This window comes from Phocoena sinus, chromosome 10 (assembly GCF_008692025.1).
Source record: "Phocoena sinus isolate mPhoSin1 chromosome 10, mPhoSin1.pri, whole genome shotgun sequence".
NCBI lineage: Eukaryota > Metazoa > Chordata > Mammalia > Artiodactyla > Phocoenidae > Phocoena > Phocoena sinus.
In genome coordinates, this window is record NC_045772.1 from 48403359 (window position 1) to 48531012 (window position 127654).

A 127654-nucleotide genomic window follows, 5' to 3' on the forward strand; every position below is an offset into this window, starting at 1 on the left:
CTTTTCCATATTGCCTTGTAGACTCATGGGAGCAAATCCATGTCCCAGTTATCTCAGTTCAAGAAATAGAAGCAAGGGCTTCCCTGGTGGCGCAGTGGTTGAGAATCTGCCTGCCAATGCAGGGGATATGGGTTCAAGCCCTGGTCTAGGATCCCACATGCCGCGGAGCAACTAGGCCCGTGAGCCACAGCTACTGAGCCTGCGCGTCTGGAGCCTGTGCTCCGCAATAAGAGAGGCTGCGATAGTGAGAGGCCAGCGCACCGCGATGAAGAGTGGCCCCCGCTTGCCGCAACTAGAGAAACCCTCGCACAGAAACGAAGACCCAACACAGCCAAAAAAAAAAAAAAAAAAAAAAAAAATCTGTATGGTAACAAATTACCACAAATCAGCAGCCTAAAACAACACACACTAAAAAAAAAATAATAGAAGCAAAAAGCTGATTATGTGTCCTATGTCTTCCCATTCTATGCCTTCAACTTCTGCCAGTTCCTTTGGTAATCTCTCTTTGGTCCAGTTTATCAACTTAAACATGAAGATACGTCTGTTCACTTACCTTAAATCTTTGACATGCTTTGTGTGGATCTTTGCTCTGAGGCTTCCTCACTCATTCTTCCCTGTCCTTCTACCCTCAATGAACCCCACCTGTTCTTCTTTTTTTTAAATACAGCAGGTTCTTATTAGTTATCCATTTTATACATATTAGTGTATATATGTCAATCCCAATCGCCCATTTCATCCCACCACTACCACCCCCGCCCCCCGTGGTGTCCACACATTTGTCTTCTACATCCGTGTCTCTATTTCTGCTGTGCAAACCAGTTCATCTGTACCATTTTTCTAGATTCCACATATATGCGTTAATATACAATATTTGTTTTTCTCTTTCTGACTTACTTCACTAGGTATGACAGTCTCTAGGTCCATCCACGTCACTACAAATGACCCAATTTCATTACTTTTTATGGCTGAGTAATATTCCATTGTATATATGTACCACATCTTCTTTATCCATTCATCTGTTGATGGACACTTAGGTTGCTTCCATGACCTGGCTCTTGTAAGTAGTGCTGCAGTGAACATTGGGGTACATGTGTCTTTCTGAATATGGTTTCCTCTGGGTATATGCCCAGTAGTGGGATTGCTGGATCATATGGTAATTCTATTTTTAGTTTTCTAAGGAACCTCCATACTGTTCTCCATAGTGGCTGTATCAATTTACATTCCCACCAACAGTGCAAGAGGGTTCCCTTTCTTCCACACCCTCTCCAGCATTTGTTGTTTGTAGGTTTTCTGATGATGCCCATTCTAACTGGTGTGAGGTGATACCTCACTGTAGTTTTGATTTGCATTTCTCTAATGATTAGTGATGCTGAGCAGCTTTTCATGTACTTCTTGGCCACCACCTGCTCTTCTTATTTAGGGCAGGACCTGTTCCATATAGAAGAGGTCTTACTTATCTTTGTACAAGGCAAGCATAAGCCTCATACAAGATGGAAGCTGCATGTATCTCTAATCAAAGAGAAAGAGATGGAGGGAAAGGGAAGCAAGGGAGCTGACTGGAAGTCTGCAAGCACCATAACAGCATATTTGGATGTTTATGGAAAGTTCGTGGAGCTCCTTAACTCTACCACATGTATATGAAGGTTCCAGCCGAGTTTACACGAACTTGATGAACTTCATTTCTCCGTGAACTCATATCGGCAAGAAAAATGTCCTTCAAAATCAAACCCTTCTTGGCTGAACTTTCCATTAATTCTTCCGGTTCCAAGCTCCTGTGCGCAAATGAGCTGCAAAGGTGAGTCAAGGTCACTCTTTAGCAAACATTTACCAGTGGGGACCCTGGACTCTCAGGCAGATGATGTGACTTTCCTCAAACAGTAACAATACTTTACCTAATCATGGCTTGACTTGCTTTTTTTTAACCTGGCAGCCAAAACACAAATTTGCTGTTGATAATAATGGAAAAATCTTATTCAGTAGGATTCTTTTGGGGGAGAACACTGCACTTATTTTGAAGGAATATCTTGATAAGACCTTTTGGGAGTACAAAAGACTAGTAACCCAAGTGTCCATCAGTAGATGAATGGATCAATAAAATGTGATATGTACATATGATGGAGTATTATTCAGCCTTAAAAAGGAAGGAAATTCTGACAGGTGCTACAACATGGATGAAACTTGGGGACACCGCTAAGTTAACTAAGCCACACACAAAAAAACAAATACTGTGCAATTCCACTTGTATACGGTATCTAGAGTAATCAAATTCAGAGACAGAAAGTACAATAGAATGGGGGTTGTCATGGGCTGGGGGAGGAGGAAATGAGCTGTTTAATGGGTACAGACTTTCGCCTTTGCAAGATGAAAAAGTCCTGGAGCTTGGTTAAACGACAGTGTGAATATACACACAACTGAAGTGTAGGCTTAAAAATGGTTATGATGGTAAATTTTATGTTATGTGTATTTTACCACAACTAAAAAATTGTTTTAAAAACTATTTAAAAAGTGAAATATGATATTTAAAGTAACCTAATATTTTAAAAGTTTGCTGATTTAAGCATACTTATGATGGCTTTCCAGCTTATACAGTTGTTTTTAAAATAAAAAATACATAATACAATTTTTAAATTTAAAATTTAAGTTTTTGAAAAGAATGTGTTTGCATTCTTTTTCTCATGACCCCTTCTATCCTTCTGACACTTTTGGGTCAGAACTTTTTCCTCCTGACCATTGCTCTGAGCATTCGATTTGGGAAGGACTGTTATCAACCCAGTACGTTAAAATTAACAAACTTTCCTAATTGTTACCGAAGATGGCAGTTCCCAACACTCAGTTGCAGAGTCCCTCAAATGGCCTTTCATCTGCCTGACTGAGTATAGTAAAAAGTCAAGATAAATAGGCCCAAAAGAATGTTCTACTTACTATTTTTTTCTATCTACTTTCTCACAGGGAACTTGGGCCCAAGAGGTTCTGCATAGGTTTACAGTGGGAATCTGTACTTTTTAAATGGTCTCCAAATATTTATGATGATCAGCCAGGCCTGGTAACCACTAGATGGTAGGGAAAGCATTAAAATATTTGCCTGGGCTAGTAAATATTGGTGACTAATATTCTCAAGGATTTTGAAGCTCTTACAAAAGAGTTCCAAGTTTAAATGAGAAGACCCTTGTCAGGAGAAACCCTTATACTATAAGATTTGTTTTAAATTTTTATTTTTTCTTACTTAAAGATCACAACTACAAAAACAACTTGATTTCCTCCCTCAGATATTATAGGCAATCAGCATGCTTAATTGAAACTGTGTTCTTCTTCTTACCTATTGTGCAATTAGGGAAAGGTAGGTTCAGAATGGCAAGTTCACTTGAACAAATCATGCTTAGAGGGTCTAAAATAAAAACTTATGCAGGGCCAGCTTTCTGGGCTCAAGACCTGTGTAGCCACATAGGGCCTCATGCTTAGAAAGGCCTCATGCTGGGTTTAATGCTCTTCTCTTGCCATCTTGAAACGCTTAATATTTTTTTTGCAAGGGGCCCTGCATTTTTATTTTGCACTGGGTCCCACAGATTATCTAACTGGTCCAGGACCTAGGTCACTGATTCCAAAGTGTGATGCTCAGCTGGGGGAAGGGTCATATGAGTATAGAAGAAGAATTGTCCCTTTTATTCAAGATTCAATGTAGCCATTTTATACAAAATTTTCATACTAGTTTTGCCATGTAACATTTCAATACTAATGCTAGAATCCACAATTTAAAGAGAGGCCAGAGCACATAATAGTTACATCGAGATTCCAACAGAAATCCTCACAAAGATGGATATAATTTTCTCATAAATAGTTATAAGTTTCAAACTGATGAACGTAAGTCACTCCATTTATCTTGCTGTTTCCTTGTCAATGAAATCCATCCGGTGTATACATCTTATTGAGAAAAATCTGTGAAGCTAATGCAGAAAGAAGTATCTAAGAATGCCAAAAATAAATGTTTCCATCCTGAGCCAGGAATGAATCACTTGTGCATTCATATGTTAGAGAAAATGTGACTTCTTTTTTCTAGTGTTACAAGGCCAACACCTATCAGAAACACCAATTCTTACATTTACTGACTCGGACTAGGTCTCCAAAGCCATAAAAGGGCCATTCATGTAAATGAACAAAGAACGTATGTATGTGTATCTGAGACCTGTTGCCAGAATCCATTCCAAATCAGCAGAGTAACATTTATGGTTACATTTCCATGTTTTAGTGAATTTTATAAATCCTGAGGCTAACTGACTTTTGCTTATAGAGATATTTGCTTATAGAGTTATTAACTGATGCTGGGAGAGAAGACCAGGGATATTGCAGAATGAAATGTTTGTGCATTACAATACATTAAACCTGATCATCCTTCCTCACCAGAAATCACCATAGAGCCAGCTTTCCCAGAAGGCACTGAGATCCAAAGTTTGTGTTTCACTTCTTTGTTATCCATCAACTTAACACAATGCTCACACATGGAAAGTACTGAGTGAAACTTCTTTTCAACTTCTTTCCAATTTTGGCCTCTAGGGGATCAACTTCCTCCCGCCTGCTAATTTTTCACCCATATCTGTCCTGATTGGGTAGTGTCCCCAGGTAGCCAGCACATCACATTCTGTCTTTCATGCTTCCTGTATAATTTACTTGTCTTTTGTTCCATTCCCTCTGAATCCCAAAATGACCATAATCTGATTACTAACTCAGGCTCATGTTTCAATGAATTCGTGTTTTAACAAGGTAGCATGAAACTTCTCCTTTAGGTAGTATTTTTTTTTAATTAATTAATTAATTTTATTTTTTGGCTGTGTTGTGTCTTAGTTGCTGCGTGTGGGCTTTCTCTAGTTGCGGTGAGCTGGGGCTACTCTTTGTTGCAGTGTGCAGGCTTCTCATTGCGGTGGCTTCTCTTGTTGCAGAGCACGGGCTCTAGGTGTGTGGGCTTCAGTAGTTGTGGTTCGCGGGCTCCAAAGCGCAGGCTCAGTAGTTGTGGCACACGGGCTTAGTTGCTCCGCGGTATGTGGGATCTTGAGGGACCAGGGCTCAAACCCATGTCCCCTGCACTGGCAGGTGGATTCTTAACCACTGTACCACCAGGGAAGCCCTAGGTAGTATTTTTTATAATAACAATGATACTTTAAGACAGTGGCTCATGGAATGATTCTAAAGGTTGAAATTTCTGGCTCGGCAATTGGGATTTTGAAATCACCTCTGAGTCAATTTATTAGGTGGCAGTCTTTGAACAAGACTGGCTCTTTCTTAAAGATATTTATTCATTTCTTTATTTGATCATCAAACATGCATTGAGGACTTACATAGACTGTGCCAGGACATACATCATGGAACAAGGTGACCAGGTCCCTACTCTCATTGAGCTTACATTCTAGGCATGTGGGGAGGGAACCTATGGACAAATAATAACACATTTGGTAATAATAAGTGCTATGATGAAAATAAAACCCGGTGATGTGAAAAGAAGAGACTACTAAAGCATGAGATAAGGGCTATAGCTGAGTGGTCAAAGAAGGACTCTCTGGGGAGATGACATTAATGTTGAGACCCTAATGATAAGAAGGGACCACACATGGGATAGTCTAGAAAAAGAACATATCTGGCACATGGGTAGAGCTAGTGCAAAAGCCCTAAGATGAGAGGCAGCTCTGTGTGTTCAAGATTGTTGTGGCTAGAATGTAGGATGATGAAGGGAAGTGTGGGTCAGGGGGAGGGCTTTGCAGGGGCCAGTTCATGTGGGGTCTTAGAGGCCAGGAAGAGGCTTTGGGTTTGATTCTGAGTGTGATTAGAAGCCACTGGAGCATTTTAAGCAGGGGGATGATATGTTCTGCTTATGTTTTAAAACAACCCCTCTGGCATTTGCATTGTGACTAGACTATAGGTGTCAGAGAGGAAGCAGGGAGGGCAATTAGGACAGAGCTGATGGTGGCTTGGGGAGGATGGCACCAGCAGAGATGTCAGCAGCAGAGTCAGTATATATCTTGGAGACAGAGTCAAGAGAACTTAATGATGTATTGCACACCATTAAATAACTGAATGTATAGTGGTGTCATTTTCTGAGCCGGAAAACCTGGGTGGAGGGGAGAGTTTGGTGGAACAGGTTCGGAGAGGGAAATCAAGAGTTATGTTTTTAGAAAATGTTGAGTTTGCGATGTCTATTAAACATCTAAGTAGAATTGTCAGGTGAGCATTTGGATGTATGTCTGGAGCACAGAGGAGAGGTCAGGGATAAAATTTTAAATTTGAGAGTCATTGGCATATAAATGGAACGTAAAGCCACGGGGTAGGATGAGATCATCCAAGGAGGGAGGGTAAATGAAGAAGATGAAGAGTCAAGAATGCCACCGCCTAAAAAAATACAACGAACTAGTGAATATAACAAAAAAGAAGCAGATTCACAAATCTAGAGAGCTAGTGGTTACCCGTGGAGTGAGGGAAGAGGGGAGGGGAAAGATAGGTATAGGAGAGTAAGAAGTACAAACTATTAGGTATAAAATAAGCTACAAATATATATTGTACAACACAGGGAATATAGCCAATATTTTATAACTGTAAATGGAGTACAACCTTTAAAAATTGTGAACCGTTATATTGTACACCTTTAACATATAACATTGTACAGCAACTATACTTCAATTAAACACACACACACATAGAGAATGCCACCACTTAGAGGATAAGCAGAGAAGTTAGCAAAGGAGCCACTGGGAAGGATAAAAATCTGGACTATGTATGTCTCAGAAGCCAAGAGAGGGTGTGTTTCATGGAGAGGGAGTGTGAAATGTGCTGGATGCTGATAAGAGGCTGAATAAGAGGCAGACAGATGTGTGGTCATTGGAGGTCTTTGGCAACCTTGACAAGGCAGTTTCAGAGCGATGGGAGCAGAGTGAGGGAAACCGAAGAAGTATATGTTATATTCTTCCAGGTTGGGCAATACCACCAAAGCTGTGCTGGTCTAGGATCACATGATGTTTTCTCAAAGGTTTTTTTAATTTTTCTGAACTGTGTGGCACACAGAAAACACAGCCAAAAAAAAAAAAAAATGCTGTGACGTTTTCATTGCCACCTACATAGCCCATAAATCTTGAAATCCGTGAAGGAACTCCTAAGCATCCAGCATTAATAATTTTATGCAGTAGCTCTCCAAGACATCATGAAGGAACAACTAATAAAAGCAATTGTAAAAAGTCTAACAAAAATAAAAAACTTGACTGGGAATCACTCATGCCTGACGAATTTCTATGTTATAATGCTAACAATGAAGCTACCATAAACCTACAGTATCGACTTCCGTGGTTAAGGCATTCGTATTATAGCAATTCCCACAACTAGCAAAACATTGTGACAGACTTTTATTACACTTGTCACAAAGTGTCAAGTGTCATATCATACTCCATTTAATTTGGCAAATATTTTTATTGAGCAGCTAGTAAAGGGAAGGGACTGTATTGCTGGTGAAGGAGACACAAAGATGAATCACAAGTGGTCCCTGCCTTCAAAATCTAACAAGAACTCTCCCTACCACCTGGCCGCCAGCACCACAGGGGCGGGTACTAAGTCTCTCTGGATTACCACCGTAACCCAACACAGATGCAGAAGGCACTTGTCCTCCTCTGTTTGGGCTGCTATAACAAAATGCCATGGACTAGGTGGCTTGTAAACAACAGAAATTTATTTCTCCCAGTTCTGGAGACTGAGAAGTTGAGGATTACGGCTCTGGCAGATTTGGTGTTTGGCAAAGGCTTCCTGGTAAATACACAGCCATCTTCTTGCTATGTCCTCACGGGGCTGGGGAGCTCTGTGGGGTCTCTTTCAGAAGAGCACTAATCCCATTCATGAGGGCTCCACACTCATGACATAAGTATCTCCCAAGGACTCCACCTCTTAATACCATCACCTTGGACGTTAGGTTTTCAACATATGAATTTTGGAGGGACACAAACATTCAGACCAGATGCCCTCTCCTCTGGGAATCCTTCCAGGACATACCCCACCCCAGCTCACCGCCAGGACTAAGCAGGTCCTCCCATCCTCCTCTTTCCTCCCCTAATAGCAATATGTATCCCACTGCACTTAATAATTCTTGCAACTTGTCTGCATCCCCCGCTGAACCCCAAGAAAGATCAGAAAAGGGACTAGCTTGCCTGTTCTCCATTGTACTCCCCAGACCTGGCAGCCTCCTCCCCTCGACCACACATACACACACACACACACACACACACACAAATTGTTGAACATTGTTGGCGGCCAGACGCTGTTAAGTGATTTTCATTCATTATCTCATGGCAATATTAGAAGGAAAGGATTAGTGTTCCCACTTAACAGATGGGGAAAGTAATTAAGATCTCTCTCTTAATCAGAGAGGTTAAGTTGCCCAAGGTCACACAGTTGGAAGTGGTGCCATCATACTGTCAGACTTTAGTCTGTATTGTGAACGCCCTGTGTCAGTCGGAGTTCAATCAGAGAAGTAGCACCACTAAGAATGATACAGAGTGAGGGATTTGTTTTAAGGATTGGTCTTGAATGGGCAATTGTTGGAGCTTGTTAAATGGTCCACCTAAGGCTACTGCTTCTGCATCTGGTGCTAGGGCCTGCAGTTTGCAGGGCAAGTAGTCAGGAGGGAAAGATGGACATGAAGTGGGAGAGAGCAAGGACAAACAGGAGCCTGCAGGGACCAGCTAGAATCCTCCAGGACAGACTGGAACCCACACTGGTACGTCCCCTGCCTCAAGCCTCCAACTTCCATGTGAGAAAGACTTCCATGAACAGTAAGCACCTTTGTCAAGGGTAAGCACACACCTGGCCCAGGGATCATGGAAGCTGAAGGAGGAGATCTGGGAGGGTCTGGAAGAGCTGTGAGCCCAGCTGCTCTACATCCACCAGGTGAAGCAACAGAGAAGCCTGAGCTGCAACAGCTCTGAGGCTCTGCCCTGATCTTCTGAGCATAAAAAGAATAGATGCGTCACTCCCACCTTCCAAACCTTGGCAAAACATCTCTTGTGACCATAGCAACCCAGAATTATGCAGGGAAAGGGATTCTGGGAAACACAGTTCCAGCTTAGTTTACTTGCCACGGTGTAAATCTACTTCACTCCCTCTCTTAGTTGCTTTTCTGTTACAAGTTAAAAAAGATTTCCATTTTCCTGAAATCCAATATTTATAACATTAATATACTATACAATATTATGCAGTATATTAATGACCTCAATAATTATTTTCATGCCAATTGTTTCCCATAATTCTGAAGTGGGCTTGCCTACATCAGCTATCTAATCTCATGTCTAGTTTTTCTGGGACCCCCTCCCCCCAAACTGTACTTGGAGTGGCTGTCCTGGCTGAATGGCTCTCCCAAAGTAGTTCTATATGTTCTCCAGAATGGAATGTGTTCATGCTTGATTTAATCAAAGAGGAACCTCTCCTCACAGCATTGCAATCAGGAATTTGGAATTGTGAAAATCTAGAGCGTTGTAACAGGCGCTTGTCTTTCTGTGCACTAGTTATTCACTTTCTTCTAGTGTATGTGGCTCAGTTTCCCTCTGAGGAGCCAGACTTTCTTCTACTCTCTTAGTCCCACTGGTTTAGGAGCAGCTGTCTCCACCTTCACTTCAGAAGTGAACAGATGAACAAGGCCACTCATCACCCCTCTTCCATCTTCCTCAGAGAATGATCATTTAAGATCATAAAACAGGTAGTTTCACACTTCCACTGAAAACTCCAGAAAATAAATTGTTAGCAGTATTTTTCTGATACCCATATCCCAGCTATTATAGGTAGATAGTGAAACCTGGGCTATTTGGGAGAACAGATCAAGGGGACAATTATAAAACTTCAGTTTCAATAGTTCTGCTGATTCTGGAAAGGTGAAACTGAAATGACTCCTCCATAGTCTGAAGATAATTCCCAATAGGAGTTAAATAAAGGCCTAACCCAGCAAAAGCACAGAACCCTTAAATGTTTGGGTCCTATTTGTTTGTTAGTTAGATTCTATTTGGGGCCTTGAGAATTTGCTTTCAGATGCTGTGATGTTGTGACTTATAATAAGAAATATGTATTTTGTCTTCATTCTGACACAGAGCTCCTAAAACGCCTAGAATGTCATAAGTGATGAGAGCTTAAAGGTGTCTCTTGCTATATAAAAATGAGACGACTTTTGCACATAAGGATAGGGACTGGTTGCCAGGAGAACCAACTGTGATTAGAGAGTTGGAACTTTCAGTCCTACCCCCTGGGTCAGGGAGGGAGAGAGAATCAGTTGCCAATGGCCAATGATTTAATCAATCGTGCTTTTGTAATGAAGCATCCATAAAGCCCCAAAGGAGGGGGCTCAAAGAGCTTCTGGGTTGGTGGAGATTTAGTGCTCACCTGGAGAGCATGGAAGCTCAGAGTCCTTCCCACATACCCTGCTCTATACATCTCTTCCATCTGGCTGTTCCTGAGCTATATCCTTTTATAGGAAACTGGTGCTCTAGTAAGTAAAATGTTTTTCTGAGTCTTGTGAGCCATTCCAGCAAATTAATTGACCCCAAGGGGATGGGGGTTGTGGAAACCTCCAACCTATAGCCGGTTGATCAGAAGCTCAGGTGATAACCTGGATTTGTGATTCTCAGCTAAAGGTGGGTGGGTGGATGGGAGGACGAGGGACCAGTCTTGTAGGACTGAACGCTTAACCTGTGGAATCTGATACTATCTCTGTGTAGATAGTGTTGACTTAAAACAATAAAGCAGCCAGTCGTTTTACCATCAGAATGAGTTTATTCAAGAAACAGCAAAGAATTGCAATTCAGGACACGCAATTTACGGAGAACCACGGGCAAGTCCAGAGAACAAAGGAGAGGACCGTTCTTTTATAAAGTAGAAGAGGAAGTTTGGAAGAGCTGTTATAAACAAAGAGTCCATTGGTGGAAACAGGAGTTTGAAGTGTAGTGGCTTTTTATTGGCTGAGTTGTGACAGTCTCATTGGCAGGGCAGTGGCCGGGCAAGGAGAAAGCCTTCTTTCCTCCTGCTGGGTGGTAAAGTAGTAGCTTTCTTCCTGTTGGAGATGCAGGATATGTCTCTTGCTGTTAGTAATGCAATTGAATTTGAGAGATAGGGCCTGAGAGCCCCTTCTTCTGGCCTTCCCATTCCATTTTAAATGTTTTCTGTTTATTAGTTTTCAGTAGTGTCAGAATTGAGTTGAATTGTAAGGCACCCAGTTTGTGTCCAGAGAACTCTTGTTGGTTGGGGGGGTGGATCCCCATGTCCCCACATTGAAATTAGGTGTTCAGATGCTTTTAGATGAGAAACAGCTATTAGAATTGTTTGGAAGGTCAGGATGTTGGAAATGGATAGAAAATATGACAGTATAAATGTATACAAAATGGAATGACTCATCTCAATATTGTTTCTAATGGGTGTGAACAAATGTAATAAAAAATACATGAGTATATAAAATAAAACACACTATTATCTCTGTCTGGACCCTCCCTTTCTCCATCCTTTAGGTTTCAGCTTAAAGAGACACACCTTGAAGAAGCCTTCTCTGACCTCCACTCATGTCCACCCCAACCTGATTAGTTCCTTCTGTTAGTCTGTCTCATAACACCCTGTAATTTCCTTATTTGTGATACACATCAAAATGGTCACTGTTTCTTGACCTCTGTGACTTCCCCAATAGAATATGAACTCTATTAGCATGAAGGCTATGTTTCTCCTTTCCACCATGGTATTCACAGTGCTTAGTATATTATTAGATGGTCAATAAATAATTATTGACAGGCTGAATCAATCAAGCAATCGTGAGGAGATGAGAATTTGTTTTGGGTGTTGTCTAAGTATATTTATAATTTGATTTTGTGGAGATCATTGTTGAATGGACATGATTTGGGCTATTTTCAAAAGGATCACTGAAAAGTAAATAATTAGATGAACTTACAAGTATCAACTATATGCAAATAGTCTGTCATTCTGGTACATACACATCTTCTTCTTTCTTTCTCCCTGCCCCCCACCCCTTTTCTTTTCATGGCAGGTATGGGATATTAACAAAGTTGGAGAACGTTTCTCAAATACACAGGTTTTTTTTTTTTAATGAGCCAAAAGATATTAATTTCTCAACATTTAAAAGAAAGCTAGAGAAGAAAATGGAATTCAGTGATTATACTGTTTCCTAAACAGACATGAGTACATTTATCATCTGCTCTTATGGCAGATGGTTTGATAGCTACATAATCCAGTGACCCAATTAAATGCTGCTAAATGTTACCATCTTGGCTTTGGAAATTTGCCTTATTTGGCCCAGGGAGCTTTTTCTCAAATCTATCATATAAAATATAGCAGAAAAAGTGAGAATTATTTTTGCACTCAAAGCTTATAAGAGAAAAAGTCACTTCTAACAATTGTTCCCTAACAGTAGATTATCATGATTGATTAAGATCTATTCCACTATTGGGAATATGTTGGAAGAAGCTGGGATATAGAAATAAAAGAGAGGAACAGAAGCAATCTACTATATCTTTTGTCCCTTTCTGTCTTGCTCATTTTCCCTAGGTGATAATAATAATGATAACAACAATAGCTCCAGTCTGGGGCTTATGAAGAATTTACAATATGCCAGTTGCTGTTTGTTATAAGCTCTTTGCATATAATAACTCATTTAATATGTGCCACCCTATAAGATCCCTACAAACCTGTAAGATTGATACCATGATTAACCCTTTTTACAGGTAAGGCCATGAAAACACAGAGAGGTTAAGTAACATGCTCAAGGCCAAACAGTAAGTGGCAGAGCCTGGGTTTAAACTTGGGTGATCCGGCTCCACAGACTTAGTTTTGAGCAATTTACTATATTGCTTAATATGTAAAAATATTATTTAGGCTCTCTTCTTCCTAGAGTAACACTTATAAATCAGCAAGCATACACTAAGCACTGACCTAGATGCTGTGGAGCACAACTCACTCTAGTTGGGGTACCTTCCTGACCTAAATTAAATACATACCACACTTGTTTAGATTTTTCCCGACAGTGGTTCTCAACCGGTGTGTCAGGACACCCTGGAGTGTCAGATCTAAGCTTTGATCTGATTAAACTTTCATTCTGCTCCACTGTCAGTAGATAGATAAAATGTTGAGCCAAGAAGGTCATGCTTTGCAATGTAGAATGTGGTCCAAACCCCTGAAGATAATACATAAGAGGCAGAAAGTAATGTCAAGCCAGCTCCCAAGAAAGATCACAGGTTTCTTCGAACAAATGAGCTTCTTTAGCGGAGAATTTTGATTCCAGAATGTAAGCTACGTAAGGGCAGGGATTTGGCCTGTCTTGTTCACAGTTGTACTCCCTAGGAGATAGCACAGTGCCTGGAACAGGTAAGCAATAAATAATTGATAAAGAATGAATGAATGAAAGAGAGGGAGGAAGGAAGATAGGAAGGAGGGAGGGAGGGAGGGAAGGAGGGAAGGAAGGGTGGGCAGAGCAACAAATACGGTTACTCCCACAGTGATGCATGCAGCACTGAAGAGGGACCATGGGGAGAGTGATAATGGTGGATGCTTTTGTAGTCACTGCTATCTATTGTTATACCCTTCCAGGACCTACGTTGTGCTTTTTGATGACTTAGCATTTTTCAGCTCTTTCTTTCCGTATGCTATCAAAAATTCTAGAATTCAGAAATTTATCATGAACACAGATGTGTACACAAATCCTTTATAAATCTCCCAAAGGAATGCTAACATTTTTCCAGCTGCACAGCCAAGATGAAAGAACTATTCTGCTTGGATTTCAATAGAAGCTTGCATAACAAATAAAAAACACAATCATCATCCCTAGAGAAATGCTTATTAAAGAGATGCACAGTTCTAAAAAATAAGGGAGCACAAACAAAAAGAAAAAAAGATACAGCACAGACTACAGAGTTCTTGTTTCAAACAGAGTGCTTGAGTTGAACTGTGTTCTTTAAATTTCTGGGTCCCACTGTTTAGATATCACTCTGTGGTCGTCTAGAAGAAGGACAGAATCTTGGACCTTACTGGAAACCATCTCGCTTTTCACTGACAGCTTTCATACCCCTGACTAAAAATAGTAATCTTTCCATCCTTCAACACTGTAAAGTCACTTTCTTCTCTTATTTTTATCAAGAACTAACAGATTCCATTTTGGTAGAGGTAGAGATCTGGTTTGGGGGAGCTAGTTTGCGGGAAGTAGGGGTAGGGCTGAGCGGGGAGAGTCAGGCTTACAGTAAATACCCCTCTCAGCTATGTGGGAAGCAGCAGGCAGTGGAGCCATTGAGTGGCATTAGTATGAGGCATCATATTCTACAGGTGAAATTTCAAGAAAACTTGTCTTTTTTAAAGGCGACGTTTTCAAGAGCACTTTTACGTTTACACCAAAATTGAGAAGGAGGTGGAGAGACTTCCCGTATACTCTCTGCCCCTATATGTGCATAGCCTCCCCATTATCAACATCATTCACCAGAATGGTAAATTTTCCACCAAGGATGAGCCTACATTGACACATCATAAACACCCAATCATCCATAGTTTACCTAAGGGCTCACCGTTGGTGTTGTAAATCCTATGGGTTTTAACAAATGTGTAATGACATTTATCCATCATTATAATATACAGAGTATTTTCACTGCCCTAAAATTCTATGTGCTCTGCCTAGTCATCTCCCACCCCTTCAACCCTACCCTGGCAACCAGCGATCTTTTTATTGTCTCCATAGTTTTGACTTTTCTAGAAGGTCCTACACAGTAAGTCCCCTACATAAGAACCTTCAAGTTGCAAACCTTCAAAGATGCAAACGTGCGTTCGCGTGTCCAATCACGTTAAGTTAGTTCACGTGTCTGGAGTACATTGTCACATGCATGCATCCTCTACAACTGGTTGTGCTTTTGTGTACTTCATGGTACTGTATAGAGTACAGTAGGACAGTATCTTTATTTCAAGCCCAGCATGTCCGGAAACAAGAGTAAAAGCAGCGGTGATGCAGCTGGCACTGCTAAGAAGCGCCAAGTGATAACGATGGAAATAAAAGTGAAAATAATTGAGAGAGTGGAGTGAGGTGAAAAGATGGGAGAGCTGTTGTACTTTTCAAGGTAGTGTACTGTAAGATTAAAAGTGTTTTCTGGGCTTCCCTGGTGGCACAGTGGTTGAGAGTCCGCCTGTCAATGCAGGGGACACGGGTTCGTGCCCTGGTCCGGGAGGATCCTACATGCCGTGGAGCAGCTGGGCCCATGAGTCATGGCCGTTGAGCCTGCGCGTCCGGAGCCTGTGCTCCGCAACGGGAGAGGCCACAGCAGTGAGAGGCCCGCGTGCCAGAAAAAAAAAAAAAAAAAAGTGTTTTCTTTATTTTTTTGTGTTTTTTATGTATTATTTGTGTGAAAAGTATTATAAACCTATTATAGTACAGTACTATATAGCCAGTTGTGTTAGTTGGGTACCTATGCTAACTTTGTTGGACTTACAAACAAATTGGACTTACGAACGTACTCTCGAAAGGGAACTCGTTCATATATAGGGGACTTACTGTAGTTGGAATCATATACTATGTAGCCTTTTCAGATTGGCTTTTTTCTCTTAGTGATATGCATTTAAAGTTTATCCATGTCTTTTTATGGCTAGATAGCTCATTCCTTTTTTTTAACTTTTATTGGAGTATACTTGCTTTACAATGTTGTGTTAGTTTCTACTGTACAGCAAAGTGAATCAGCCATATATATACATATATATATATATATCTCCCCTCTTTTTTGGATTTCCTTCGCACTTAGGTCACCACAGAGCATTGAGTGGAGCTCCCTATGCTATATAGTAGGTTCTCATTAGTTATCTATTTTATACATAGTATCAATAGTGTATATATATCAATCCCAATCTCCCAATTCATCCCACCACCTCCTTCCCCCTTGGTATCCATACGTTTGTTCTCTACGTCTGTGTAGCTCATTTCTTTTCTGCACTGAATAACATTCCACCGTCTGAATGCACGACAGTCTATCCATTCACTTACTGAAGGACATCTTGGTTGCTTCCAAGTTTTGACAGTTATAAATAAAGCTGCTATAAACATCTTTGTGCAGTTTTATGGTGTAGCCATAAGTTTTCAACTCATTTGGGTAAATGTCAAGGAACGAGATTGCTGAATTATATGGTAAGGATATGTTTTGTTTTGTAAGAAAACACCAAACTGTCTTCTAAATTGGCTATTTTGCACTCTCACCAGCAATGTATGAGAATTCCACATCCTCATCAGCATTTGGTGTTATCAGTGATCCCAATTTTGGCCACTCCGATAGGTGTGTAATTAAATCTCATTGTTGTCTTAATTTACATTTCCGTGATGACTTATGATGTGGAGCATCTTTTAATATGCTTATATGCCGTCTATATCTCTTCTTTTGTGAAGAGTCTGTTAAGATCTTTGGCCCATTTTTTTTTTGCGGGGGTCGCGGGGGGTTGGTACGCGGGCCTCTCACTGTTGTGGCCTCTCCCGTTGCGGAGCACAGGCTCCGGACGCGCAGGCTCAGCGGCCATGGCTCATGGGCCCAGCCGCTCCACAGCACTTGGGATCTTCCCCGACCGGGGCACGAACCCGTGTTCCCTGCATCGGCAGGCGTACTCTCAACCACTGCGCCACCAGGGAAGCCCCTTTGGCCCATTTTTAAATCAGGTTGTTTGTTTTCTTACTGTTGAGTTTTAAGAGTTCTTCGTATATTTTGTATAACAATCCTTTATCAGATGTGTCTTTTGCAAATAATTTTTCCCAGTCTGTGGCTTGTCTTCTAATTCTCTTGATATTGTCATTCTGCAGAAGTTTTTAATTTTAATGAAGTTCAGCTTATCAATTATTCTTTTCATGATTCATGTTCATTTGTGTCAGGGAGGAAGAAATTTTCCTCTACCCTTCTAGATTGTTCTGGCTGGTCTAAGAATTAAATTGACATGAGACAGATTAACAGGAGAAAATCAAACCAAAGTTTAATAATGTGTATACAAGGGAGAGACCAGGAAAACTGAGCAACTTGCCAAAATGGCTGAAGCCTCACCTTAAATACCATCCTCAGATAAGACAAAAGAGGAACATTTTGGTACATGGTTTTGAATTATGGTTTTCTCAGGGTATATGCCCAGTAGTGGGATTGCTGGGTCGTATGGTAGTTCTATTTGTAGTTTTTTAAGGAACCTCCATACTGTTCTCCATAGTGGCTGTATCAATTTACATTCCCACCAACAATGCAAGAGTGTTCCCTTTTCTCCACACCCTCTCCAGCATTTATTGTTTCTAGATTTTTTGATGATGGCCATTCTGACTGGTGTGAGATGATATCTCATTGTAGTTTTGATTTGCACTTCTCTAATGATTAATGACGGGAATAAAGACACAGACCTACTAGAGAATGGACTTGAGGATATGGGGAGGGGGAAGGGTAAGCTGTGACAAAGTGAGAGAGTGGCATGGACATATATACACTACCAAATGTAAAATAGATGGCTAGTGGGAAGCAGCCGCATAGCACAGGGAGATCAGCTAGGTGGTTTGTGACCACCTGGAGGGTTGGGATAGAGAGGGTGGGAGGGAGGGAGACGCAAGAGGGAAGAGATATGGGAACATATGTATATGTATAACTGATTCACTTTGTTATAAAGCAGAAACTAACACACCATTGTAAAGCAATTACACGCCAATAAAGATGTTAAAAAAAAAAAAAAAGACCAAAGAGGATGTTGATGGTGCAGAGTCAGTTACGGGAGGTTACTGACATTGATCTATTTGTTTACTCTTTCACCAGTACCTCACTGTCTTGATTATTGTAGCTTTATAGTAAGTCACTAAGTTGGATCATGTCAGTCCAAATTTGTTCTTCTCCTTTAATTAATTGTGTTGGCTATTCTGGGTCTTTTGCCTCTTCAAATAAACTGAGGACTCAGTGTGTTGATACTGACAAAATAACTTGCTGGGACTTTAACTGGTATAGCATTGAATCTACAGATCAAGTTGGGAAGAACTGACATCTTGACAATATTGAATCTTCCTATACATGAACACAGAATCTCTCTCCATTTATTTAGTTCTTTGATTTTGTTCATCAGAGTTTTATAGTTTTCGTCATATAGATCTTGTACATATTTTTAGATTTATACCTAAGTATTTCTTTTTGGGGGCTGCTAACATAAATAGCATTACATTTAAAATTTTAAATTCCACTTGTTGTTACTATATAGGAAAACATTTGATTTTATATACTGACCTTGAATCCTGCAACCTTGTAACCATCACTTATTTGTTCCAGGAGGTGTCTTTGTTTGTCTGTTTGTTTTGTGAATTCTTTCAGATTTTCTACATATATGATCATGTCATCTGTGAACAAAGACAGTTTTGTGTCTTCCTTCCCAATTGTGTACACTTTTTTTTACCGTTTTTCACCTGATTTCATTAGCAAGGACAGCCAGTATGATGTTGAAAAGGAGTGGTGAGAGGGGACATCCTTGCTTTGTTCCTGATCTTAGTGGAAAAGCTTCAGGTCTCTCATCATTAAGCATGAGGTTAGCTGTAGGTTTCTTTTTGGGGTTTTTTTTTTGCTTTGTGCAAATGAATTTTATTTTATTTTTTATTGGAGTATAATTGCTTTGCAGTGTTGTGTTAGTCTCTGCTGTACAATGAAGAGAATCAGCTTTGTAGTCTTTATCAATTTGAGAAAGTTCTCCTCTACTCCTAGTTTACTGAGAGTTTTTATCAAGAATGAGTGTTGGATTCTGTCAAATGCTGTTTTCTGCATCTATTGATATGATCACGTGGTATTTCTTTTTTTAGTCTGTTGAAATGATAGGTTACATTATTTGATTTTCAAATGTTTAACCAGCCTTATATACCTGGCATAAATCTAATTGGGTCATGATGTATAATTCTTTTTATACTTTTTTGGATTCAATCTGCTAATATTTGGTTGATGATTTTTGCATCTATGTTCGTGAGAGATACTGATCTGTAGTTTTCTTTTCTTGTAATATATTTTTCTGATTTTAGTATAAGAATAATGCTGGCATCACAGATGAGTTAGGAAGTATTCCCTCCGCTTTTATACTCTAAAAGAGACTGTAGAGAATTAGTTAAATTCCTTCCTTAAATGTTTGGTAGAATTCACCGGTGACCCATCTGGGCCTGGCATTTTCTGTTTTTAGAAGGTTATTAGTTATTGATCAATTTCTTTAATAGATATAGGTCAAATTTTGTCTTTAAGAAAAGAAATTTAAATGTTAACTTGTAGAAAATTGGTAAGATGCTAATATTTTTGTCTAATAGAGATACAAATAACTTTTGTCCTTTACAGATGAAAATGCTTTCTGCTCTGTAGAGAAGATAACACAAAAAGTTATAGTTTACTGCTCTGTAGGACATTAATCAGATTTATATCTAATTTACCAATAATTTAGAATGATTTCAGTATTCTTTCGTTCTTACACTGATATATATAAAACATTATTTCCCATATCTTTCTTGGAACCAGATTTGTTTCTTGCTGCTTCCTTAATAATGAGTTAAAATAAAAACTTGACTTACGTTTACTTTATATTTGTATGAGAACTTTTTCAAACATTTTGAAATTATACTTTTGAAATTTTATAGGAATACAGCTTGGCCAAATGCCTTAAATTGCATGTCTAAGAATTGATCCTAAGGAAATAAGTATGTGCTCAAAAATTTAGCTCTAAGACTATTTACTGTGTATAACAGTGAAATACCGGAAACAAATGTACAACATTAGGGGACTAATTAATACCTAAATTTGTTTTAAGATGGTTGTTTCTGGGTAAATGGAATTTGTAGATTTTAAAAAATTCTTTTACCTTGTTCATATTTTCTTGTGACACTTTTAGAAGAAGGAAAAAGCAAGCTGGTAGGTCACAAAGTCTAGTTTCATTGGTCTTGCCATTTTTGCTGACATCTATTGAGGTATTTAGCCTCTGACCTTAGTCTCCCCCTCTGCTCCAATTCCTACCACTATCTCAGGGAACTTCAGAGTTCTGTCCTTTGACAGAATCATCTACCCACACTAGTTTCAAATTCCTTAATATCCCATTTCCAATGACCTTCTTCACTTCTGTAATTCACTCCACAGAAATTGTAGATCCCGTCTTCATTTAGAACTGTTTACCTCTGACACTTCTGTGCTTTTCACTCTGTTTTGATTTTAGATGAAAATGCCTTCATTGTTCTTCCGACTAAAAGTAACACATGTTTAACTGCAAATTTTTTTCAGAAAATACAGAAAGATTTAAAAAAGAAAAATCAAAACCTGGCAACTTAGAGCTGACCACTCAGCATTCTGTAACCATTAAAACTTTTCGCTAGGAATAGTTTTTTGTTTGTTTGCTTTTCAAAATGGGAATTTACTATTCATTTTACTTTTACAATCTGCTTTTTGCCACTCAATGACTTATTTTTTCAAGCCAATAAATACACACCTATATCATCATTAATGTGGCTGAAAATATTTTATTGTATGGCTATAATATTCTTTATCTGACCCAAGGTGTCTCAACCTCAGCACCAAAATTTGGGGCTGGATAATTCTTTGTTGTGGGAGGCTGTGTTGTCATTGGAGGATGTTTAGCAGCATCACTGCCCTCTACCCACTAGATGCCAGTAGCACTGTCCTCCCTGCCCCCCACCCCTACACACCAGTCATGACAATCAAAAATATTTCCACCTATTCCCAAATGTCTTCTTTGGGTAATGTTAACGTCCAGTTGAGAACCACTGATATAATCAACCTGCTATTGTTTGTTTATCTACTTTGTCACAATTAAAAACAGTGGTGCTTATAAAGATCCTAACATATAAACTCAGCACTTCTGCAAATTACTTCTGTAGTTTAAGTTTTTATCAAGAAAGAGCGTATTTAAAACTTTGATGTCTATTCCCCAGATTTCCTCCAAAAGGTGTATCAATTTATAATACCATTAAAATAGCAGAAATGTCATTTCCCCAGATCTTGTCCATTTCTAGGTATTATCAATCTTTTTAATCTTTCTTGGTGGTAAGCAAAACAAAATATTACTTTCCCCTTTTAATGTGTAATTCTTTGATGGCTAACCAGGTCAGTAACTTTTACTATGTTTATTGACCACTTGTATTACTGCTTTTATGAACCACCTATTAATGGCCTTGCCCATTCTTGATTTTGTAAGAGCTATTAATTCTTCCAGTTTGCAATTTTTTGGGTAACCTTTATGCTGAGTTTTCCTTATAGAAGGTATACATTGTTATGATGTTAAGTTATCTGCCTTTTTATTATGTTTTTACCTTTAGTGGTGTCGTGCTTAGAAAGATCACCTCTGAAGTCTTAAACTTTAGTGTTTTAGTCTATTAGGCAGTTTTATTCCTCCATGTCTTTCACACTCTAACACTAAACTTCTTTGACCTCTAGACCACTGCAAATAAAATTTGAACGTACATAGGACTGGAAATCTTATTAAAATGCATGTTCTGATTCAGTAGGTTTGGTGTGAGACAAGTGACTCTGCATTTCCAGCAAGCTCCCAGGTGATGTCAATGCTAGTCCTGGACCACACTTTGAGTGGCTAGGTTCTGGACCTTCAGCCCTCAAACCCCAGGAGATTGGCTCTCTCCTGAATTTGCTTCCATTCCTTACCTAGTGTGAACCCCAAGGGCAATAATTTCAACTATACCTCACCCCTTTGTTTATCTGGAATAAGAACCCTGGCGACCTCCATCCCAGTATTGACCAAGCCACCATCTTCTCCGGGCTCCAGCCACAGCATCACTAAAGGAAATCTCAAAACTGCCACTTGCTTATGTAACAAATGTTTGATTTCTAAAGTCAGATCAGAAATCCTTCACTTTGTTCCTTGACAGTTCCCTTTCCCATTCCTTAGAGTAACTTTGCCTAATCTCCTTGACCCTATTCCACCTCCTTTCAGGCCTCCAGTCAATGAATGACAATGAAAGAACTTCTTCAAACCATCTGGTAAAAATCACAGTTAGCATAGCAACTGCTGCATACTTTTTCTTTTAATCCGCTCAAAAACCCAACACCATCGTATTAAGATTTTCCAACTCTTAGAAAATTCTGCTTAGATTTATGAATTAAACTGGTTATTTACTTAATAGATACCTCCCAGAGTTCTCACAATATGCCTGCCAACCTTATTTAGGTAAGCACAATTATCATTTCCATCTTACCGACTAGGAAACTAAGGCACAGAGAGTTGACACAACCGTTGAGTGTCAGAGAAAGGACAGGGACCCATATCATGTGATGATATACTCATAGCTCAAACTTCTTTACTCTGCTACCCGGGAATCACAGGGGGCCTCAGGTTCCAAACCGCTCGATTCTACAGTAGTATCTGTATCACAAACAAAGAAGAGGCAGGATGAAAAGTAACCTTTAAAAATTGTATAAAAAATAAAACAATAACTTATATAACAACAAAAAAAGAGACAAGCATTCACTAGCGGTTCTCAGCTCTTGAGGGCACGTTCCATTCACATTCCTGGGCCTCAGAAGTTTTGTTCAACCTATCTGGGGTGGGGCCCTGGCACTATTGTTTTTAATCTGTTAAAGGGGCATGTTATCCCAAATCAGTGCTTTTCAAACGTTTTACATTCAGTGGACCCGTGGCACAAGCCCCCCGTTACTCTGATAGGTAATGTGTGACAGGTGTGCGCAGTCTTGGCCCGTCCCACACACCCTCTGGGTAACGTCAAAGTCCTTGCTATCTCTAGTGCAAACACAGATCACCCCATCCTTCCAGAAAGAAGCATTTTAGGTAGAGATAACTGAAGCTGGCCTAGGCAGTGTTAGTGGAGGCAGCGTTGACTTTACAGTGATGCCTCTGATGCCTTCTTCCGTGTGGTTTCCAGATTGCCAGTTTTCAATGTAACGCTGATTTAGTCAAATCTCATACACTATAAATATTTGTCGGAAAATTTCCTGGACTCCACACGACGGCATTTAAAACTTCTACACGCACGTTCTGAAATGCCACGCGACTGCAGAGCAGGGTTGGGCCGCCTGGCGCAGCTGGGAGCGCGGCCCTGGCGACTCGGGTCGGCGCCGAAGAGCAAAGGAGCCCGCTCGGGGCTGCGGGCGCCCGAGACTCGCGGCGCCTCGTGGGGCTCCAGGTGAGCCCAGTACGCGCCGGCCCGCACCGCCCAACTCGAAAAGCCGTCCAAGCCTTTAGCGTCTCCAAGCTCGCTGCAGCTGGAGACACCTCGTGCCCCTTTGGTGGAGCGCCCCGGACCCCTTCAGCGGACGGAGCCGTGGCCGGGGTGAGCGCACTGCCAACCTGGGGCGCCGGCAAAAACGGGCCGCGCGAGGTAACTCGGTTTCGGGAAGCTCGCCGCCGCGCCTAGGTACCTAGAAGGAGGCCGAGGAGGCCGAGGAGCCCGGACCGCCCGGCTCGGCCCCGCCCCGGAGTGCTCCTCGCGGCGCCTGAGTGGGCCGGAGAGACGTCAGTCAGGCGTCGTGGGTGGGACCCTGGCCGGGCTATTAATACTGGGTCCCGTCTGGTGGCAGCCGCCGGGCGGCGGTGCGCGCCTGGGCTTGGGGTGAGGAGCGGGACGCGGGGGGTCGGGCGCAGCTGCTGCAGCTGTCGGGCGGCGGAGAGCGGCCGAGACGTGGGGAGGAGGAGAGGGTGGGAGGCGGGATGGAGGGCACCAGGGGCTGCCCGTGTTCCGGGTGCGCTAACTCCCGAAGCTGTTGCTTCCAACTTTTACGTCCTTCGGAAGCTGGGAGTGTTAGTGCCGGGAGATCTGAGACTAGACAGCGGAGCCGAGGCGAGTAACGTGCACACTCCCCACTACCCCCTTCCTCACCTGCTCAGCTTTATTATTGTTTTTATTCATCTCTAGAACATGGACTGCGCCCGCCTCTGGCTAGGGCTGTTGCTGCCTGTGATAGCTGCGCTGGACTTCAGCTACCACCACCAGCCAGAGATGGAAGAGTTCCTGAAGAGTATTTCCCAAAACTACAGTTCTATCACTCACTTACACAGTATCGGGGAATCTGTGGAAGGTAGGGTCCGTTTCGTGTGCTTTCCCAAACCCCTAGTCCTCAGTTTCATTCATTAAATATGCCTTAGCCTCCTGTCCCCTCCCTCTCCATGAAGCGACTCAGAGGGTCTCGAGCGGTTCCATCCCTGCCTTGCGTGTTGGTTGTTTCTGCTTTTGTGTGTTGTGTTGCTTTTTGTCAGGGGAGTAGTAAGACCTGAATTTTACTAAACGTCTCCGCTGTCGTTCGGTGTCGAGTGCTTTGCGTTAATGGCGTTCTGTTTTGGGATCTTGCAGACAGTGATTTCCTGGGATGAGTACTTTAGGTTTTAGTTTTCTACATGAACTTCTGCCAAGGAAGTCTGTTTACCCATCTCAGGTTTGTTTCCCTTTTTGATGGCTTCTTTAAATATGACTCGGACTGTTAGGATCGTGTCTTCAAGTCTCTTTTAAACTAAAACAGGGCAGTTCTGTTGGTGAGATTTCTGTGTCACGTATAATTAGCCCTATGGCTTAAAGTTATGCAAAAAAGTGGCTTTGGTACTGATTAAAAGGCTATTTTAAAAGTTATCCATTTGAACGAGACAATTGCTGGATAATAAGTGTACCATAGCAGTGATTGGTATTGCTCTTAGTATTTTCACGTTCATTATTAATTACTTTGTTTTAATTTAGAAACCATATATTAAGTATAAATATACAACTATATATTAAGTAATTCTAATTTTAGTAGATAGGAAAATTGAATCATAGTGAAATTAAGTATTTTGCCCTAGAACACTCAGATCTTGAGTGAGTTTTATAACCAGGATTGGCACTCAGATGATTCTACTTTAAGGCTTAGCCATTTTGGGACAAGGCAAATAATTTTACCAGATATTATTATTTCTCAATCTTTTATTATATTGGTACCTCCCCAAAGAGATTAGCAAATAACTTAATGCTTAAATTACAGGTTTTGTCAAGTGTATGTAATTTGGATGTCAGCTCTTTATAAGGTGTATTTCAACCCCGTGTGAATTTTAGCTCTGAGTTTTTCAACCAATTTGTGAGTCTCTTAATTACCATATTCTTAAGTAATCGTTTTCCAAACAATTAAGGTCATGGTTTTTATATTTTAAAAGTATTACATAAATTTGTTTATGTGCAACGCAACAAAAATTCTTGGCTTATGTGTGTAATGGCATTTTTGTTTTTAAACAACGTTGCTAAGGAGTTGGAGCCAGAATTACTCTATATTTTGCTGTATCATCCAAACTTATAGAGGTTGGATGTATGAGAAAGCATATCTTGAATCAGCACGTGTATTCAGCCTTTTGAAATCATTTTCCCCTAGGGCTAGAGAAGAGCAATTTTAAAAGATCTAAGAATACTAATTATATTAATAAAGGAAATATAGAACACAACTAACTTGAGTTATTGTTCAGTCATTTAACCCACAAGGTGATGCCAGTGTTGTTAATTTTAAGTACTAAATGATTTGGTTTTTATTTTTTTCAAGCACAAAGTGCTTGTGACGGGACTCTCAATGTCAACCAGCTATTTTGATCTACCCTGCGTGCTATCAGACCACGGTAATAATGAGAGGCAGCAGGCTTAATTGTTTTTACCTTGTGTGCACTATTGTGGTTAAAGGACTGAGGAATTACCATGTAAAAAATAAAATCTGACACTAGTTTAGGTCAAATATTTGTTTTGAGTATGTTCTGAATAATTACTCCGGTTTAAGAAAAATCCCAAATCTGCTGTTAGGTTCTGAGTAGTAGGTTAAACTGCTCGCTAGTAACTGGGAGTCGGTTGCCAAGCGTATTTGTTGGTACTCTTTTCACTAGATGCACAGTTTCCCCTGGCCATCCTGCCCTCTGATGTAAGATAAGCTTGCTTAGCAAACAAGATTTACCACATGTGTTATTTATTTTTCTTTGTTATTGTGAATGTGGGCAACATACCTAGAAGGGAAAGTAATCTTCCTACCTCGCCAAATACATTTTTAGTTTTTGTAGATGCATATCACGTGTATTTTCATTACCGTAATCATGGATTCTCTTCTGCTTTTTTTCCCCCAGTTCACATTATTTCATTACGTATTTCCATGAATTGAAAGGTCTGCAGGTGTGAGTTTATTGCTATATAGTCTTTTATCCTCGATTATGTGAATTTCTTAATCATTCACCTCTTTGCGGCATCTATATAGCTTCTGGTGGCCTCTGTTATAAACAGTGATGCTAAAAAAACCATTGATACATGTCATGATTAATGGCCTTCTATTATAATTGGTTTTTTTCCAGTTTTTAATTTTGAAATGTTTGAAACCTACCCAGAAGCTGAGTACATATATACACTTCACCTAGATTCAGCCAAAGGAGACAGACCATATTTCAGTTGAGCCTTCTAGAGGAAATCCCACTACCTAATATCAGAGTAAAGAAAATCTTAGGTAAAACAACAGAGGCAACTATAAAACAAAAAGAACAGACAGCTGAGTTGAGAAAAATCAGAACATGTACAGTGTTCATTGATTCATTCCTTCATTCAGTTAAGGGAACACCTCTCCTATCCTTTTTTTTTTTTTAATTACTCCTAAGCCCCTTTGTCTAGCATGTTCCTGGCACGTATTCAGTGATTTTTATCTGTTTGTTTAGTGGCTTGACTATTTGCTGAGGGATAGCTATGTGAAGCAAGCAAAAAGTTGTGCCATTTGTGCCCTGCTATCAGGTAGCCCCCTTTAAAATACAAATGTATTTATTATAGATTCCCCAGCTATTCTCTCCACATCCCCCCAAATTAGTTCTAGGACCACTTTAAATGAGATTTCCTACCTCTCTTTTCTAAGAATCTTGTCTTTCCTCCTGCTGAGTCTAACCTTGATCTGAATAAGGAGGGTTGCAAAGAGCAAGGGTTAGATAATAAAATTTGTTCTAAAGTGCTTTCCATGTATTTGGTGTTGTAATACATTATTTCAATCTCAACAACTCAAATAGGCCTTATACTCATTTACAGAAAGGATCCAATGAGGCACAGAGAAGTTAATTAACTTGCTGAAGATCACACAGCTGATAAGTGTTAGAGGGAGGCTTCAAACTCAGATCCACCTTCTCTGAAGCACATCCCTTTCTCATTAAGGAAGTGGTTTGACACAGATGTGGCTGGTCACATGAAGACTGAGGTAGTTACTGGAGGGTTTCAGAGTCATGTTTTGGGCACACTAGATCTGAAAGTAAAGCTTCTACCAAGGATCCAACACAGTAGCCAGTAGCCACTTGTTTACTGAGCAGCTGAAGTGTGACTAGACCAAATTAAGGTGTGCTAAAAGTGACTTTGAAGATTTCATACAAAAAAGTAAAATAGTCCATTAATATTTTTATATTGATACCATGTTGAAGTGGTAATATTTTAGATATAAAGGCTAAATAAGAAACATTTTCTAAAAAACTTCACCTGTTTCTTTTTACTTTTGTTAATATGGTTGTGGTTTCTAAAACATTTTAAATTACATATACGACTTGCACTGTATTTTGATTGGGCTGTGCTGATCTAGACAGAAATTTGTTATTAGCAATTTTCTTTTTCTGAGTACAAAAGGAACTCAAGCTCATTTAGAAAATTAGGAAGATACAACAAAGCACCAAGGAGAAAAATAAAATCTCACCGTCCAAAGGAAACACTTAGTAGACCTGAAAGACTACATGCCCTGTTTTGTGCCTTTCTCCCCTCCCACTGAGCCAAATATCTTGCTTGCCCCTGCAAACATGTTGTTTCTAAGACCTGAGTTTTAATGCCTGCTTTTTGTCCTATCAATGGATATACTATTGTTTATTTAACTTACACCCCACTGACATTTAGTTTGTTTCTAAATTTTCCTGTTATTAAAAAAAAAAAATGCCATAGTGGACACCTTTGTAGCTAAGACAGCAAAAGTTGTCAGAGCACACACAGGCTTTGGAACTACAAGGCCCAAGTTCAAATTCTAGATCCTCTACTTTGTAGCAGTGTGACACTGGGTGGTTAGAATAATTTCTGGCACATAATAAGTACTACATAAGAGTTGCTGTTAAGGATACATTACCTGCTATTGGGGATATATTTCCAAAAAGGAAATTACCAGGTCTTAAAGCAGTTCTATATATTTGATACATGTAACCAAATTGATTTCCAAAAGGAGTATTGATTGATGATCTCAAGAAATGTATGCTTACCTCTTATCTTTTTTTTTTTTTTTCTTGCGGTACGCGGGCCTCTCACTGCTGTGGCCTCTCCCGTTGCGGAGCACAGGCCCCGGACGCGCAGGCTCAGCGGCCATGGCTCACGGGCCCAGCCGCTCCGCGGCATGTGGGATCTTCCCGGGGATCTTCCCGGACCGGGGCATGAACCCGTGTCCCCTGCATCGGCAGGCGGACTCTCAACCGCTGCGCCACCAGGGAAGCCCTTACCTCTTCTTTTATACCAGTCATAAATCAGGCATTCCTGGTTTGAAAGATTACTGTAGTATTTGTCAGAGGGTGCAAAGTTTTGGTCATACAGGATGAATATGTCCTAGAGATCTACTGCACAGCAGAGTGCTTATAGTTAACAATACCGTTTACTTTAAAATTTGCTATGAGGGTAGATGTTATGCTAAGTGTTATAGTGATGATGATGATGAAAGATCACTGTAGCATAAAGTTTTCGTTGTTGTGTTTAAAGTATAAAGGAGAATTTATTTCTCCTGCATTTTTCCCCAAGGATTCTCACCTTCACATATGCATTCAACAGATATTTATTGAATTCCTCCGCCAGGAGTTGTCATAACGTTGCAGATACTCAAAAATCTCGCTAGAACTGGCTTAAGACTCGTGCCCCAAAGAGGCATGTACTGTGCTCATGTACACAGACCTCTCATTGCCTACTCCCCTGGCCTGGGTAGATTCTGGCTGGCGATTTACCCTCTGAAAAGGACACTTGATACGAGATTTTGCCACAGCATTCGATTTTCTGTCACCCTATTCATTTCTCAAGTGTGATCGGCAAGCCAGTTTGCTTGAGATCCTGTATAAAATGCTTTCTGTGATGTAAATATTGACGTATTGAGACAGCCACTAAAATCTGGGAATTTCAGCTGTAATATACATACTTGTGATTTAAAGTTACATTGGGGTAGCAAGCCTTTCCCCTTCTTTAACTTGAAATGTAAAGTCCTTTTGTGAAACACCTTAGGAACATCAGCCTTGTTTTATAACCATTAAGTTTCTTAAAGACACTGCCTTTTTTTCTTACAAGGAAATGATTTAGATTTCCACTATATTTGTGGTATGAGATTTTAAGAGGAAGAGACAGAATATCCAAAAAGTAACACGGATGTTACTCTGCTTCAACCACCAATACTTTAGTGACATTTGAAACTTAAAAAAATAATAATTGCAGCCAACATTAAGTGAATTTTACTCTTTGCCTGGCACTTTACATATACCCCTCAATCACTCTAACAACGGCACGAAATACCATTATTATCCCCCAATTTACATGTGAAGAATTGAGATTGAATGAATCATCCACAGTTAGTAAATGACAGAGGGGTGATTGGAACCAAAGTCTGTCTTGTGCCAAATAGTGGACCATTAAAGCTCTTTGCCGTAGAGAAAAGTTTCTCCAGTTACCTTTTTCTCTGTTCTTGTCCCTTTTCCCCTCCCCCATACATCCTGCTCCTCCCCTTGCCCCGACTGCTGTGATTCTGCAAAAGTTGAGGAGCATCCTCCATCATCCAAGAAAAGGCCTGTGTAAAATGTATTTTATGTGCGGAGTGATAGGCTATGGAATCCTAGACCCCTTTTCAGTATTTACAGTTTCATCCAAAGCAGTGTGAATTACATATTTTGGTGTAGACTTAATTTTTTTTCTATATACTAAAACTGTTTGGTTATGAGGCAAAAGGAAAAGACTGAGATTCTGGTTTGCACACTTTCAGGACACCCACCCACCAAAATGCTGTCTCCTGAGTTGAGAACAGTAGTTCTCATTAAGAGTAGTACTGCCCCCTAGGGGGAATTTTGGAAATTGAGGGGAGGTTTAGGCCATAACTTTCAAGTCTTTGGAGGGGGGACCTCACTGATGCAGCCTCCTGATCTTGTTAGCAACACACAGAATAGTCGTGCCTAGTGAAAAATCGTCCTCCACATTTTCTAATGTCTTCCATAGGTGCAAGACCAGCTTACCAGCTAAAACCAGTTTCGATTTATGTACAAACACAAAATACTTTTTCCCCACAATTTTAATATGTACCAAACTTTCCAGGAATAGTACCTGTAGGCAAATTGAGGGAAAATTCAATTATATTTTTCTCTGAACTTGATTCCGAGATATTTCACGTTCTTAAAATCCTGGCATCAGTGACCACACAGCTGTATCAGTCTGCGTTTGTAATAAATGCCTTCACCGTGAATCTCAAGAATTGATCTAAGCAGCTTTTTCTTATTATAAGTTGCTTTCTTTTTATTTCCCCTTTATGTAAAGTTTGAACGTTTTATCAATCTTTCCTGAAATTACGTATGCAAATATTCTGTGGATTTCATGCCAGCATGGTGAAGGAGGAGCTGCAAAATCTTGGACGTGAAAAAAGAGGCATCAACTGATAGGGTTAGGGACTGTTGGTCTAAAACCACAGATGCAGAGAGCTGATAAGACCCACTTCAAATTTATGTAGCCAGCATACAGAAGGTGTTTGGTTTCCGTTCTTAATCAAAACACGAGTGCCTAGTGGTAACACCGCAGTGACAAATAGTATCTAGAGTTGAGAGATAACTGCCATTCGCCCTGTTTCCTTCCTTTGGTTTGTGAATTTAGAATGCCCCTTTCTCGAAGAGTGCAAAGTCAGAACGTAAGATAAGAAGAATCTTAAAGTAAAAAAAAGAATGTTTTTTATTGAAATATAATCGATTTACAATGTTGTTAGTTTCAGGTGTACAGCAGAGTGATTCAGTTATATATAGATCTCTTTTGCAGATTCTTTTCCCTTAGAGTTTATTACCCAAAAAAAGGTAAAGTTTTGAAGGTTATATCAAATACCAACGTGCATTTGGGTTAGGGGAAGAAGATTAAATCGGAACTTCCTATGTAGTGATTGAAAAGAATTGGTATTCTTCCTAGCTCCGTAGCCATTCAATGTAATATAGGGTAGTAGTTTGCTGAGAGGTTAGGAAATCCTAATTTGAGTTTGTGTGCAAATAAACAGACATAAAGTAAATAAAACAGACATAAGTTGCACATTAAAAATGTTTTCTCAGCCCTGTTTTACAAGGACTGCTACATGTCAGATGTTTAAAAAGTATACATTTTCTGGTCTGTGACCCTTCATGTACATAACTTCGTCAAAAGCTCAACTGGAGGTTTACTCTCCTTGGCATCACAAAAGTGCCGCCAGCTTCAAACAAGTTGCCTTCAAACTAGCTTCACAGACATATCCCGAACTTCCTCAGAGCTGAAGATAGCAGCCTTCGTGGTGGGGTATAAAGGCATTAATGACAGGGTAAACCCTTCAAGTATGCAAGCACTGTCACAGAGTCTAGAAGAAGAAAGCAAACCCTCTGTTTGTATAAACAAAGAACTTTCAGTTAGTTGTTTACTCAGTTTTAAAAATTTCTCTGATAGGAATCTCTCTGAGGAAACTAGAACCACACTTAAGGAGCACAGCCAAAGTCACCTGAACTGACAGTTACCCAAGTACATAACTCCGCCTCCTTTCTGACAAAGTGCATGAATACAGTCAGGTGAAATTGAGCACAACGTCACATTTTTAGAGCAGGAATGGATGTTAGAGACCACTTGATCATTTATTCAGTTGATTGAGGCTTGGTTCAAAATGTCACCTCCTCCTGGAAGTCTTTTTCTAGTCGCCTGGGCAGAGTTAGAATCTCCTTGCGCCCCTCTTCCAGAGCATCTTCCAGGAGCTCTGTCTATGTTGTACCTGGAGGGCAGGGACCAGACTTCATTCATCTTCATATCTTAGGCCCAGTTACGTGCTGATTATATGTGACAGGCACAGTGAGGATCACAGCTGAAGAGTTTTTCCATGCATAGCAAAGGAAACATTAATGTAAATATGCTTTTATACACTTTTATACAGTATAGTATATAGTATGCTATTATGTATAAGTATATAGGATGTATATATATATGCTTTTATATACATTTATATAGTTACACATACTATATGTAACTTTATATACGCAACGTTATGTAGTTATACATATGTTGTATGTAGTAAATACTTCAGTTCCTCAGGAAAATGAAATAGTTTTAGCAAAAACAGGTTATACTGCAATAAAACAATGTTATGGGAAGTAGCATGATACCTTGGAGAGGTAGTATAGGAGGACCTCATTGTGACACAGCTCATGCTGGAGGGCAACAGGGAGGTTAGTGTCCTTCAGGCAGTCAAGGGCATAACTGAGTCATTCACTGACATACCTAGAGGGGTTCTGGCTCAGCCCCCAAACACTAACCAAACATGTATTAAGAGAAGAGAGAGTAAATGTAGGAGACACACACACACACACACACACACACACACACACACACACACACACCCTCCATTAAGAAGAGGTTAAGTAAATATCCCTGGTTTTATTTGAACAGTGAAAAAATAGTTCAAGTGTCTATCTAGAGAATGTGAAAAAGCGAAAAGGACCATGTGATGAAGCCTCCCCCCCTACCCCCCCACCAGAAAAGTTAAGCAGATACTTGGAATCCCTCGATTTTCAGGGTCTTTTTTCCCCTCCATACTCAGGAATGTTTTACAGGTTTAAGATGTTCAGGTTTTGGAAGTAAACAGGTAGACAGGCTGAAGGTTGAAAGTATCTTAGCTTTAATTTTTAGTCCCTGTTAAGTATCCATTCCCTTGCCCATTGTTGGTAACTCAGTCAAGCCCAACCATTAAAATTCTTTTAAAGGGGGCTGTTCACTCTTGTGAAAGTGTGGACACATGGGGAGAACAGATCATTTTAACATGGGGCAATTCCACAGGAGTTTTCCTGTTATTTTAAAACTAGATTTACTTACACCTTAGTAATAATACCAAATGCACGTGGGGTTGAATTTGAGATGCAGGTTGCTCAGTTATGGAACACATTTTATTTTTTTTCTGTTACTCTTAGAGACTGAGATGAATAATCTCTCTCTACTAGAGATAACCTAGAGATAAGCCTAGTGGGATTATCATTTGTTACCGGTGAGTTCCTTTCTATTTATGAAAAAACAGAAAGACAAATTGGGAAATACCACATTCTAGCCTTAATAAACATGTAGCTGGGCCTGGGTATCTTGTGAGTTTTAATGACATATACTTCTAAATGCACAAAATGTGTCTTCAGTCTCAGCGGCACTCTAGCTCGCGGTGTAGGGGTGGGCAGAGAGTCCAGAGGCTTTGAGGTGGAAAGGATTGTGTTGTATTCCAAGAACAGAAATGAGGCCGGTGGTGCTGGAGCACAGTAAGCATGCAGAGAGTGGTACTGGGTAAAGCTGGAGAGGCGTGCAGGGGACAGTTCACAGAGTGCCTGGTATGCTAATTCAAACAGGGAGAGTTTGAATTCTGTTCTAAGAATAATGGAAAACCACTGAAGGGTTTTAATCGGAGTGATGTCATCTGATGTAGGTTTGGAAAAATTATGGCATTGGCTGCTGAATAGAGAATTAATTAAAAAGGGGCAAGTATAGAAGCAGGGAGACTGATCCAGTTATAATAATAATCCAGGCAACTGTTGATGATGGTGATTTGGATGAAGATGCTGTATTAGAAATGGAGAGAAGTGGAGGGATTAGAGATCTACTTTGGAAATAAAACCAACAATACTTCCTTACTGGATTGGAAGGGGGTGGGCAGAGATAGGGAAAAATAGAAGATCCAGGATGACCTTTAGGTTTTCAGCTTGGACAGCTGAGCACCTGAGGTATTATTTACCAAGATAGGAAATACTAGAAGAGGACAAGTTTGGGTTGAAATCAAGACCTCTGATTTAGACAATTTTTTAAAATTTGAAATCCTTAATAGACATCCAGTTGGAACGTCCAGTAGGCAGGTGTGTAGGTGGAGTTTGGAGGAAAGTTTTGGCTGTAGAAATAAGCTTGAGAGTCGTCAACATGTAGATGGCATTGAAACCCATGGGATTATAAAATAATCTAACAAGAAAGTAGAGATAAAAGAGGGCCAGAATAGAGCCAGAGGATACTGTTGTATTTTGAGTCAGGTAGAGACAGAAGCCAACAAAGGAGATGGGAAAAAAAAAATTCAGCAAGGAAGTAGGAGAAAGGTGAAGAGTGATATCACAGACATGAAGGAAGGGCAGCAGTTCAAAAAGGAGGCTGTCTTGGGGTCCCATGACCACCCACTAGTGAATTGCTGGAAGGACTCGTGACTCAACAAAGTCATACTCGCAGCCAAGATTTATGAAGCCAAGGACACAGTGCAGGCACAGCAGAATAATGATACATGTAGGCAAAGACTAGAGGAGTCAGCATGGGCTTGCCTGTTCTCCCTCGGTGAGGACCCCACAGATGCATGCTTCTCTCCAGCTGTGCACTCAGGGAAGCCCACTCGAGTCTGTGGAGACTCAGAGTTCTTCACAGGAGCTGGTCACATGACTATTGTGACCCACAGGGTGCAGACCCACACTAGGTCCCAGGTGCCCATCATGAATCTTCACGTTTACTTTAAACAATGCTTTCGGCCTGGTACACGCTGACGCTCTGTCTTGCATCAATAATTAGTGAACACTGAAGAAGTTTAGTGCTCAGAGTTTGGTTAAGAGTCATTACAACGAGTGCAGGTGTTCCAGAGATAAGCAAGAAGTGAATAAAACAGACCAGCTGTGTTAACTCTTTCCTCACTGAGGTCGTGGTCAACCATGTTGGATGCAGTTACAAGTGAAGACTGAGAGCCATAAAGTTAACTGACAGATCCCAAAGTAGCCTTAGTTAAATCTGTTTATCTCTAGACAGATTCATTCAATTTATTCAGCAAACATGTATCGAATGCCTAGTATAGTTTGTGGCGTGTGCTGGCCACAAACTATATATAAAAATATAGAGGTAAAGAAGTCAAACATGGTCCCTGTCCTGATGGAGCCGATGATCTGAGGGGTGAGTGGGAAGGAAGAGACATCCTAGTAAATGCAGATGAGATTCACCCTAGGGGAGTAGATGGCAGGGGATCGGAAGGACAGAAGTCAGCCAGGTGAAAGGGGGAAGGCAAGGCCATAAGTGGCGTGTTCAGAGACCTGGTGGTTAAGGAGCATGTGGACCTTGTGTAGCAAAAGAAGTTGAGTGTGGCTGGAGAGGAGAGCATGAAGGGACGAGAGGAGGCAAGATGGGCAGATCGTGGAAGACCTTGCCCACCTTGTGAAAGACTTCTTGCTTCATCCAAAGGGAGTCACGTCATCCTAGGGACTCCTGCCTGATAGGAAAGTGACAGATTTGTTTTCTTGATTGGAAAATTCCTGATCATTTTACAATTCATTTTGCATTACAATAAAGATTCCCTTTAAGAAATAAGGTGAAACAGCCATGTCTGGAATAAGAAATCAGTGAGAAAATACAAACATGCCAGGGTGAATAAACGAGAGCACCAACAAAACGTAATAAGAAATCTGTAAAAATAATAACAGTTCCTAAGAGCTGTCAGTGTGAAGAGTTCTGATTTAAATAGCATAATTGGATCGGATTATTCACTTACACCTTAAAGATCACTTACCTTTATCATACAGCTTACCAGAAACATTTCAGTGACGCATCGCACATCCTAGTGTCTTTTTGCCCTCACAGAGCCCGGATCACACAAAAAGAGATGATTTTTTAATCAGCCATTTTGGAGACAAATTCTGGTTATGCCAAACTTATACAGAAAGTGATAAATATTAATTAAATCTAGAATTCAAAGAAAAATGTCAGAGTACCTAGGAACAGACACTTAAAAAATTTTTCCCAACGGTATTGAGATATAATATCGGCATACGACGTTGTGTAAGTTTAAAGTGTGTGACGTGATGATTTGATAACACATGTACTGTAAAAGGTTTACCATAAAAAGATGAGTTAACACATCCTTCTCCTCACACAATTACTATTTTGTTGTGGTGGTGGTGCCAACTTTTAAGTCTAATCATTCAGCAACTTTATATAATACCGTATTGTTAACTATAGTCACTGTACTGTATAGTAAATCCTCAGAACTTAGAGCTGGTAGTTTGTACCCCTTGATCAACATCTCCCTATTTCCCCTGCTCCCCAGCGCCTGGCAACCACCAATCCACTCTGTTTCTATGAGTTCAGCTTTTTTAGATTCCACATATATGTGAGATCATAGCTCTGTCTCAGTTCACCTAGCATAATGCCCTCACTTCCTCCATGCTGTCGCAAATGGCAGGATCTCCTTCTTTTTCACGGCTGAATAATAGTCCATTGTATGTACATATCACATTTTCTTTAACCGTTCATCCATCTGCAGACATTTAGGTTGTTTCTATGTTTTGGCTATTGTGAATAATACTGCATTGAACGTGGGGATGCAGATACCTCTTGGACATACCGATTTCATTTTTCCTTCAGATAAATACCCAGAAGTGGAATTGCTGGTAGTTACGGTTTTAATTTTTTTATAGTAGCTGTACCAATTTACATTCCCGCCAACAGTGCACAAAATAGAAACAGATTACCTTCTATTTTAAAACAGTATTGGAATATTGTTATTATGAAGTACAGTTGACCCTTGAACAACATGAGCTTGAACTGCGCTGGTCCACGTACACGCAGATCTTTTTTCAATAGTAAATACAACCAAACTACATGATCCGCTGTTGGTTGAATCCTCCACTGAGGAACTACAGATACCAAGGACCAGCTAAGTTATACACAGACTGCTCAGAGGCTTGGCACTCCTGACCCCTCTCACTGTTTAAGGGTCAACTATACAGCCACTTGAACTTTTCAGGTGATATATAGCAGCACTGAGAGGGGACATAATCTTGGGCTCATTTTCTAGGTAAGCTATTGAATAGGAGCAGCAAGGATGGGAAAATGAAAGAAATGCAGCTGCTCTTTACTGAGTACCTGTCATGTGCCAGGCACCGTGCTAGGCCCTTTACAAATTTTCCTCGCTTAAGCTATATGAAAACTCTTTACATTCACGTTTTAGAGCTGAGAGCAAAGAGACTTCATAGATGAAGAAATTGATCCAAAATTATGTCTTGGTAACTGATAAATTTGGGTTAGTAATCCAAATGTGTCTTTCAGTAATTCATTTACATGTTCGTTCAACAACGATTTATTGCCCTCCTGTTGTCTACCAGAACCTGGGCAGGTGGATACAAAGAACCTGGACCTTTCCCTTTAGGAACTAGGGCTGGGCCTTACACCCAATCACCTTAATGGGAAAAGTACTGTAACAGGGCCATGACCGTTCAAAGGCCTGGCCTCCAGGTTGCTTGGGAAAGTCGAGAAAGTCTTATCAAGGAAGCTGATAATTGGACAAAGCTTTGACTGTTCCCAGGCTGATAGGTGAGGGGGTAGGAATTCCCGGTAAAGTGAATGGGAAAACGGAGTGGAGCTAAGGGGCAGGGTGAGATTTTGCTTCCAGCAGCAGCTGGGGCACTGCCCCTGTACACGGTCAAGGATAAAGAGCTGACGGTGATTTCTAATGTGTCTTAGCATCTAGGGTATCTTAGTTTGTGCTCACTGCAAAATACAAAGTTTTAGAAGGATTTTGTCATTATGGGTTTGGTTTTGGTTTGGTTTTGGTTTTTTGTAAGCAGATTGTTCAAAGGACAGTGATAAATAGGGAAATATTTTGACTCACTCTTCACTAAAACTGCACTCTTTGTAGCCCCTAAGGGGCTATGATTCCATAGGACATTCTGTTCTCTGTCCTTGGGAAAATATGTTTAAAGAGTAATAAAAGGGGGTATTTGACCATTAGTAATAAAGTTGTACACTTTATTGAATGCTTGTTATGTACTAGCTACTTTCATGCCTTATTTTAAATCCTGCCATCAACCTGGGAATTAAGTAGTGTTATCCCTGCTTTACAGATGGGAAACTGAGGCTTGGGGAAAAGGTGACCTGCCCAAGGCAACTTAGCTGGTAAGGGGCAGAGCTGGGAACTCAAACCCAGGTTTCAAAGTACCAGTTCTTCCAGTTTTCAAATGGTCTCTAGAAGCTGGAGGCTTCTGTCAAGATGACTTAGTGAGTAAGGAGACAGTCAACAGCTTGGGTTCCCCTTCCTTAAACCAGAGCAGCTCAGCTTTAACTTCTTACATTGGATCTTCATACAAGAATCTATTGGAATAAAGGTTCCATGACCCAGGGGCAGGTAACATGAAAACTACTGCACTGACTATGGAATCTTTGCAAGAATAGACTGAGGAAGTGCCATAAACAAGGCAATATGCCAGTCTTTCTGGCGGGTGCTGAGGGGTATTAATTTCTGCCCTTTGGCATGTTCTTTTTTAGTGGGACATATATATGTGATGCTTTACAAAGGTTCAGAGCCCTCTGAAACTGATCAAAACAAGATTGTATCTGTTAGAAAACATTGAATATACTCTATCAAGCCAAATGCTTGTATAAATAAGAGTATCTTGGCTGATCACCTGTGTGTTGGATTAGACAAAAGATCTCACTCGTGAGACTTCCCATGCCTACATCCTTGCTATACTCTGGGTGGACATAGTCTATCTAAATATCTCAAAATGCTCAGAAACGCTCTCACCACCTCTACCGATTTGTCTGGGCCCAGGAGCTCTGTCCTGACAACTGAGATTTAGACTTATACAGCCTCCATTGATGGATGAGGTGGTAGAGAGCAGAATCTGGCCATCAAGAACTTTGGATTTTCCAATGAGCAGAGTAAGATACCTTAGATGCTAAGGCTGCAGGACCCCTGCCACCCGATGGGTAGGACAGAGTGTACTCAGCATCCTTAATGTCTGGGAGGAGAAGTTGCTGGTGTAGTATACGGGTGCTTGAGCTGCCCTGACCTGACTGAACTCCTCCTGTGCATGCCGGGAACCAGATGGTTGGGTCAGACAAGTAACTGTCATTCCTCACCACTGGGGTCCTACTTGCTAGAGGGGGAAAGCTTTCCCCTGTATGCTAGAGATGGAGATAGAAGTGAATTAAGGGAGGAAAACAAAAGTAACCTTTTACATGGGGTAAATTAACAGAATCCCAGCTGCTAAACACTGAGGTTTGCTCCATGAGCAGTCCAAAGCCTGTTTCCTCTGAGAGGCATGTTATGAGCTGATGTTAAAAGCACATGTGATCTAGTGAGAAACTGTTCAATTTTCAGGTGGAAACTCTAGGGAAATAGAGTAAGCTAATGAAACAGAATACTGTTCAGTATGAGAAGGTAACTCTCCAAGCATTTGAGTTTCAAAACACCTTAGGCTCATAGGAGTCACAGTGTAATCTTAGAGTGACCAATGAGAAGTTTAATAATGTCCTCGCTTATATTCATTCTTTTTATAGCTGCCTTTAAAACAAGTTCTCATTTGGCAGTCATTTAAAAAATAGGTTTTAAAATTAGGTGGTAGGGTGAAATTTGAGTGTTTTATCGAAGTACTCTTAATTTTTTACATCTTGGTAAGGAAGGGATGTTGATACCAGGTATTGAAACTGGAGAGCTATCAGAAAAGGGGGAAATACCACATTTATGTCCACACCTATAAATACACAGATATTTGCATTTAATAGTGCCTAAGAACACAGACTCTGTAGAGTACAGATTGCCTGGGTTCAAAGACTGGTTATGCTATTCAGTAATTGTGATCTTGAATGAGATTCTTACCCTCTGTGCCTATTTCTTCTTTTGTAACATGGAAGTAATAGTATCCATCTCATAGGATGATCAGAGGGTTAAATAAGTTCATAGATGTTAAGCACTCAGGATGTGACTGGCACGTAATAAATGCTACAGAAGTATAAGCTACTATTGCTGTTACATAAGTTGGGATATTTGGCAACTTGGATGAATGGCACTGACACATGCTTTGGTGTTTAAAACACTTGAAGCTACCCTTTATTGAGGGCATCTTTGGTGTCAGACACAAGCGAGGCAGTATGCGTGCTTTGTCTCATTGAACCGTCACAACACCCTGTAAGGTAAATACCAATTGACAGCTTTAGAGACTGACGTGTCAGCGGTTTAGTAACTTGCCCGGGGCCGCAAAACAAGTCGCTGGCACATTCAGACCAGAGCTCCCAGACTGTAGAGCTTGCCTCCGGCATATCTGTGGTTTTAGGCTGACCTCGTTCCCGCCAGCACACCTTGTGACCTTTCCCGCCAGCACACCTTGTGACCTGGCCCGCACAAGTTCTAGCATCCGGGCTAGACCCTCCATTTTACAAAGCAGGGACATTAGTCCATTGGATTAAGTGAACTGCCAGCCATCACCCTCTGGTTAGACTGAGAAGTTCAGGTTAGGAAACCAGATCTAATATTAGGCTGTGTCTCTCTACGTAGGGTCCAATTGCTTGTGGTGTGTTTGACGAAAAAAACTCAGGATAAGTTGTCAGATAGCAGATAACGGATTCCATTGGGATCTAGCATATGCATGCTCAGATACTGGGTGACAGATCATCCTTTGCTTTAACTGGTTTTTATGTACTTGACAACTTAAATGAACATAGGAAAATGAGGAGTTTTTGCTTTTCCACTTTTGCATTTGCTTTGGAAAATCCCCTATCTCTTTGAGAGGTTTAAAATCACATTTAGGGCTTCCCTGGTGGCGCAGTGGTTGGGAGTCCGCCTGACGATGCAGGGGACAGGGGTTCGTGCCCCGGTCCGGGAGGATCCCACATGCCGCGGAGCGGCTGGGCCCGTGAGCCGTGGCCGGTGGGCCTGCGTGTCCGGAGCCTGTGCTCCGCGGCGGGAGAGGCCGCGGCGGTGGGAGGCCCGCGTACCGCAAAAAAAAAAAAATCACATTTAACAGTAATATAGGAAAAAACCCACCCATATTTCTCTTTATCAGTCTTTATCTCTGGCCCTCAGCAGATGAGAGCTTTCTGTCCTATAGAGAAGCACATTGGCACAAAGTATGTATGAGGATGTAGATTTACAGCATTTATTTATAATAGTAAAAATGAAAATGATATAGTCATCTAATTAATGCCATTGAACTGTACACTTAAAATGGTTAAAATGACACATTTTATGTTATATTTTATCACAGTTTTTAAAAATTAATAATGTAATATACCAAAACTATTGAATTGTACACTTTAAGTGGGTGAATTGTGAATTGTGTAGTATGTGAATTATATCTCAATAAAGCTGTCCAAGAATAACCATACATTCATCAACAGGGAATTGATTAGCTTATGCTATACCCGGTCAATGAAACATTCCACAACCTCTATAAAAGAACAAGTTAGATTTTTCTTTTGACACGGGAAGATTCCAGAATGTATGTGAAGGAAAAAAATTCATATACAAACTTTTTTCTGTGCATTTACATAGAGAACATATGCACGTGTCTACAGTTTTATGGGTATTGCTTAGCTAGTATTGTTACGCAGCTTGTCTTTTTCGCTTGTCTTTTTCACTTACGTGTGTTGGAGGTTGGTACCTGTAGGCGTACCTCATTGTTTTAAACTGCCCCATACTAGGCATGGTTTGATTTTACCATAGCTTATTCAGTCAATTCCATGTTGATGAGTGTTTAGGTCATTTACAACTTTGTTTTCTCAAACAATGCTATGATTGATACCCTCAAACAATGTTGTGATTGATACCCTCAGTAATTTCCTGAGGTAGGCATTGCTAAGTCAAAAGGCATGTGCATTCTTGTACTTGGTAGATATTCACAAATTGCCCTTCGATAGGATGTATATTTACCCTCCCAACACCACTTGAGTGTGGACATTTCCCCACATCCTAACCAACACTGAAATTTTTTTCCAATCCAGTGTGTAAAATGTCTCCATTTAAAATTGCATTTTTATGATTGAAACTTAGAATGAGCATGTTTTCACAGTTTACTTCACATTAAATAAACATCAAGGTACTGCTCTAGATGCTGGAGACAGTGAACCAACACAAATTCCTGGCCTGTGAAATTTACATTTAAAGTTCACTGGCCTTTTTTACTTCCTCATGCCTTTTGCCTGTTTTTCTACTTGCCTGTAGGCCTTCTTAGATATTCTGGGTAGTCTTTGTTATATACGTGGCAAATATTTTCACCCATCTGTGGCTTGTCTTTAAATGTTGTTTTCAACAGCTTTTGCCTTACAGAAGTTTTAAATTTCTATGAGGTCATATTCATCAATCGTTTTCTTTATGCTTTTATGTTTTATGTCTCATTTTAAAAGGCCTTCTTTACTCCCAAGGTCATAAATGTATCCTATACTTTTTTCAATATTCTTATAGTTTTAGTTTTTACATCTAGCACCTGAATCCATCTGGAATCTATTTTGGTGAATGGAGTGGTCTGTGGATGGATTTCACATCCTACAGTATATATATATATATTTTTTTGTGTGTGTGTGGTACGCGGGCCTCTCACTGTTGTGGCCTCTCCCGTTGCAGAGCACAGGCTCAGCGGCCATGGCTCACAGGCTCAGCCACTCCACAGCATGTGGGATCTTCCCGGAACGGGGCGTGAACCCACGTCCCCTGCATCGGCAGGCGGACTCTCAACCACTGCGCCACCAGGGAAGTCCCAGTATATATTTTTAAATGCTCAAATTTTTTAAAAGTACGTATGATTTTCGTAAGCAGCAAGAGTGATGATGATTTTGAAAAGATACTTAGGGAGTGGATGTCCAGAGGAGAAAAGGTAAAGTGATGGGAAAAGAAGCCTCTGGCCTGTGGAGTGGATTTGGGTCACAATGGATCCAGATGGGGACAGAGACAGAAAGAGAGCCCCTGGCTAACCGCGTGTCCTGGGAGCTACAGCAACTCAGGCAATACATGAAACATCTCAAATAAACGAAATGTCAACTTCAGGATACAAGAATGAGAAAACAAGCCAGAATGCATCAGAGATTGGAGTCTTTGGTATTTCTAGTAGTAATATAATAGAATTTGTTAATTCATCATCTGGGACAAAAATGAGCTTGGGATAATTCCCTATTTAAAAATAATCCAGTGCTGCATTAATGATTGACTTTATTCCCATCAGTTCTGGCTACCAGCGGTTAATAATAAGTGGGCATATTGATGAACACTTTTTTAGATATAAGAAAGCAAATGTTGTGTGGCGGAAATAAGGGTAACGAGTGAACGAAACTCTGGTAGATAATTCTTTAAAGGGGGGTGGGGTGGGGTCTAGTCTGGGCTAAGCCACTCAAAAACACCTGGTACCCTTCTCCCTTGGCATTAGATCCGTATGATCCTTTAGTGTCTGTGTTACGCTGATGAGTTTAAAAATACCAATCCAATTATCAAACATGTTTACTTGCTTTGTGCCAGGCTCTGTTTAAGTGCTTTTCAAATGTTAGCTCACTTACTCCTCATAACAACCCCATGAGGCACAGATATAAGCCTTATCTTACACGAGGAAACTGAGGCTCCGGAGTTAAACAGGGGCCCAGCATCACACAAGAAGTAGCAGAATCACAGCCTGGACCGAAGTGGTGTGGCTCCAGGTAAACATAACCACTATGCTAATGCTGCCTCCACATGGGCGATTTCAGGCAATGCAGCGGTCAGGAAAGACTATACTCTGAGCCTCATGAGGCGGAACTGAAAAACCAGTATCAGGAAAAGATAGTTGTAATGCCTCTATGGTTATCAGATCACCCAGGAAGGAGCCTCTTTAAAGTAGAAAGACAGGACTTCCCTGGTGGCGCAGTGGTTAAGAATCCGCCTGCCAATGCAGGGGACACGGATTCGAGCCCTGGTCCGGGAAGCTCCCACATGCCGCGGAGCAACTAAGCCCGTGCGTCACAACTACTGAGCTTGCGTTCTAGAGCCCATGAGCCACAACTACTGAGCCCGTGTGCCACAACTACTGAAGCCCGTGCGCCTAGGGCCTGTGCTCCGCAACAAGGGAAGCCACCGCAATGAGGAGCCTGTGCACCGCAACGAGGAGTAGCCCCTGCTCGCTGCAACTAGAGAAAGCCCACGCACAGCAATGAAGACCCAACACAGCCAAAAATACATAAATAAATTTATTGGAAAAAAAAAAAAAAAAAAGGCAGAAAGACAGCTGGCCCATCTGCCCTCCAGACCAGCCCTCTGACTTCAGTTCCAACATGAGTTCCGTAGTTCCTGGCAAAGTTTAGCCTTGTGGTAAAAATTGAGAAGAGTACCTGTAGATATAACATGTGGCACAACCGTGCAGGGCTAGTCTGCTACATTTTGGAAGACAGTGGTTCTCCATTTGGTTTGCATCCCAGGATGGAATACTACACGCTCCTGAGAAGGAGTTACATTTACACACGACAATATGAGTGAATCCACAGTAGCGGATAGATAGCACCGGGGAGTAGGCACAAGGGTGCCTCTAGTTGCTGGATGAGCAACTGTGTGTTCAGTTTATACAATCAACAATAAGCTGTGCAATGTATAGTTTTCTGTGTGAATATTGTATTTCACTGCAGAGGTTTTTGTTGTTGTTTTTAATGGTGTATATTATAGTCAGCTGAGGTATTGGGAAAAAATGCAAACTCCTGAACTCACATCTAGGGGACCACGAGTTTGCAGTTTTAACAAATACCCCAGATAATTCTGCTGCAGGCAGCCCAGAGACCTGCTCATAAGAAACACAGTCTGCCGTTGACCTGATTAACCCTGGCCAGCAACAGGACTATGTAAGCTGAGGAAAAGAATTATTTGAGGATGATTATTCAAGAGATATATCTTATATGATTTTAAAGATCCACAGAAATGCGGAAACACTGTATAAAATGCCTGCAACAAGATTTTTCTGAATCCTTCTCATGCCTGCGTGAGAGATATTTAAAAATCTTCCCGCATTTTAATGAAAAGAGCATAAACTCCAGGCCTGGCTCTATTCTACTCCAGTTTATCTCCATTAGATAGAAGTCTGTACATGACTATCGTCGTTCACATCCTCCACTGTCCCTACTTCCCCTTCCACCCAAATGCAAGTGCCGTGGTTACAACTGCTCCCCCCAGCTTCCCCAGTTGGGCCTCTGTCATACCATTTCATGCCCACTTACACATATGTTAAGTGGGGAGGGCGGTTTGAACAGCACATTATCGCTGGCACCTGATTCTGAGGAACGGTTGGGCACATCTCAAGGTGTTGCCCTAATAGTAATTCTGTGGCCCAGCATTGCTAGCTTGTTGAACAATGAGAAACCCTGGCAAATCTCGTTGCCCAACCTTTCTTAGGAATCTGCCTCATCTGTATATCCCAGCCATTTGATTGAGCGTGGTCAGGTGAAATAGATGACAGCTTGAATGAGGTCCCTGTATACACATGTCTGAAACTCAGTTGAGGTAAACAGAGGCACACTGTCCGAGAGGATGAAGGCCGGCCACCATGTGTGGCAAATGATAAGTGCAGAGCTGCCTCTGTTGCAGCAGGTGTGAAATGATCCAGGGCTACATTGACTCATTGTAGGAAAGTGTCTAATATAGTCAAAAAGGGTCTCTGGAATGGCTCCTTATAACTATTTGGACTTTTCACTAAAGATTCCTGTGTCACAACCCCTGGAAAAGAAGGTGCCTTTCAAGAGGCCTGACTTGCATCATATGTTTATGTGCATGAAATTGACCGTAGGCCTTTGGACATGGCATCTGGCCCACTCTCCTTTCAGAATAGTTTGCCAGTGAGCCATGTGCTTTGTGACCAGGCTGCCTTGTATCCTTGTGAAATTGGAAGGGCATAAATTGTTAATTAAATATATATAAACAAAGATGGAGATAAGATGTGCTTTAGTGGGTGAGTAAACTCTGGTGGCTGGTTAACAGCTGCGTTTCCTCATGCTTCTTTAGGAATGGGCATTTCTCAACCCACATTTTAAGGTAGGAGCTGATCTGAAATGCAAGCTAATTATATGGTTTGAAGTGAAAAAATTGGATCTGGAAGGTTTTCTGACCTTGAAATGTTCAGTCGCAGTGGCCCATGTAAAGTATCGGGTCTGCTCTGGCAGACAGCTCAGAGCCTGAACATTCAGTGTTGCTCCCTTGGACATACTAAGCCAAAGTTGCAGTTATAGGTACAAGATGGCACTATTAAAGCTATCAGTTTAGGAAGACTTACGATCAGTCAGTTGGACATACACAGCCAGAGAAACAGTTGGGAAACTTAGCAACTTCCAAAGTAAATGACTTCTTTGTCCATAGGTCTACTTTGCAGATAACATTAACTTTGAATGGTAAGGAGTTAGTGTCTCAAAGGTCTTCTAGACACACAAGGAAAACAAAGGACTTTCCAAAAGCTTCTTATTGATGAGTCTAATGCCCCTAACGGAGAAGTGACTTATTAAGGATTGCTTTTATCAGGCAGGGAGAGGGACATGGGAGATGAAGCTCTGGCTTTGTTTTAGGAGTCAGATGCTTCATGGATTTAGGAGTTAGCTGCCTCAAGTTCTTTGTCCTAAGAAAGATAAACATTTATTGCATCTAAGATCGTAACAGGAAGTTCCACTTTACATTGAAGGAGCAGTGTGGAACAAACAAACAATCTTTAGAGTGAAACAAAAAGCCAGTTTGACCCCAGGCTGTCAGAGCCTATTCCCTCAACTGTAAAATGAAGATAATACTAATTGCCTTACCTATCTCGTGGGGTTTCTGTTGAGGATTAAATGGTAAGATGAAGAGTGAAAGTGTGTGAAACACTTCGGAAATTATGTAAAATATCAGGATTTTAAGTAGGTAAAATCCTGAAATCTTTGAGTTCTTCCTCAAATTCCATGACTATGACATCATTTAAATATGCTACCCCTTCTGTAATCCTAGTAATCAAATTCTCAGTGCAGCACTGGAAAAGCCCAAAATCAATAGAAATTCCTACTAAAGCAGCTCACCCTATAATGCCCCTCAGTGAGTGACGGTTGTTGACGGGTCTGCTGAAAGCATCATTGCCAACTCTTCTGTAAGCTTGAGAAATCCGTTGATAATTTCTGAAGGTTGAGTGTTGTCATGATGTGACTGCCAAAGCACTGATTCTTGTTTTTGTTTTTGAAGTAAATATTTATATTTGTATTGACTTTGCAATGAACTTAACATGTTACTTTGTTACCGAAGTTAACACGTTAACACCAGCTTGTGGCTTAAATGATCTAGAACCATAGTGTTAAATATGCTCATATTCTTCTTGGCCGTATTAAAAATAAACAGAAGCAGAAATGTAAATAAATCTCATACTCACCACTCCTTTGAAAGAGGCTGAGTGATTATCATGTAGCTTCTTAAGGTGGTTGACAACAAACATATGCTGTGATTTTGCTAAGGGATAAATTGAAAGGACCCTTGAAAGCCACAAACTCTGAGTCCACGTTCACAGGCCCTTTTTCATCCTCTCCCTCTCAGCAGTCACGGTCTGTCCCTGCCTCCCCTCCCATTCCTCCCTGTAGTGGTCTTACCGCTCTGTTCTACCCAAAGCCCAGAGGGGAGTGGTGGCCAAATGCAGGCAGAGGGAACAGTTCCAACCATTTACATCCTTTTTTCCCTGATCAAAGCCCAATCTGGAGGAAGACACGAAAGTCACAATTAAAACTACCTACCATCCAAGCTTTACTGATCCCTTATTCTTATCCTATGTTAATCACTTTGCCTTTGCTAAGTTAATGACTTAATGTTGTGACCAGAAAACTCAATGATCACATAAATCATGTGATTTAAAAATATTTCTGTAATTTTTTTCTGGTTGTAATAGAAGTTTTAAAATATCCTGTAGTTGACATTCACATTTGCATCGAAATGACTTTTCTTTCTTAATATATGTGGAGATTTAATAAGCTATTGTGCCTTGGTTTTGCATAGTAACTTTTTTTTTTGGCTGCATTGGGTTTTCATTGCTATGAGAGGGCTTTCTCTAGTTGCGGTGAGTGGGGGCTACTCTTCATTGCGGTGCATGGGCTTCTCATTGCGGTGGCTTCTCTTGTTGCGGAGCATGGGCTCTAGGCGCGTGGGCTTCAGTAGTTGTGGTGCACAGGCTCAGCAGTTGTGGCGCACGGGCTTGGTTGCTCCACAGCGCGTGGGATCTTCCTAAACCAGGGATTGAACCCGTGTCCCCTGCATTGGCAGGCAGATTCTTAACCACGGTGCCACCAGGGAAATCCCATAGTAACTTCTTTTTTTTTGGCTGCATTGGGTCTTCGTTGCTGCGCACGGGCTTTCTCTAGTCGCAGCAAGCGGGGGTGACTCTTCATTGCAGTGCGCGGGCTTCTCATTGCAATGGCTTCTCTTGTTGCAGAGCATGGGCTCTAGGCATGTGGGCTTCAGTAGTTGTGGCACATGGGCTTCAGTAGTTGTGGCTTGCGGGCTCTAGAGCGCAGGCTCAGCAGTTGTGGCGCACGGGCTTAGTTGCTCCGCAGCATGTGGGATCTTCCCGGACCAGGGCTTAAACCCATGTCCCCTGCATTGGCAGGTGGATTCTTAACCGCTGCGCCCCCAGGGAAGTCCCCCATAGTAACTTCTTAACCCCTTTTCTAGTACAGTTCTGTGTTTTCATCAGGAAGAGGCAGCCTGTGAATTTCTCACCTTGGGGCCTCCATTCCCCACCCACCATGGCTTCACCTTTCAGGTGAACATCTTGACTCTGCATCTCACCTTACAGACTACAGAAGCCAATGAATCAGGCCATGATTTTTTTTTTACCTTTACCTTTAAAAAAATCTTTGCTCCCCAGCTTTTTATTTTGAAATGTTTCAGATCTATAGAAAAATTGCAAAAACATTACTCAGTCTTCATTTATATATCCACAGCTGTTAATATTTTGCCACATTTGCTTTCTCTCATGAGCTCTATCTGTAGGTTTTGCTGCATTAGCAAGCTTACTTACAAACACTTGAGCATGTACCATCGAAAGATAACTTCTTCCTAACCACAGCACACCATTATTAAATTAAGAAAATAATAAATACTCAATGAACAATATGCTCCACTTTCAAAGTTCTCCAATGGTTCCAAGAATGCTTCTTATAACTTTTTTTTCCTCTTAGAATCCAATCAAAAATTGGAAACACATTGTCTGTAGTGTTCTATCTCTTTAGTCTCATAATCTGGCACAGTCCCCCTGCCTTTTGTTGACATTGACTGCCTCCCGTTGGACCAGTTTGGTGTCACTAACTGATTCCTAACAAACCAGTTCCTTTTCAACAAACTCTGGGGTTGCCCACCTACAGTGATGAGTTGGAATCTCTCCACATCAGGACCAGACTGGAAATCTTAACATGATTTCCAGCCTCATTCACCTGGCGATGGTTAAAATCTGAGGGATGGCCTCAATCACTTTGCCAATAGACCACGTAAGAACATGTTGAGGAAGACGTGTCTATGATCCAGCACAACAGGCTGAGGCGACCTGCTTCCTCCCTGACCTCGTGGCAACGTGTGCTCACTGCTTCCAGACTCAGCACCAGCCTTAGGCGTTTTGCTCTGGGAGTTCTGAATGAGGTTCAGTCCTCTGGTAGGGTGAAGGTTCGTGACGATTTTTACGCTGTCACCATCGATTTTGAAGGACATGTTCTCTCAAGACAGCCCATTCTGCTCTGTGAACCCACACTTCAATTTTTAAAAAACTTTAGTTGATTTTCATCTACCTGAACTGATCTGCAGATCTTCTGAAAGACACATTTTTTTGGCATGAGGTTTCTGTCAGTATGTTAAGGACACTGTTTACATTTGAAATTTGTCTTTAATTGCTCTAATGCTGCGTCATCTCCTAGGGCCTCTAGGGACAATAGCACCGTCAGCCGGTTCTGTGCCCTCAAGGCCCTCGAACAAACATGTGCTTACCATGTTTCTGGCACTGTTTATAAAACTTGTGAGGATTACATGAAATAGAAACCCCATGAGGTGTGGGTACCATCAGTCCTACAACAGATGAGAAAACTGATTCACTCGGTGAATTTACCCAACACCATATGGGCAGTAAGGGGCAGAGCTGGGGTTTAAACACTAGCAATTTGATTCCAAAACCTGCACACGGCGTTGTTACATAAGGTGCCACTAAAGGGACCCTGTGTAACCTTCAGGAACTCTCAGATGCTGTTTGGAGGCATATGTTGTGCTGAAATTCTGGTTTAGATGTGCTTACCAAACTATAGACCCATTTGTGAGACAAAGGATGGTAAAACCAATGAGAGGTCCACCTTTGTTAATCGCACAAACGCATCAAACGTGCTACTTTTAGGTCAAGTTTAGACCTTGAAGGAACCTCATCTTGGCAACTTCGGGGCTTCTCCCATTGTCAGGAGTTCAGCATCCTTCTGTCTGGACCCTGGCTTCCTTCACTTTCAAATGAAAGCCTTTTAGGTAAAAACTCAGCAAGTAGGATGGCTGAGAGAAAAGGTCTTTATTATCCTAAGTAGCTTATGAGGAAACTAGTAAATTAATTGCCATTACTCCCTGCCACTAAAAGGTGAGTTCTTATGGTAGCAATAAATAGGCAATGAGGATAAGCAGGCCTCCAACAAACTGAGGGTTTTTGGGCAGTGGGGGTTGGGTTGGGGGGCTTCAAATGAATCTGAATTGACCTCATTGTAAAACACAGCTATGTGACACCTACAGGAACTTATAAGAAATAAAAACACCAACTGGGGAGAAAGAACCAAAACACCAACACTGAACCAGAATGCCCCTGCAAACCATGAGAGAACCCACCAACGGACAGAGCACGTATAGTGCTAACTATAATTATTGATCTTTTAAAATCAAGCATTTTTTAAAAGTCTCAAGTACTTGTTTGTACTTTAAGATGACATTCAGCTTGGCTGTTATTACTGAACCACTTTTCAAAAAGAGGATCTGACTGGGCTTCCCTGGTGGCGCAGTGGTTGAGAGTCCGCCTGCCGATGCAGGGGACACGGGTTCGTGCCCTGGTCCGGGAAGATACCACATGCCACGGAGCGGCTGGGCCCGTGAGCCGTGGCCGCTGAGCCTGCGCGTCCGGAGCCTGTGCTCCGCAACAGGAGAGCCCACAACAGTGAGAGGCCCACGTACCGCAAAAAAAAAAAGAGGATCTGACTTTGTTTGACCTCTCCCCTAAGGGACCAAAAACAGAAGTTCTCAGGACTTCCCTGGTGGTTCCGTGGTTACCAATCCCCCTGCCAAATAGAGACACGGATGTAGAGAACAAACGTATAGACACCAAGGGGGGAAAGTGGTGGAGCAGTGGGGGTGGGGGGGATAAATTGGGGGATTGGGATTGACAGGTATATACTAATATGTATAAAATAGATAACTAATAAGAACCTGCTGTATAAAAAGTAAATAAATTTAAAAAGAAGACTAAAAAAAAAAAGAATCCTCCTGCCAATGCAGGGGACATGGGTTCGAGTCCTGGTCTGGGAAGACCCCACATGCCACGGAGCAACTAAGCCCGTGCGCCACAACTACTAAGACTGTGCTCTAGAGCCCACAAGCCACAAGTGCTGGGCCTATGTGCCACAACTACTGAAACCTGTGCACCTAGAACCTGTGCTCTGCAACACGAGTAGCCCCCGCTCGCTGCAACTAGAGGAAGCCTGTGCGCAGCAACAAAGACCCAATGCAGCCATAAATAAATAAATTTATTAAAAAAAAAGAAAAAACGGAAGTTCTCAGCTTTTTATAGTATGAGGCCTCTAGAGATTTTCACTTTGGGGATTTAAAAATGAGTTTCCTGTCTCTGTATGAAAGAAAGACTAGAAGGGAACATAAAGAAATTAGGGTGGTTGGAACATGTGAATTATGGCTAGTTTTTAAAACTCAATTTTCTAAAAGCTTCTTTTAATTTTATAGGTTAAAAATTAAAATTTTTTAGAGGAAGTGGAGCAGATGTATTGGCTTCTGACCTGGGCATAGAGTGGGAGGAACAGAGGAGGTGGTGTTGGAAGGAGGATGGAGGCAGAGGAATTGCCTGCCGTGTTCCTGTTTGGGTTGACCAGTGGTGATTAATGAGACAAGCGCTTTGCTTCTCTCGGAGTCACGACTAGTCTTGAAATCAAAAAGAAGAAGAAGAAGAAAGGAAAATGTCCTCCAGCTCAGTTCATCTTCAGATTTTTCCTTTTCTCTCTCTTTTTTTTTTTTGGCGGTACGGGGGCCTCTCACTGTTGTGGCCTCTCCCGTTGAGGAGCACAGGTTCCGGACGCCCAGGCTCAGCGGCCATGGCTCACGGGCCCAGCCGCTCCGTGGCATGTGGGATCCTCCCGGACCAGGGCACGAACCCGTGTCCCCTGCATCGGCAGGCGGACTCCCAACCACTGCGCCACCAGGGAAGCCCTCCTTTTCTCTTTTCAGTTGAAAAAGGTCATGTCCCCAAGCAATCAGAAGAATCCCTGATTTAGAAATTGAAACCTCCAAACCTCCCATCGAGCTGTTCAGAAACAAATAAAATGGAACTGACATCTCCATTTCTCAGGTATCCTTTCACAACATTAGTGCCATGGGGACACGTGTATAAGCAAATGAAATCCCATCTCCCCGTGATGACAGAAGAGTCTAACTGGAAGCCAGATATTTTCTTTGGATCTTAGCACTATCTTGTATGGAAATATCCCCAAGAAGGTCTGCATGCCCTGGAATTGATCTAGAAATCTGGATCTTTTTCAGAGTCCACCCCAGATAGCTCTTGATAGACTAGTCCAGTATTTCCTTCAGTACTGGACCAGGGGTGACCCTGGCTCCAACTGGACTCCCTTATTTGGTCGTTTATCCAGCCATCCATTCCTTTTGCAAGCATTTATTGACCATCTACTGTGTATGTGCCGGGCACTACACTAGATGCTGCAAGCACAGAGATGCACAATACCTTGCCTAAAGGAAAACCTGTGGTTTCAGTGTTAGGAGAGGGGTTGCAGAAGCACTGTGGGAGAAGTTGAAAAGAGAGAGCAACTCAGGCTAGTAAAATATAGGATCAAGGAAGGAGAAGGGTAAGAAAGGTGATGGATGGGAGGGGGCGTTTGGTTGAGCCTTGGAAAGGCAAGTGGAAGTTGGCTACTTAGATCAGGTAAGGTAGACAGAGGACTACCCATGCAGGAGAAAGAGTGTGTATTTATAAGCGTCGAGGCCTTTTGGAATCACACATGATTAAGAATGCCTAGGTGTATGGGATTGTGGTGGAAGGCTAGAGGCAGCAAGGGGATAGTCCATGAGAGGCTGGGGTGCCATGTTGAGGGGCTTGGGTTCTACCTTGATGTCATGGGAGAAAACGGGACAGGTCCATCACAGGATAAGCAGTGAAGCCATGCAATCTGATTGACATTTGATTACCATGTCCACCCGGACCCACCAAATAATGGAAAGTTTACCAAACATTGTTGTTCTTTTGGACTTTGTTTTTTCAAATGCTGAAAGTGATGTCAGAAAGCAAAAAGTTAGTGTTTTTCAGGGCAATCTAATCAGTTAGTGATTTACATTCGTTTCAGCTGACTTAATGCAAGGCTCGGGATTGTCATTCAGGGCATATTTGTTGAATGAATAAATGAGAAAGTGAAGGGTTAAGCCTTTGTACAGGATGGTAGCTAATATAATGAAGGTGTACCTGATTTTAGCTCCTACAAGAATTTACAAACAAGACTCTTCCACATGAAACCCTTAGAAAACTAGCTGAAAAGCAGACTGTTGTTTGTTTGGTTGTTTTATTGAGAAACAGTCGACCATAGTGTTTTCAGTGGCAAAGCTTGTGATGCCATTTTGTAGAAATATCTTACAAAAGGAGAAATCAGGGTGAGCCAGAGTAGCCTGGGGAAACTTCTTGGAACTGAATGCTTTGGATTTGAAAAGGCAGAAAATTCAGTGATGCCTTTTAGGCTGAGGATGACACAAGTAAAGATGAGTAAAGCCTGATGCTAGTGAGAGCACTTGTGTTAGCAGATGGTGGGCCATACGGGTGGAGGTCTGGGGTGGAGGACCCTGAACCCCGGGGGGAGGGATTTGGGTCAGATGTGCCAGGATTTACCAAGAAAAAGTAGTCCTGCGATGCACCCGTAACTTTGGAAAAGCTACAGTACATCTTTATTGAACGCCTACTACACACGAGTCACCTTTAGGTGCCAAGAATATAGCAGTGAATAAAACAGGCAAACCCAATAAAATGGCAGACACACCGGCAGTGCTCGTGTGTGACGTTCTAGTTGAGGTGGCCATTACACAACGAAATGATTAAGCTTACAATCTCAAAGAGTGCAAAATGCATGAAGAAGAGTTCCACAGTATTAGGGAATGACCAGGCTATATCTGGTGATGGTGGTGGTGCAGCCAGGGGGTGGAGTGGGGAGGATGACAAGTCACTGGTGAGGCTGGTGCAAGTGAGGTGGTCCTCGGTAACAGCCAGCCCTTCCCCCCAACGATAGCAGGATTCACACTCTCCACTGATCGAAGCTTCCTTGTCTAGGCCTGGCCCATCAGTGTAAGAAGCCAGGAATGCTGGGTCTAAAGGAGCTGGCCATTGGGATCTACTGCTGGTGGGCCCGTTGGAAAAGTGCAGACGGACGTGTTTCCCAGGTCTAAGGCACGCAGGCTTGACACCTGTGCACAAGCTCTGGGACCGCTGAGTCCCACAGCCTCCTGCGGGACCCGGCTCACCCTCACACAGCAGGTGGCCGCACTTTGGACCCCCACACCGAGATCTCTGCAGTGGGAAATTCTAGTGTGACAGACTTCGGCATTAAACACCTGCCTATCGGTCCTGGGATGCCTCCTGTGCCCCCCTCCTCCCCATATCCAACTGGGCCCCGAAGCTCAGGGCCTCAGATGGAATTTAGAAGAGGCAGCCCTGTCCCACGGCTGCTTCCAGGCAGAGCAGAGCGCTCGCTCTCATCACCGTAGCTGCAGGACCCCCGGGATGCCCGATTCCTTTCTGCACCCCTGAACCCCTTCTTGACAAGTTCCTCCATTCATGAACAAGCTCAGGAATTCCTAGCCCACTACATGGGAAATGGCAGCGAAGCTTCTTGGGGTCATGTGGCTGACTTGGGGGGTTTGGGGATCATTGCATCTGTCCAAGTGGGTTCGCAGCTTTGCAACTACAGAATCAGACAGACTAGGCATTCACGTGGGCTGGCCAGACTGCTCAACTCAGTGCAGAAGCCACAGTGAATGCTGGACCATTTGCCGTGACGGGAGGGCATGTGTGTGAATCTTGGGCCCCATAGACAGGGTTTGTGGAGAGCAGAGGGGTTTCGTCCATGTCTCTCTGTTGCTGTTCCACCCACCCTACTTTTTCAGCCTAGTCAACTTAGCAGACAGATCTATGAACCACAATCATCTCCAGATTCCACAACTTTGGGGCAAAGCCACTAAGGATTGCCTGTAGTCTGTGTTTTTATTGTTTTATTTTTTGTTTTTAATTGACCTATTTTTCCCTATATATATATATATATATATATATATATTTTTTTTTTTTTTTTTTTTTTTTTTTTTTTTTTGCAGTATGCCGGCCTCTCACTGTTGTGGTCTCTCCCATTGTGGAGCACAGGCTCCGGACGCGCAGGCTCAGTGGCCACGGCTCACGGGCCCAGCCGCTCCACGGCATGTGGGATCTTCCCTGACTGGGGCACGAACCCGTGTCCCCTGCATCAGCAGGCGGACTCTCAACCACTGCGCCACCAGGGAAGCCCCCATATTTTTTAAATTTAATTTAATTTATCTTTTTATACAGCAGGTTCTTATTAGTCATCCATTTTATACACATCAGGGTGCACGTGTCAATCCACATCTCCCAATTCATCACACCACCACCCCGCTCCTTTCCCCCCTTGGTGTCCATACGTTTTTTCTCTACTTCTGTGTCTCAATTTCTGCTCTGCAAACTGGTTCATCTGTACCATTTTCTAGGTTCCACATATAGGCGTTAATGTACGACATTTGTTTTTCTCTTTCTGATTTACTTCGTTCTGTACGACAGTCTCTAGATGCATCCACGTCTCTACAAATGACCCAATTTCATTCCTTTTTATGGCTGAGTAATATTCCATTGTATACATGTGCCACATCTTCTTTATCCATTCGTCTGTCGATGGGCATTTAGGTTGCTTCCATGACTTGGGTATTGTAAATAGTGCTGCAGTGAACATTGGGATGCATGTGTCTTTTTGAATTATGGTTTCCTCTGTGTATATGCCCAGTAGTGGGATTGCTGGGTCATATGCTAATTCTATTTTTATTTTTTTAAGGAACCTCCATACTGTTCTCCATAGTGGCTGTATCAATTTACATTCCCACCAAGACTGCAAGAGGGCTCCCTTTTCTCCACACCCTCTTCTGCTTTTGTTGTTTGTAGATTTTCTGATGATGCCCATTCTAACTGGTGTGAGGTGATATCTCACTGTATTTTTTTTTTTCGGCTGTGTTGGGTCTTCGTTGCTGTGTGCAGGCTTTCTCTAGTTGCATCGAGCAAGGGCTACTCTTTGTTGCGGTGCGCAGGCTTCTCTGGCTTCTCTTGTTGCAGAGCACGGGCTCTAGGCACGCAGTCTTCAGTAGTTGTGGCATGTGGGCTTCAGTAGTTGTGGCTCATGGGCTCTAGAGCGCAAGCTCAGTAGTTGTGGCACACGGGCTTAATTGCTCTGTGGCATGTGGGATCTTCCCGGACCAGGGATTGAACCTGTGTCCCCTGCATTGGCAGGCAGATTCTTATCCACTGCCACCAGGGAAGCCCCTCATTGTAGTTTTGATTTGCATTTCTCTAATAATTAGTGATGTTGAGCAGCTTTTCATGTGCTTCTTGGCCATCTGTATGTCTTCTTTGGAGAAATGTCTATTTAGGTCTTCTGCCCATTTTTGGATTGGGTTGTTTGTTTTTTTAATATTGAGCTGCATGAGCTGTTTATGTATTTTGGAGATTAATACTTTGTCCGATGATTCGTTTACAAATATTTTCTCCCATTCTGAGGGTTGTCTTTTCGTCTTGTTTATGGTTTCCTTTGCTGTGCAAAAGCTTTGAAGTTTCATTAGGTCCCATTTGTTTATTTTTGTTTTTATTTCCGTTACTCTAGGAGATGGATCAAAAAAGATCTTGCTGTGATTTATGTCAAAGAGTGTTCTTCCTATGTTTTCCTCTAAGATTTATAGTGCCCAGTCTTACATTTAGATCTCTAACCCATTTTGAGTTTATTTTTGTGTATGGTGTTAGGGAGTGTTCTAATTTCATTCTTTTACATGTAGCTGTCCAGCTTTCCCAGCACCACTTATTGAAGAGACTGTATTTTCTCCATTCTACATCCTCGCCTCCTTTGTCATAGATTAGTTGACCATAGTTGCGTGGGTTTATCTCTGGACTTTCTATTCTGTTCCATTGATCTATATTTCTGTTTTTGTGCCAGTACCATATTGTGTTGATTACTGTAGCTTTGTAGTATAGTCTGAAGTCAGGGAGTCGGATTCCTCCAGCTCTATTTTTTCTTTCAAGACCCTCAGGGTCTTTTGCGTCTGCATACATATTTTAAGATTTTTTGTTGTAGTTGTGTAAAAAAATGCCATTGGTAATTTGATAGGGATTGCATTGAATCTGTAGATTACTTTGGGTAGTATAGTCATTTTCATAACATTGATTCTTCCAATCCAAGAACATGGTCTGTCTCTCCATGTGCTGGTATCATCTTTAATTTCTTTCATCAGTGTCTTATAGTTTTCTGCATACAGGTTTTTTGTCTCCCTTGGTAGGTTTATTCCTAGGTATTTTATTATTTTTGTTGTAGTGGTAAGTGGGAGTGTTTCCTTAATTTCTCTTTCAGATTTTTCATCATTAGTATATAGGAATGCAAGGGATTTCTGTGCATTAATTTTGTATCCTGCAACTTTACCAAATTCATTGATTAGCTCTAGTAGTTTTCTGGTGGCATCCTTAGGATTCCCTATGTATAGTATCATGTCATCTGCAAACAGTGACAGTTTTACTTCTTCTTTTCCAATTTGCATTCCTTTTATTTCTTTTTCTTCTCTGATTGCCATGGCTAAGACTTCCAAAACTATGTTGAATAATAGTGGTGAGAGTGGACATCCTTGTCTTGTTCCTGATCTTAGAGGAAATGCTTTCAGTTTTTCACCGTTGAGAATGATGTTTGCTGTGGGTTTGTCATATATGGCCTTTATTATGTTGAAGTAGATTCCCTCTGTGCCCCCTTTCTGGAGAGTGTTTGTCATAAATTGGTGTTGAATTTTGTCAATACTTTTTCTGCATCTATTGAGATGATCATATGGTTTTTATTCTTCAATTTGTTAATATGCTGTATCACGTTGATTAATTTGCATATGTTGAAGAATCCTTGCATCCCTGGGATAAACCCCACTTGGTCATGGTGTATGATCCTTTTAATGTATTGTTGGATTCTGTTTGCTAGTATTTTTTTGAGGATTTTTGCATCTATATTCATCCGTGATATTGGTCTGTAATTTTCTTTTTTGTAGTATCTTTGTCTGTTTTTGGTATCAGGGTGATGGTGGCCTCATAGAATGAGTTTGGGAGTGTTCCTTCCTCTGAATTTTTGGAAGAGGTTGAGAAGGATGGATGTTAGCTCTTCTCTAAATGTTTGATATAATTCACCTGTGAAGCCATCTGGTGCTGGACTTTTGTTTGTTGGAAGATTTTTAATCACATTTTCAATTTCATTACTTGTGATTGGTCTGTTCATGTTTTCTATTTCTTCCTGGTTCATTCTTGGAAGGTCATACCTTTCTACGAATTTGTCCATTTCTTCCAGGTTGTCCATTTTATTGGCATAGAGTTGCTTGTAGTAATCTCTTTGGATGCTTTGTATTTCTGTGGTGTCTGTTTTAACTTCTCCTTTTTCATTTCTAATTTTATTGATTTGAGTCCTCTACTTCTTTTTCTTGATGAGTGTGGCTAATGGTGTATCAGTTTTGTTTATCTTCTCAAAGAACCAGCTTTTAATTTTATTGATCTTTGCTATTGTTTTCTTTGATTCTATTTCATTTATTTCTGCTCTGATCTTGATGATTTCTTTCCTTCTGCTAACTTTGAGTTTTGTGTGTTCTTCTTTCTCTAGTTCCTTTAGGTGTAAGATTGGATTGTTTATTTGAGATTCTTCCTGTTTCTTGAGGTAGGCTTGTATAGCTATAAACTTCCCTCTTAGAACTGCTTTTGCTGCATCCCATAGGTTTTGGATCATCGTGTTTTCATTGTCATTTGTCTCTAAGTATTTTTTGATTTTTGCTTTGATTTCTTCAGTGATCTCTTGGTTATTTAGTAATGTATTGTTTAGCCTCCATGTGTTTTTGTTTTTTATGTTTTTTTCCCTGTAATTGATTTCTAATCTCATAGTATTGTGGTCAGAAAAGATGCTTGATATGATTTCAATTTTCTTAAATTTACTGAGGCTTGATTTGTGACCCAAGATGTGATCTATCCTGGAGAATGTTCTGTGTGCATTTGAGAAGAAAGTATCTGCTGGTGTTGGGTGGAATGTTCTATAAATATCAATTAAATCTGCCTGGTCTATTGTGTCATTTAAACCTTGTGTTTCCTTATTAATGTTCTCTTTGGATGATCTGTCCATTGGTGTAAGTGAGGTGTTAAAGTCCCCCACTATTATTTTGTTATTGTTGATTTCCTCTTTTATAACTGTTAGCAGTTGCCTTATGTATTGAGGTGCTCCTATGTTGGGGGCATATATATTTAAATTGTTATATTTATGCAATTTAAATTGCATATATACTTATATGTTAGATTGTTGATCCCTTGATCATTATGTATTGTCCTTCCTTGTCTCTTGTAACATTCTTTATTTTAAAGTCTATTTTATCTGATATGAGTATTGCTACTCCAGCTTTCTTTTGATTTCTATTTGCATGGAATATCTTTTTCCATCCCCTCACTTTCAGTATGTATGTGTCCCTAGGTCTGAAGTGGGTCTCTTGTAGACAGCATATAGATGGGTCTTGTTTTTGTATCCATTCAGCAAGCCTGTGTCTTTTGGTTGGAGCATTTAATCCATTCACGTTTAAGGTAATTATCGATACATATGTTCCTATGACCATTTTCTTAATTGTTTTGGGTTTGTTTTTGTACCTCCTTTTCTTCTCGTGTTTCCCACTTAGAGAAGTTCCTTTAGCATTTCTTGTAGAGCTGGTTTGGTGGTGCTGAATTCTTTTAGCTTTTGCTTGTTTGTAAAGTTTTTGATTTCTCCATTGAATCTGAACGAGATCCTTGCTGGGTAGAGTAATCTTGATTGTAGCTTCTTCCTTTCATCACTTTAAGTATATCATGCCATTCCCTCTTGGCTTGTAGAGTTTCTGCTGAGAAATCAGCTGTTAACTTTAAGGGAGTTCCCTTGTATGTTATTTGTCATCTTTCCCTTGCTGCTTTCAATAGTTTTTCTTTGTCTTTAATTTTTGCCAGTTTGATTACTATGTGTCTCGGTGTGTTTCTCCTTGGGTTTATCCTGTTTGGGACTCTGCACTTCCTGCACTTGGGTGGCTATTTCCTTTCCCATGTTAGGGAAGTATTCGACTGTAATCTCTTCAAATATTTTCTTGGGTCCTTTCTCTCTCTCTCTTCTCTTTCTGGGACCCCTATAACGTGAATGTTGTTGCGTTTAATATTGTCCCTGAGGTCTCTTAGACTGTCTTCGTTTCTTTTCATTCTTTTTTCTTTATTCTGTTCCGCAGCAGTGAATTCCACCATTCTGTCTTCCAGGTCACTTATCCGTTCTTCTGCCTCAGTTATTCTGCTATTGATTCCTTCTAGTGTTTTTTTTTTTTCATTTCAGTTATTGTATTTTTCATCTCTGTTTGTTTGTTCTTTAATTCTTTTAGATCTTTGTTAAACATTTCTTGCATCTTCTCGATCTTTGCCTCCATTTTTTTTCCGAGGTGCTGGATCATCTTCACTGTCATTATTCTGAATTCTTTTTCTGGAAGATTGCCTATCTCCACTTCATTTAGTTGTTTTTCTGGGGTTTTATCTTTTTCCTTTATCTGGTCCATAGCCCTCTGCCTTTTCATCTTGTCTATCTTTCAGTGAATGTGGTTTTTGTTCCACACAGGCTGCAAGATTGTAGTTCTTGCTTCTGCTGTCTGCCCTCTGGTGGATGAGGCTATCTAAGAGGCTTGTGCAAGCTTCCTGATGGGCGGGACTGCCTTGCCTGTAGTTTTTGAATAGAGAGCAGTTCAGGGACAAACTGGTACATCAGTTGGCAAACCAATTTGAGATTTGCATACCAAAGGGAGCAGATGATAGCTTTAACTTCTCAAACCATACTCATAGGATCCTGTCAACCTCCTCCTTCCTTTTCCAATTCTCCCAAGGAGAGACAGAAAAAATCTCGACACCAGAAATGGGACATGGCAAGCTTGGGACACAGGTTCACATTTCTCTGATATTTTCCATCTCTTAGGTGACTGAAGCAGTGCTGCATAGTAGTTAAGAACAGAGCTGGCTCTGAATAGACTGTCCTGCACCATGCCTTGTTACTTTGGTTCTCAAACTTCAGCATGTGTGAAGATCCCCTGGAGAGCTTGTTAAGACACAAACTGCTGGTTCTCCCCCTGAGAGTCTCTGACTCAGCACCTAGGGGTGGCTCCTGAGAATGTGCATTTCTAACAAGTTCCCAGGTGACACTGATGATGGTGGTCCTGGGACTACACGTTGAGAGCCATGGCCTTATGAGCTTCCCTAAGATGGCATCCACCTGTGTGAAAGGATAATCTTTGTGCCTACCACTGTGGTTTCAGGGCTAAGTGGATATATGTAAAATGCTCTGAGCTGTGAGTCACTACCGTGCAAGCACAGCCAAACTGGAGACTTTTGTCCCTGTTTGGTTTGCGTCTGTTTTGTTTTTGTCGTGAGCCACTTAGCAGGAACCTCTTCCTCCACCTCCAAGCCCAAGGACACATGACTTTGGAGACTGAGTGTTTAACCTGACTGCAGTCATTGCAATTTTTCAGCTCTTCTGGGACATTATTTGAAATAGGGCTTTGCGTGCTGTGTTCAGCTCTTTGTGTGTGTGGTAATGGGAGCATACCTAAGTGAGACTGAAGTTTTGGTGTCAGATCATTGGCTTCTTTTTAGAGAAGGCAGGAGGAATTCGCCAGCCTTACATCAGCCTTGCCAATGGAGTTGTTATTCCCACTATGTACGAGGTCACAAACTCATGCATTGAGAAAGCTCCCCCAAGGTTTGACTTAGGTCCAAGGGTAATTGTAAGGACACAAAGAGAAATATGGAAGTCTAGGAAATAACTGATCCATCTCCCTGGAGATCGGAGCCTGGTGGGTGGGATCATGAATACAACCAGCCTCATCGACACTGCAGCTCTGCTCCTGGGACCGGGCCACCCACGCAGCATCTCCGCTTCTCTCTGGGCATGTCTCGCTGAAACTCTGGGAGTAGAGAGAGTCTGATGGGGTCGTTATGCCAACACTCAGTATGGACCGTCCCTGTAGGGTAGCCCTCGATTCGGGTGTCTTGCTCTGGCTCAATCATCAAAGCCAGGTAGCAGCCTGGAACTTGCTCCAGGCGCAAATTATGGCAGCGCCATGCTGAAAGAACTGCCGGGGAACTTTCCACCCAGGGTGGGGTTGGCCCTGGACTACCTAGTACTTTCAGGGAGATTGAGGCAGCCTGGCGTCATCAGAAGAACACAGATATTGGAATCAGACAGACCTGAGTTTGAACCCTGGTTCTTCCACGTAAATCAGTGAATTGTGGATATCACCCACCACACAGAGGTATTGGAAAGATCAAGTATTAAAAAGTGCGCAGCGTACTGCCCGGCACAGTCTCTGAACTTAATAAATGATAAGATTTGGTATTTTACTTTTTAAAAACTGGAAAGATGGAAATGTGAGGGAAAAAGAAAAGTACTTGGCTTTATCATCCTATCACTTAGCCCCTTATTACCGACAATGTGCAGTTTTCAGTTCTTGTAGGGACTCACCCATTATTTCATTTAAGGCTTTATATGCTTTGGATCTGTTTTCTTCCATGGTATTTTTTTACTGAACAGTCTGTTTTATGTGGTTGTAGTTAAATAATTATGCATTCTGATTTCTTTCACATGATAAAGTAGTTTTACATTATAAATTCTGGACGTAATTTGAGTGGACATGCTGTAATTTACATAAAATTACTTAGAGTTGGACACCTAACGATGGAACATTGGTTGAATAAATGGTGCTGCATTTGTGTAATAAAATACTAAGCAGCCATTTATAAAGATGTAGTCAAAGTCTATTTGTTAATATAGAAACATGTTCATGATTATATGGAAAATGAGATGATTTTACCTCAAGATCCACTGCCTCCCAAATCTATCTGGATATTCACTGCCTCAAGATCAGCACCTTTCAAACTTCAATGGGCCTCAGAATCACCAAGGGAGCCTGTTAAGTGCAGGTTTGGGGCCCTCCCCCTAGACTTTGATTTAGGAGATGGGGATCAGGGATTGGTGCTTTTCCAAGGATCCCGGCAATTCTGATGTGGGAATGACACTCCCCCCATTTCTACCTGTTGAAGCTGTACTGCATTTACCAAGCTTCTCCTTCTACTTTCTCCTGAACGCCTGGAGCGTTGTTTCCTTGCCTTGTGGATCTCTGTGAAGCCTTCTGAATTGTAAGACTTTTCCTGGTCCTACAAGCAAACTCAGTTGGGCACCATGTCACATCCCTGGGCTTTGTGTCAAGCTCTGAGTGGGTTCCTGGATATAGATACTGAAATCCTGGCATCCAGGTTTTGTTTACTTTGTAGTGAAGAGAAAGTGGCCGAGCATTTCAGAACTCTTGAGCACACCTGGTATTAGCAGGAACTTTGAGGAATAAAGGCAGCCTGTCGAACCTTGGCAGAGAAAAATCTTATTTAAATTACCCGCACCTCGGCAATCAAGCTGTGAAAAGTCAGTAGTTTGTCCTTTGTGCATTTACTCTGGTCTAAGCCAGAGATCAGTGTTCGTTGGAGAGGCTGGTTAAAAAACTTCAAGAGGCTTGTCATTCCTGGTGAATATCTCCAGGTTTTCATTCTCAGACTTTGTGCCATGGAGGTTATTCAAGGGAAGTTTCTCATCTTGCGGTTTACTTAGGGGCCATTCGAGCCAAAATTGAGATTGAGTTACCACCCAAGTTCTTCTTCACTTAGGTTTTATTTTGATTTCCCTCCTTCCTTAAACCAAATAATATTGGATACGCATGTCGAGTCAGGTTTTTCTTGTCTTACACTATCCTTTATATTACAGGTCAGCTGTTGCAAATGCAGAGTTGGAAATGTAACAACTAGTAAACATTATGTTGAGATGATGCTGAATTTTTTCCTTTGTTTGTGAGGGAACTAGGCCATAGTCTGTATAAATCTGTGGTTATTCTAAGTTTAAAAGCATTAATAGCTACAGAAAAGAATTCCCCAGAAGGAAACTAAAGAGCCAGGATTAATAGAAAAAAAGCTCAGAAAAACCTCTCCCTTGCTTCATGTGAAAATATTAACTTGGTAGATTTGAAGCCCTAGGTGACCTGAGAATTGGTACTATTGGGGGATGAAAGGTTCTGGTTGATGACAGCAGTTGTGGCGGGAAATCACTGGATGGATTGTACTTGTCCACGTGACTCACTCAGAGTCGTTCTTCAGAACTCGGTTTAGAAGTCAGCTCTAAAACCCTGCATCTGTAAAGCTTTATGTGATCCCACCCCTTGGAAAAAGTTCCTCGTTTATTCTACAGCCACAGCAGTACCTTATACACACTCTAAGGTCGTATATGTCACAGTCTAGTGTAATGATGTTTGCACGCTGCTGTTCTCCACTAGACCAGAAACTCACTGGGCGTAGAGTGTGACTTATTTGTAGGGTCTAATCTCCTGGTTAAATGCCTGGATATAGTGGTACTAAATAAATGGATGTGTAAATGAATGATGTAAGTGTGCTGCACTGAACAGGTGGCACCAATCAGATAGACTTCCTTTTGGGGGTGTTTTCTGACAATTTCTGCAGTTACTAAATTTAAAGCATCACCCTTCAAGACGAATTTCCCTATAATTGTTAGAATAAATTAAGAATAAACGGTGAGGGCTTTCCTGGTGACGCAGTGGTTGAGAATCCACCTGCCAATGCAGGGGACACAGGTTCGAGCCCTGGTCCAAGCAGATCCCACATGCCACAGAGCAACAAAGCCCATGCGCCACAACTCCTGAGCCCGCGTGCCACAACTGCTGAGGCCTGTGTGCACAGAGCCCGTGCTCTGCAGAGGGAGGGGCCACCGCAGTGAGAGGCCCGCGCGCCACAGCGAGGGGTAGCCGCCACTCACCGCAGCTGGGAAAAAGCCCGCGTGTGGCAGCAAAAACCCAACACAGCCAAAAATAAAATAAATTTATTTTAAAAAACCAACAAAAACCATTCTTAAAAAACAATAAATGATGAAAAAGACAAGTCCAGTATCTGCTTCTCCCTGGATTCCTTATGGCAACTGGGTATTCCCCAGCCCATTGGACCTCCCCCCCGACCCCCAGGTTGAAGGAGCTACACCTGAAATTCTGCAGAAATCTGCTCAATGTTAGCCCATGAGCTGCTGTTAAACTCCTTTCCTGGGTACTTGAATTCCACAGAAGGCTTAGCTGTCACAGATATGTGAACTTTGTATCTAGGTGCTAGATATCAAATATTTACCCAATCTCTAATTTTAAAGTGTTTGTATTAAAAGAGCCAGATGATTTTAGAATCGAAAGAAACCTCTTCATTTTACGGATTAGGACACCAACCTTCTTGTGAGACAGGTAGTTTTCGTTAGTGGCAGAAGCCCTAGAGTTGAGTCACATAGGCCAGGATTCAGGTCTTGGCTGTGGGGCTCAAATCACAGCCTCTTACTGGCTGTGTGATCGTAAGCAGTTTATTTATTTAGTTATTTATTGAAGGTCAGTGTTTTCATTTGTAAAGTCCGGTTAAAAATCCATCTCCCTGGGTCAGGACAAGGGATTGCCTCAGGTAACGTGAACCAGAGATGCAACGGTAACATCTGCCCAGAGCAGATGTTCAACAATCTTGAGTCTCTGTCCTCCCTTGCCCAAATCACACCATTTATGGCAGAGTTAGGACTTAGAAGTTTCCCTTGAGGCATTGTTAGGATGGCTTGTGCTTCCCGGCTTACGTGGCAGGACTCATGCCCATCAAGGACACTCATTGCTGAGGGGCTGTGTTACATGAGCACTTGAATATGACAAGACTCAGGATTTACTGTAAAAACAATCTCCCTTCTGAGTTACATATTTTCTTGCTGTTGCTTTCTTCACTTTCCTTGCACTGAGAGTTACGGCACCCTCCCCATCAACTATCAGTAATAATTTTGTGTAATTGTGTGAATTAGCAAGATCACTTCTATAAAACACCAGAAACTCAGAGCAAACTATATAAACATTTTGGAAAAATAAGACCTACATAGCCTAATAAGTCTTTGATTTTAAAAAGTCACATTCTAGAATAAGAACTTAAATATTTGTGCTAAATTGAAAGGGTTTTGGAAACTGAAAGTGTTTTAAGCAAGGAAGCATTAGTCACATGAACTGAGGTGGTTGTGAAACATTCGTCAGGTGGGAGAAGCAGCATCATTTGTTCACTGTTCTCATTCTCCCAGAGTTCCTTCATCATTTCAAAAGACAACTCATTTTTCTATACTCTTCTTCCCTGTAAAGGCAGAAACCTGTGGGTTCTTATTGTGGGACGCTTTCCAAAGGAGCACAGAATCGGGATTCCAGAATTCAAATACGTGGCAAATATGCATGGAGATGAGGTATGTATATGGCTTGCATATCTGACATGTCACCAGAGAAGCTTCCCGTCGGGTCTCTTGTGCTCTGTCTAAATGCAAAGGAAGCAGCAGACACTGTAGCAAAGAATCTGGAAAGGTCTTCCAGTGAGGCCTTCTGAGAGGATTGAAGGAACCAGGTTCCAAAGACCAGCACAGCCATCTGGTTGTTTACCCAGTGCCCTGTGCAGGTAACTGGAACTTTTTTTGTTTGGGGTCTGGAAGAACAACAGTGTCCCAGCTCTGGACTGCCAGCAAGTCCCCGAACTCCTGCCTGTGTTGGTTTTCCCCATCTCCTGCTCAGCATCGAGGTGACCCAGCAGAGGAGCAATATTCTATTTGAACTAAAACAATCAGATCCCAGCTAGCTATCCAGACTCCTAGGAGCTGGCGTTTTGAATGCTTTTGTCACTTTCTCTTAATCTAACACTTAGCGTTTCCAATGCTTAAGTTTAGAGCAGCGGTCCCCAACCTTTCTGGCACCAGGGACCGGTTTCATGGAAGACAGTTATTCCACAGGCCGGAAGGAGGCGGGGGATGGTTTCGGGATGATTCAAGCGCATTACACAGACCGGAAGGAGGCGGGGAATGGTTTCGGGATGATTCAAGCGCATCACATTTACTGTGCACTTTATTTCTATCATTATTACATTGTAATATATAATGAACTAATTACACAACTCACCATAATGCTGACAGGAGGCGGAGCTCAGGCGGTAATGCGAGCGATGGGCAGCAGCTGTAAATATAGATGAAGCTTTGCTCGCTTGCCCGCCGCTCACCTCCTGCTGTGCGGCCCGGCTCCTAACAGGCTGCGGACCGGTGCCAGTCCTCGGCCCAGGGTTGGGGGATCCCTGGTTTAGACCATCAAGCTTAGGGCTCTGTCATCCCCATCATTCAACAAACCCTTAAATTCCATCATGATGTCTTGCCTCTTTTCCAACTTACTGGGGATCAACTCTCTTTTTATTTTGTTTTGTTTATGTTATTTATTTTATATTTTGCAAAATACCCTTTACCACACCTGCCTGCCCAGCCATTCTTGCCAGGCGTTTGAAGATGCTCCTCTCCATTTCTCACCTTTCTTCCTCAGAGTATTTTGAGAATATGACAACTGCAGGGTCTTCTGTTCCCCAGAACCCCACACAACTGGGCAATACAGTGGGAGGGAAAGATAGTGCCTAGTCTTGACAGTAAAGAAAATTGACGTAGGAATATCAAACACACTTAACTTTAAGGAATGTCAAAGAACAGGAATATTCCTATAAGTATAACCTGCTGACTTGCTACGACACTTCCAGGTCTGCAGTAGCGTGGGTGGCATGCACTGCTCGAACGCTGGGCTTCCTGTCCCGGCTTAACCCTCCCCAACCCCAAGCTTTCTAGGAACAGGCTCCACCCCGCGTGACACACACACATTCTGCCCTTCCTAGGCACGCTGCTCAACCCGCCCTGGTCCTGCCGAGCCAGGGGACTTCTTGTCACTGGAGCTCAGATGCAAACACTTGCCTTTGAGAGAGTGGTTGGTCTTTGAACCTGATTTGGGGGTGGATGGAAATTACTTTTTTAAGCATAATGGGCTTTGCTCGAAAAGGCTTGATATTGCTGGGAGTCTGACCATAGTTGTTTTTAACAAAACAACTATTCATGACAGACAGCAGCCCAGACTTCCTTTCTCTTTTGCTATCTAGTCAATTGATCGAGGTCCTGTGGGATCCATTTTTAATGAGACATTGACTCCAGTAGTTTATTTATTGAATTCCTGGCGTTTCAGAGGTTGCAGCCTGATGCTTAGAAGTTAATCCTCTCAGTTGAAACTTCCAAAGAAAAGCAAGAGTCCTTCCTCTCACTCACCCCTGAATTCACTTGTACTTTCCCAAATCTCTGACATCTTGCCTTCCATGTAGTTAACGTATCCCATCAAATCGGGCTCTCTCATTCACTGTGATTCTTTGAGGAATGCTAAGGACTGAGGTGACTCAGAGGGAAAAGTCCCAGTGTGTTTCGGGTGTGGGATCCTGAAGTCCTGCTATCCCCTGTGTGTCCCAGCTGGTAGCAGTATCTGGCGGCTCTGGGGGCCATTGAGAAACTTATTATCCCGAATTTAGATCTTGTATGTTCTGTCCTCCCGGAGCCACTAGGAGCTGGGGAAAGTGATGGCGTAACCCAGGAGCCAAAGGGTCACTTGGATTAGAAGGTTTAATCACCCTACTCATCCTTCTTCTCTTAGACCTTTTGGAATTGAAAGAGCATTTTCAAGAACCCACTATTAAAAAGCAACATAGATAACATTTGGGGGCATCTTAACATTCTTTGGTTGGATTCCTTGCTATTCTGGCACAAACTTTGAATGCTGATCTCAGGGTCCATGGATCTTCTAGGAGTTTGTGGATCTCACGTGAAGAAGCCCAGCAGGGGTCATATGTGTACCGAGTAGTGTGGTGGACAGGATTGACCATGGTATTTTTTAAATGTTTCCTCTGTTCCCTGGACCCCACCTCAGCACCAACAGGAAGACCCAGTTATGTTGACCACACACACCATTTTCCCCCCATGAATTTTCACCTACTTCGTGATGCCTTCTTTTAGAATTGGGTCTTTATTAAATTAAAAATAACCTGTTATTATTACAGAATCAACATACGTACATCTTAGAAGAAATACAAACAAAAAGAAAACATTGTGTACTGACCTTCTCCAAATTAGGACTGTCGATTCCTTATCATTTATCCTTCCGGATATTTTTGTGTGTGCATTTGCACCAAATGAGCGATGCTAATTTGCTCTTTGTAACATTTTTCAGTTAATACAAGCTACCCTTTCATGTCAGTAAATGTTTATCCTATCTTTACCTTATATCCCATGTTCTAGTTTCTCCAGTTGTCCTCAAAATGTCCCCCAAAGTGTCCGTTCAAAATTCTGTCCAAGATTATGCATCATATGTGGTTGACATATCCCTTGAATCTCCTTTAATCTAGCATATAAAGCATCTTTTCGTGACGCTAGACTTAAGCGAGAACGTTGATCCATTGTGTGTCCTGCAGAACGTCCCTCAGTTTGGATTGTTTCCTTCCTTATAATATCATCGATTTTGTGCCTCTCATCCCTCATGCCTCTTACTTCAAACTGGAAGTTAAATCTAAAGGTTTGTGGGATTCAGGTGAAACATTTTTGGCTACTGTGTATCTTCGGAATCGCGAAGGTGGGTGACTTTGGCTGGTGCTGAAGGTCCAGGCTGATTAGCCTGGCTACATCTGGAATGCATGAAGCACACTGAGGGGAGCAAAATCTACTTGAGACAGCCCATTTTCAGGTGAGAATTGTTACAAGAGAATGAAGTCAAACCTCCTCTGGTTTTGTATGATATGCCTCTTGTTCTCAGTCACCTTGTCATGAGCTCATGTCCTCACGATGCTGCATCGATCAGGCTGGCAAGTTCCCCTCCATACAGTACTCGCCGACAAGAAAAGAGTAACAGTAACCAACATTTACTGAGCATGGGCTACGCTAAGTGCTTTGTGGGCGGGCTTTCTTTTGCTCACTTCTGCAGAAGGCATGTTTGTTAGTGCGTTGACCAGGAAGGGAATGCAGGTTTCTGTTGGTCCTCTGGGCCTGCATCAGAGCCTGAGCAGTGAGCCTTTCCCAGCTATGGCTCTGCCTCCTTGACCCCCTCCACTGCCTTTGGAACGTTCTGTTTTGACTGTTTTCCTTTTTACATACAGATCTATGGTCTATCTCAAATTAATTTTTGTTTGGATGGATTCCCAGTTGTTCCAGCCCCATTTGATTAGAAGATTTGGGCTCGTTCACCGTGTGAAAGCGTAGCAAACTCTTAGAGTAAGACTGGAGTGAGCATCTCCGTGTCACTTTTCTCTGTCCCATGCCTGCTGCCCGCCTCTCCTCCCTGATTGCTGGGGAGTCACACGGGGGAGCCGACGGAAAGAGCACCCGCCGCCCTTGTCACCTGCTGTTCATGCTTTTTCAGAGTGAGGGAGACATTTCTGAGCTTCTAACTTTTCTCATTTTAGTAAGACAAGCAGGTGTTTTCCTGGTTTATCCAGGTTCTTGTTTGTACACACATCAGCGTGTGGAATTGTAGAAGCCCCAGTCCCGGGTGTCATTCACACAGGCTCCTAATCGGCAGTGTGCGCACACCTGACATCCAATCCTTGTTATTCATTGGGAGGGATGAGACCAGAGGTCCCTGGGCGGGGCTCTCTGCCCTTCCCCTGCTCCACAAACATTCACATCGTTTGGGAGCGGGGTCTTTGTTCCCCTCGCCCTCCTCTGACACCTCATTCTGCTACTGGCTGGCTTTGTAGTAAACTATTACCTATAATCTAAAATCAGAGCTTTAATGAACGCTGGGACCATCCCCTGGAAATGGAAACATCTAGTACCCTCAGCCTAAATGTGGGTGCAGGAGAGAAGCCTGGAAAATCACTCCTTGCTCCTTCCTCGAGCCCTCCCTGTTCTATGTTTTGTGCCTATCTGCCATCCCATGTTTAAAAATTTTTGCAGGAAAGAAAATTTTATATCTGGGCAATCTCTAGATTGTTAAGACATCTCTAATCCCTGTCTAATGGAAATATCCAAGCAAAGCATGACTATGTGTTTAAAAGGTCAGGTGCCTGGAATTTTAAGCTAATCCAGGAGCAGGCAAAGTGCAGGTGAGAGGTTGGGTCCACAGGTTCCCTTGACTGCAGGGCCCATGGTCTTTAAGTATGGGGGGAGGTATTCAGTCTATGTCTGTTAAGCATAACTGAATTGCCAATTCTGATTCTTTTTTTTTTCTAGAGTTTTTTTTTTTTAAGCTTCTGTTTCTTAAACATCAATGAATTATTTTTCCTATGATGGTTTATTTGGGTATAGAGTTCTGAAATACCCACATCACACTTAGAATTTCACATTTGGTGGCATTAATTTATAGTTTATTGGATTCCAGATACATAATGGAAAGGAAAAACATTGCAAAAATATGGATAATACTGATCATATTTTTCAACCCAAAAATAAAGGCTAAATGGTTTTTTGCACACCTTCTAGGTATAAGAGACATTTAGACAGTAGTTTGTATGTCTAAATGTCTATATTTAGAGGGTATTTTAATGTTCTACGTGAACAACAGGACATAATATCCAGGATTGTGCCTATCCTGGAAGATCTTGGGCTGTGTAGTCAACATGCAATAGAGGTTCCAAACTTACTAAAACAAGACAAAACAAAGCTTGCCACTTCTCAAGCCCTTTATTCCACCACTATCCCAGATGATGACAAAATGTCCTCAGTTACACAGCATGGCTTTGGATAATTATTTCCTTTTGCATTTAGACCAAACTAATCCTTATTCCAGGCGAAGTGTCTAATTCCTTTTAAGCATGTATTAAGTTCCTCATATAATTATCCTCTTTCTCTCCATCTCCCTTTTTTGGTGAGGGTGGGCCGGGGGACCAGGGTGTCGAGTCCTTGGCATGATCAGAATTGCTGGCCCCCAGCCCTGTGAAGTGTGTTCAGTATTGAACATCCTTGCAATGAACTAACTTGATCATTTGTATACCCCCTCTCACTGAGAACCTTAAGTCCTCATGTTTTCAGAAAGTTCCTCCTCAGAATAGTCATGACTTTGTAGTGGATTTGGCAACAGTAACCAACAATCATTTACTGAGCACATGATATACCTGGAGCTGGGTGAGATACCAGGGCTACACAGGAAGCTGGTTAGGATCGCTGCCATCAAACCTTGGATGGTGGAGTTGAGGGGTGGGGGTGGGGGTCAGTCAGGGTCGGTCAGGCCATTGTAATATGTGTGAACACTGTCAGGAGAGCACAGGTGAGGAGAGTTAAAGGACCACCTAGGCAGGTCATGGAACCCAGACTTGGGGAGGCCACAGAAAAGTGTGCTAGATAATGTAATATTAGGCTAATATTTGAAGATGGAGGATTTAGCTAGGCATTAAGACAAATGAATTAAGTCTGTTACACACCATGTGGAGCCCCAGAAGCTGCATTACGGTGTAGCATTTCAAGACTCCACGATTAGGAGAGCTGAAGTGTTGGTACTACCCTCTAATTCACTCTCGCACAATACACTACCCAGTTGTGGATTGTTGCTTCAAAATTGTTTTCCAATTGTTCTTAGAAGTGCTAGAACGTTGATTTTTATCTGTCTAACAAATTCCCACTTGACTGAATTGAAGAAAAACTGATAGAGAATTTATTTTCTGCTTTCTGGGTTCTTGCCATCTTTTTTAACTTTTTATTTTATACCGGAGTATAGTTGATTAACGATATTGTGTTAGTTTCAGGTGTGCAGCAAAGTGATTCATATACATGTATCTATTCTTCTTCACTTTTCCCATTTAAGTTGTTACATAATATTGAGCAGCATTCCCTGTGCTATACAGTAGGTCCTTGTTGGTTACCTATTTTAAATGTAGACATGTGTACACGTCAATCCCAAACTCCCTGACTATCCCTTCCCCCCACCCTCCCCCCGGTAACCATAGGTTCCTCCTCTAAGTCTGTGAGTCTGTTTCTGTTTTGTAATAAGTTCATTTGTATCATTTTTTTTTTAGATTCTGCATATAAGCGATATTATACAATATTTCTCTCTTTCTGACTTACTTCACTCAGTATGACAACCTCTAGGTCCATCCTGGGTTCCTGCCATTTTAATGACCGGATGAATTATCAGAGAAAGACTCTAGAAGCTGGTGTGCTCACCTAGCCTTTCAGGCTCTTCATTAGGGATTCTTTCATTAAGTCCACACTCTCACAAAAGGAGCTTAATGAAAGGCTGGTTAAGCTAACGGAAACAGTTTTGACCACATTCTTTTTTAAAATTTTAGTCTCTCTAAGGTTTCATATTCAAAGACTTAATTTTAAACGAAGGGAGGTCTATACATAAAACATGAATGAGTGTTTGAGACATTTATATTAAGGTTGAGAAGAATTAACTTGAATAATATGTGGCATAAATTTGCTGTTACAGAGACAGGAAAATATGGTCCAAGAAAACAAGAGGACTTTGTTTAACTCCCTCTGAAATTGCATCTGTTTACCTCACCATTTTTTTAAGTTATCTAACTCTTAATTGGTTCTTTATCATACTTCCAAGATTTTTCTTTCACCCTCTGCAGTTACGAACTTGTGGTTTGTTTTGGAATATGGAGACAAACAGAAAATACCTTGGTCACACATTCGTTACCTTGAAAGAACCATAATTTTATTGTTTTGTAAAAATAACATAGGTTTTCTTTAATTTAAAAAGCAATACTAGAAAAATAAGAGGAAATAAAAACTATTCAGAATACTATCACTCAGAAATCACCGTCATTAGTATTTGCCAGATGGTATTCTAGACATCTGTTATTTCTACAGTAATAGAATGAGAGGAATCAAAAGGATATAAAATGAAATGTGTGTCATATTATACGTGTTATAAGAAGTATGAGATTTAACTTTACTTGAATTTAACAGAATAGAACTGAAGTGAAATGAAAATAATTGGTGAACTTGGTATTTTCTCAAAATAATAAATTATCGGAAGATTCTTCTAAAGTCAAAAAATTAGGAAAAACTTTGGGCTTCCCTGGTGGCGCAGTGGTTGAGAATCTGCCTGCTAATGCAGGGGGCACGGGTTCGAGCCCTGGTCTGGGAAGATCCCACATGCCGCGGATTAACTAGGCCCATGAGCCACAACTACCGAACCTGCGCGGCTGGAGCCTGTGCTCCGCAACGAGAGGCCGCGATAGTGAGAGGCCCGCGCACCGCGATGAAGAGTGGCCCCCGCTTGCCACAACTAGAGAAAGCCCTCGCACAGAAACGAAGACCCAAGACAGCCAAAAAAATGAATAAACAAATGTGGGGTTTAAAAAAAAAGAATTTTTTAAAAAAGGAAAAACTGAAATTATAATGATTTGAAATATATATATATTTTTAAACTTTGGATAGTATCCCATGACCCATTCCTGGGAAAAGTGAAGGAATTAGCAGTTTGAAAAGTCTTCTGTCCTCTCCTTTCCTCTCCCCCCGGCACCCACCCTTGCCGTTAGCTATAAACCTTAACTTTTACCTTCTATCCTATACCCACACCACCACAGTTGCTTAATTTAGTTCTGTAGTTTAATCACAGCTTCTTACTCTTTGTTTTCATTTTCTTGTGGGTGGATGAATTTAACTGCGAACTCCTGTCTTGAGTTTGGGCGTGCTTGAGAATGTAGGATTCAGATAGTTAAGAGGAAATTCACATTTAGAACCATGCGGGGATTCCAATATAATCTCACTTGGTACTTAACCTGGGACTCAGAGGGGCCTCAGGTTTTTCCTGGTACGTCCCTCTAATGGAACCATCCTACAGTCTCCAACCAGCATTTAGAAATCTCACTTCCTTCTCTCTTTCCTTGACCTTTTCTCTTCCCCAACCCCTGTCCAGAAAAGCTCCTTCAACCAACTACACTGTCCACCTTTAAAGCCACCTTTCACAGCTTGAAATTGCCAGCCCCTCCTCCTCTGGTTTCAGGGAAGCCAGTAAGGAGTGTCCAAATGTGCGTGATCTTCCAAAACACTGAATTGGAAACCCAGTGTGTGACTCACTTGACTTTTTTGGTTATTAAGCACCTTTTGTAAGGTTTGTAAGAACCTTTTTCAAGTGACAATTTTGACTGTAAAAGCAAAAATCACAGTGGTGGAAGAAGATAGACATGAGTAGGAAAAAAATTGCAGTTAGAATGGAATTTACTTCTACTCTGAATACGTAATTTACATATTTAAAATTTTCTTAGTTCCATTTTAATTATTCTGTGTTCATTAGGGTAACAAATTCATAAAATGTGATCTCTTTGCTTGCCAGCGAGGGGCATAAAGTATGGAATTGCTCATCCTTTGTCCCAACAATGAATTGCTACAGAGCAGTCATAAATGAAAATTCTTTTCCTGCCCACGGCCTTCATTAATGCACCAGAAGCACTGTCCTTATTTAACCACCTGCTGCCCTGATTTCCCATATACTAACTGCTCTACAACATCTGATCACGTGTAAGAGGTAAATATTCCTTACTTAGAAGCAGAATCTTTGAACTCAGGATTACAGGGGAAAAGTAATATAGCCTAATCAAATCTTTCTAGAATAAGGTTGAATATGTGAATTCCTTTAAAAAAAAATACTAAATCTCTCCCTTGGGGATTATAAAGCAAGCTTCTTCACAGGCCTTCAGTTTCCCAATCATTGTTGGTACATAAGGTAATTTTAGGTGAATGTGACCATGTTTATTCTCAGGCATGCTTTTATTTTACTATACAATTAGAAACATATCTAGCAAAATGGTAATTATACAAAGTTCCTTATTTTTAATGTAAGTAAAAAGTGAGCCAATTTAAAGAAAATGCAAACTAAATAATAGTATAGATAATATGCAGATATGGCAAAAAATTGTGAGGATGTTGTGCCAAAGAAACATGAGGATGTGGAAATCAGAAATACAGAGGTACAGCAAAAATTGCACAAACGTGCAAGAGGGGAATTTGGAGATAAAAGAACCTGGAAACGGGGGAATATGAAAATCAGACCTATTTAAATTAACCTACTTAAATTATGCATATTACAAATTCAGATTTTTCTCTGTTAAAATCTACATATCTACTGCAGTGGTTCTCCACGAATCATCCACCGAGACACGCACCACGGCTCTCCCGTGTGCCAGGCATGCTTGTGGAGGCGCACAACGCCCTGCCTGATCTCTAGCTCCCCCTCTCGCCACCCCTCCAGGAAGTATTTGGAAGACAGACAAACTGGAAGTAGGAGAATAAGAATAAGCTTTACTCCACTCTTAATTCATTTTTAGTAAATTATTTACTTATAGGCACTTTTTTTAAAGTTAACTTTAAAAAAACCTTTTACTCACAAAGGTTTTGCAGCACACCAGTGATGGATTGCCACGTGCCAGAGTGTCAGTATGCCAGAGAAACGGTGGTCTCACAACTGGTTTTGGTCTCACATATCATGTGTAGTGCTTGTTGGGGAATTTGTGCTTTGGGGGCTGTTTTCCTCTCACCTAACGATATCCTCTTCTCTGTTTAACACCTACAGGCTGTAGGGCGGGAACTGCTGCTCCATTTAATTGAATATCTCGTAACCAGCGATGGAAGAGACCCTGAAATCACAAATCTAATTAATAGTACCCGGATACACATCATGCCTTCAATGAACCCAGATGGATTCGAAGCTGTTCTAAAGCCTGACTGTTTTTACAATAAGGGAAGGTAAGCACGGGCTAGTCTATCTTTATTCAAAACTACAAAAGCATAAAAAGCCCCCCATCAGATCAGACCCCTTCGCCCTGTAAAGAGAAGTTAGCGAACCATTTCATAACCTGTGTCATGTCACTGCTGTTCTGGAAACTTTTCAGGGCTGCCCATTGCTTTGACTTTGAGAAGTAAAATCCTGAGCAAGGCTGCTTTACCCCTGCGCCTGCCTCACTGCTCCGGCTTCATTGCCTGTTCCCCCGCACTCACCCTGCCGCAGACCTCCCTTCGCCTTCTGCAACCGCCAGCTGCCTTCTCACCCCTGGCATTTCCCACACCTTCCCCCGCACCCTGTTTCAACAGCATTTCCTCAAAGCCTCCTTCCCTAACCTATCAGATATTAGAGCCCCAATTATTCTTACATCACCTGGCACTTTACCCTCATAGCACAATCTTTAATGTCTCATTTCTTGTTTAATATCTACCTGAGGGCAGGAATGCTGCCCGTGTGTTCATCCCTGTTAAATCCCAGGGCCTAGGGTAGTACCTAGACCCTCAATAAACAGGTTGATTTATTAAGCCAGCACACGAACTAATCACAAAGAAGGGTGGGTCTGGTAGTATTTCTGATTTAAAGTTTATTGTGTTTCAAGCAGCCTCAGGAAGTTTGGAATTTCTCAAATGTCTGATAAACACTGATATTTGTGCAATTAAAAATTTGTTTTTACCAAAGATTAATAAATCACCGCTTGATTCCCTCCCACGTTTAAGTTTCTTAGCCTATTTAAACATGGCCAGTCCACTTTTCAGAAATACGTTTGTATAAAATAGCATGTTCCTGTTGTTTCTGTTACCAATTGCTATGGAACAAACTGCCCCTAAATTGAGGAAATTAAAACAACCACCTCTTTAGTTACTCTTCACTCTGTAAGTTAGGAATTTGAGCAGGGCAGAGCAGGGATGGCTAATCTCTATGCCATGATGTCAGGGGCTTCAGCTGGGGTCTGGCTGGGACCGTATCTCTAGAGTCTCAGTTCTGGCTGTCACCTGGGTTCCTCATTCTTGCACATTGACCCTTGACGTGGATAGCAATGGGGTCTCAGGGTTCCAAATGGGAGTGTCAAGAGCAAAAGCCCCGAAACGCAAACACTTATCAGACCTCTGCTTACATCCGAATCACTACTGTCCCATTGGCAAGAACAAGTCACACGGGAGGGGACAACACATTGTGTGAATGCCAGCTGTGATTCACTGGAGGCTGCCAAGGCAACCATCCACTACCTCTGTATTCATATTTGGAAAAACACCTGGAGCCCAAAGCAAAGGTCTACACACTGCACGAATCTGCTCCCTCAGACAGCAATAGTAAACCCTAAAAAATTCTTTCTTTTAAAGGGAAAATAGTAACTTCTATGACCTGAATAGAAATTTCCCCGATGCTTTTGAATTTAATACTGTACCAAGGCAGCCTGAAACTGTGGCAGTCATGAAGTGGCTGAATACAGAGACATTTGTCCTTTCTGCAAACCTCCACGGTGGTGCCCTGGTGGCCAGTTACCCATTTGATAATGGTGTTCCAGGTAAGCAAACTTGGGCCCAGCTCTTGCTTTCTAAGTCCAGAGTGAAACTGCAAACTCTCTGCCTCTGAATGGGGATACACTCTTCCTGTCCCCACTTAACTTCTCTGGCAGGGATAGAAAGAGCCCCGTTCTCTTGACCCCCAGCTATCCTTCCTACAATTTATAAACAGTAGATGGGCAAGGTGGCTGAACTGATAACAACACGGGATTACTTGACATTCATCAGTGAAACAGTGAAATTGGGATTTAAATTAGCCCACAAAAGGCAACACGGCTAAGTAAATAAATAAATAAAACTAATCATGTAAGTAATAGTTCCTGATTCCTCTTAAAACTGTGGGATAAGGTATGTACCAAGGACTTAAAGTATTCGAGTGGCTTCATTTAATCCCTACAGTACCTAAGGAGAGTTTACTGACCTCCAGAAATCAGCAAGGGTGACTAAGAGGGTATTTAACTTTTAAGCTGACTGAGAAGGAGTTTAGACAGGGACATGGTTGTTTTGTGTAATATTGCCTTCTGTATGTCCATTAAAAACTAGGAAGAGGAGTGAAGGGAGTATTCGTGGAAGTGGGTAGAGGATCTCACTAGGAAATTAGAGCCATTGTGTGTGATGTGATGATGTATGTGCTAATATGGTGTGTGTTTCCTACAGCTATAACTTCAGCTAAAAGGTCTTGGTCTGTCTTTCATGTACAGCCACTGGAACATTATACTCTCGGAGCTTAACCCCTGATGATGATGTTTTTCAATATCTTGCACGTACCTACGCTTCAAGAAATCCCGACATGAGGAAAAGAAACCCATGTAGAAGTAAAATAGAGTTTCCTGGTGGAATTGTAAATGGATACTTTTGGTATCCACTCAAAGGTGAGTTTCTCTTCATTCTGCTAGTCTCCTTACTGCCTTCCCCCAGAGGTGCCAGCTGGCCTTCACCCCGGCAGTTGCCAAACGTTAGACACAGTGCAGTCCCTTCAGTCATGTCTCTGTCAGCTAATATCACAGAGCAGTGAGGGGAACTGATCATTTGAGAGATGCTCAGACATGTTCCCCACTGCCACAGCCTCCTAACTTCAGACACTGGTTCAGCATGTACCTTGGAGCTGGGAACTGTGCCAGGAAAGATGAACAGGACACAGATAGTAAGCCCAAGTTTAATAGAGAAGAGCAACATACAAATAAATAATTGTGATGGCATGTAATGTGAATAAAAGTAGAGATGTAGGGCTTCCCTTGGTGGTGCAGTGGTTAAGAATCTGCCTGCCAATGCAGGGGACACGGGTTTGAGCCCTGGTCCGGGAAGATCTCACATCTCAGTTGCACGGAGCAACTAAGCCCATGCACCACAACTACTGAGCCTGCACTCTAGAGCCCACAATCCACAACTACTGAGCCTGCGTGCCACAACTACTGAAGCCCACACGCCTAGAGCCCGTGTTCCGCAACAAGGAGAGCCACTGTAATGAGAAGCCCGCCACCGCATCGAAGAGTAGCCCCTGCTCACCGCAACTAGAGAAAGCCCGCGCACAGCAAGGAAGACCCAACGCAGCCAAAAAAAAAAAGTAAAATATTTTAAAAGTAGAGATTTAGAAAAGGTACAGTGTATCACAGGGGTGTAAATCCAGAATACATCAGGGAGTAGTGAAGGCCTTAGAGAAATGTAATGCTTATGTCTCATCCAGTGGGGACAGCTGCTACTTAGAACAAGGTAATTATTGCCATGCAGCATTGGGGGGCAATATTGCCAGATCTTCCAGTCTGTGAAGCAAGCTAGATATTTCCATGAAGTCTCCTGATTTTAAAACCACTTTGCAGGCTAAACGAAAGAGCCTTCTAGTTTTTCTCCCTTGGAACAGGACGGCCAGGCGAGGGAGGGAGTGAGAAGCTGGCCATGTAGGGAACGTGGCGGAGGGGTGTTCTTGTCAGAAGGAATAATATAAGCAGAAGCCCAGGGGTGTCAGAGCGGGGACTAGGCTACAGCCCCTGGTGGCGCAGTGGTTGGGAGTCCGCCTGCCGATGCAGGGGATGCGGGTTCATGCCCCGGTCCGGGAGGATCCCACATGCCGCGGAGCGGCTGGGCCCGTGAGCCATGGCCGCTGAGCCTGCGCGTCCGGAGCCTGTGCTCCGCAACGGGAGAGGCCACAGCAGTGAGAGGCCCGCGCACCGCAAAGAAAAAAAAAAAAAAAAATGAAGTCAGAGAGAAATACAAAACTTGTAAGTAAAGGAAAAGAAAGGACAGAGTAATTCTTCCTGGCTAAAATCTGTACGTACATAGATATTACTCAATGTTGACATAATATTTTGACCATTTTATAAGTATAAATTTTTTTTACTTCATTACTTCCCAAATACCCTGATGAAATTGAGAATACATATTTCACTGGGCAGATATCAAGTATAACTAATTAAAATCTGGCAGAGACTACTTCCTTCAAAGTTACCATATTTCTTCAAATCCAAGATGCCACTGATTGTGAAACATGTCCCACCAAGAAAGAAAAAAGTTGCCAGCCAAACTAATAACCCAATGATGTTATTCAGCCATCAAATTTAAGATACTTCCCAATTCAGAGATTTTAAAATATGAAAAGTTTTGCATCTTAGAAACTATAAAATACGGTTATAACCCTTTGAAAATAGGGTGTTGAGAGGTAAGAACTAGAAAGTGAGCATGGGCAGTGGTAACCCCAGAAGTACCAGGGGCCTGGGTCTTCCCCTGCTCCCTGAGAATCAGCATGGCACCTTCCCTCTCATCCCCAAACGCAGTGCGGTGTGATGGCTGAGAGCATGGGGGCGCTAGGAAGATGGCCTGTGCTCCAGTCTCAGCCGTTCACTGGCAAGAATCCCTGGGCACATGACCTACCATTTGTGATTAAGCTTCCTCATCTGTAAAATACGAGTGATAATTACTGTGAGGATTAAATGAGTGGATGGTGAAGCTCTTTAAACAGTACCTAGCAAGACCAAACACTCAGTAAACACTGGCATTATTATTCCTCCAAATTCATATACTTAGCTTTACAGAATAAATGTGTTTATGAATGGTTTGTAGAAATATTTTAAAAGAAAATATCACTCTAGTTTATATCTGTTTAAAATGTAATTTAGGAAGAAATGTAACTTGAAGAATCCTTTCTTTTTTTTTAAATAAATTTATTTTTGGCTGCGTTGGGTCTTCATTGCTGTGCGTGGGCTTTCTCTAGTTGTGGCAAGCAGGGGCTACTCTTCGTTGTGCTGTGTGGCCTTCTCATTGCAGTGGCTTCTCTTGTTGTGGAGCACAGTCTCTAGGCACACGGGCTTCAACAGTTGTGGCTTGCAGGCTCTAGAGTGCAGGCTCAGTAGTTGTGGCACACGGGCTTAGTTGCTCTGTGGCACGTGGGATCTTCCCAGACCAGGGATTGAACCTGTGTCCCCTGCATTGGCAGGCGGACTCTTAACCACTGCGCCACCAGGGAAACCCTTGAAGAATCCTTTTTGTAATTGTGATTTTTAAAAAGGACCCTTCCTCTACCCCTCGCTTAATTTTGATGGACAGCTAAACATCAGTCAGCTCTGATTCAGTTACCCATATGGGAGTATTTAGGATTGCTTTGTCATGCCTGGATAATAAAATGTCAAGCTCTAATTGTACTTGCTAATATGTCAAATTCATCTTTTCCTGTTTACGTGTACTTTCATTACCACTGTCTGATTCACCTGTCCCCAAGGTACGTGATACTTGGCTTCACTCCAATTTCAGACCTTAAAAAAAATTAAATATGCTTGTGTTTAGGTGGAATGCAAGATTACAACTACATCTGGGCCCAGTGTTTTGAAATTACGTTGGAGCTGTCATGCTGTAAATATCCTCGCAAGGAGAAGCTTCCAAGCTTCTGGAACGAAAACAAAGACTCACTGATTGACTATATAAAACAGGTGCACATAGGTTTGTAAGATTTTCTTATTAATTCCTGTTAACACAGAATATGGCATCTGGCAAACCCTCTGGGCTGAGAAAATGCAAGCCCCTATTTATGTTTTCTAGGTATAGCCTCATTTTTAGTACCAGAACAATGGTTCAGAATTCTCTCTGCGTGAACATCTGCAGCCTGTGAGAAGTGCAGCACCTATCGGTTCATGTAAGAGAAAGCATGGTGTGTGTTACTTTAATATGGGGGTGTAAAATCCAGGGTACTTCTAATTTTACAAGTTGAATGACCTGGAAATCTGGCAAAAGATCAGGAACACAGGCTGTTACTCTGTTACATTTATCACCCATTTAGAAAGAAGCCAAGTTTGCTTGTCACTTGCCATATAATATCACAGACCAGAGAACTCTGGACATGCCATTTTGCATTTCTTCTAGAACTGGGGTGGTTACCGAGCACCGTTAGCTTCAACCCCTCCCACCCCTCAACTCTGCCAAATGACCTGGCATTGGGAGTCTTTGCAGCCTGTTTTTTGATGGCTGTCTGGCCTTTATCACAGATGAGCAGACTTAATGTGACAAGAGTGGTCCTTCTCAAACATGTGCAGCAGACTCACCAGGAGGGTTTTTTAAAACGAGATTGCCAGGCCCCATCCCCAGAGTTTCTGATTTAGTGGGTCTGGAATGATTAACATCTTCCCTGGTGATGCTGACGCTGCCCGTCCAGGGACTACTCTTGGAAAACCATTGTACTAGAGCAACACATTGCTTGTGATGATGATGGAATCCTCGGCAGGGTGTGGTAGGCTCTTCTGCATTGCCTGGGTTAGTTATTTTTCTCCATTGAGAACGGCTTGGGGGAGAAGGGTATCAGGAATTAGGGCGACAGTTATGCTACCACATCAAGCCAAAGTGGAGGATGTGTGTTTGTGCTGAAGAGGTTTGCATCGTGGGCCTGCTGCATAATTGCATAATTCCTGGATTTTCTGCATGCTTCACACCAAAGCTTCCCACCTGCTGAAAAGAGATGGAGACGGTTGAGGCAGGGAAAAGTCAGAAGCAGAGGGGTACAGGGCTGAGTGCAAGGAAAATTAGGAGCTTCCCTTGGCCACACATCCCTACCATGGCTACTCCTTCCCCCTTTCATATTTGACTCCCAACCTCTTCACCCCCATGACACAAGTACACAAAGATTATTTTTGAATTGGCAGAGCTGCATCTAACTGGCTGAGACATTTATGGGGTAGGTTGATGGGGGAGATTACGAAATGTCATCTTTCTTTTTCACCAGCATCTTAATAATTTTTATTAAGCTTATTATTGGGTCTTTCTCCTTTTTCATTATGTCACCAGACTTTGTATTCTGGTATGTCTCTACGTGACTTTTCTCATGAGGCACATTTCTACTTTTACTGTACTTCTACCTATATCAACTTTTAGTGTGCACTCTGTCCTTTTCTAAAATTCCTCCTTCAGAAGCATCAGCATGGGAGTGCAACTGAACACGAAATACACTCCATGAACTGCACTGCTATCTCCGGAATTTCAGTCTAGCTGGAAAGGTTATTTACTGAGCCCTGAATTAAGGTGGGCTCTGAAGTATCCTGCTGAAATAACATTGCCAGTGAAGGAGCTTTGTCAACTGTTAAATAACATACAAGTTACAGCCTAACCATTGTTATTTATTAATTTAAAGTGCTTACTAGTCCATTTCACTAGGTTTTATAAAGAATATTCATACATCTACCTATCCCTATAATCAGATGTGCACAGCTTACTTAAAAAAACATATGTATATATTAACACATCAACCCTACCCCCTGTGGTTTAAGACAGGGTCTTTTGTTTTGTTTTTGTTTTCTAGTTTAATAATGAAACCCTATTTCAAAACACTGATACAGTGTGGTTACTGTTACTTGATAGAGAGGTTCTCTCCTTATTGGTGCCCAATAGGAAGCCAAAGAGTATCTTTGATTGTGAGTAATGGAAGCAAACATCTTTTTACCGCTATTGCTCTGGTTTAAGAAAATCACTGATGTTTGTCAAGCTGCATCACATTCACTGGTTCAGTGTCACCACTTGCTAAGATGGTCTCTGAGATTTCCAGATGGGTCAAAGTCTCTGGCCTACCTTGTCTGGGAAGGAAAGGCCTCCTGCTGTAATGGAAGGACTAGGCCTAGACGGCAGGAGCCTGGGTAAGGCCTAAGCTGTTCTGTCATCTGCCCCCGTGTGAAACTTTGCAAGCCACTTGTCTCAACTGGTTTTAGTCAACTGATAGCTGGGAGTAATAGCATATGCCTTTTCTCACCCCAGCTTGTTCTACGCCTCCGATGGGGTCATTCTTTCAATTAAATCTCACTGCCAACCTCAATCTAAACTCAGGTCCTTTGGTGCTGTGTTGTCATGCTTAGAGGGTTGACTAGGCTCCTGTTGGGATGAGAGTAAGGCAGACATTAAGTTGAGTGTGAATTCTAGGGATCTGGAATGTCCTGCTTGTTCCCTCTCTGGGGAGAAGCAAAGATGAGCAAGACATGATATTACCTGCTGCTGTTCTCTCCCTTGAACTCCTCAGAGCAGATCTGAACCCAGAGGTTTGGGGGATGGCCCACAGCATCCAGAAACCTAAGCAACCTGGACCTGAGAGAATCTGGTATGTCTTGAGTTCCAGAAGCCTGTGAGACACAGATACGCATCTGTTATCAGATCCAAAGTCAGTGGCAGCTATAATCATTAGGTGGGGACATGGGAGTGAACAGTCTCCCGAGTACCACCGGCTCAGACTCTGCGCTGTGGCCAGTCCTTGCCCAGCACGGGCTTTTCATCCACAGAGCTTGATACATCCCCAAGGGAAGGAGAGCTTTACATTTCTGCCCCTCATTTCCAGATGTGGCCACAAAATTTAAGTCTCAGATTTTATTCTCCTTTGCTTATTATCTGAGCTTTTTTCAAAATTTTGCTTTTTGTTCTCCTGATGTCATAGTGCTGGCTGTCTCTGCATCTCTTTGGATCTTCTGGTCTTTTTTCAATTTTTGATTTCAGCATATAGAAATAAATAATCTCTTCTGGTAAAACAATCACTTCCTTCTAAGTGAAAAGTTTGGTGGTGCCTGGACAGAATATTGAAAAGACGTATAAGATCAAAGGCAGCTTATATTTGGCAGGTGCTATGGGGTTTTCCTCTAATAGAAATTCTGTATTTAAGAATGGTCTGTGTTTGTCCAGTAACAGAGTGATATTCAGATATTCCCAGCTTGAACAGTTGTCTCTAGGTTTGGCTAAGGGTCATACAGAAATGAATCTTTTAATCTTTAGAGGACATTGAATGAGAGTCAAAACTGGAATATGAAGACTTTTGGCAATCGACCTGAATCCAAATTACTCTTCCTTTTCCCATGTTTGAGGATAGTCAGACTACCAGTCCCTGGAAATCTTTGTTTAGCTTGACACATGATATAGGGGTGTTGTGTGGGTACCTAAGGCCATCCAAAAACACTGTTCATAGACTGTCAAAAAAATTCAAATCTGTTCTGTTAAAGTGTAACAACCAATTCCAGCCAAGAAGGAATTTGCAAATTTTTTAAAATTTGAAGTATAGTTGTTTTATAAGTTGTCTTAATTTCTGCTGTACAGCTATAAATATATATAGCTGAATATATATGCATATTCTTTTTCATGTTCTTTTCCATTATGGTTTATCACAGGATATTGAATATAGTTCCCTATGCTATACAGTAGCACCTTGTTGTTTATCCATTCTATACATAATAGTTTGCGTCTGCTAATCCCAAACCTCCAATCCATCCCTCTCCCACCCCCTCCCCCTTGGCAAACACAGTCTGTTTTCTATGTCTGTGAGTCTGTTTCTGTTTCGTAGATATGTTCATTTGTGGCATATTTTAGATTCTACATATAGTGATCACATGGTATTTGTCTCTCTCTTTCTGACTTCACTTAATATGATAACCTCAGGGTACATCCACGTTGCTGCAAATGGCATTATTTCATTCATTTTTATGGCTGAGTAGTATTCCATTGTATGTATGTACCACATCTTCTTTATCCATTCATCTGTCGATGGACATTTTAGGTTGTTTCCATGTCTTGGCCTTTGTGAACAGTGCTGCTATGAACATAGGGGTGCATGGATCTTTTTGAATTATAGTTTTGTCTGGATATATGCCCCAGAGTGGGATTGCTCGATAATATGGTAATTCTATTTTTAGTTTTTTGAGGGACCTCCATCGTGTTTTCGATAGTGGCTGCACCAACTTACATTCCCACCAACAGTGTAGGAGGGTTCCATTTTCTCCACACCCTCTCCAGCACTTGTTATTTGTGGACTTTTTGATGATGTCCATTCTGACTAGTGTGAGGCAATACCTCATTGTAGTTTTGATTTCCAATAATTAGCAATGTTGAGTATCTTTTCATGTGCCTGTTGGCCATCTGTATGTGTTCTTTGGAGAACTGTCTATTTAGGTTGTCTGCCCATTTTTCAATTGGGTTTTTTCTTTTAATTGAATTGTATGAGCTGTTTGTATATTTTGGAGATTAATCCCTTGTCAGTCGCATAGTTTGTAAATATTTTCTCTCAGTCCGTAGGTTGTCTTTTCATTTTGTTTATGGTTTCCTTTGCTGAGCAAAAGCTTATAAGTTTGATTAGGTCCTGTTTGTTTATTTTTGTTTTTATTTCTGTTGCCTTGGGAGACTGACCTATGAAAACATCGTTTCAATTTATGTCAGAGAATGTTTTGCCTATGTTCTCTTCTAGGAGTTTTATGGCATCGTGTCTTATATTTAAGTCTTTAAGCCATTTTGAGTTTATTTTTGTGTATGGTGTAACAGTGTATTCTAACTTCATTGGTTTAAGTGCAGCAGTCCAGCTTTCCCAATACCACTTGCTGAAGGGACTGTCTTTTGTCCATTGTATATTCTTGTCTCCTTTGTCAAAGATTAATTGACCATAGGTGTGTGGGTTTATTTCTGGGCTCTCTATTCTCGTCCGTTGATCCATATGTCTGTTTTTGTGCCAGTACCATACTGTTTTGATTACTGTTTGCTAAAGTTTTTTTAAGGTACCATGACATTTTTTTTCTTGGTGTCTTCTGCCTTAGCATCCTGAATCTTTGGTGTAAAGTCAGTTTCAAAGATAGCTTAATTTTTTATGAGTTTGGGTTGGTTTTGTTTCATTTTGTTGGTTTTGAAGACGACAATGAAAAATAGAAAAGATGCCAACACACATACTGCCAGTACTACAAGCTATCTTGCTCAAATGCACAGACTTTCAAAGTGGCAGGAAGACTATAAGCTAGTTCAGAGACCTAAAAAAGGAAGAAATAAGCATAGCTTCCTCCTTCACATATTCTTGCTCTTGTGGAACAAAGATGAACTGAGACCCCAGCAACTTATCCAGTATTTCTGTGTCAACTTCAAACTTATATAGTTAGTCTTTCTTTTCCTTGTATCATTTTTCTTATCCAAATAAGAAGAAAGAGAAGGATTAAGAAAGGATTAATATTCGTTGAGCCTCCTGTTCTGTTACTTGTGTTTGATCTTCACAACAATCCTGGAAGGTATACATATTATCCCCATATTATAGGTGATGAAATTGAGGCTTGGGAATGTTTAGTGACTTGGGAGCTGGGATTCTAATGTGTTGCTGCAAATGGCATTATTTCATTCTTTTTTAATGGCTGAGTAATATTCCATTGTATATATGTACCACATCTTCTTTATCTATTCCTCTGCTGATGGACATTTAGGTTGCTTCCATATGTTGGCTATTGTCAACAGTGCTGCAGTGAACATTGGGGTGCATGTGTCTTTTTGAATTATGGCCTTCTCTGGGTATATGCCCAGGAGTGGGATTGTTGGATCATATGGTAGTTCTATTTTTAGTTTTTTAAGGAACCTCCATACTGTTTTCCATAGTGGCTGCACCAATTTACATTCCCACCAACAGTGTAGGAGGGTTCCCTTCTCTCCATACCCTCTCAAGCACTTGTTTGTAGACTTCTTGATGATGGCCATTCTGACTGGTGTGAGGTGATACCTTATTGTAGCTTTGATTTGCATTTCTCTAATTTTTAGCGACACTGCGCATCTTTTCATGTGCCTCTTGTCCATCTGTATGTCTTTTTGGAGAAATGTCTATTTAGGTCTTCTGCCCATTTTTTGACTGGGTTGTTTTTTTGATATTGAGCCCATGAGCTGTTTGTAAATTTTGGAGATTAACTCCTTGTCAGTCGCATTGTTTGCAAATATTTTCTCCCATTCTGTGGGTCGTCTTCGTTTTGTTTATGGTTTCCTTTGCTGTGCAAAGGCTTCTGAGTTTCATTAGGTCCCATTTGTTTATTTTTGTTTTTATTTCCATTACTCTAGGAGACGTATGCAAAAAGATATTGCTGCAATTTATGCCAAAGAGTGTTCTGCCTGTTTTCCTCTAAGAGTGTTCTAGTATCCAATCTTACATTTAGGTCCATAATCCATTTTGAGTTAATTTTTATGTATGGAGTTAAAGAATGTTCTAATTTCATTTTTTTACATGTAGCTGTCCAGTTTTCCCAGCACCATTTACTGAAGAGACTGTCTTTTCTCCATTGTATAGTCTTGACTCCTTTGTTGTAGATTGTGACCATAGGTGTGTGCGTTTATTTCTGGGCTTTCTATCCTATTCCATTGATCTATATTTCTGTTTTTGTTCCAGTACCATACTGTTCTGATGACTGTAGCTTTGTAGTATAGTCTGAAGTTAGGGAGCCTGATTCCTCCATCTCCATTTTTCTTTCTGAAGATTGCTTTGGCTATTCAAGGTCTTTTGTGTCTGCATACAAATTTTAAGATTTTTTGTTCTAATTCTATGGAAAATGCCATTGGTAATTTGATAGGGATTGCATTTGTAGATTGCCTTGGGCAGTATAGTCATTTTGACAATATGATAATATTTTGACAATTTTGACATTTTGACAATTTTGACAATATTTCTTCCAATCCAAGAACACGGTATATCTTTCCATCTGTTTGTGTCATCTTCAATTTCTTTCATCAGCATCTTATAGTTTTCTGAATACAGATCTTTTGCCTCCTTAGGTAGGTTTATTCCTAGGTATTTTACTCTTTTTGATGTGATGGTAAATGGGATTGTTTCTTTAATTTCTCTTTCTGATCTTTCATTGCTAGTGTATAGAAATGCAACAGACTTCTGTATTTATTTTGTATCCTGCAACTTTACCGAATTCATTGATGAGCTCTAGTAGTTTTCTGGTAGCATCTTTAGGATTTTCTATGTATAGTATCATGTCGTCTGCAAACAGTGACAGTTTTACTTCTTCTTTCTCAGTTTGGATTCCTTTTACTTCTTTTTCTTCTCTGTCATGGCTAGGACTTCCAACACTATGTTGAATAAAAGTGGCAAGAGTGGACATCCTCGTCTTGTTCCTGATCTTACAGGAAATGCTTTCAGCTTTTCACCGTTGAGTATGATGTTAGCTGTAGGCTTGTTATATATGGCCCTTATTATGTTGAGGTAGATTCCCTCTGTGCACACTTTTGGAAGAGTTTTTATCATAAATGGATATTGAATTTTGTCAAAAGCTTTTTCTACATCTATTGAGATGATCATATGGTTTTTATTCTTCGATTTGTTGACATGGCGTATCACTGATTGATTTGTAGATATTGAAAAATCCTTGTATCCCTGGGATGAATCCCACTTGATCATGGTTTATGATCCTTTTCATGTACTGACAGATTCAGTTTTCTAGTATTTTGTTGAGGATTTCTGCATCCGTGTTCATCCGTGATATTGGCCTGTAATTTTCTTTTTTGTGGTATCTTTATCTGGTTTTGGTATCAGGGTGATTGTGGCCTCATAGAATGAGTTGGGAAGTGTTCCTTCCTCTGCAATTTTTTGGAAGACTTTGAGAAGGACTGGTGTTAGCTCTTGTCTAATTGTTGGATAGAATTCACCCGTGGAGCCATCTGGTCCTGGACTTTTGTTTGTTGGGAGTTTTTTTTTTTTTTTTTTTTTTTTTTTGCGGTATGTGGGCCTCTCACTGTCGTGGCCCCTCCCGTTGCAGAGCACAGGCTCCAGACGCGCAGGTTCAGCGGCCATGGCTCACGGGCCCAGCCCCTCTGCGGCATGCGGGATCCTCCCGGACCAGGACACGAACCCGCGTCCCCTGCATCGGCAGCCAGACTCCCAACCGCTGTGCCACCAGGGAAGCCCCTGTTGGGAGTTTTTAAATCACAGTTTTAATTTCAGTACTTGTGATTGGTCTGTTCGTATTTTCTAATTCTTCCTGGTTCAGTCTTGGAAGGTTATACCTTTCTAAGAATTTGTCCATTTCTTCTATGTTATCCATTTTATTGGCATATGGTTGCTTGTAGTAGTCTCTTATGATGCTTTGTATTTCTGTGGTGTCCATTGTAACTTTTTTCATTTCTAATTTTATTGATTTGAGCCCTCTCTCTGTTTTGCTTGATGAGTCTGGCTAAAGGTTTGTCAATTTTGAACCAGTTTTTAGTTTCATTGATCTTTTCTATTGTTTTCTTTGTCTCTATTTCATTTATTTCTGCTCTGATCTTTATGATTTCTTCTAAGTTTGGATTTTGTTTGTTCTTCTTTCTCTGTTTGCTTCAGGTGTAAGGTTAGGTTATTTGAGATTTTTCTTGTTTCCTAAGGTTGTATTGCTATAAACTTCCCTCTTAAAACTGCTTTTGCTGTGTCGTGTAGGTTTTGGATTGTCATATTTTCATTTTCATTTATCTCTAGTTATTTTTTTACTTCCTTGGATTTCTTCAATGCCCCATTGGTTGTTTAGTAGCATTTGTTTAGCCCCCACGTGTTTTTTTTTTTTAAAGGATTATATCATATAGACTATATTTTCTGCTCAAAATGCAGTTAAACTAGAAATCAATAACAAATATGCAATATATATTTGGAAATTATGAAACATAATTCTAAGTAACTCATAAGTCAAAGAAGAAGAAATAATGGAAATTAGAAAATATTTAAATCTCAATGATAATGAAAAATACTGCCTATCCAAATTTGTGGGATTTAGTTAAAACAATGTGTAGAGGGAAATTTATAGCATTTAAATGCTTATGTCAGGGTAGAAGGGCTGGTGATTAATGAATATATTATAATAGTCTCTACTGTTGCAAGATGAATTACACCAAAAGCTAATGGTGTAGAACAACAATAAATATTTATCTTCTCTCATAGTTTTTGTGGGTCAGGATTTCAAAAGCATGGCTACATGGTTCTGGCTTGAGGTGTCTCGTGAGGTTGCAGTCACATCATCTGAAGGCTTGAATGAAAGAGAAGCATCCACTTCCAAGGTTGTTAGCTGGCAAGCTGGTGCTGGCTGTTGGCAGGGAGGCCTCAGTTTCTCTCCACCTGGCCCTTCACAGAGGGCTGCTTATATGTTCTCATTAGATGGTGGCTAGGTTCTCCCAAGTGGGTGATCCGAAAGAGGAAAAGCCAGGCAGAAGCTATTCTTTTTGTGACCTATTCTTGGAAGCCACATACCATCATTTTTGCCACATTCTATTTGTGAGAAGTGAGTCACTAAGTCTTGTTCACAAGAGGAGGAAAATCAGGTCCCATTTTTTTTTTTAAGGAAAGGGTGTCAAAGCATTTTAAAACAATCACAATGAGCTGAGCACCTATTCATTGTAGAGGTGAGAAAAAAACTCTAGCAAAATAAGCCCAAGGAAACAGAAAAAAGGCAATTTTAAATGACAACGTCAGAAATTAACAAAATAGAAAACAGATACACAATAATCTGCAAAGTCCAAATTTGGTTTTTTGAAAAAGCTGACAAAATTGACAAACTTCTAGTGAGAATGAAGAAAAGAAGAGAGGAGGTACAAATAAACAACATGAGAAATAAGGAACAAGTACAGATGCTACAGAGAATAACGGGGGCACTGTGAGTATATTCTTTAAAAACAAGAGGATATTATACATAACTTTATGCCACTAATTTTTTAAAATCATAAACAAAATTGATACATTTCTAGAAAACTGTAACCTACTAAAACAGACTTAAGAAACAGAAAAATTGAATAATCCTATAACAATTTAAAAATCTGTCAGTAGTTTAAAATCCTCCCTCAAAAAAGAAGGTCTTACAGGTAAGCTCTACCAAGTGGAAAAATACACTAGTAATTCCAGTCTTAAACAAACTATTCCAGATTACATAAAAGGGAAAAGAAGAGGTAGGAACACTCTGTAACTCCTTTTCTGAAGCAAGAATAACCTTGATAGCAAAATCTAAACATGTCATTGCAAAATAGAAAATTACAGGTCTAATACACGATGTGAACATTCCTTAAGACGTTAGCAAATCAAATCAAAAGTAAATTTCTATAAACGAGCAGCAAACAGAAAGTGTTCACAGCAGCACCGCTAATAATAAATAATGGAAACAACCCAAATGCCTATCAACAGTAAAATAGATACTAGAAATTATAGCATATTAACATAATGGAATATATTCAGCAATGAAAATCAATGAAATACAGCTACAAGCAGTAACACGGGTGAATCACTGGAATATAATATTGAAAAAAAGAAGCCATGAAAGAAGATGTAATAAAACTCCATAGGATTAAGTCTAAAAACATGCAAAATGATTAAACACATATGATAAAACTACAAAATCCAGGATGGTGCTCTCTCAAAGGAAAAAGAAGTTAATAGGATCAGGGAGAGGCACATAAGAAATAACAGAGGTAACAGTAATGTTCTTTATATCTTCTGTAAGCTTCATAAGCTTTCTTTTATAGCTACTCAATATTTAATTTAAAAGCCTCAAAACAACTAACAGAATGAACAATAGCTCCTGGTATGGTCTCTTCCATCTCATATGCTCTAAATTTCTTTACAGCATAGGAAGGAGTACTGCAGCTCACCATTCTATAACAATAGGTGAGAATTTTCTCCAAGCTCTCCTGAATGTTGATTTTTAAAAGAAATTTGGAATATATGCCAAATAGAACTCTTTCATAATGTTGATTATCTAGCCACATATTAAAACAACCATACCATTTGCTCTGTCATTTTAATAAGTATGCTTCTGTCTTAACCATATTCCAGCTACAAGTAAAAAAACTGGAAAGCTATTCAAGCTTTCAGTCATAATAATGTCAAAAACTGTTCTGTGGTTTTTGAATTTACCCACTCCAAATAGAACAGACAAAAAATTTTTGTTTGAATTCACTTTAACTCTCTGGTTGTTTAATCTTTTCTATTATTGTTGCAATTTGTCACCCTTAACTACCATAATACACGATATTTAGACCTTCATACCAAAATAACTACTTGGTTCCTTGAAAATGGAGGGGGAAGGTGGGCAGGAATCCGTGGTTTCACTGAAACTATAGCATGTGTTTGACAGGCCAAAAGAAATATTCAGGAGTAGTTCCATGGCAACATAGCTTTAGACAACAAATGAACCAAAGACTGTATATGTACTGGTGGTGATAAATGCTAAATGACTGAGAGGAGTTCTATTTTTTCTGGTCTCTGATGGAGACCTGTTCTTTCAGATCCAACTCTTAGACTGTTTGAGAGCTTCAAGTAATTTAAGTAAATCCAAAAGTATAAACAATATGAATAAAACATGTTTAAACCTATTATTTCAGCTTTATTGAGGTACAATTGACATAAAATTACAAGACGTTTAAAATGTACCTTGTGGTGATTTGATGTATGTGTACATTGTGAAAGGATTCCACCCATCTCATTAATTAACACATCCATCACCTCACGTATTTATCCTTTTTGGGGGGAGGTAAGAGCATTTAAGTTCTACTCTTTCAGCAAATTTCAATTATACACTGTTATCACTACAGTCACCATGTTTTTCGTTAGATCCTCAGACCTTATTCATCTTATAACTGAAACTTTGTACCCTGTGACCAACCTCTCTTTATATCCCCCACATCCCACCCTGGCAACCACTTTTCTGCTTTGCTTCTAGCCTTTGGCTTTTTTTTTTTTTTATAAGATTTCACATATAAGTGATTCTATGCAGTATTTGTCTTCCTCTGCCTGGCTTATTTGAGATTAATTACATTTAAAAAGTATTCCAACCCATGTCCTCAAAAGCTGTATAATCTTCCTTTACAAACCAGAGTTTTTATTTAAATTGTAAAAAAATATATACGTTTTGCATTTTTTTCTTATTATTCATCAATTTTATACACACCAGTGTATACATGTCAATCCCAATCGCCCATTTCATCACACCACCACCACCCCACCTCTTACCCACCTTGGTGTCCATACGTTTCTTCTCTACATCTCTGTCTCAATTTCTGCCCTGCAAACTGGTTCATCTGTACCATTTTTCTAGGTTCCACATATATCTGTTAATATACAGTATTTGTTTTTCTCCTTCTGGCTTACTTCACTCTGTATGATAGTCTCTAGATCCATCCACATCTCAACAAATGACCAATTTTGTTCCTTTTTACAGCTGAGTAATATTCCACTGTATATATGTACCACATCTTCTTTATCCATTAATCTGTCGATGGGCATTTAGGTTGCTTCCATGACCTGGCTATTGTAAATAGTGCTGCAGTGGACATTGGAGTGCATGTGTCTTTTTGAATTATGCTTTTCTCTGGGTATATGCCCAGTAGTGGGATTGCTGGATCATATGGTAATTCTATTTTTAGTTTTTTAAGGAACCTCCATACTGTTCTCCATAGTGGCTGTATCAATTTACATTCCCACCAACAGTGAAAGAGGGTTCCCTTTTCTCCACACCCTCTGCAGCAATTGTTGTTTGTAGGTTTTCTGATGATGCCCATTCTAACTGGTGTGAGGTGATACCTCATTGTAGTTTTGATTTGCATTTCTCTAATAATTAGTGATGTTGAGCAGCTTTTCATGTGCTTTTTGGCCATCTCTATGTCTTCTTTGGAGAAATGTCTATTTAGGTGTTCTGTCCATTTTTGGATTGGGTTGTTTGTTTTTTTAATATTGAGCTGCATGAGATGCTTGTAAATTTTGGAGATTAATCCTTTGTCAGTTGCTTCATTTGCAAATATTTTCTCCCATTCTGAGGGTTGTTTTTTTCGTCTTGTTTCTGGTTTCCTTTGCTATGCAAAAGCTTTGATGTTTCATTAGGTCCCATTTGTTTATTTTTGTTTTTATTTCCATTACTCTAGGAGATGGATCAAAAAAGATCTTGCTGTGATTTATGTCAAAGAGTATTCTTCCTATGTTTTCCTCTAAGAGTTTTATAGTGTCTGGTCTTACATTTAGGTCTCTAATCCATTTTGAGTTTATTTTTGTGTGTGGTGTTAGGGAGTGTTCTAATTTCATTCTTTTACATGTAGCTGTCCAGTTTTCCCAGCACCACTTATTTAAGTGACTCTCTTTTCTCCATTGTATATCCTTGCCTCCTTTGTCATACATTAGTTGACCATAAGTTGTGTGGCTTTATCTCTGGGCTTTCTATCTTGTTCCATTGATCTGTGTTTCTATTTATGTGCCAGTACCATATTGTCTTGATTACTGTAGCTTTGTAGTATATTCTGAACTCAGGGAGTCTGATTCCTCCAGCTTCGTTTTTTCCCCTCAAGACTGCTTTGGCTATTTGGGGTCTTTTGTGTCTCCATACAAATTTTAAGATTTTTTGTTGTAGTTCTGTAAAAAATGCTATTGGTAATTTGATAGGGATCGCATTAAATCTGTAGATTGCTTTGGGTAGTATAGTCATTTTCACAATGTTGATTCTTCCAATCCAAGAACATGGTATATCTCTCCATTTGTTGGTATCATCTTTAATTTCTTTCATCATTGTCTTATAGTTTTCTGCATACAGGTCTTTTTTCTCCCTAGGTAGGTTTATTCCTAGGTATTTTATTCTTTTTGTTGCAATGGTGAATGGGATTGTTTCCTTAATTTCTCTTTCTGATCTTTCATTGTTAGCGTATAGGAATGCAAGAGATTTCTGTGCATTAATTTTGTATCCTGCAACTTTACCAAATTCATTGATTAGCTCTAGTGGTTTTCTGGTGGCATCTTTAGGATTCTCTATGTATAGTATCATGTCATCTGCAAACAGTGACAGTTTTACTTCTTCTTTTCCAATTTGCATTCCTTTTATTTCTTTTTCTTCCTTGATTGCCATGGCTAGGAATTCCAAAACTATGTTGAATAGTAGTGGCGAGAGTGGACATCCTTGTCTTGTACCTGATCTTAGAGGAAATGCTTTCAGTTTTTCACAATTGATAGGGATGTTTGCTGTAGGTTTGTCATATATGGCCTTTGTCATGTTGAGGTAGTTTCACTCTATGCCCACTTTCTGGAGAGTTTTTATCATAAATGGGTGTTGAATTTTGTCAAAAGCTTTTCCTGCATCTATCGAGATGATCATATGATTTTTATTATTCAATTCATTAATATGTCATTGATTGAATTGCATATACTGAAGAATCCTTGCATCCCTGAGATAAATCCCACTTGATCTTGGTGTATGATCCTTTTAATGTGCTGTTTGATTCTGCTTGCTAGTAATGTGTTGAGGATTTTTGCATTTATATTCATCAGTCATATTGGTTTGTAAGTTTCTTGTTTTGTGGTATCTTTATCTGGTTTTGGTATCAGGGTGATGGTGGCCACATAGAATGGGTTGGGAAGTGTTCCTTCCTCTGCAATTTTTTTGGAAGACTTTGAGAAGGCTTGGTGTTAGCTCTTGTCTAATTGGATAGAATTCACCTGTGAAGCCATCTGGTCCTGGACTTTGGTTTTTTGGAAGATTTTTAATCACAGTTTCAATTTCATTACTTGAGATTGGTCTGTTCATATTTTCTGTTTCTTCCCAGTTCAGTCTTAGAAGGTTATACCTTTCTAAAAATTTGTCCATTTGTTCCAGGTTGTACATTTTATTGGCATAGAGTTGCTTGTAGTAATTTCTTAGGATGCTTTGTATTTCTGCAGTGTCTGTTGTAACTTCTCCTTTTTCATTTCTAATTTTATTGATTTGAGTCCTCTCCCTCTTTTTCTTGATGAGTGTGGATAATGGTTTATCAATTTTGTTTATCTTCTCAAAGAACCAGCTTTTAGTTTTATTGATCTTTGCTATTGTTTTCTTTGTTTCTATTTCAGCTCTGATCTTTATGATTTCTTTCCTTCTGCTAACTTTGGGTTTTGTTTGTTCTTCTTTCTCTAGTTCCTTTAGGTGTAAGGTTGGGTTGTTTATTTGAGATTTTTCTTGTAGCTTGAGGTAGGCTTGTATAGCTATAAACTTCCCTCTTAAAACTGCTTTTGCTGCATCCCATAGGTTTTGGATTGTCGTGTTTTCATTGTCATTTGTCTCTAGGTATTTTTTGATTTCCTCTTTGATTTTTCAGTGACCTCTTGGTTATTTAGTAACGTATTGTTTAGCCTCCATGTGTTGGTGTTTTTTACGTTTTCTTCCCTGTAATTCATTTCTAATCTCATAGTGTTGTGGTCAGAAAAGATGCTAGATATGATTTCAGTTTTCTTAAATTTACCGAGGCTTGATTTGTGACCCAAGATGTGATCTATCCAGGAGAATGTTCCATGCGCACTTGAGAAGAAAGTGTAATCTGGTTTTGGATGGAATGTCCTATAAATATCAATTAAATCTATATGGTCTATTGTGTCATTTAAACCTTATGTTTCCTTATATATTTTCATTTTGGATGATCTGTCCATTGGTGTAAGTGAGGTGTTAAAGTCCCCCACTATTACTGTGTTACTGTCGATTTCCTCTTTTATAGCTGTTAGCAGTTGCCTTATGTATTGAGGTGCTCCTATATTGGGTGCAATATATTTATAATTGTTATATATTTTTCCTGGATTGATCCCTTGATCATTATGTAGTGTCCTCCTTTGTCTCTTGTAACATTCTTTATTTTAAAGTCTATTTTATCTGATATGAGTATTGCTACTCCAGCTTTCTTTTGATTTCCATTTGCATGGAATATCTTTTTCTATCCCCTCACTTTCAGTCTGTATGTGTCCCTAGGTCTGAAGTGGGTATCTTGTAGACAGCATATAGATGGGTCTTGGTTTTGTATCCATTCAGTAAGCCTGTGTCTTTTGGTTGGAGTACCTAATCCATTTATGTTTAAAGTAATTATCGATACATATGTTCCTATGACCATTTACTTAATTGTTTTGGGTTTGTTTTGTACGTTCTTTTCTTCTCGTGTTTCCCATTTAGAAAAGTTCCTTTAGCATTTGTTTTAGAGCTTGTTTGGTGGGGCTGAATTCTCTTAGCTTTTGCTTGTCTCTAAAGCTTTTGATTTCTCCATTGAATCTGAATGAGATCCTTGCCAGGTAGAGTAATCTTGGTTGTACGTTCTTCCCTTTCATCACTTTAAGTCTATCATGCCACTCCCTTCTGACTTGTAGAGTTTCTGCTGAGAAATCAGCTGTTAACCTTATGGGAGTTCCCTTCTATGTTATTTGTCATTCTTCCCTTGCTGCTTTCAATAATTTTTGTCTTTAATTTTTGTCAATTTGATTACTATGTGTCTCGGCGTGTTTCTCCTTGGGTTTATCCTGTTTGGGACTCTCTGCACTTCCTGGACTTGGGTGGCTACTTCCTTTCCCATGTTAGGGAAGTTTTTGACTATAATCTCTTGAAATATTTTCTCTGGTCCTTTCTTTCTTCTCCTTCTGGGACCCCTATAATGCGAATGTTGTTGCATTTAATGTTGTCCCAGACGTCCCTTAGGCTGTCTTCATTTCTTTTCATCCTTTTTTCTTTATTCTGTTCTGCAGCAGTGAATTCCACTATTCTGTCTTCCAGGTCACTTATCCGTTCTTCTGCCTCAGTTATTCTACTATTGATTCCTTCTAGTGTAGTTTTCATTTCAGTTATTGTATTGTTCATCTCTGTTTGTTCTTTAATTCTTCTAGGTCTTTGTTAAACATTTCTTGCATCTTCTTGATCTTTGCCTCCAGTCTTTTTCCAAGGTCTTGGATCATCTTCACTATCATTATTCTGAATTATTTTTCTGGAAGGTTGCCTATCTCCACTTCATTTAGTTGTTTTTCTGGGGTTTTATCTTTTTCCTTTATCTGGTACATAGCCCTTTGCCTTTTCATCTTGTCTTTCTGTGAATGTGGTTTTTGTTCCACAGGCTGCAGGATTGTAGTTCTTCTTGCTTCTGCTGTCTGCCTTCTGGTGGATGAGGCTATCTAAGAGGCTTGTGCAAGTTTCCTGATGGAAGGGTCTGGTGATGGGTAAAGCTGACTGTTGCTCTGTTGGGCAGAGCTCAGTAAAACTTTAATCCTCTTGATTGCTTATGGGTGGGGCTGGGTTCCCTCCCTGTTGGTTGTTTGGCCTGAGGCAACCCAACACTGGAGACTACCTGGGCTCTTTGGTGGGGCTAATGGCAGACTCTGGGAGGGCTCACGCCAAGTACTACTTCCCAGAACTTCTGCTGCCAGTGTCCTTGTCCCCACGGTGAGCCACAGCCACCCCCGCCTCTTCAGGAGACCCTCCAACAGTAGCAGGTAGGTCTGGTTCAGTCTCCCCTGGGGTCACTGCTCCTTCCCCTGGGTTCTGATGCGCACACTACTTTGTGTGTGCCCTCCAAGAGTGGAGTCTCTGTTTCCCCCAGTCCTGTCGAAGTCCTGCAATCAAATCCCGCTAGCCTTCAAAGTCTGATTCTCTAGGAAATCCTCCTCCCGTTGCCGGACCCACAGGTTGGGAAGCCTGACGTGGGGTGCAGAACCTTCACTCCAGTGGGTGGACTTCTATGGTATAAGTGTTCTCCAGTTTGTGAGTCACCCATCCAGCAGTTATGGAATTTGATTTTACTGTGATTGCACCCCTCATACCATCTCATTGTGGCTTCTCCTTCGTCTTTGGATGTGGGGTATCTTTTTTGGTGAGTTCCAGTGTCTTCCTTTCGATGATAGTCCAGCAGCTAGTTGTGATTCTGGTGTTCTCACAAGAGAGTGAGAGCAAGTCCTTCTACTCCATCTTGGTTCAGGCTATATATCCCCCACGTTTTTTAGTTTTATTTTCTTGTAGTTGATTTCTAATCTCATACGTTGTGGTTGGAAAAGATGCTTGATATGATTTCAGTTTTTTCAAATTTACCAATTTATGCTTTGTGGCCCAGCATGTGATCAATCCTGGAGAATGTTCCTTGTGCACTTGAGAGGAATGTGTATTTTGCTGCTTTTGGATGGAATGCTCTATAAACATCAATTAAGTCCATCTGGTCTAATGTGTCATTTAAGGCCTGTGTTTCTTTATTGATTTTCTGTCTGGATGATCTGTCCATTGATGAAAGTGGGGTGTTAAAGTCCCCTACTATTACTGTGTTACTGTCAGTTTCTCCTTCTGTGGCTTTTAGTATTTGCCTTAAATATTGAGGTGCTCCTATATTGGGTGCATATATATTTACAATGGTCATATCTTCTTCTTGGACTGTTCCCTTGATCATTATGTAGTGTCCTTCTTTGTCTCTTGTAATAGTCTTTATTTTAAAGTCTATTTTGTCTGCTATGAGTATTGCTACTCCAGCTTTCTTTTGATTTCCATTTGCATGGAATGCCTTTTTACATCCACTCACTTTCAGTCTAAATGTGTCCCTAGATCTGAAGTGCTCTTGTAGACAGCATATATACAGGTTTTTGTATCCATTCAGCTAGTCTATGTCTTTTGGTTGGAGCATTTAATCTGTTTATGTTTAAGGTAATTATTGATATGTATGTTCTTATTGCCATTTTGTTAATTGTTTTGGATTTGTAGGTCTTTTTTCTTCCCTTCCTCTTTTGTTCTCTTGTGATTTGATGACTAACTTTAGCATTGTGTTTGAATGCCTTTTCCTTTTTTGTGTGTGTCTCTGTTGTACATTTTCGGTTTGTGGTTACCATGAGGTTTTGCTATAGCAGTCCATATATAAACAATATTGTTTTGTTTGCAGTACGCGGGCCTCTCACTGTTGTGGCCTCTCCCGTTGTGGAGCACAGGCTCCGGACGTGCAGGCTCAGCGGCCATGGCTCATGGGCCCAGGCCCTCCGTGGCATGTGGGATCTTCCCGGACCGGGGCACAAACCTGTTTCCCCTGCATCGGCAGGCAGACTCTCAACCACTGCGCCACCAGGGAAGCCCAAACAAGATTGTTTTAAGTTGCCAGGCTTTTAATTTCAAATGCATTTCCTGTATCCTGCATTTTTGCTCTCTTCTCACAGTTGCTGGGTTTGATATCATATTTGTGTCCCTATGATTCCCTACCTTTACTGTATGTTTGCCTTTACCAGTGAGTTTTTCCATTCGTAATTTTCTTGTTTCTAGTTGTGGCCTTTTCTTTTGCCCATAGAGAAGTTCCTTTAGTGTTTGTTGCAAAGCTGGTCTGTTGGTGCTGAATTCTCTTAGCTTTTGCTTGTCTGTAAAGCTTTTGATTTCTCCACTGAATCTGAATGAAAGCCTTGCTGGGTATTCTTGGTTGTAGGTTATTCCCTTTCATCACATTAAATATATCGTGCCACTCCCTTCTGGCCTGCAGAGTTTCTGCTGAGAAATCAGCTGCTAACCTTATGGGAATTCCGTTGTATGTTATTTGTTGCTTTTCCCTTGTTGCTTTTAACATTTTTTGTCAATTTTATTACTATGTGTATTACTATGTGTATTACTATGATTACTATGTGTCTTGTTCATCTGTTTGTTTGTTCTTCAGTTTTTCTAGGTCTTTGTTAAACATTTCTTGTATCTTCTCGATCTGTGTGCCTCCATTCTTTTTCTGAGATCTCAGATCATCTTTACTATCATTACTCTGAATTATTTTTCAGGTAGATCGCCTATCTATCTCCCCTTCACTGAGTTGTTGTTCTGGGGTTTTATCTTGTTCCTTCATCTGGGACATATTTCTCTGCCATCTCAATTTGTCTAACTTTCTGTGATTGCAGTTTCCATTCTGTGGGCTGCAGGATTGTATTTCTTCTTACTTCTGCTGTCGCCTCCCCCTGGTGGATGAGACTGTTTAAGAGGCTTGTGTAGGCTTCCTGGTGGGAGGGACTGGTTCCTGCCCATGGGTGGGTGGAGCTGAGTCTTGTCCCTCTGGTGGGCAAGGCCATGTCAGGGGGTGTGTTTATCAGGCAGCTGTGTGCTCAGGAAGACATTAAGCAGCCTGTCTGCTGATGGGTGGGGCTGTGTTCCTACCCTGTTGGTTATCTGGCCTGAGGCATCCTAGCACTGGAGCCTACAGGCTGTTGGGTGGCGCCAGGACTTGGTGAGAAAATGGCAGCCTCCAAGAAGGCTCATGCCAATGAGTACTCCCCAGAACTACCACACTACCACCACCAGTGTCCTTGTCCCTGCAGTGAGCCACAGCTGCCCCCAACCCCTGCTTCTGCAGGAGACCCTCCAATACTAGCAGGTAAGTCTAGCCCAGTCTATCATGAGGTCACTGCTTTTTTCCCCTGGGTCCTGGTGCATACAAGACCCTGTGTGCACCCTCCAAGATAGAGTTTCTGTTTCCCCCAGTCCTGGGGAATCCCTGTGACCAAAACCCACTGGCCTTCAAAGCCAGATTCTCTGGGGGCTCCTCCTCCCATTGCCAGACTCCCAGGCTGGGGAGCCTGACACAGGGCTCAGAACTTTCACTCCTGTGGGAGAACTTCTGTTTCCAGTTTTTGGGTCACCCACCTGGCATGTACGGGATTTGATTTTATTGAGATTGTACCCCCTCCTACTGTCTTGTTGTGGCTTCTTCTTTGTCTTTGGATGCAGGTTATCTTTTTTGGTAGGTTTCAGCATTTTTTGGTCAATGGTTTTACAGCAGTTAGTTGTGATTTTGGTGTTTCCATAAGAAGTGGTGAGCTCACCTTCTACTCCGCCATCTTGTCTCCTCTCAAGTAACAGTGAATTTAAATGTACAGTTTTGGAGGTTGGAAGTTCAAAACCAGTCTCACTGGGCTAAAGTCCAGGTGTTGGCAGGGCTGGTTCCTTCTGGAGGCTCTCAAAACATCTAGCTTTGAAAATGATGGGGCTCACATCCATGAGACCCACAAGGCTATAGCAAACTGAGAAACAGTTCTTAAAGACTTACCTGGCTACCCCCCAGGACCCAGCGCTAAGGCAGCTGACTGAAAAGTGCCCAGTCTGTGAAAGAGGCATATCTGCTTGTCTGAAAGTTTCAGTCTGAGGGGCAGCCATCTAATTTAACATACATCTAGGAGCCAACTGAAATACTCTCTAAAGATGGATGCTTGTGGCTGCCATCTTTGCCCTGTCCCTCCACCTCCCTCCAGGATCCTGGAATCTCCTGGAAAAGAGTCTGTGCACTCGTCTGGTGCACTGTTTTTTGCAGTTGCCACCCAGAGGCTACCCCTTGATTTCCTGGGTCTGTTGGCCAGCACGTCTTTTGTTCATAAATCCCACAGAACTGTAACAAACAGAGAAGGAGTTCTTAACCAGCTACACTCAGGGCACAGTGGAGAGGCAGCAGACTGAAAACCCAGTCTTTCTGTGAAAGAGGACTATTAGTTTATCTTCTGTGAAAGAGGACTATTAGTTTATCTTCATAGTTGTGGCCTGAGGAGCAGGATTCTAATTAAATACACTTCTAGCGACTGACTACAATCATTCATCAGAGGCCACTGGGCACCATCTTCACTCTCAACCTATGCCGTACCCCAGATCACCAGTGTCTCCAAGAAAGGAGCCTGTGTACCCATCTGTACCCCTTGGCTTTTTTGGCTCCTGCCCAGAGAACACATCCCTTGATAGCCTGGCTCTTGGCCAACATGGCTTGTGTTCATGAGTGCAAGAGATGAACAAAGCAAACAAAGAAATGGTTCTTAACTGGCTGTCAGTCACCCCAGGGCTCAGTGCAGAGGGAGTAGACAGAAACACCCATCTCCCGGTCTTCCCCCAGAAGAGGTATATTTGTATACTTTCGAAGCTGTGGGTTTGGCTCCCAATCTGCCTGCTGACTGAGATACTCCCCTTTGGGATACTGACAGGTCTTGGCACACCCTCAACTACTGGAGCCATTAAGACTAAAGTAAGCTGCTTGGATAATCATAAAAGTTTGAGAGAAAACCCAGAGCTGGGGCAGGGTTGAACAGTAAGTTCACCTCTTACACAAAGCCACTCCTTCAAGACTGGAAGAGATGGTTGTTTTATATAATGCACAGAAACCAACACAGAGGAATATGCTCCAAATGAAAGAACAAGATAAAACCCCAGAAAAGAGCTTAATGAAATAGAGGTAGGTGATTTACCTGATAAAGAGTTCAAAATAATGGTCATAAAGATACTCACTGAGCTCAGTAGAACTATGCATGAACAAAATGAGAATTTCAACAAAGAGAAAGAAAATATAAGGAAGTACCAAATAAAAGTCATAGAACTGAAAAATACAGTAGAGGAGTTCAACAGCAGACTAGATGAGGCAGAAGAAAGGATAAGTGAACCTGAAGACAGGACAATGGAATTCATCCAATCAGAGCAGCAAAAAGAAAAAGAATGAAAAAGAGTGAAGATGGCTTAAAGAACTTATGGGACAACATCAAACAGACAAACATTTGCATTATAGGGGTCCCAGAAGGAGAGAGAGAAAAAGGAATATAAAACTTATTTGAAGGAAAAATGGCTGAAAAGTTCCCTAACCTGGGGAAGGAAGCAGACATCCAGATCCAGGAAGCCTGGAGAGTTCCAAATAAGATGAACCGAAAGAGACCCACATCAAGACACATTGTAATTAAAGTATCAAGAGTTAAAGACAAGTAGAGATATCACCTTACCCCTGTTAGAAAGGCTATTGTCAAAAAAGACAAGAAGCAACAAGTGTTGGCAAGGATGTGGAGAAAAGGGAACCCTTGTGCACTGTTGATGGGAATGTAAATTGGTGTAGCACTATGGAAAACAGTATAGAGATTCTAAGAAAAATCAAAAATAGAACTACCATATGATCCAGTAATTCTACTTCTGGGTATTTATCCAAAAGAAATGAGAAAACTAACTTGAGAAGATATCTGCACCCACCATGTTCACTGCAGCATTATTTATAATAGCTGAGACACAGAAGCAACTTAATTGGATGGATGAATAAAGAAAATGTGGTATATTTATACAATGGAATACTATTCTGCCATAAGAAGAAATCTTGCCATTTGTGACAATATGAACAGACACTGAGGGCATTATACTAATTTATATCAATAAATCAGAGAAAGACAAATAGCTTATGATGTCACTTATATGTGGAATCTTTAAAAAAAAAAAAAACCAACTCATGATATAGAGAATAGATTGGTAGTTGCCAGAGGCAGCGGGTGGGGGAAAATAGGTGAAAGGCAGTCAAAAAGTACAAACTTCCAGTTATAAAATAAATAAGTCCTGGGGATGTAATGTACAGCATGGTAAATATAGTTAAATACTGTATTGTATATTTGAAATTAGCTAAGAGTAAATCTTAAAAGTTTTCATCACAAGAAAAATAATGTGTATGTTAACTGGGCATATTGTGGTGACTGTTACACAATACATATATTAAATCATTATGTTGTACACCTGAAACTAATATGTTATATTTTTATTATATCTCAATTTTTTTTTAAGTTTACCATCCCTTCTGAAACACTCAACTCAAAACAGCTAATAAATATTGGGCATATTTTTCTTAAATAATTACAAGAATTTTTTTTCATATGCCATAAAATGTGGTATTAACATTTAATTCTCTTTTTGTCTTGCAGGTGTAAAGGGTCAAATTTTTGATCAGAATGGGACTCCATTACCCAATGTAACTGTAGAAGTCCAAGACAGAAAACATGTCTGCCCCTATAGAACCAACAAATTTGGAGAGTATTACCTCCTTCTCTTGCCTGGGTTCTATGTAATAGAGGTAAGTATACAATGCTAATAACTATTGTTATTAAAATATTATAGAACTCACAATACTTACTTACCTAGAAAGGATCTAAAATAAGTCTGGAAAGTCCAAAGGTAGATACATCAGGACAGAATAAAAGGCCAACTTGCATTTAGCAGGGAGTGGGTGAGGTGGCAATAATAGGAAGAAACTCAGAAAATCATGTTTTTTCCCCAACTGGCAATTTTTCAAATAGAAACCAAATCCCATTTCGGGTGGTACCTTTTATGATAAAAAATGGAACAAACCTTATCAATAAGAATAAATAAACAATGTAGGGTGGTGGGATGAACTGGGAGATTGGGATTAACATATATACACTACTATGTATAACATAGATAACTAATAAGAACCTACTGTATAGCACAGGGAACTCTACTCAATGCTCTGTGGTGTCCTAAATGGGAAGGAAATCCAAAAAGGAGGGGATATATACATACATAGAGCTGATTCATTTTGCTGTACAGCAGAAACTAACACAACATTGTAAAGCAACTATATTCCAATAAAAATTTAAAAACACAAACAAAAATACAATGTGGCCACAGTTCTTCCAAGCTTCATGGAATACCAGTTTAACATCTGTTCCATGAACCATAACTTCTACTATTAAAAATTGATTGCGACACAAGTTCCTTAGAATTCACTACAAATAAAATTTGATCCACAAAGTTTACCACTACATTAAGTGATACATATTTTGCAGCCTGCTCATGAGCAAACGATGGTGAGTTTTCCAATCAATGCAAGTAAAATTCCAGATTTTAATTTTATTTAGATGCATGTTTCTAAGGCTTTTCTTCCTCTAAGGACACATGGACTAGTTTGAGGCTGAGTGAGTTTATGTGAATGAACTAAATGAATAAGTATCTGATTTATTTGGCCAGATTATGACTCTTCCTCTTTGATGTGACTTTAAGAATGTCAAGATTCATCTAGTTTGCTTAGTGGGTCTAACGCCAGCCATAGTAGTCATTCCGTATAGAGCTACTCCTGAGAGAAGGTAGTCATCTATTCTGTAGTAAAAACTGGCTTTGTAGTTGTTTCATCTTTAGGACATAATAAAGGGCATGGTTTTCAGTTCATAAAACTCTAGGATTAAAAACCCCTGCTCCATAGGTTATCACCAAAGTACTCAGCACTTTGAGTGAGGGGCTCATGCTTTTCTTGAGTATCTTTCCTCCTACCGAGGACATGAATAGAGCTGGAAAGACCTCAACTCACTATGAATCTTTGCCTAAAAAGACCCTTTATTTTCCTGTTATTTACTGTGACATTTTCATTCTGTGAAAAAAAAAGGGTTTTCCTTATAGTGAATCTATCAACAAACTGTTTTTATGCAATTCCATAAATAAGCCACATCTTGGATATATGTATAACAGATTCACTTTGCTATACACCTGAAACTAACAATTTGTAAATTAACTATACTCCAATAAAAAATTTAAAAAATAAGCCACATATTTATAGAATAAAGTTATGAATTGTTCATTTCCAATTAGACTAACTCAGCACAAGTTGGCTTTAGTTACTAGCTCTAGGACAAAAACAGAAGGTAAGAAAGACTCTGGAAGCTGAAATGAATGGCTAAAATACATGCCAATTAGTGGTTATGTAAATGTTTAATAAAAGCATTTCTCAGTAGCAATAGTCTATAGTTAGTTTAGTATTTGTCATTATTTTCCTGATCATTTCCTCCACCAAAAAGATAAATCTAGCTGAAGATTCAGACTCATGGACAAAACCAGGTAAAATCAAAGCTTTTTAAAGAAGCAATAACTTATATATACACTTAGATCAGCTGCAAGGAAAATGGAATAAATTGAGAAAAAAATTCCACTTATAAATAATCTTGACACAGAATCAGGATATTAAGTACAGACTTGAGACAAAGAGAAATAGTCAGCTCTTTACCTTTGCGCTCCATGAAAACGATGGGGACAGAAATCAGTCTATTGCTTCTGACTTACATCTTCAGATAAAGGAACTGTCTTTATTTCACTTTGTAATTCTCAGCAACAGCGTTAACAACTGCGGTCCATATCAGTAGGCACTTGGTAACTCATTCACCAAGCAGGACTGAAGCTGTTTCTAGCCTGGGGAGACCTGGCAGGTTGTTACATGTGTTTCATAAAGGCTGCATTTTAGTGGTGGATATCAGTGTTTTTCACTGTTGGCACCACAAAACATCTGAAATCACTCAGATAACTTTCTTGTTTCCTCTCAGGTTACAGTCCCTGGACACAATCCACATCTCACAGAGGTGACTATTCCCCCAAAATCCCAGAACTTCAGTGCTCTTAAAAAGGATATTTTACTTCCATTCACAGGGCAATTGGATCATATCCCAGAGTCAGATCCTTTATGTCCTATAATTCCTCTTTACAGAGATTTGCAAGGCCACTCAGCTGCAACAAAGCCCAGTCTGTTCTTATTTTTAGTGACTCTTTTTCACATATTGTTCAAATAAAGCAGAATGTGAAACTCAACCCCCATCACCACCTGGAATCAGGGCTTACTCATGCCAGGTTACTGCAACTCTAACTCCCTCTGTGGGACCTTGACTGGATAAACTTCACGGTCCTTCCCTAAGAAGAGAAATGTTTGTTTCCAAATCCTGCAACAAGCAAAGTATGGTGATAATGAAAGGAATGATTTAGTCTTAATGATGGAAGACACCTACCCATCAAGTATTGCTCACTTACACTTAATCTTGAAGTAGTCTTAGAAATTTGTAAGAAGTTAAACTTGAGAAGCATGAAAGAAGTTCCTGCAAGAAAAAAAGGAGGTAATTTTGTATACAGAGAGCCATTTGAATATAAGCAATGAAGATGAACATTTGTTGATCACCTACTATATACAAGACCTTGCCATGTGTACTATATGTGAAGAGATAGTGCCATACATAATTCTCAGTGCAGGGAAAAATGATGATAGGACTGGGAATATTAAGTTTTGCCAACGTTCTAAGGAAATATGAGAGAAAACAGGCAACCACGTCTCAGTGGCCCAAGAAAATATGGGCCTGATGGGATGACAAATTTGTCTACTGAGCCCCAAAATAAGAGGTCAATTACGGTAAGGGTCCCTGCCTTTCTGCAAGCAGATGCCACAGTCTTCTCTTATGCTGATGACCCCCAAATGCCTGAGCTTCAGACTCAGGTCTGACTGCCCACTGGACACATCTACCTGGATGTGACCCATAGATACCTCAAACTCATCATGTTGAAAAATTGAACATACTTCTCTCCCCAGAGCTGCTCTTCCTCCTGCATTCTGTCTCAGTTACTGATAGCACCAAACTAGAAACCTGGGAGTCACCCTTGATACCTCCTCCTCCTCCTCCATCCCATCTATCCAGTCAGTCACTAAAGATTGATGTTATTTGTATGTGTTGATTGATTCTACCCTCTCTTGATGGCTACTAACACCACAAGGTTTAGGCCATCATAGCTCACCTGTACCACGGCAACAGCTCTACTGGTCTCTTGCTTCCAGCTTTCTCCTTTTCAAATCCAACCTCCACACAGCACTGGGGAAAGGGGTCTATTTAAAACAAAAATCAGCAATCAACTGCTTGTAGTTCCTACACACATAACACGCTGTGTGTCCCCTGTGTCTGCAATGACATTCTGACCCACTACATTTTCTTTCCCACTCCTCCTTTAAAACCCAGTTCAGGTTGTTTAATGGGTACAGAGTTTCTGTTTGTCATGATGAGAAAGTTCTGGAAATAGATAGTGATGATGGTTGTACAACATTTAATGCCACTGAACTGTATACTCAAAACTGGTTAAAATTGTAAATTTTATGTTATGTATATTATACCACAATAAAAAAAGAGGATAGTGACTATTAAATATTAAAATAATGCTTCATTAGGTGCTTCATAATAATGTACTCTAGAAAGTGAAGGCTCCAAGGCATACATGCTGTGTAAATTACATATCTTACTTAGGTGAAACTCCAACAGAAACAAAGACTAGTCTGTTAAAGAGTAAACAAGTAAAATATAAAGATCAATGATGATTCCCTTAAAAAAAACAACAACAGTTCAGGTATCAACTCCTCTGGGAAACCTTTGCTGACCATTGTCCCATTCCACTCGGTTTCACCCCCTCCCAGCCTCTTTGCTCCACAAATTAAACAGGTTACCTCTGTTGTGGGATTTATAACACTGCATTATGCTCTTCTATTTCCATGAGTGATTTTCTCTGGCAGAGTGTGAGGTCTCTGAGACCAGGGTCAATTTGATTTGTTTGAAAAACTTATTCTAAACCCTATCACATGGTGAGACCTGAATGAATGAACCAAGTGCTCCAGCAAACTGCTGCTCTTAAAACATTATATGCAAGAATTAGGGGAGGTGGGGGTATCAAACAAACAGCAGACCAGCAACTCCGGGGAGCAGGTTTCTGAGTGCTGTGTATCGCTCATGAAAGTGAGTTGCCTTGGCTCTTATTTTAAATTGAAAGTCCTATAGGGTCTGGAAACAGAAACTGTACTGGGCTTGGTACCTGCTTGAGACCCACAAATGAAAGGGAGCTACATGGGCATTTAGGAGCTATTCCTATGCCAGTTTATTCTACATGCACAAAATCATACATGTTAATATCAGCAATATTTGTAGACCTCTTTTAAATCTGGTAATAACCTAAATATCTTGATCATTTTTATTTAAATAAGTGGTAATTTATTATATACTTGAAAGTATATATTAATATAATATTGCAGAAAATGATTTTGGTAATATTACAGATAAAAGTATACAAAACTCAACTTGATTTACTATCAAGTCCTAAACAATTTTCAGTCAGGCATTCTGAGTTCTAACTTTTCCTTTTCTAAGATAGCAATTCTGAAGGGACATGAACCAAAATCTGATTTGGTTCATGGGCCTTAATGTAAATTTCAGAAGGAAATAATGCTTTTAAAATCAGAAATTTTATCAGAATCAAACTCAAAACCATTTAGAGACAAGCAAAACAATTTAGAAAATTTCCAAACCAAATATAAACCAAACCTGAATTTAGTTCAGAGCAGGTTTGGGGTATATTTTGCAGCAACAGCTCTGTGCTTGAAAGTGAAGTTTGCTGCAAGGATTTAGTATGGTAGAATCCCAGCTATACCCTCCACTCATCAAGTGACGTGTTCAAGAGAAAAAACGACCATGGAATTCTGACTACAGTGAGACCAGATCCCCAACACCTTTCCTACTATTCTCCACCCTCTTAGGCTGTTGATTATGCTCCCCGGGTTCTAAGTTCAGGTGTAATTCCTTTTATAGAGAAACCAACATAGTAAAAGATTTTCAAGATAGGCGAAAAGAAGATAGCATGTATAATAGAATGATAATTAGGAGGCAGGAGCCCTGTGATTCAACCCACCACAGTTCAGTTTCCTTACCTGTAAAATGAAGGTCTCTGCTTGACTGTGATGCTATGATTATCAGCAGCAGCGGTGTAAGATGCCACACTCTGGTGCCAGTTTTGGGTACCTGCCCAGGTGGAGGAAGGATAATTAACACTCAAGAGGCATAAATATTTTGAAGGCAGTATAACTTATTAGAGACCAATAAAGAGAATTGGTCTGAAAGCTGAAACAGTGGCTAGCTAGAATGACCATTTAATAATATTTAAGGAAATGTTCATGAAATAACACAGCTTTTACCCACGTACCTCCTCAAATTATAATAAATGTTAACATGAATGAATTTAAATGGTGGGGAGTATTTTAGAGAAATGTTAAGTCTCTGCAGGTACTATCAGTGTTGACTTTGGTGCTTAATTTAACACAGACTTGAGCTGTTGGATGTATCAGAAATGTTAAAAAGCCTCTTCTCAAATATTTCTGAAAGTCTAAGAAATCAACATTTTTGTTCTAGAAGCAAATTTGCATTTGTAATATTTCTTAAAATGGTATGAGAGGTTAGCTCTACCTTTAGAAAGTAAAAATATCCGTCACTGGATTAAAAATATCTTTTCCTAGGGAATCTAGAAAAATGAGCATAGCATATTGTCTCACTGTGACAGAGGAAGTTGCTTATTGAGAAATTTGGTTCTTATTCTACACGGTGACAATACAGTTGATGCCTATGTCATCACAGATTTAGATTGGCGGGAAGGGGAGAAAATTATGATGGTTAAAGTGAAAAAAAGTTCACAGCACCTAACGTAGAAATTTGGGGAAACAGTCTAACCTCATTACAGACTTTACATTGTATCACTGATAAGCAGATATTGTACTGTATTGCTCACAAACCATTTTCTCATACTTCAGCATATGAACTACTCCATAGCCTTTTATAAATATTGCATAAGCTGATTTTATAAGTTTTCTCAGTGACTTTCTTTTGTACTATAATTAAAAACTTAAAATGCACAAATTGTCTAAGACTAAAAAGTGTTATGGGGCAGGGGCCAAGACTACCTCTGAATTCAGTAAAATCCGAATATTTCTGATTCTCAATAAAGAATATTTCTGTAAACAACAAATGCTGTTTCCTTCCATTACATTACTTTGAAAACAAATACTTACACCAGTGTACAAAGTCCACATACCAGAGAGAACTGATTGCCATCAAATAAAGACCAAATCTAATGACCTTTTATGAGGCAATAATATTGCAATAATTCTTCAAAGCCCAGAGAGTCCTTCCAGAACAGTTTATATGATATATACCTATCCAAATTACTTTGTGCCATGGGGGAGATAATGGATGAAAAGTGTGCCTACTGGCACAAAAAACAAACACACAAAAAACACATACCACAAACACACACACACACACACAAAATCTTTGGAAAATTCCCAGCGCACACTACTGTAAAGTGTCTGAGAAATCAAGCAGGAAAGAAATGGATTCCCCAAACAGACTCAGCCATGGAACCATTTTCTTAAATAATTTAGCCTAGTACCATCTCTTTGAACTTATATATCTAGAAATTTTGGGAAATGCTGGTATATAGGGAGGGGTCTTTTGTCTTGAATAATATTTTATTGATTTCAAAGTGCTTTTGAAACACAGAATAATAAAAAATTTGCCTCTTCTAGGAGTTGGATAACTAACAGCCCTAACCCTCATCCCTTCATCGATGCAACCTCTTAACATCGAATTTCTAGTCATAGGACAGAGAGGTTGGGCTTAAGTGTATGTCTGCCCCCTGAAACATGCTAAACAAATAATAGTTTAAATAAGAGAAGACTGAGTAGGAACTAATTTACAGGTACCAATTTCTAAAAAGTGACAAATGTCTCAATTTTGAAGATGAATTGGGGCCAGTTTTTCTATTTTCAAAAGAAAATTCATTATATAGGACCACCTTTAGCAGGAGTTTCCTGGTATATCTTAGCTAGACTTTGATACTTTTTTTTTTAAATTTTTTGGCCGTACCACGCGGCATATGGGATCTTAGTTCCCCAGCCAGGGATCGAATTCACACCCCCTGCAGTGGAAGCACGGAGTCTTAAGCACTGGACCGCCAGGGAAGTCCCTAGACGTTGATCCTTAAATTTGCAGCTCCTTATAGCGTTTATTACTCCCTACGCCACCGTCCAAAGCAAAGTACAAATGAACTAAATTTTAAACTATTAGACATAGAGGGGAAAAAAGTAAAAGAAGATAAACTGTAAAAAGGATTAGTCAGCTTTTTGGTTGGTAGTATGTTTTCGTTTTTTCCTACTTCATTTTTGAAATTTTCTACTAACTACTTTTAGAATGAAAGAAAAGCAACTGATTTAAAAAATGAAACCTCAGGGCTTCCCTGGTGGCGCAGTGGTTGAGAGTCTGCCTGCCGATGCTGGGGACCGCTGAGCTCCGAAACCGCAGAGGCCGCAACACGTACCGCAAAAAGAAAAAAAAAAAAAAGAAACCTCAAATCTCAGAAGCACCAGCGTACACAATTGCTACACCTTCTTACATATTCATTGAAATTTCCAGATCTTGAAATAATAGTTTATAAACTTAGCTCAGTTAATTAAACTTTTCCCTAATTGATCAAGAACATGTTCTTCAACACTAACATATAGTATTTTTACACAGTGTTTGTCTCATGAAGCCCTGAAGGGTGAATAGTGAAGAATTTCAGGACCAAAATGTGTAACAACTCCCATTATTTCTTTGCTTTCTAGCCCAGCAATCTGTCTTCCAGGAGTATTCTGTACTTACTGTTAGGAATCTACCTACCAGTAGTTAGGAGCTGCCGGTTGCCTTCCGAGAACTCCCAATGCGGTGCTTCCACCTGGTGGTTAAAGTGCTTAACTACAGAGACCTGGTCTCACATGCCTCTTAAAAAAGAAAAATGAACGATTGTGAGAAAAGGTGAAAAAAAGTATTTTTTTAAAATACAGAGGGCTGTTCTGTTTTTAAGAAAAGCTTTCCCAATTCTATTACAAGTCTGATACCATATCAACTTTTAAAGACCACTCTTTCCTTAAAATGTTTCTCTTTTGCCATTTAAGTAATTTATTGCATGGACAATATTTTTTCAGGATGATTCTTACAACAGTCTTGTCCTCTTGTAAATTAGAGAAAACTGCACAGCTGATTTCCTTGCCAAGTAACATCCTTTACTGAATGCCTACTGTGCACACAATGCATTATATGAGGCACCTGGGGGAACAAGACAACACAAAAGGATGTTACAATCTGCTATTGAAAGATACAAAGCAGCAAGGCAGTGAATTTAAGTGTGAAGAGTACCAGGCAACGTGGGAAAAAAAAGGGCGAGGTGAATTCAAGTCTAGCTCAGTGGGTTTATGGTCATGAATGGATGCAAGAAGGATATTAAACGACTTCTGGTCCTTCCCACCCACCAGACTCCATCCCAGGCTCTATGCATTTATTGTCTCTAATTCTAAGGCCACTAAGCAGGTAAGTACCAGATCTGCTATTTTGAATTTAGCCTGTCCCAGTCCACTAGGATGAAAATTAAAAGTCTTGAGAGACTCAGGAGGCCTATGACCTTTGTTGCAGCAAGAAAGATGAGAGAACAGAGTGGTGAAAAGAAAGCACCTGTTCCACAGACAGCTGTAAAAGTAAAATGATCAGGCCAACACCTGAGATAATGTCCAACAAGCAGTGAAATTATTGAAGGTTTTTTAAAAAATATTTAAATCAGGGAAGCAATATGAAGATATCTGTAAATTATCTATAAATGAACCAAAAAAAGAAAAAGGTGAAGTCAATTTAGGCAGATGTTACTGTGATCTTGGAAGAAGGCCTAATACAGGGTAGTGCCTGGAAAGGTGTGGACCAAAAATAAGCACATAAAAATACTAAAACTTAACTGAGAAATAAATGAAATTCACCTAACATGACAGTAATAAAAAATGTTTTGAAAAAGTTGAAATTTTGAATATGAAAGATATTTTGATAAGCTGACTTCAAGTTGTTGGGTGAACATATAAATAGTTGTATTCTGAAGGCAGATCTATAGGACTGAAAGGATGAGAGGGCAATGTTGGGAATTCCCTGGTAGTCCAGTGGTTAGGACTCAATGCTTTCACTGCCATGGGCCCGGGTTTCATCCCTGGTCAGGGAACTAAGATCCCGCAAGCCGCGGCAAAAAAAAAAGAGAGAGAGAGAGAGAGAGAGAGATGCAATGTCTATCAATTTTTTAAAATAGGAATGTTTTAGAAGAGTGATAAGAATTCAAGTATGTTTTAGGATCACCACCCTCCTAAAAACAATCAATTATGGCTCTCTTATCCAAAATAATATTCTAACAATATTTTAATATATAACTTCAAATACATTACCTGCTAGTAAATTACTAAACACACGTGGAGTCTCCCAACTGCTTGTCACTTCACAATGCCCTTGTTCTATTTTCTGTTGCTTTTTGCTAGTTCCTGTTAACAGTTCATTTTACAATTTGTTATTATAATTAAACACTTCTGAGCACCTTCTAAATGTGCTGGTGCTTTCAGATAATTATCTTTTTAAAGCAGTATTTGTAAATGTCAAAAATTCCCTATCATACCTAATTGAAAGCTGGCTGCATGATAGACAATATGGCTACAAACTTTTAAACAACTGGTACTTTTAAAAGAAAGAATTATTAAGAAATAATTTTTTTTTTTTTTTTTTTTTTTTTTTTTGCGGTATGCGGGCCTCTCACTGTTGTGGCCTCTCCCGTTGCGGGGCACAGGCTCCGGACGCGCAGGCCCAGCGGCCATGGCTCACGGGCCCAGCCGCTCCGCGGCATGTGGGATCTTCCCGGTCCGGGGCACGAACCCGCGTCCCCTGCATCGGCAGGCGGACTCTCAACCACTGCGCCACCAGGGAAGCCCCCAAGAAATAATTTTTTATAAATACTAAATCAAAACCCAATTCAGAATCCACATAACCAGAAAATGCAACTACCAACTTTTCACAATACAATGAATGACTACTTGCAGTTATTGTCATCAGCCTACAGACCTAAACCCTAATCAGTACCTTTAAAACATTTATTAAAATTAAAAATCTAAATTATGCCAACAACTAACCCTGGTTTAGCTTTGGGACCCACAATCTCCTGCTTTTAAAGCCAGCTTCAAGACTCAAGTCCCAGTGCTTTGATTCATTCAATAAACTCTTATTGAGCACCTGTATGTGTATCACAATCAAGATGTTCTTCGCTTCATGGAATTTAGTTTCATAGATGACACAGAGAAGTAACAGGCAATTACGATAGGGTTTTTCATGCTGACAAGTGACAGGGTAGCTAACCCTAGTCCCATCCATGCACTAGCTACATCCCTTCCAGACCGTTCAGAACTATCACGTGTTGAGAAACCACTTAAGCCAGGCTGCCATATGGTAACACAAGTGAACAGGATAGGGAGACAACAGCATTTCGTGGCCCTACTAAATTGTAACATCATTCTCTCATGTTGGTCTTATTCGATGCCTTAGAGGCTCCCAACTGCCCATATATGTGTACTTCCAAAGTGGGCAGGCATGGCCCTTCCAAAAAAAAAGAAGCATAATCAGACTACTGCCTTTGATTATCCAAATAGGTGATATTCAAATATAATTTTTATTTTAACAAAACTAATTATAATGGGGGAGAAATCTGGCCAAGATGGCAGAAAAGGGAAAACCCTGAGCACACCTCCTCCCATGGGCACACCAAAATTACAACAGGGAAACTATTGATGAGAAAAACTGGAAGACTAGCAGAAAAGATCTTCAACCAAAGATATAAAGGAACCACAATGAGCAGGGTAAGAGGGGTGGTGACGTAGTATAGTCAAAATCCATACCGCGGGTGTGTCACCCACCAAGGAGCAAGTGGTCAGCCCCACACTGGGCTCCCCAGCCTGGGGAGTCCTGCACCAAGAGGATGAGCCCCTAGAATGTCTGACTTTAAAGGCCAGCAGGGCTTACTTTTGGGAGAGCCAGAGGACTGTGGGAAATAGAGACACCACTGATAAAGGTGCACACAAACTCTCACATCCTCCAGGACCCAGAGTATAAGCAGTCATTTGAAAGGAGCATCAGGGTTTCCCTGGTGGCACGGTGGTTGAGAGTCTGCCTGCCGATGCAGGGGACACGGGTTCGTGCCCCGGTCCGGGAAGATCCCACATGCCGCGGAGCGGCTAGGCCCGTGAGCCGTGGCCGCTGAGCCTGCACGTCCGGAGCCTGTGCTCCGCAATGCGAGAGGCCACAACAGTGAGAGGCCTGCATACCGCAAAAAAAAAAAAAAAAAAAAAAGGAAAGGAGCATCAGTCTCACCATCTGATCTTGGAGTCTCCTGGAGAGGTAGGAGGCAACTGCAGCTCACCCTGGGGACATAGACACTGGCAGCAACCATCTTTGGGAGTTTGCTCTACTACATGAACACTGCTGGCAAGTGGCATTTTGGAGTCCTTGCTCTAGCTTATTAGCCTTGGGATCCAGCCCCTCCCACCAGCCCATGGTTATCAGTAGTGGGATGCCTCAGCCCAAGCAACCAACCAGGTGGAGAGACAGCCCCACCCACCATGAGGCCTGCCGCCTTAAGATCCCCTGAGCCCACAGTCAACCCAGGACCTGGCTCTGTCTACCAGAGGCCTCAGACCCTGACCCTGCCTACCAATGGGCTGGCACTAGCCACAGGACCAGGCTCACCCACCAGTGGGTAGACACCAGTCCCGGGATCCCATGGGCACCAGCCCTACCCACCACCAGGCCAAAACACCAACTCCAGGACCCCCAGGACACTGCAGCTAAAGACCCCAGGACCTGGATCTGCCAACCAGTGAGCCAGCACTAGCCCCAGGACACCCTGGGCCTTGGCCCTGCCCACCATGAGGTGGACACCAGCCCCAGGACCACTTCAGCCCTGCAGCCTACAGTAGCAGGACCCAGCCCATCCACCAGTAGGCCTGCACCAGTCACAAGACCCTTTGGGCCCTGGTCCTGCCCAACAGCAGGCCAAAATCAGCTCTGGGAAACCTTGGGACCCTCAGCCAGCTGGTCCAGGATCCAGCCCCACCTACCAGCAGGACACCAGCTCTAGGACCCTTAGGGCCCTGCAGCCAGAGACCTGGGAATGCAGTTCTGCCCACCAGCGAGCTAGCACTAGCTCCAGCACTGTCTACCCGCAGGCCAACACCAGCCCCAGAAACCCCCAGGCCCCAATCCCACCCACCAGCAGGCAGACACCAGCTCCAAGACCCTTTGGACCCATTAGCCAGCTGCCCCAGGCTCCAGCCCCATTCACCAGTGGGCCAACACCGGCTTTGGGACACCTCAGACCCAGCAGCCAGCTGTGTCAGAAACTGGCCCCACCCACCAGCAAGCCAACATTAGATCCAGGACACACTCCCCCACTTCCATCCATAACCACCCACTCTAGTACCTGGCTCCACTCCCTAGTGGATTAGCTGGAGCCCAGGATCCTCCAGGGCCCCATAGCCAGCAACCTTGTAATCCAGCCCTACCCACCAGCAGATGGCAGCCTCTGCACAAGGCAGGGCTTGGAAACCAACCAGAACAGGGCCAGCCACACCCACCAGATGGCCCATAGTAATCAGCCCACCACAACAGAAGGGTTCAAGCAGCCCAAATAGGGGGCACCCTTAGAGCATACAGCCCTAGTCACCAGGTAATGATCATAATGACGTTCAGAACTTTAGATAAAGTTCTATGGGTGAACAGAGCAAAAAGTTATACAGTTTTAACGAAGAGTTAGAAAACATAAAGAAGAGCCAAACAGATGAAGAATACAATAACTGAAATGAAAAATACACTAGAAAGAATCAACAGTAGATTAGATGGTACAGAGGAATGGATCCACAAGCTAGAAGACAGAGTAGTGGGAAACACTGGAGCTGAACAGAAAAAGCAAACAGACAAGCAAACAAAAAGAAATTAGGACAATCCCAATGTTCATAGCAGCATTATTTACAATAGCCAAGATATGGAAGCAATCTAAGTGTCCATCAACAGACAAATGGATAAATAAGATGTGGTATATATGCAATGGAATACTACTCAGCCATAAAAGAGAATGGAATTTTGCCATTTGAAACATGGATGGACTTGAAGGGTGTTATGTTTAGTGAAATAAGTCAGAGAAAGCCAAATAATGTATGATATCACTTATGTGTATAATCTGAAAAATTAAAAAAACTTGTGAATGTAACAAAAAGAAACAGACTTACAAATAGAAACAAGCTAGTGTTTACCAATGGGGAGAGGGGAGAAGGAAGAGGGGAGGGGCAAGACAGGGGTAGAAGGTACAAACTACTATGTATAAAATAAATAAGCTACAAGGATATATTGTGCAGCACAGGGAATATAGCTAATATTTTGTAACTATAAATGGGGTATAATCTTTGAAAATTGTGAATCACTGTTTTATACCTGAAATTTATATTGTACATCAACTATACTTCAATTAAAAAAAAAAAGAAAATGAGGAGTTTAAGAGACCTGAGGGACATCTAGTGTACCAACATTCACATTATAGGAGTCTCAGAAGGAGAAGAGAGAAAGGGGCAGAGAATATATATGAGGACATAATAGCTAAAATCTTCCCTAACCTGGGAAAGAAAACAGACATCCAGGTCCAGGAAGCCCAGAGAGTCCCATATAGGATCAACCCAGAGGACCACACCAAGACAAAAACTGAATGGCAGGACTTCCCTGGTGGTCCAGTAGGTAAGACTGCACACTCCCAGTGCAGGAGGCCCGGGTTCAATCCCTGTTCGGGGAACTAGATCCCACATGCATGCCACAACTAAGAATCTGCATGCCACAATTGAAAGTCCACATGCTGCAACTACGAAGTCCACATGGAACAACCAAAAAAAAGAAAAAAAAATAAGATCCCACATGCCACAACTAAGAGTCAGTGCAGCCAAAATAAATGAATAAATGATAAATATTTTTAAAAATTAAAGATAAAGAGAGAATATTAAAGGCAGCAAAGGAAAAGCAACTACTTATGTACAAGGGAACGCCCATAAGGCTATAAGCTGACTTTTCAGTAGAAACTCTGCAGGTCAGAAGGGAGTGGCACAATATACTTAAAGTGATGAAAGGGAAAAACCTACAACAAAAAATACTCTACCAGGCAAGGCTTTCACTTGAGGGTGAGATCAAAAATTTTACAGACAAGCAAAAGCTAAAAGAGTTCAGCACCAGCAAACCAGCTTTACAAGAAATGTTAAAGGGACTTCCTAAGTGGAAAAAAGAAAAAAGAAATGCCACAACTAGAAAAATGGAAACTACAAAAGGAAAAATCTCATTGGTAAAGACAAATATACAGTAAAGGTAGTCAGTCAACTACGTACAAAGCTAGTAAGAAGGTTAAAAGACAAAAGTAGTAAAACTCTATAACCACAATAAGTAGTGAGGGGATACACACAAAAAAAAGATGTAAAATGTGATGTCAAAAACAGTTAACATGGGGGGGATGATTAGTAAAAATGCAGGACTGTTGAAATGCATTTGAACTTAAGAGATCAGCAACTTAAAATAATCATAGATAGGTAGGTAGATAGACAGACACACAGATAGATACCTCAAGGTAACTAGAAACCAAAAACCTATAATATAAACACACAGAAAAAAGGAATTCAAACATAACATTAAAGAAAGTCTTCAAATCACAAGGGAAGAGATCAAAAGAAGGACCAAAAACAACTATTAAAAACAACTATTAAAAACAACCCCAAAGCAGTTAACAAAATGGCAGTAAGTACATACCTGTCAAAAATCACATTAAATGTAGATGAACTAAATGCTCCAATCAAAACACATAAAATGGCTGAACAGCTACAAAAACAATACCAATATATATGCTGCCTACAAAAGACTCACTTCAGATCTGAACATACAAACTGAAAGTAAGGGGATGGAAAAAAGTATTCCATGCAAATGGAAATTAAAAAAACAAAAATAAAAACGAGGTAGCAGTACTTACATCAGACAGAATAGAAGTGAAAATAGACAGTCACACGAGACTAAGGACAATACATAATGATAAAGGGATAAACCTAAGAAAAAGATACATAACAGTTATAAATGCACCTAACATAGGCACACCTAAACACATAAAGCAGGGACTTCCCTGGTGGCACAGTGGTTAAGAATCTGCCCGCCAATGCAGGTGACAAGGGTTCACGCTCTTCTCCGGGAAGATCCCACATGCCGTGGAGCAACTAAGCCCATGCACCACAACTACTGAGACTGCACTCTAGAGCCCACGAGCCACAACTACTGAGCCTGCCTGTCAAAACTACTGAAGCAGAGCTTCCCTGGTGGTGCAGTGGTTGAGAGTCCGCCTGCTGATGCAGGGGACACGGGTTCATGCCCCGGTCCAGGAGGATCCCACATGCCGAGGAGCGGCTGGGCCCGTGAGCTATTGCCGTTGGGCCCGCGCGTCCAGGGCCTGTGCTCTGCAACGGGAGAGGCCACAGCAGTGAGAGGCCCGCGTACCTCAAAAAAAAAAAAAAAAAAACTATAGAAGCGGGCTTCCCTGGTGGCGCAGTGGTTGAGGGTCCGCCTGCTGATGCAGGGGACACGGGTTCGTGCCCCAGTCCAGGAAGATCCCACATGCTGCAGAGCGGTTGGGCCCATGAGCCATGGCTGCTGGGCCTGCGTGTCCAGAGCCTGTGCTCCGTAACGGGAGAGGCCACAACAGTGAGAGGCCTGCGTACCGCAAAAAAAAAAAAAGAAAAACAAACTACTGAAGCCCGCTCGCCTAAAGCCTGTGCTCTGCAACAGAGAACACCGCAGTGAGAAGCCTGCGCACCGCAACGAAGAATAGCCTCCACTAGCCACAATTAGAGAAAGCCCGTCTGCAGCAACAAAAGACCCAATGCAGCCAAAAATAAATAAATAAGTAAATAAATTTATTTTTATAAAAACACATAAAGCAATATTAACAGACATAAAGAGAGAAACTGACAGTAATACAGTAATACTAGGTAGGCCTTAAATGACATATTAGACCACATGAACTTAATAGATATATACAGAACATTTCATCCAAAAGCCACAGAATACATTCTTTTCAAATGCACAAGGAATATGCTCCAGGACAGATCACATACTAGGCCACAAAACAAGTCTCCATAAATGTAACAAAACTGAAATCATATCAAGCATCTTTTCTGACCACAATCAACTATAATAAAAAAAACTGCAAAAAACACAGCCCCAAAACAATGAACAAAATGGCAATAAGTACATACCTATCAATAATCACATTAAATGTGAATGTGAGGCTAACCAATATGCTACTAAACAACCAATGGATCACTGAAGATATCAAAAAAGAAATTTAAAAGTACCTGGAAACAAATGAAAACAAAAACACAACAATCCAAAATCTATGGGATGCAGCAAAAGCAGTTCTAAAAGAAAAGTTTACAGTGACACAAGCCTACCTCAAATAAACAACCTAATCTTACACCTAAAGGAACCAGAAAAGGAAGAACAAATAAAACCCAAAGTTAGCAGAGGGAAAGAAATCATAAAGATTAGAGCAGAAATAAAAGAAATAGAGACTAAAAAAACTACAGAAAAGATTAATGAAACTAAGAGCTAGTTCTCTGAAAACATAAACAAAATTGATAAACAAGACTTAAGAAAAAAAAAAAGAGAGCCCAAATCAATAAAATCAGAAATGAAAAAGAAGTTACAACTGACACCACAGAATTACAAAGGATCATAAAAGATTACTACAAATAATTATATACCAATAAAATAGACAACCTCAAAGAAATGACAAATTCCTAGAAATGTACAATGTCCTCAGAATGAACCAGGAAGAAATAGAAATTATGAGTAGACCAATTACCAGTAATAAAATTGAAACAGTAATGAAACAACTCCCAAAATACAGAAGTCCAGGACCAGATGGCTTCACAGGTGAATTCTACCATTTAGAGAAGAGTTAACACCTATTCTTCTCAAACTATTCAAAAAACTGCAGAGGAAGGAACACTTCCAAACTCATTCTATGAGACCAGTATCATCCTGCTACCAAACCCAGACAAAGATATCACAAAAAAAGAAAGTTGCAGGCCAATATCATTTATGAACACAGATGCAAAAATCCTCAACAAAATATTAGCAAACTGAATTCAACAATTCATTGAAAGGATCATACACCAGGATCAAGTGGGATTTATACCAGGGATGCAAGGATGGAACAATATCCACAAATTAATCAATGTGATACACCACATTAACAAAATGATGAAAAAAAATCATATGATCATCTCAAGAGATGTAGAAAAATTTGACAAAATTCAACATATCCATTTATGATAAAAACTCTCAAAAAAGTGGGCATAGAGGGAACATATCTCAAAATAATAAAGGCCATATATGACAAGGCCACAGCTAATGTCATACTCAATGGTGGAAAGGCGAAAGGATCTCCTCTAAGATAGGAAGAAGACAATGATGCCCACTCTTGTCACTTTTACTCATCATAGTATTGGAAGTCCTAGTCACAGCAATCAGATAAGAAAAAGAAATAAAGGGAATGCAAACTGCAAAGAAAGAAGTAAAACTGTCACTGTTTACAGATAACATGATACTACACATAGAAATTCCTGGGAATTCCCTGCCAGTCCAGTGGTTCGGACTCGGCGCTCTCACTGTCAGGGTCCTGGGTTCAATCCCTGCTCAGGGAACTAAGATCCTACAAGCCGCATGGCACACCAAAGAAAAGAAAATCCTCAAGACACCACCAAAAACTACTAGAGCTCATCAATGAATTTGGTAAAGTTGCTGGAGACAAAATTAATATACAGAAATCTTCTGCATTTCTATATGGTAACAATGAACAATCAGAAAGAGAAATTAAGAAAACAATCCCATTTATAATTGCAACGAAAGGAATAAAATACTTAGGATAAATCTAACTAATGGGTTACAGATGCTCAACATCACTAAAAGTTAGAGAAATGCAAATCAAAACTACAATGAGGTATCACCTCACACCAGTCAAAAAGGCCATCAACAAAAAAATCTACAAACAATAAATGCTGGAGAGGGTGCAGAGAAAAGGGAACCCTCTTGCACTATTGGTGGGAATGTAAATTGATACAGCCATTGTGGAGAACAGTATTGAGGTTCCTTAAAAAACTAAAACTAGAACTACCATACGACCCAGCAATCCCACTACTGGGCATATACCCAGAGAAAACCATAATTCAAAAAGACACATGTATCCCAATGTTCACTGCAGCACTACTTACAATAGCCAGGACATGGAAGCAACCTAAGTGTCCATCAACAGATGAATGGATAAAGAAGATGTGGTGTATATATATATATATATATATATATATATATATATATAATGGAATATTACTCAGCCATAAAAAGAAATGAAATTGGGTCATTTGTCGAGATGTGGATGGACCTAGAGTCTGTCATAGAGTGAAGTAAGTCAGAAACAGAAACACAAAATATCATGTTAACGCATATATGTGGAATCTAGAAAAATGGTACAGATGAACCGGTTTGCAAGGCAGAAATAGTGACAGAGGTGTAGAGAACGTATGGACACCAAGGGGGGAAAGCAGGGGGGAGGGGAGTGGGATGAATTCAGAGATTGGGATTGACATATATACACTAATATGTATAAAACAGATCATAAAAACCTGCTGTATTAAAAAAAACAAATATCATATATTAACGCATATATGTGGAATCTAGAAAAATGATACAGATGAACCTATTTGCAGGGCAGGAACAGAAATGCAGACATGGAGAACGGATGTGTGGACACAGGGAGGGCAGGGGACCGTGGGATGAATTGGGAGATTAGGTTTGACATAAATACACTACCATGTGTAAAATAGATAGCTAGTGGGTATCTGTAAAACACATACCTGCTGTACAGCTGTACAGAAGGGAGCTCATCTTGGTGCTCTGTGATGATCTAGATGGGTGGGATGGGGGTACGGAGGGAGGTCTAAGAGGGAGGGGATATATGTATACATATAGCAGATTCACTTCACTGTACAGCAGAAACTAACACAACATTGTAAAGCAATTATGCTCCAATTAAAAAAAGAAATTAAGAAAACAATCCCATTTATAATTGTGTCAAAAGAAATAAAATACTTAGAATAAATCTAACTAAGGAGGTTAAAGACCTGTACTTAGAAACTACAGGACACTGAGACTGGTTCAAGATGGCAAAGAAGGACATGCTCTCATTCCCTCTTGCAAGAGCATCAGAATCACAACCAACTGCTAAACAATCATTAACAGGAAGACACTGGAACTCACCAAAAAAGATACCCCACATCCAAAGACAAAGGAGAAGCCACAATGAGATGGTAGGAGGGGTGCAATCACAATAAAATCAAATCCCATAACTGCCGGGTGGGTGACTCACAAACTGGAGAACACTTATACCACAGAGGTCCACCCACTGGAGTGAAGGTTCTGAGCGCCACATCAGGCTTCCCAACCTGGGGGTCCAGCAATGGGAGGAGGAATTCCTAGAGAATCAGACTTTGAAGGCTAGCGGGATTTGACTGCAGGACTTCGACAGGACTGGGGAAAACAGACTCCACTCTTGGAGGGCACACACAAAGTAGTGTGCGCATCAGAACCCAGGGGAAGGAGCAGTGACCCCAGGGGAGACTGAACCAGACCTACCTGCTACTGTTGGAGGGTCTCCTGCAGAGGCGGGGGGTGGCTGTGTCTCACCGTGAGGACAAGGACACTGGCAGCAGAAGTTCTAGGAAGTGCTCCGTGGCGTGGGCCATCCCACAGTGCGCCATTAGCCCCACCAAAGAGCCCAAGTAGGCCCCAGTGTTGGGTCACCTCAGGCCAAACAACCAACAGGGAGGGAACCCAGCCCCACCCATTAGCAGTTAAGCAGATTAAAGTTTTACTGAGCTCTGCCCACCAGAGCAACACCCAACTCTACCCACCACCAGTCCCTCCCATCAGGAAACCTACACAAGCCTCTTAGACTTCTTAGGCTTCATCCACAAGACGGCAAACAGCAGAAGAAAGAAGGACTACAATCCTGCAGCCTGTGGAACAAAAATGACATTCACAGAAAGACAGACAAGATGAAAAGGCAGAGGGCTATGTACCAGATGAAGGAAAAAGATAAACCTCCAGAAAAACAATTAAATGAAGTGGAGATAGGCAACCTTCCAGAAAAATAATTCAGAATGATAGTGAAGATGATCCAGGACCTCGGAAAAAGAACGGAGGCAAAGATTGAGAAGATGCAAGGAATGTTTAACAAAGACTAGAAGAATTAAAGGACAAAGAGATGAACAATATAATAACTAAAATGAAAACTGCACTAGAAGGAATCAATAGCAGAACAACTGAGGCAGAAGAACGGATAAGTGACCTGGAAGACAGAATGGTGGAATTCACTGCTGTGGAACAGAATAAAGAAAAAAGAATGAAAAGAAATGAAGACAGCCTAAGAGACCTCTGGGACAACATTAAAAGCAACAACATTCACATTATAGGGGTCCCAGAAGGAGAAGAGAGAGAGAAGGGACCTGAGAAAATATTTCAAGAGATTATAGTCGAAAACTTCCCTAACATGGGAAAGGAAGTAGCCACCCAAGTCCAGGAAGTGCAGAGAGTCCCATACAGGATAAACCCAAAGAGGAACACACTGAGACACACAGTAATCGAATTAGCAAAAGTTAAAGACAAAGAAAAATTATTGAAAGCAGCAAGGGAAAAACGACAAATAACATAGAAGGAAACTC

At 40.9% G+C, this 127654-nt stretch overlaps 1 protein-coding gene and 1 long non-coding RNA gene across 6 annotated transcripts; one reads left to right on the top strand and one right to left on the bottom strand.

Moving 5' to 3' along the window:
* Positions 1–23533: 23533 nt before the first annotated feature.
* Positions 23534–112950, top strand: CPM (carboxypeptidase M). 5 transcript variants are annotated; one of them, XM_032646683.1, is made up of 10 exons: positions 23534–23575; positions 23879–24041; positions 42561–42690; positions 66721–66814; positions 76917–77089; positions 78467–78651; positions 79351–79521; positions 82424–82576; positions 106281–106429; positions 108684–112950. In XM_032646683.1, exons 2-10 carry the CDS (start codon positions 23882–23884, stop codon positions 108924–108926), a joined length of 1458 nt encoding a protein of 485 aa, XP_032502574.1. In that variant the 5' UTR covers positions 23534–23575; positions 23879–23881; the 3' UTR covers positions 108927–112950. The 5 variants fall into 5 exon arrangements, with proteins under 5 accessions (XP_032502574.1, XP_032502575.1, XP_032502578.1 ...); XM_032646684.1 differs by lacking the exon at positions 42561–42690 and having other exon boundaries at positions 66717–66814; XM_032646687.1 differs by lacking the exon at positions 42561–42690 and having other exon boundaries at positions 66717–66814; positions 108787–112950.
* LOC116761020 lies at positions 111566–116530 on the bottom strand. The gene is made up of 2 exons (XR_004351908.1): positions 116216–116530; positions 111566–115067 (listed from the first exon to the last, which is right to left on the bottom strand). It is a non-coding gene; the product is annotated as an uncharacterized LOC116761020 (long non-coding RNA).
* Between the last annotated feature and the right edge of the window lie 11124 nt (positions 116531–127654).

Bases quoted from the DNA above. Each gene is read 5' to 3' on its own strand.
- CPM (XM_032646683.1), top strand. From the start codon at position 23,882: ATGGACTGCGCCCGCCTCTGGCTAGGGCTGTTGCTGCCTGTGATAGCT. The intron at 78,652-79,350 runs GTAAGCAAACTT...TTTCATGTACAG, and splicing joins ATTTGATAATGGTGTTCCAG to CCACTGGAACATTATACTCT. The intron at 82,577-106,280 runs GTTTGTAAGATT...TTTGTCTTGCAG, and splicing joins TATAAAACAGGTGCACATAG to GTGTAAAGGGTCAAATTTTT.